Source organism: Gambusia affinis, linkage group LG04 (genome assembly GCF_019740435.1).
Source record: "Gambusia affinis linkage group LG04, SWU_Gaff_1.0, whole genome shotgun sequence".
NCBI lineage: Eukaryota > Metazoa > Chordata > Actinopteri > Cyprinodontiformes > Poeciliidae > Gambusia > Gambusia affinis.
The window spans coordinates 27,311,321-27,455,119 of NC_057871.1; the positions used below are offsets into that span (position 1 = coordinate 27,311,321).

A 143,799-nucleotide genomic window follows, 5' to 3' on the forward strand; every position below is an offset into this window, starting at 1 on the left:
CGTTTCAACCAGTAGAAATGCTGACTGCATATTTGTACCTCAGTAAATTAGGAAATCCTTGAAAAAAACACGTTAACAAAATTGTTGACATTCTTCTGGTGATGAACAAAAATATTACATATGGGCAATGAAATAACTTAAAACTGACAAAAGTAATAACAAATAGAAAAATCCCTCAAAATTATGTAGGAACTATTTTGCACATTTCTCTTTTGTTATGTTTTTTGTCCTTAATATTTTTAGAAACATTTGAACAGCTAAATAAACAAACATCCAGCTGTTTTCTGGAAATGAGTTCACGTTTTGTTGGTATTTAGAAAGTAAACCATTTCTGTTATGGATGATAACCGATGTAATACACAATATAATAATATAATTACAATTATTTTACTATCCTTGAAAAGAACGAACTTTCACCATTGCTTCTCTGCAACAAGGTGGAAATAAATATTGGTTGTCAATATTGGCCCAATTTTATTCAGTAAACTAACACCGATATGTTAAAAGATCATTAATATCGTCCAATACTGATATTAGTGCCGATTATATCGTCCCTAGAGATAATGTGTTCACTAACAAAACATTTCCTGGAGTGGGAATCCTAGTGTGTGTCGCTAAACACAAGGTCTTATTTCTAGAAATGAAAGAAAAATATAAACTTTAAAAAGTGTATAACTGTCATAATCATTACAAGACGGATTGACTGGTTGCCGTGAGCGCTTTTTATGTTTTTTGTGATTATTTGAACCACTAGCCGTGTTTGTATTTTGAAACCATTGACAGTTGCATGATCCTTTGCCATCATCAAGTTGTGAATTAAGAGACGGGGAAATACTGCAAATAATTAAAATGGAAATGTTTTCCTTCTTAGTTACAGCGAGAAGTTAGCTTTGGTCATTGTTAGCAGCAGTGCAGTTTGATGTAAGGACTCTAAATGTTCACGCCCAGGAACCGAAGACAAATACCTTGAGACAACCACTGTCTACAACATGTTAATTATGCAAACCAAGAAACAATGATAAAGATGAACTATTTGTGAATGGTTTTTGTTGCTTTTAAGAATTGACGTAGCTCCATTTAAATGGCCGACAGCCCAGCCGTTAAATAACAATGTAACAGTTTGTTTTCCAGTTAGCAAAAAGTTTAGAGGATGCTGGTTCCTCCTGATCACCATGTCCCTCTCTTTCTCTCTCTGTATTTGTGTGGCATCTTGATTCTTCTTGGATTCTTGGAATAAGAACAAACTTTGCATATTAATTAGATGATAAGCAGGGAGAAAATACTGCCAGCTTAGCAATTAGCGTGCGGGTCAGAGTCTTGTGTAATCCCTGCTCCGTGGCAGTGGGCAGATCTGTGTAAGGGATTCTGTGCATGCAGCCTTTGTGAAGAAGTGCCAGCTGTGTGAAAAATTGATTGCGCCGCCATGTCAATAGCTGCACCAATAAATTATTATGCAGCATTTTCGTGGTGTGTCTGTTAGGACTTGAAGGCCCTGTTATGAATGACAAGCAGTGTGTGCACTCTGTTTTAGACAAGGATTGCATATTGTTACTCTAAACTAAGTACAAGAGCAATAATTAATCTGCACAGTTTCAAATACAGTGGAATAAAATCACTTTACTTTCGGAGAAGTAGGAACATTTATTATTATTATTTTTTTTTTGAGTAAAATGAAGATTGTTCTTTTATCCTATGAACTTCTGTCTCTGAGATTCCAAGCAAAAATTTAGTATTTATTTGCAGAAAATGAGAAATATGGTTAAAATAGCAAAAAAGATGCATTGGTTTCAGAGCTTAGATAACACAAAGAAAACAAGTTGATATTCATTTAGAAACAACAACACTGACGTTTAAACTCAGGAAGAGTTCAGAAATTAATATTTGGTGGAATAACCAGGAGGTTCAGTGTTGTGGTCTGTGTATGTTTTTCTTCTCTTCAATGCGTTTTTTTTTTTTTGGCTGCTGCAGCTTATACTCCAGACCGACTTACAGTCCAGGAAATAAGGTAACAATAGAGGAAAAAGCAAAATTAGGAGAATGACTTAGTGCTATAAAAACATTATTATCAATATAATTTGTCATTGTATTAATAATCATTCTTAGAGCAGAATTTATTTTGAGTGAAAATTGACTCATTTGATTGGAATATGTAAAAATAACAGCAGATTAATTGCAAGCTGAGCACTTCAGTAGGTTTAGATTTCAATGAATAAATAAAAAAATAAATAAAATGCCATTTTTTTCATATGATAGAGAATTTCTTTTTAAAATATATTATTTATGGGGCACATGGGCGAGAAAGCAGCTTTTTCTCCCGGAGACGGATTTTGAAATGGCAGCCTCTGCATTTGCCTATTTTCACAGTGGAGGCAATTTTCCGAGCGCAGTCTTAGGGAAGCCTGGTCACTGTGGATGAATGGCCACATTAAATTTCTCAGTGTCTGACTTTATGGCTGCTGACACAGCACTGTAACCACACAGGTGTGTACAGAAAAAAGAGAGACAGAGCTGAGCCAATAATACGTCTGTTTTTCACTGCGCATTGTTTGGCCTGTGGTGGAAGAAGTAATCAGCTTGTAATTGGACCCCACACACCGTCTTTCACAATCTGCAGCACGTTTACAGCCGATATTAAAATCCTAACGGAGCAATAACTGAAAGATACAGTAAAAACAGGCTTTTCCAAATAAAATTGGGATTATATCAGGCAGTAGAAATGGAGGGCTGTCTGACTTGTAATGGGAAATCATCTCCCGCTAATAAAACAAATTATTAGCTGTTGTAATTTTGCAAAATTTTTATTTAGAAGTGACGCACCGATTTGTGACGCCCAAACAGAAAATCCAGACACGGCAAAAACAAAAGACTACGGTCATTACAGATTCTTGACTGGAAAGTGTTTTGGCCATTATGGAGAAGACGGCCAACAGCGTTGAGAGAAACTGCAGACCTGAAGGTGTTAAAGTTTTCTTCATGTTGAAATACGGTGTTAGTCTCTTTTTTTAGGATGTTAGACACACAAAGAAGCAAACCGACTGAAGTTTACCGGCTGTTATGACGTGTCGGCGCGCTCTCTGAACGGAGCTCTTTATTTCTCTCTGTAAAGTTTGGGAATGTCCTTGCTGAGGGAATATTATACTGCGCTGTAATAAATTTAGTCACATATTGAAATGTCACATCTTCCTCAGTGGCATATGGTATTTTACCAAGAGCCTGGATAAAAACTGAGGGAAGGATTATTTTTTTTGGTCAGGTTTTCTCTTATTGAGTTTATAACATCTCTCTCAAAAATATGCTAACATGTTGTGTAGCTCTTGCACTATTCAGTTTGTTGTACTGTTGATACTTGAATCCAAAGATAAATGGGTAAACTTGGAAGTTGCCATTAATATTTTCTCACAGTGGCTAACAGCTGTTTAGAGCCACCACGTTTGTCAAATTTCTGTACAAAATCATTTGCAAAACATTGCCAAATAAATATGATACTTTAGGTTAGAATTGAAAATGAGCATACCTTTTCATTACATTTAGAATTTAATGGACCAGGAAAACTTCTTCTGGAAACAGACATTTGTGTTATCACAAAGAAAATAAGAAAATTTGTGTCAAACTTTTATGTGAAACAAGTAAAATGTGTCAAATTTCCATGGCGACGTATTTCCTGAGCACAGCAAAGTAAAAGATAGAGTTCACCATTCTGCCTCTGTTGGTACAAATAGAAGATTGAGGTCTAGAGTAACCCTTCATGTCGACATGTGGGAAATAATACCAACGTTTCAGGTTGAATCTGGGAACTAAAGATTAGGGTGATGGTAAGGATGGCTTCCAAACACAAAACGTTGGAGCTCAAACAACAAAAACAAATGAACAAAATACCTGAAATCATTGAACAAACTGGTCTGCAGCCATAGAAATAGTTTGATAGCTCTACTACCAATAAGGAATTACTCATTGATTATTGAGGTGGTCCTAAATATTTGCTGGGGTTTTTTTAATATATATATATTTTAAATAAAATGTAAATAGAAACTTTTCAGTTCTTAATCTTATTTTGTTTCTCTTCGAGGAATGCTTGTCTGCAACAGAGTGTTAGAGCCATACTAAGAAAATAAAAGAAGAAATTACTAGATTAAAGTCGTGATATTGTGAATAGTCATATTATAAAGTCAAAATAATATGTGAATCAAGTCAGAATATTACAACTTTATTCTAGTACAGCTACATTCTCGTTATACCATGAACTTTAGTCTCAAAATACTATGACTTTGTTCTCATATTAATTCAGCTTTAACCTCATGCGACTTTATTTTTGTAATGTTAGGATTCTATTCTCATGTATCTTTATTATAGCAATATTCTGACTTTTTTCCTCAAAATTTTCTGACTTTGTTCTCTTTTTTTTTAGCATGGCCCTAATACTCAGTTGTGCTTGTTTTTATCTAGCAAAAAGATAAAACTCAGTTTCTGTAAGGACTTGTTTTTTTCCTTATTAGGTTGATGTCACATCGTGTTATGGCATTAACTGCTTTTAAATAATTTTCTGATTTGAATTTATCGAACCAATAACTCAAATATTCCGATGGGCAACATTTGCTTTACTTACATTGCCATAAACACACAAATCTCAACTGGGGATGGCAATATGGGCAATTTGTCCCGTTTTATCCCAATCCAGACTCGAGGGATGAACAAAGATCCCTCTGCTTATGGCTTGTGATTACCATGGAGCTTGAACCATACTGAGGATGTATGGAGCAGATGGACAAATAAAAACAAGCTAAGAGCTCATTTGGTAGCTCTGTAAAGTTGACATTTCTGTGTAGGAATGGCAAAAAGCAACTTGAAATCAATTTCTGATACAATCAAACAACTAATTTACCTAATTTGTTGTGAAATATAGAATAAAAGGGAAAAAAAATTGCAATGTACTCGGACAAAATAATGATTTCTTACCTGAAGCAAACAAACTTAATGTTCTCGACTCACCGTTTACGTCACATCATGATGGCGGACATGTGTACTGCTGCCCCAATTGTCATATTTAATGAGGCAGAATACAACTTTTGTTTATGCCAAGTTAATTTTTTTCCCTCTACTATATGTTACATTTTCAGGTTATTTAGTTCCAATATTTCAAATAGCACTAATTCACAGCACATGTAGTGAAAAACTACCTGGTGTTCGCTAAAATCCAACACCGCTCCATTTGTGACGACATTTTGTGAAGACGCGCTCAGTGTCTTCATGGAAACGTTCTTCAGACGTTTCCATGTCATTTCCTTCTGTAGTTCTTGGTGCAGCACCACCACAGGCGAGGAGAGGAACTGGTTTTTCAAAGGTGTTTGTTAGTGTAGTGTGAAAGAGAACAGCACCAGCTGAAAGTTTAACAAATGTTGCAATATTTGTCCCCAATTGAACCGAGTCTACCGGACTATCAGGTGTGGAAACTCGTTTTGTGAATTCTTTCATAAATTATTTTTAAGTACCGTATTTTTCGCACTATAAGGTGCACCACATTATAAGGCGCACCTTCAATGAATGGCTTATTTTAAAACTTTTTTCATATATAAGGCGCATAGAATAGACGCTACAGAAGAGTCTGGGGTTACGTCATGCATCCATTAGATGGAGCTGCACTAAAGGGAATGTCAACAAAACAGTCAGATAGGTCAGTCAAACGTTATTAGCGTAATAAATAATAAACCATCGTTCTGACAACTCGCTGCTGCTTTATTCCTGTGTTCTACTGCGTGGCTGATCGCCTTGAGTTTAACTCTGCGTCGTAAGCGTGTCTCTTAAAAGGAGCCGTTTTGGGGTCTTTGCAAAAACACACAAATGGAAATAAAACAGCACGCTTCGCGCAGTCATACATCCCAGCATGCACCGCGCGCTTCTTCTTCTACGGTGGAAAATGAAGTCGGCGGCTGCTTACTGTAGTTGCGAGACCTGTTGTGGCTCAATATTTGGTCCATATGTAAGGATTATAAGGCGCGCTGTTGGCTTTTGAGAAAACTGAAGGTTTTTAGGTGCGCCTTATAGTGCGGAACATACGGTAATCGTCTTCATTTTTTAAACAACCCCTCTCAAACAGGAAATGGACAGTAATATTGAACTCTCACTTTCATTAAAGCCATGCGGATGGAGAATAATAGACAGAGAGGCGGCGAGATAGAATCAGAGAGAAGAGACGGAATGAAAGGCGAAAGGCGAAACGTTTTGAAGACGAACACGGCAAAGTAAGGAAGACAGGAAAAGGGATGAAACTGTTAAACAAACGTTGCTACCGCAGCTGCTGCAATTCAAACCGGTTGTCAAGTTGCCGGCCCTCACAGTGACACAGTGAACGGTGGGAGAGAGGGAGCCCAAAGAGGGGATAGAGGAGGATATTGAGAAAACCTAAAGGTCAAAACACAATACATTCCCATCAAGGAGGAGGGCGATTGTCAAGTGCTCACATCCACCAGCCAATCTAGCATGCTGAACGGAGCGGGGCCACAAGCATCGTTTTCAAGGGCAGGAGCCGTCTGCGAAAGCAAAACAGAGCTCTTTAAAGTGCAAGGCAGATTGTAGACGTCTGAGAGCCGCTGTGGAGCAAAAGTGGAGGAAGCAACAATAAAAGATCCAACCGCAGCTAAGTCAGCTGGTCAAAAAGGTCTGATCGTAAAAATGTATGTATTTACTGTCACAGAAGAAAGTGACTGTGTTTCACTTTCTTAATCAAACACTTCTTAACCCGACACACATTATTGCACACAACAGTAAATATATGTCCGATGAAAATACAGAGAGTCATGCAAATATAACACTTTATTTCATTTATCATAAGAGGACACTCTTTGTTTTCCACTTTTATACTCTGAATACTCTTAATAAATACAGGTAGCCATTGCACAGTCCCAGACCGTTTACAGAAAAATGTCACTTCCACCCCCGACCCACCCCGACCCGCCCCAGTCTGCAGCTCAACCCCTCCCTCCACCCCCCGTCACCAAGGAAACATGTAGAGATAACAGGTTCAGTAGAAAAAAAACAACAATCCTACAGTTTGTACAAAATTCACAGATTTATCTTGTTTTCCTTCTGTGTGTAGTTTATACACTCCGTCATATGGATGCAACCAGACAGCTGTAAAAAAAAAAAAAAAAAAAAAAAAAAAACACACACCAGAAACAAAAAATCAGGTTTAGAGATGAAAACAAAAATTTGATAGTTTTAACACCGAATCTGAACATTTCGTATTTTAGGTGAGCCTGTTAATCATGCTACTGTACACAGGAAATATGCAGCGACATTTCCGTTGTCTGCATAAACGCCACCATGCAGGGCCAAAGTCGGCCTCTGATCTGTCACTCCTCAGCTCATAATAGTACAAGACGTCACGACAAAATGTTGAAAGGTTTGGCATTAACTACACTTTGAAATAACAATTTACTGGGAATTTTATTTCAAATCCAATGGAAAAGGATTAGAACCACAGGGGCGGGGGGATAAAAAAACTAATTCTGACCTTAATACTAGAACTCAGACATTTTTATCACAGAATTATGACTTTAACCTGAGAAAAGAAAAAGTCAGAGTTCTGAGTTTAAAGCCAGATTTTTTGCCCTAATTGTCTTCCATACTTGTGAGAATTTCTCTCCGATGTTTTTAAAGTTTCAATATTTACTTAGTTTTTGGGCAGGGAATACAAAAAAAGGAAGAAAGGAGGACAGTTTTTAGCTGCGCACACTTCCCTGAAGACCAGCTTATGCTCGGCTTTAATCACAGTTTGAGTTTGGTAAGAGAGCTGCGGCAGATGGAGCAGGACCGACAACAAACTCACAATTAAAAAGCCAAACGTTGCACACTGCAACTTTTAGAAAAGTTTTCAGAGGTGATAATACGTCAGAGGTTTATGTGGAGGTTTTATTTTCACAGTAAACTTTCATCTTGAAACCAGAAAATGACAAAGCAGATCCTATTCTATACTAGCATTTTTTTTTTTATCCTCAGTAGATTGAATCATCCATTAATAAAATACTCTGGGTTGAATTACTAATCACTAAAAGCTTCTCTCTAACAGAAACCCTATTTAAAACATTGAACACTTCTTTTTTTTTTTCCATCCTGCAGGCGGGATTGTTGGGTGTAAAAATAAACAGGATCTGGCCGCTGGGACCTCAGTCAGTAATGAAACTGCAGCTCTGGTGAGTTCACTGGTCTTGCAGTGTGGGTGGGTGTTGTACAACCACAGATTTGTAAAAAAAAAAAAAAGAAGGTCAAATCAATGAAAGGCAAGTGTTAACCAGCTAATTTTACGATGATTCATCTACAACACAGCCCTGTGTTGGAGAAACGAATATATGAATTATGTCATTTTTAAAGGAGCGATAAATAACGGTCCAGATTTGATCATGTAATAATAGGAATTAACCTGTCTAAATTTATTTGTTGCACTTTTAAGCTATTGTAAAGACACAATAAAGACTATATACTAAAATTGTATAGCATTTTTCTTATCTATAAGGCAATAAAATTCCAAATAATTTTTTTGGCCTGTTTAAATAATGACTGAAACATACTGATACTGACCACCTGAACTAAAGTGATTTAAACTTATTATACCAGTAAATAGGACTGTATGCATGTTTAGCATTGCTATTATAGATATACGAAGATATGTAGATTCCTCAAGTGTTAAATAGTATAGCAATTGTAAATCTAGAATTTTTTGGCAGAAGATAAATGGCAGTGCAACGCCTTTCTGTTATCTTCTGAAAGACTTGCTCTCTCTCACTTTGTCAGTGTGAACAACACATTATCCCGCACACGTATTCTGAATGGCGTCTTACATCTCTGTGCTTTCTCTACTTACTGATACAGAAAGTAGCTAACTTTTACGCAGTAGTAGCATCCACACTGAAGAGTGTTGCTACCATGACATGGTATTTCTTTTAACTGAACGTTCGCTGAAGAGAAAAAAAAAAGGTCAAATCCGTCCCAAAGCTAGCCTGGTAAAAACCAGACCCTTGTTCTATGCTTCTCTTCACACAGAGGGTTTGGACTTTTCTCTATTGAGTGAGAATTGCTTGCTGAAAGCGTGGGCTTTAGGATTTTAAATATTACCCAATTGCTAACTTTTAACCGTGACGTATGTAATGTTCTAGTTCGATGAAGCTTTCCAGAAATTACATGTGCTGTAAACATCTTTGCCAGCAATAAAGAGTCTTGAGCGTTCCTCTTTCTCCGATATTAAGTGCTCAGTATTTGGAAGCGTGGCCAACACGGACTAAACAGTTTCATTCACTTCCTTCACTGCCATTGCCAAACTACAACCTTAAGGAGACTGCGGTTCTAAAATGGTGCAGAAAATTGACGCCAATCGTATACAACTCCTCTTTGCCATTAGAAATTCAACCGTAGAAATATACCTAAATGGAAGAAATCCCAGCCAGATCACTAAACGGAGATGAGAATCATTCAGGCGAGTAATTTCTTTACAAAAGACATGATGATCATCTTGTATCCTAGCAAAGTAGTCAAAAAAAAAGTGTTTCAGGGCTAAAAGCTGTATAAAGTACAGAACTTCACCTTGTTACCAATAACCTCACTGCTTTTAATCAAACAATCCCTGTTACTCATATAAGTTGCAGGTATATTTAACTTTTAGTTTAAGACTATTAGGGGAATTCTGGTAGCTAGGTGTAGCTTTTTGTTGGAAACTGCAGGCCTCTGCTGTGATTCTTCCTGTCCCACAGTGAGAGCAGACGCAGTCAAAAGGCAAAAGAGAACAAAATAGGGTTGGAAAGGAGTGAAGACTGCCGGAGCGTGGCAGCTTCAGAGAACAGCGTGTGAGAGTGTGCGTCAGAGCTGGCCGGCTAAAAAGGCTGAAATACCTCGGAATAAGTAGAAGGCAAGAGACTTTTTAACTAAGATGAAGGGTGGCAAGTGTGTTAATTGGTTCATTCAGCAAACGATAATTGCAGATACACTATTGTTGGCCACTAATTGAGATAGGTTTGATAGCTCAGCACCGTGAGAAGTGCGGTGGATTCTGACGTCCACCAATCTGCCACCTGGGGCTATCACCATGGCAACAGCTGGAGATCTGAGCTAAAGAAACTGATTAGGCCCATATGGTTAAAGACAGACAGCAGTCTATGAAGCAGGAATCTGTGACTGTATTATTTATACATATATATATATATATATATATATATATATATATATATATATATATAACTATATATATATATATATATGTGTACATAAGTATTTTTCTGCAGAGATAAGAACATTTTGAAACATTATAAAATCAGTGATTATCGAGAGAGCAAGCGATCAGAGTCAGTTAATAGCTGTTTAGTTTTTTCTACATATCAGCAAATAACGCAAATATGGCACTTTCTTCTTCTATGGTCCCTTCATTCTGCGTCATACGGCCTTTGAAAGACGCAGCCTCTTTCCCAGCATAACCTTTTGAAGGTTTAGTTTTAAAAAAGCTCTCTGGTCATATTATGAGGCTGTATAAAATGTTTTTATTGATACTGAAAAGTGACTGAATGAGTAAAGAAAGAAATGAACCAGGTAGAAAAAATTATGACCATAAAAATACTTATTTTGGTACCTCTTTATGTTGTGTTTCCATGGTAACTTCTTGAAGCTTTTGTACATCTCCTAATGTGGTTTGTGGTTAAAAAAAAGAAAAAAAAAGTTTCCCTTATTGCTTAATGAGTTAATCTGCTGTAGATTGAATTTATCAACTAATGATTGATTGACAAGTGTGCATTTTCTTAAAAATTTGAGATTTGTCTTTCATGAGGGCCAAACATCTATTCCATAACAAAGGGTTAAATTTTATTATTATTCTTAATAAAAAAAAAAACACATAGCTAACGTTGAACAGTTTTTATTCCCTCCACTCTTCTGTCTTCACAACCCCATCTTTGTAGAATTAGCATGCGAAACTTAAGGAGCTTGTCGCGTGTTTATAATTCAAAACAGCATCATCGTTACCATGTCAACAATAAAAGTCACTAATCACCAAAAGCAAGACAAAACAAACAACAACAAAAAATCAATAACACCATAGAACACCTGCTGGTTTTAGAAAACGTTTAAGCATTCATTAAAAACAGCTTCACTATCATAAAAACGTATTGTTTATGTAGCGCCGTGCATCATGTTTACAGCCGCTGGGTTTAAGTTGTGAATTTCGGGGCCTGGCTCATGTCTGGCGGACATAAGGGCGTGTATTTCACTTCCAGACTTCCTTCCTTTCTCTCTCTTTGCTCTGACAACCTCTGATGAAGGATCAGCCTGCAGTCCACCCAACATCTCCCTGCTGTTTTATCTGCTCTGCATCACTGGAGTCCTTCTGCCTCTGTTCATTCAGTCCAATGTGGGGAGGAAGGTCTGAAAACTAGAGCCGTGTCAGGCTCGGGGAAAGTCATTGATTGGCTGAATCTCTTTTCCACATTACTAAGAAAAAGGGGCTACACACACACACACACACACGCATACACGCACACACAAATGGTTACATTCCATGGTTTCCATTGACCATATAATTGCACAAATTGGAATTGTGAAAGTAAATTAGCTTAATGGGAAGCACGGCAATTTAGACAAAAAAAAACAAATTTTTGCGCCACGATGAGGTGTTTTTTTTACTGTATTGAAATTATTTTATTTGTTTTTTTTTTCCCCTTCAGGGGGTCTTTTTGTGGGCTCTTGTGTCCCTTATATGACAGTAGGCTGACAGGAAAGGAGAGGGGGGAAGACATGCGGCAAATTACAGTCGGACTGGGGAATCGAACCTGCGACGGCCGCGCCAAGGACTCAAGGCCTCCAAATGTGGGTTGCACTATCCCCTACACCACCACAGCACGCCCCTGTAATTAGTATTTTGCAAAATTGCAATGGAAACACTTTTTTTTCGCATCACACGAGTCCCGTGATCAACAACCGGATGCTACTACAGGTGGAAAAGACAAAGGAAGACGACGGCAGGAAGTGGTAGGAGGACAATGCCGTGGCATGAACAGAGTCAATAATGTGATTTTAATTGCGTTTCTTATTTAACGGAAGCGCCGTAATTGAAATAAATAACATGCTAATTTTACGCAGTAAACAATAATAATCAAAAAGACTTCTATTTGTACACATGCATAAAGAAGCACATGATGGTTGCTTTGGCTGCAAAGCGCAACATCTGTACATGGCGAGTCCTCATGTTTGCGTTGTTACAAGTATGAAGCGTTGTGTTGTGGCAGAGCTTACGGCGAGGCTGGGAATCAGGCTTGTGGAGGTGTGGGCAGTCAAGGGTAAAGAAATGCAGGGATGGAGGCAGATTGATCGAGTGAAAGAGATAAGCAGAGGGAGATAAGACAGGCTTTTAAAAAAGAGGCGGAGGTCAGCGCTCGCCCATGCGGCGCTCAGAATCATTTCGGGGAAAGTCTCATTCCATCTGTGTCCAAGTAACTCTCCGGTTTCCTCCATCTGCCTTCACACCACCAACCTCCCTGCATGCAAATGCTGCTGTTCTGCCTGGAGCTCAGCAAGCAGCTGCCGTCATGTGTCATAATGCAAAACCGGCTTGTTGGAATTATCAAGGGTTCGCTCACGTGTCCTGCCGTCTCTTTCACTCCCCCTTTTTTGCTGACTCGTCCCCTTTCTGGGTTTGCCGAATGGATTTCTTTAAGAAATCGCTGGCAGGTTTTAAATTCGGCCATCACGTCCGTCAAAAGGAATTTGGGTATATTTGATATATATATTTGCTCACAAGACATTTAAAAAAATTCACCCAATTAAACTAAGCAAAAATATGCAGGATGAGATTTGAAACTAGGGCTCAGAGGGTTAAACAGCATTGGAAAATTCAGACAATGCTACAAAATACGTAAAGAAACAAACTTTCAGATTGGTTTTTTCTTACTTTTGTTCACTATTGCATAATTATTACTTTCTTTTATCATAAATGTTGTCTCATACATTCCAGTTTTTGTTTCCCACTAGAGTTCAATGCAGCAGTATCAGATGAACTGCTGGATGGTTCCTTTTGTGGGTTTTATTGTCAGAAATGTGTCCATTTCTCTCTAGCTACGCTAGTGATGGTAGCTTGAGTAGCAAATCAGCCTGATAAATTTGCCTGGCAGCCAATCAGAAAAATGAGTGTGGCAAATAACATTTCAATAAATAATTTTAACTTGTACTTTGTAACAATGATTGAAAAACAGATTACATTTCATGATAAAAAAACCCCCAAAACAAAACAATAAAAATTCATGATTTAAAAAATGTCAACATTTTTATTTTTTTGCTTGTTTTTTTCTCATCTTCTATCTCCCTCTAGCGATGCCAGATTGTGTAGACTCTAAATTTAATCTTACACCAGTACATTCCCTCATGCGCAGCAGGAAGTCTTCGGGGTTAACTTCCTCCCTCTACGCCAAGCCTCAAAAGTTTTGTTGAGTCTTTAAACCGTTATTCGTGGACAACGTGTAACTCAACGATGATGCATTTTCAAGATCTGAAAATTAAATAAGTTCAAGATTATTATATTATACCATATTATACCATACAGCTATAATTCATGATGAAGGATGGCATTAAAAGTTTTTGATGGTTGTTACAGACAAAATTGCTTGTACGATGCTTTCACTTAATCCTGCTTAAATATATGATATTGGATTGTTCAATCGAGCTTTCCCACACGCATCCTGATGTTTACTTAATGACGTAACTTCTTCTTTGAAGCGAGTGTCACAGAGTGTCTCATCAAACTGAACAATTGAACCAAACTTGCTTGTCAAAGATGGCGAGCGTGTTACGACCGAGGCTGATGGGGACGGCATCACAGGCTGGAAAAAACGACTTTTAATAAGCTGTCCACGTTACCCCTCAACCGCTACGATAATGATGTTTACACTTTCAGCAGGTTTCAAGAGGAAGCTTTTTAAGGCGTCGCCTCTCCTTTCAAACTCAGTAGTTTTCTTGGCCTTGCTTAGATTAACTGGCAGGCGGAAAACATTTTTAATGAAGTGTTTTTCCTGGTGTGTCTTTGTCTGTACCTACATCAGTTTCAGGCCCACAGAGCATTTGATTTTTGCTCTCCCTAGTTTTTTTCCCATTATTATTTATTATGATGAAAATTGTCATTCATTTATTTTAATTCAATTGTTAGTTTTTTTGGACTACACATCGTCATTCAGCCAATCAGAGGAGAAATCGGGGTCTTATTCAGGTGCTGGAGCGCCAAGCCCCGCCTACTTGGGAGGAGCTACATACGTGACGTTTTTAGATGGAGAGTTCACAGCATTGTGTGATGAGAAAAAAGAATTCCCATTGCAGTTTTGTGGAATAAATCTATTTTTGGTAGCTCAGAAACTTTTTACTGATTTTTTTTTTAATTACCACGTTTCCATTAAGCTAATTTATTTTTGGAATTTCAAATTGCGCAATTTTATGGCTAATGGCAAAACACCAAGTTGCTTTTTCTTAATCAAATGATAAATAAATGAAAATGAATACATCTTTTTATTATTTCAAGTTCTCTTGCTTTTACAATGTTTTCTGTGCTGAAATTGTCTTGCTTTTTCAGATGATGGGCCTGTAGCTTAATGCACGTTTTGGGCGTTTGAAAGTGTGCATGCGTGGCTGCATAACTTCAGCAATTACATCCTGAAACTTCTCTACAACTGAGGCAGGAGGCAATTAATGAGAGCCTGTGTTCCTATCAGCAACCTTGACTGTTCCGCCCGTCGCCCACAGCAACCAGTCTAGCAGTCAGTAATCGATTCCCGGGCTTGACATCTCAGAGAGGCACAGGCCTACAGAATGGTAAGGTATGGGGAAGGATTATAATTAAAAGTATGCTTTGAATTAAAGGAGGAAGGGAAGGGCTTGACCTCCTCTAATTAGGGGTAGGACACTCCTGAAACAACTTACACCAACAGGTTAGGGAGGAATAAAATATTCAATAAATTGACCACAAGGATCACAGTGTAGTTCATAAACCACTGAACCCGCCGCAGCACGTCTGTAATGGTACATATATTCACACTGAATATGCCAGTCAAAAGTGATTATCATTCAGCGGAGGGCAGCCGATGTGGCACACCCAATATGTTAGCATGCTTATGGCACCGTGGAGCACTGTTTAGTTTAAATTTGATTATTTTCTTTGACGTGTTTATTAACCAGATCCTCCTGTATGTTAAGGGTTGAAGACACGACAGCTCTGTTTAGTCCAGGCCCGTCGAACTCTCGTTTGCCCTGAAGGTCCAGTTCTTCTGGGATGTGTGAGTGCTCGGCTGAACTCTGATGAGTTTTCTGGTCCCCCGAAAAACCCAGGTCTCGGTCAGGTTGAAGTGAGCTCTGGTGCGGTTCGAATGCAAATGTGAGAGCCAAGATTGCATTCTGGGTAAACGCAGTCAAATCACAAACACGTGTGTCCGGTGCCACCGGGAGAAATGGGTGGTAGTTTTTTAACCAAAGACAAAAGAGAAATCCTACAACCGCTAAAATCTGACAACACTTCATTTTTGTTTACATTTTGTGAAGAAGGTAGTTGTGCTCCACGTCTTCACGTTTTTTTCATGTTGCTTCTTTCGGTAGTTGTTGGTGCAGCGCCACCACAGGTGAGGAGACAGAACTGATCTTTCAAAAGGTTTGGTTTGTCGATAGCCCTTTGGTTTTCTGACGGGTTTGGACCCTAAGCTTTTAAGAAACGATTGCTTCCTGTAGACGTTGACTCCAATGTTTGCCTGTGACGTATGTAATGTAACTCTGTAAAGAACCATCCTCCACTGTGAAGAGGGAAATGTTGAACCGAACAAGGCGGCTGTCAATGTTAGTCCAATATTCGGAGGAGTGGCCAACACAGGCTGAACGGCTTTGTTCTCTTCCTCCGCTGCCATTGTCAAAACTACAGGCAGACTACATTGTAAAACAGAGCAGAAAATCGACAAGTACTTCTGTTCACTGATTGGCTTGGTTGAAATTCTACTGGACAAATCCAAGTCAACGGGAAAAAGCCCAGATGGAGTTATGAAGCCAAATCAGTATCCAACAGAATTGCGTATGAATGCAATATACATTACCATATACAGGTAATACATGCAAGAGGAAGCCCAATTAAGTATTGAGTGCATAGAAATGAACATACTTTCCAAAAGTTTGACATTTCTTCTTAAAATGTAATATTTTTTTTAATGGATTTTATGTAATATTCTTATTTCCTGAGACGCTGAATTTTGGGTTTTCATTAGGTGGAATCGATCATCAAAATTACACGGCTTGATATAGTTCCCTCAAAGTGCAACAGATCTCAGTTTCGCTTTCTGAAATGGATGACAGAAAATATTTAACTTTTTTCATAATAGTCAAAGTTTTTATGAAATTCTTTGGAAACTATGACAATGAATCAACTCTCAGGTGACAGTAAAATGGAATCCAACAGAATGAAAACACCTCTTGAAACACATTTTCCCGGTGAAATCCTAAAAAGCTCTATCTGCATCCAGCACACACACACACACGCACACGCACACACACACACACACAATACCTGGAACGATACAGAATCCATGTTTTACAAACCACACACTTTCGCTCTTGTTGATTGTCTGTTATTAGACGTGTAGTTACAATGTAGTTCATTGATGTTACCTATTGGAAAAACATATTTTCTCTAACTCTCTAAAAACTACAGCCTTCCACATTGCAGCTCTCTCTTCCCCAGCTCCATATTTAGATGAAGTGTATTAAATTTACAGGCTTCGTTTGCCCCGGGGAGCGCTGGAAGACTTGGAAGCCTTTCCCTCAGATCATGTTCTGGAGTTAGTAATTGCCCAGGCAATTGTTACTTAAGTGAGAAGATGGACGACGGCTGCATGCAGCTGCTGGTTTCTAGTAATATTTTAATGTGGTTTATGCTTCACTCTACAGGGACTGAATTATTTCGGATAGCTGGCTAATTATTTCACTTATAGACGGTTTAGGTGATTCTCTTAGAATTACATCTCGTATATTTGAGCACGTGTCAAAATAACTGTTTTTATCTCGCTCTTATGTATTTATTTCTCTTTAAATGGGCGATAGGGCAATATTCGGTAATGTGGCGGCGACACTTGGGAGAAAAAACTGCCATATGTGCCATAAGTCGCATTTTACTGCTCATTTACATGTTTTTTTTTTCTTTTTTTCAAAGGGGATTTGGAAGCACCAACGTGTGGCGTACAGTGCAGGCAATACACAAAAATCTGGCTGTGTCACATCTGGCTAACGACACTAAAGATGCCATCTAACACCCAGCTTTTCATTTGGAGCAGTGCAAAACATTTTCTTTTCGCTGCCTTTTAAGACGAGCAGATGGCACTCATTCATCTCTAGTGAAGCCTCAATGTAACCTATGTGGTGTAGAAATTCATTAAAAATCTGTTTGAGCGTTTTAGTACTTCTTTTGGCCAAACGAAGGAGTTTACCAAAGGCACGGCCCAGGCAGTAGAAACCACTGATGAATCAAACAACACAGAAAGACGGAGAGCGCCAACATGTAACGCAGAATGCTTCACTAAACTCTCTCTATTTTTGGCTCACCTTCTATTTTAGTCATTTTTAAATTTGACATACAAATGTTATATTGGCATGTTTTTGGAACACCTTCTATAATTAGGAATAATATTTATAATCAATCAATAAATGAATCTTTGCACACGGAGGGTGTATGGTGCCAGATTAGGTGGGATGATCATCATATACATCAACATACAACTTAAAATGAATTCTTGCCTTTTTTTTTTTTCTGCTGTGGTTAAATACAAGCCTGGTTCATCTCTTGAATTATGCACCTCTGTTAATAATTGAAACGTTACAGATATGTGGCTAACAGAAATAGTTTAGATTTAAAAGTAAGACCTGAATAAAAAATGGATGGGAATGTAAGTGATGATTAAACGAAAAGCTGAGAACGCCTGAAGAATTATTTCTGGACACAACCTAGAGACGGCCTGTGTCATTTGAACAGATCGAAGGGATTTGACATGTTTGTCTGTTTGTTTGCTCCAATCAGCTGTAAAACTGGTATCGCTGCAAGAATCGAAAGAAATTTAAACTATCCCTTACAGTCAATATATCTCTATGCAAAAATTTATATTTTCTTTGTTCTCTGCTCAGATACGCTAGCCAGGTTAAACCCAGCCACCTGTTCCACGTTTCGCCTCCTACAGAAGGTCTGGACTCTCGACTATCGAGAAACGACTCATTCGTGGTGGCGTGCAATCTGAGGTTTTAAATTTTACCCAACCACTAACGTTTGTCTGTGATGTATGTAATGCTCATGTTCAATGCTATGGAGCTTAATAGCATTCTGGGAAAATACAGCCAAAACAAACGCATGTCTGCCGTCAGTGAGAGAAATGGTTGGTTGTCTTCTCACAAAAAAAAATAAGAGAAATCCTACTGTTGTTAAAATCGGATGCCACACCATTGTTGTTTACATTTTGTGAAGAAGGAAGTTAGTGCTCAGTGTCTTCACATGCTTTTGTGACGCTTCCTTGAGAGATTCTGGGTGCGGCGCCACCAAGGGCGAAGGAGGCGGGGGACAGATTTTTCAAACGGATTTGGTTCAATGATAGCCTGGTAAAAATCAACGCCTTGTTGAGAGACAATTGCTTCCTGCGGGTGTAGATTTTCCAATTTTACCCAATTGTTAACATTTGCCTGTGCTAATGACGCTCACTGAAAATCGCCTGCACTGTAAACAACCTCTGTAAAGAGAGAAATGTTGAGCCGAACCAGATGACTGTTAATGTTAATTCAGTATTTAGAAGCGTGGCCAACACGGACTGAGAGGCTTTTTTCACTTCCTCCACTGCTGTTGCTAAAACTATCAACAGACTGCAGTTCTGAGACAGCACAGAAAATTGACGTTAGCATTTTTGAACTTCTTCTGTTTCCCGATTGGCCCGCTTGAGATTGTGCCTGGAGAAATCCAGGTCAATGGGAGAAATTGACATGGAAAGTGCTCCATCGTGTCCTGATAGATCACTGAAGAGAGAGTTGAGTCAAGTGTAGGAAGGCCATGGCCAGGCTATTGGAGAATCAGTGGTTTAGCTTGGAGAGTGCTAGCAAGCCTTATTGTCGTGATGCTAATCTGTGGTAGCATTCTGGTCTGGAAGGTAAGGAGTGAAGGAAAGCAGCTGTCTCAACCAGCAAATCAAAGAAGCAACAGTGACATTTTGTGGATAATGATGTCAGAATCAGAATTGTCACGTATTTATTCCAATGAACACATTTCAGTGTTTTTATGTGAGCCATTAGTTTTTGGGCAATTGTTCGCATTCACACTGCAAACTTGCGAATGATGCGTATGACAAACCTGTATCCGTGTTTCAGAGCAAGCAAGTGTCACTGTGTGTGAGTGACAGGAAGCAAATGAATGAGTGCAGCCTCACTGGAGAGCCCTGGAGACAGAAAGGCAGATTAATTAAAAATGCTTCAGATACCCTCTCTCTGCTGCCGACGGAACAGAGCTTCATGACAAAATCCCTCAGTAATATTCACTCAGACACACACACACACACACACGCATGCTCGCGCCATCATGTTCTTACCCACTAAAATGCTCAGAGTGTATTTATGCATTATAAGCATGTAGACGGCACACACACACACACACACACACGCACAAACACGCCCGCCCGTAACCCAGAACAACCCAGAACGTATGGAAAAAATTAAGGCAGAGTCCAGACTTTTAAACATCTTGATTCAGCTGCTTTGCAAATGAAAGCAGCTGAATCAAACATATCGCTCCTCATTTTTTAAAGCTTGTTTGGCGCCCCCACCCAATAAATGCTGTGAATTTTGATGTTATTTTTGGGGGGGTTGATATTTTTTTGATGTGAGCGTAACACATGTCTTGTTCTGGATTCGTGTGTGTCGGTTTGAATCGTTTCAGAGAAGCTGTGGCAAAAAATTACTAGTCCACGCTAATGCTAAATGTTATGTAGCACATGCTTCAAATAATGGAGTAATATTTGACAAATGTTTTTTTTTCCTTTATCTCTTTTTTTTTTAATACCACCGAGTCTGATTTAAAAAAAAACAAAAATCTGAAATAGGTTATGCAGAGAGATTTAATCAGAAAATATTCTAATTTTACCCATTCCTACTTATTTGACAGGACTGATAATAATGAACAGGAACATTCCTGTGACTGAATTCAGGATTTAGGAAAATGGCTGTTTTAATTTTACAATATAAATCTCTACTGTGTGTTTATATAGTTTACAGCTGACATAGGACATTACATATTGCAAGATCATGTCCAGCCCATTATTAGATTTAATCTGTCTCTCTGCTCCTGATGTTTCATGGCCTGTTGCACACGGGAGAAGAGGCTGTTTCTGTAGAGCGTAGATTTGTTTTCTGCAGAGTGGAGTAACTTCGAAGTCGATTCGATCTTCTAACCTGTCTGAACTTTTTGGATATGGAGACATTTCAGCCAGAAATCAGGAATGGTCACATTTAAGCACCAGCTGTAGTGGAGCACATGTGTTTTAAAATGATGTTGTCATTTAAAATCTCAGAACATTTCTGTAATTTTTGGGTTTTTTTACTGTATTTTGATGAGCAATGTTACATATTTTGTGCCCCAAGCCCCCCAAAAAAAGAATAAAAAGTTTTTTATGGCGAATGCTGTTTCCAACACCCAATAATTAGCATGCTGGAACTAGCCACAGATCACAGGTAAAACTTGACCAGATTTTCACCAGGTTCTGCTAAATGAGGCCCTCACAGTTCAAACCCCACCTAGTCAATGACTTTAAGACATGGAGCCAGTCTCGATTTACTACAAGACACTTGTAACATTCTTGGGGTGGGGAAAAAAAAAAACTTCAAGTGTGTGAGGAGAAAAAAAAATCAATCTAAGAAAAAAGATAGCCGAGAAACACACAAAAACTAGCTTTGTTTTTCTTTTTGACAGTTTTGAAGGTGTGTCTTCACTTTAAGTAAAAAGGGGCTTAAACCCTTTGTGGCAGTACAGTCTTCAGCACTCTTTCCTGAAGCAGCACTGAGAGGGAAAAACACTTTGAGAGGCTTTGGTAGAAGCAGCTTCAGTGTGACAGACAGACAGTTCAGATATTCTGCTCAGCTCTCCAGGTGTGGAGCTGAGCTTTATCTTTAAAACGTACGCCAAACACATCTGTTGCGTCTCAAAAGTACGAGCTGCCCAAAAGCTAAATTTAATCAGTGAAGTCGCTGTGAATTGTGTTTTCAATTAGTCCGTGGATCTAATTTGGGTGAGGTAACTTTGATTTATATTTGAACACGAGTCTGAAGCGACAGAGCAGAGCGACGGGAACAACTGCAGGGGTGACATTTTCAATCCGTTTCTTCCATTGTAACAGCGCATGACAAAATGACCAGGCTTTGGCTGGGAAAAAATAATAATCAACAGACTCAGGAGAATTAGTTAATAACATTAAAACAAAAAATGTGACAGTTAGCTTGTTTAAAAAAAAAAAAAAGTAAAAAGTAATTGTTTCCACAGCTGTTTGGTTGCATTGCACCTTCACATTAACCTTGCCGTTTTTTTGGCACTTTTAAGACTATTTGTGTCTGTAAACGTTGATTTAAATATTCAGTTCATGTCATGTATAGGCATTTGCTTGTTCATGTCTGTGTACAAAAAAGGAGGTGTGTGTGTGTGTGTGTTGTTTGAAAATGTACATGTTGTGTGCGTTAATACATTTCATGTCCATAAAGTGTGTATCTAAGCTATTCAAACACGTACAGTATATTCATTGATTCTCTACATTAGTATGTGTGTGTGTTTGTGTTGGTCACAGTTGCCCACCGGTAGAAACTCCTCTGCATTGTGTTTGTGTGTTGCCTTCACTCTCGGTTGTTCTCATTAGGCGAGTCACAAAGGTCAGGCCAAACAACAAGTTCATCAACAAACCTATGGCCCGGCCTCAACAGCAGACAGATCACTGTACACTGTGTGCGTTAAAATCACAGTCCTGCTTCCTCCTCAGAGCGGATGAAAGGACCCAGGGTGTCCAGTCAGACAGAGTTAATGGTCAAAACTGGGTAGCTCTCAGTTAGACCTAAATGGTATCTCTTTAAATGAATGCTTCATTTTCACAGTGATTACGTCAAAGCAAGCATCATTGTGGAGCTTGCCTTTCTCTAGGATTGTGCATTACGTAACACATGCCGCCTGATGGCGATGAGTATATGATACAAAATAGTGAAGAATTTTAAAATCCTTCAAATATCAAAATTTTACAAAAAATGCTGCTCTTTACACACTACGTCATCCTAACTTTTTAGTCTGTTGGGATTTTTTGAACTACATTTCTGGAACAAACATGTTATTCATTTATTTATATAAGTCACAGTTTCAAACTGAATATTTAGCTAGTAGCTTAACAGTTAAACATTTAGTTAGCCAGGTAAACACTTAGAAAAAATATTTAGCTTCAAAATAACTATTTATCTTGCTAACTAAATATTTAGCTCAAAACTAAGTATTTAGCTTGCTAACTATTTAGTTTGCTAAAAATTTTTTTAGCTTGAAGCCAAATAATTAGCCTGCTAACTAAATATTTAGCTTGAAGCTGAATAGTTAGCTTACTAACTAAATATTTAGTTTAGAGCTAAAACTTCGCTTACAGCTAAGCTGCCAGCTAAGTATTTAGCTTTACAGCTAAATATTTAGTTGGTCTGCGATGTCAGTTCCTAGATGGCCTTATGATTACATAAAAACAAAGAATATTATGCAAGGCTTAAAGTATAGATACAAAAGGTAAAAATAAATAATTTTACCATTAGAAATACATTTAGTTAGAAAAAAAACATGAATTACACTTTGTTCTTTGTACCGATTTTGATCCTTGATGTAAGAATATTCAGAGGGGGGGCATGTTAAGAGGTTTAGCTCTTTAGCTGGAAGCAGGACTGTTCAACCATTTTCAACTTTATCACATGATCTTCAAACTGCATCAAGCTGCGCTCTCTGAGATGTCTTGATTGTAAAAAAAATAATAATAAAATAAAATTATAGTTATATTCTTATTATTGTACATGTTCACAACATAAATATAATATTTTGTCCAGTAAAATGCACAGAAGATAAACATTGTTATGGTATGGTCAAATGTGGAAAAACCCTTAGCAAAAAATATTTTTTTAACAGCAAAACTTCTGCCAAACTTTATCTACTAATATTTACCACCAGTAAAAAGTAGCATCTTCTCTGCAGCAAAGGTTCTTGTGGTCCATAACTTTATTAATGTTAAACACAGAAGTGGCCTAGGGCAGTGGGGAGAGGAGCCTCTTGGTATTAACGGGTAAATGTGAGAGTTTTTTTTAAATGTTTACAACATTGGAGTCCATGATTTCCACTGCAAAAATGTAAAGCATGGACTCAGAGATTTAATCAGAAAAGGCAGAAGAGATCTTGCAGCCATCACAGGTAAGGCTTTGCAAGTTTTCAGGTTCTTTGATAGAGGTCCACAGTAAGGGCAAGGACAACTCTGATTTGGAGTACTGTTCCCACAGTCTTCTGATTATTGATTTGTTATGTTTGAAGTAACCCATGCCTACAAAAGATTACAAAACTCAAGAAGAGCAAAACCCCAAACCGTGCAGTGACGAATCCCCAAGGCAGCCAGTAAAACAGTTTAAGTAGCAACTGAGAGGATTTGTGTGAGATTGGTAGAAGCTATATATTTGATTACCAAAACACCAGAACTGTTTCTATTAAGATGCCTTTTGATCACAGTGACAGTAATGTTAATATTGATTGAAAATTTCATTCAAGACAATTGTTTAAATGGTTCTCCGAAATCAAACACCCAATCTGATCATTTGTCAGCGCACCTTTCGGTTTCACAGCGGTGAGTGGAGAGGATTTGACTAACTCCCCAAGAGACCACCACAAGTCCAACAGTTTTAGCTGCTTCCTCTCCATGTTTACCTCTGGAGCCCCGACACTGACAGTAAATCCTTTAGATTGATTCATCACTGTGGTCAACTGAAGAGAGAAATTACACATTGGTAATCTGACTGGTACAACAGCTAACAAACTTGTTGGTTTGGACTTCTGGGTTCTGGTCCTTTGGGGTTGAAGGCAAATGCCCTTAGAGAGTAGCATAAAAAGAAAAGTTTGATATCCTGAAATATATTGAAGGGAACACAGGAGCATGGCTTGATCACCACAGGTAGACCGTCAAATTAAGTTGCTTACTATTCCTTAATAGGGCAAATATGAACAAACCTTTAGAATAATCTAAAAACAACTAAGTGCTTAAAAAAAGGCCGAAGTTTATACGACCTTCAATGGATAGAGGACCTGTTCTTTGTCACTGATTGAATACACTGAACTGTTAAGTAACTCGGCTAATGTTATGTTACGTCTAACAAAAGCTCTTTAAGTGAATATGCAGGTAAATCCAGCTCAATTCTCCCCAGTCTTTCAAATGGAGTCATTATTTTAAAAAGGTTCCTACACTGGATAATCTAAGACTAACCGATTGGTCATCCCTTGGTCCTAATATAGAGAAAGCTCCCAGCAGAAAGTGAAGATAAGGCAAAATGAGTACATTTTGCTCTTTCACAAGAAAAAAATGGAGACTGAGACTTTGAGCTCAAGGGAAACTGCTATCTGCATTTAATGTTGTTCTTCTTACTCTCAGATTAAGTAGTATTGATCTGATGCTACAGTGATGGTGAGGCTGTGATATTCTCTCTGTGAATGCTACCAGCTCTGTTGAGTCGGAACACAACAGAGCTTTACAAAGCAAAGAAACACTTGAAAAACAAGCAATACAAGACCACAACTTCCTGATTTCTTAGAGTTAGAAATGACGAGTCTTGCAGTTTTTGGAAGAACTATTCTGCTTGAAAAGAGAAGAAAAATAAAGCGCATTGAACAATTGCTTTACACATCATTATTTTTCTTTTATGCAACAAATATAATTCTATATCTGCCTGCCTTTTGAATAACAGCAAACAAACAAACAAAAAAAACAGTGTTTTTCAATAGATTTAACTTGGCCAAAAAGTGAATCTCATAATCTACCTAAAAATTTTTTTTCCTGGTCAAACTCTTGACATTGACCAGACAAATAATTTCAATAACTTTCATAAAAAGCTATTTGGGTTAATTTGGTACAAATGTAATCAGTGGACATTTTTTACTGTCATGATACTCAACAATTCTGAGAAGAACCCCCACAAAGATAAAAACAAATATCCAGGAGGTTAAAAAATAGACACTAATAGTCTCCTTGGTAGTTGGCAAGCCTTGCTCCGTTTTCCCTCAACCAGCTATAATAGCATCACAGCACATTAAATAATTTAAAAAATAACATAAAAAAACACACACACACGCACACACACACACAAGAAGATAGGCAAGTGTAATTAAAATCCTTTAAATCTCACCTCATAAGGGCACTTTGGTCCATAGCAAGCTACCAGTTTTTGTTTTACCAGAACAGGGCACTGTCAAGCACAGAGAGATGTAGCCTTTATTGAGTTTGAGGCAAAATAAATAAATACCACATTGATCTTCAGTCCTTTATCCAGCATCCACTGTGCATTGGAGAGAGCATTATGATGGAATACAGCCGCAGCTAGAAAACCGCTGAACCTTGCCTCTCCTCTTTAGCACTGGGCTGTTCACAGGAAACCTCTAACCTGCTCTACGTCTGCTTCTGTTCCGAAATGTGATTACTTGATTCTTTACTACATGAGCTGGCACCTGCACTTCCAGCCCACCCTCAAGTAATTTCGGCATGACTCAGCCTATTGAGATGTAAATGCTCCAACTCCAAAGTAGTGCCTGTAAATAGGCCAAAAGTGCCTGGAAGTTTTCCCAAGATTTGCTTCACGACATCTAGATATGCCAAATGAGCAAAACTCTTACTCTTTCACAAGTACACTCACAGACCTTCCCAGCTACTGTAGGTTGTTATCTAATCTGTCTATCATGAAACCTTTTGCTCTTATACAGAAGCCTGAGATAAAGAATGACTCAGCCCCTACCTCCCTCTTCAACTAAAATGGGATTTCTCACATTAAAACCCACAACTTGTATGTACACACACCACTGAATATGCGTAGTTGGGTGTTTTACATCAATAAGCATGCTCAACAAACACTGTCCCTGACCTTCTGTTAGACTGGCTAATTGCCAGGGAAAACAATAAGCCAGATTAGTATCGCTTAATGTCTTCCCCAAAGACAGGTATTCTAATACAAAAAATTATAAATCTTCAATTTAGTTTCTCATTACTGCTCTAAATGATGTTTTTATAGAAACCCAGGTGGAAGCAATGCCGTGGAATTAATGTCCTTTGAATGGTTGTTTGATAGAAATAGAAAAAAAAGACAGACAGAGCTTAAGTTATAAATGCTGCTGTTTCTACTGAGATAGTTGAGCTACAGTGATGAGGTGTACCAGTGATGAGGTAGAAGACGCTTGTCACCAAGTTAACTTTGCTTATCAGAATGTACTTAGCATTTCTGCGAAGCCTGCAAGGACCAAAGTGCCCAGTATGAGGCTGTCAGGTGAACTGACCACTCAGGGTTGTGGTGACAAATTTCATCCTCTGGAACCATTTAAAATGTCAATGAACTGTCACCAAATACATGTTCCAAACTCATCTTGAGATTAGTCAACTCTGGATCTGCCTGATGAATGACCCACGTCATTCTGCAGAAAGATTCTCATCCTACCTCTGTATTAGTCCAATATTGTTGGTGTTCAGTTTAAAATCTCCCACGTAGCATTTGATTCTTCCACCACAGCCCTCCAACTCACAGCTTTTGCTGGGCAGAAACGCCCTTCCAATAATCCAAAATATCATGAAGATCCTCATCCTTGGCAAACTGCACCTTCTTACGCAATGCGTGGCCCGCGGCTATGTAGGAGGCTTCCTCGCGTGGGTTTTTCTTGTACGGTCGAAATCTCTCCCAGATGCGCAGCGTGCTCTCTGATGAGTACTCCGGACTGGAGGAGTACCCGGAGTTGTAGTTATGGTGACGAGAAGGAGAGAGCTGGGAGTAGGTGGCTGTGGCCTCCCTTTTGGTGCGTCCCAGTGGCTTGAGGAATGAAGCTTTTTGGGCTGGTAAGGGAGAGTCATTGCCATCCTCGTAGTAGAGTGCAGGAAAGGAGTGTCGGTGCTCTGAGCTGTGGTAGTCTGGCTGAACCTCTAAGTGATGCTGCTGCTGTCCAGGCCCAACAACCCCACATCCACTTCCATTCCCATTATTACATCCCATTCCGCCTCCATTTAAACTCACCCCACCACCATTTAGGTTTCCCTTGCCATTTCCACCACAGCCTCCTACACCACCATGTCCCCCGCTTCCACCCATCCCACCACAAACGGCAGGACTCCCCTTCTCTGTTGGATACTTGGGTGGATCACTCCTCTGCTCTGGTATATCCACACTGTAGAGCCTTGTGTTCTTGACAGATACTGCAGCAGGAGTACCACAACGATTCTTGACTACAGCAGTGTCAGCACTCTGCTGCCTCTGAAGGGGCCGTACCGCATTAGCTGGGGGTGGGTCACGGTAAGGTGGGGAAAGGAACCCACCTCCACTGATGCCAGGTCGCTCCGACAGGGGCATGACCAGGGGTACGGGGGCCATAGAAGGGGGATGAGGCTGCTGATGTAGCTGTGGGTGAGACTGAGGATGGGACTGAGGTTGCGGCTGAGGATGAGGCTGAGGGTGTGGCTGAGACTTTGGATGCACCTTCGGAGAAGAAGCCATGATCTGATCTCCAGAGGAAGCAGTGGAGAGTGGCAGGAGATTGCGGGAAAGCGGTGCCATGCAAGGTGGCTGGGAGGAGGACAGAGAGTTACCGTCGTCAGCTGTCGACACAATATTGGCTGAGGCGTCCAGCTTGAGGGCGTCGATGCAATTGTTAATGATCTGGTTCACTTTGTCCACCTCCTTAGCAATGGTGGAAATCTCCGATGCAGAGCCACGACCGTCATCATCCGAGTCTTCCCCAGCCTCCGTCCCATTTTCAGCCACACCGCGCATATCAACAACTAATTCACCTCCTACTCCTCCAGCAACCAGTACTCCGTCTCTGCTCTCTCCGACCATTCCCGTTGTCCTCACATCCATGTAATTGCTCTTGCTGCCCATTGCCTCAGAGAAGGCAGAGGCCATTTTTTCTACCTGGGGCAAGGTGGAGAGGCGGGAAGAGCTTGTGTTTGCTGATCCATGGAGCATCCCCGTGCTAGAAGAGGCAGATGGTGGAAGCTTGCCTCCTGCTCCTCCTGAATGGTGGTGATGAGTCTGCTCCTGAAGACGTTGAATGGCACCTGGGTCATTGGCCACTGCTGCAGCTGCCTCTGGACCATATCTAAGGAAGCAAATATTGACATTAAGAAAAGGCATTATTTGTGATAAAATGGAATGACAGAAACTTTGTCTCACTTTTGATTCAAGCAGGGAGAAATCACATGCAGTAGTATGATATAAAATCTTGAAGATAATGGAGTAAAACTTCTTCTAAAGACACCCATTACTTAAATCACAAATTAAACTGCTACAATATCTAAGAATACAAAAAAGCAATGCACCCTCCAGAGATTAAAATTAACCATGTATTTAAACAATCCTCCCACCTCATCTCCAGAATTGTTTTCTTTACACTTATAGCCTTCTCCTTCTCTTCTTGGATGCGTCGCCGCCTGAGGCAGTAGTAGACAAATCCGAGCACAATCACCATACCAAACAGACATCCCAAGATTGTCATAATGTAGTGGGTAGTTGTGGATGGATTAGAACGAAGGTCCTCCGGGCCCATAGCCCGTGTTGTGAAAGACAGGCAAGTATGGTTGTATCGTTGAGTTTTACTTCCGGAAGCCACACAATAGGTGTAATTGGTGTGTGGCTTCAGCTTATCTATGGGAATCTTCTCCTTCTTCTTTGTAAGGGACATAATTTCTGTTGCAAAAGTATCATTATACTGGGAGAGGATGTACATTTTAGTGTACGGTTTTGGAATCTGCACAAGAAGAGATGCTGTGTTGAGCGAGACCGACTCAAGCTTAATGGAAATCTGAGGAACATAGTTGGGATCCGCAGTAGCTGTTGTTGGCTGAGGGTACAGACCTGGGTCAGAATTGTCTAGACCCATCCCTGAGCCGTCTGGATCTGGCATCTGGGAGGTCATCCCTGGAATAATCACACCGTCCCGACAGGCAGACAGAAGAATGTTCCGAGCATTCCTTCCCTGGCCAGGCGCTTGGCCCAGGAGTGGATACCCTGTCAGTTCTGGTGGCGTTTCACATTGGAGCCGGTCGTAAGTGTGGGTGACATTGTTGAACTCCTCTAGCCAAGTCAAAAAACTGTAGAGCTCACACCCACAATGGAATGGGTTCGCTGCTAGTTCACAAACCATTAGCCTGTTGAGGGAAGTGAAGGTAGAGGGGTCAAGACGGGCCAATTTATTTGAAGATAAATCCAGGCTGTTAAGGTTAGGGCACTCCCAGAAGGCATTGGTGGCAATGACCTCAATGAGGTTGTGTTGTAAAAAGAGGCACTGCATTCGCCCTAGGCCTCTCAACATTCCTTCAGTCAGATTGGTCAGTTTGTTGTAGCCTAGTTGTAGAACCTGACAAGGAAAGACAGAGTAGGTATTTCAAATGTTTTATAAACGTGCAACCACAATAATTTCCATAGTATTTATTTAATCTTGTTAACAGTGTCTACTCATATTAAATTTCTTTAAAAATATGTGAAATAGTGCAATATACTATATATCACATAGTGCATGTGTGATGTAGTGTATCACATTTAACATGCGAGTCAACTTGGGGCAAGGCACTTAACCCCAAGTATGAATGTGAGAATGTGTAAAGCTTTTTGGCTGACTGGAAAAGCACTGTATAAGTTCAGTGCATATACTTCAAGTATACCTACTACTGTAATGCAACACTTTAGAAAATTATCACTGTATGAGCTCCAAATCAAGCGGGAGACATTGTATCACCACAAACAGCTGAAGAGAAAATGTTGCAAAAACGATATATGCACTGTAATATTTCTTTATTATTTAAAAAGGTTTTTTTAATAGTAATTTAAAGACTGTGTATTGTTTAAGACATGGAAATTCCAACAGATTACCCTAACTCTACCTTCTTTGTCCAAGCATGTGAATGAAGATTGGGTGATCACAAAAGAAGGCCAATTTATAAATTTATAAACCAAGAGTAGTATTGCATCTCTTGTTCAGTGTTTGCGGCAGAACAACCATATAAGTGTAAAATTGATGAGCAAAACCTTTGCTTCTTGCCTGTAGGTTTCTAGTTTCAACTGTTTGACAAGCGCCGTATCTTGACGTAAACAATCACAACAAAAAAACTGAGAACTCTATGATTACCAACCTGAAGGTTTGCCTGTCCAGCAAACGCTCCATCCTCAATGTAGTTTATCTCATTCTTAGTTAGATTGAGATCAGTTATGTTTGTGAAGCGGTACATGGAGGTAAAGAGCACAGCCTTGAGTTTGTTCTCATTCAGCCTCAGGTCATGAACCTGAAGAGGACAAAAACAAAAGAAGTTATTAAGATGTGTATTGCGGGGACAGATAAACATCCTCTACAAATAGTAAAGCAAAGGTTTCTTTTTGCAGGTAAGCAGGCATTTTATTTCAACATAAACAACTCAAATATAGGTATTGCTGTTTGCAAGCACTTATTTCCCTCTTAGATATTTAGTTGAGTTATTTTTAGAATGAAAGTGAAAAATAGTTGCATGTAGTTTCAATGAGGCGACTTACTGAAGCTGCCTTATACCAGGTTTTGCATTTTTGTTACCTGAAAAATGCTATCAGTTTTTGCCAGATGACGTATTCTGCTTATTTAATCGCTGAGTACATGAATAGAAAAAAATCGATGCATATGCCATAACTTTATTCTGCTGAATAGAAACAGAACTGAACAGAATTATTTTTGGACCAAAACAGAAACGATTGAAAGTCAGCAAATGCCTTCAGCTATTACAGCTAGAGACGACTGACCAAGCAGGCGCAAAGCCTGGGAGTAGCAACGGACTCAGACCTGGACATTCGGAGTCACATGGAGACAATTACAAAGTCGGCCTTCTATCACCTGAAGAACATTTCCAGAATTAAAGGACTATTGTCCCAGTGAGATCTAGAGAAACTCATCTGTCTTTAGTTGAACTGATAACTACAACTACTTCAAAATCAGACAACTCCAGAATGCTGCTGCTGGTGTTCTCACTAAAACCAGGGAATTTTACTGTTGTTAGTTACTGTTATTAGTTGAAATAGCACTGAATGGCTAAGCACAGAAACACATTAAAGATCTGTTGTGTCAACCTTCCAAACCTCTCGGGCCTTCTGATTCTAGTCTGCTCCGCATCCCCAGAACCAGAACCAAACATGGAGAAGAAGCATTTACTTTGTGTACTCCTCTAATCTTGAACAAACCTCTAGAAAACTGCTGAAACACTGAGTTCCTCTGAATCACAGCTAAAACCCCTGATTTGTTTAGAGTGGCTTTTGATGAATACCAGCGGGAACATCACAACTTGTAATCTGTTTCTCATTGTCTCATCACTTTCCTCTATTTTGCCACTTCAATGTGATGTTTTTCTCCTTTGTTTTTCATTTTCTTTTTAATCATGTGAAGCACTTTGAATCGCCCTGTTGCTGAATTGTGCTATGCCATTGCAAATGCTTATTGCCTCACCTTGCCTGGCTTTGTACAGAAAGTCATTCAAAAGCTTTTTGGTTTTTTTACAGTAAAAAAAACTAGTAATTTCGCAAATTTTCATAACTTGATAGCTTATTATTCAACAGAAAAGAGGAATGTGAAGCCATTGCACAATGAATAAAACGTTCTAGTCCTAATGTAACTAATCTTCAAAAAGAATAACCGACTTTATAAAAGTGTCTATTTCTAACTGGAACATTTTGAGATGTTTCATCAGAATTTCAGAGGGAAATGTCAGAATAATCTGTGTCTGTGGTGGGGAAAGGTGCTCTACAATTTATGGATCTTTATTTAGGTCAAAATAATTTGGAATATAATGGAATATTCACAAGAAAAACAAAAACAGCCCCTCCTGAATAATTCTCTACATTTACTGACACAGTCATGAATTTCTTTATATGAAGCCTCAAAACAGAGGGATCTTCAACACAGTGGAAATGCAAAGACTGAATTGTTCAAAAGAAACATTTAAGACGTTGTAATGGACAAGTCAAAGTCTAGACCAGGGGCTTCTCAACCGAAGGTCAAAATCGAATTTCTAGATAAGGTCACATTATTATTACATTGGACTCCAGCTAACGGGCAAAAGAAATTACCCTTTACATGTGCTCACAGGTTCTTGTATATCTCTATATATCAAAAATATAGTGCATGTTCCAACTTCATTTTCCTGCCCTTCATCTAAAACACATCTTACTTTTCCATTCCTTTACAAAGGGCTCATTTACTGCACATCTATACATCTTTATACACTGAGAATTTTTCATCCCACCAAATCTCAATTTATTCAGCTTTTCAGTCTATTTTGTTACAAGTCAGTATTTTTAAGTTGACAAGCCTTGTTAAATGGCACACTGGCTGTCGTTTTGTCTGTCCAAACATGCATTTAAACATCAAGTTATCAGATGGAATCAGCAGAACGTTTAAATAACAACGTGAGGAAAAAGCAGCATTGGCAGCAGCTCTCTGTGTTCCAGGGAGGAACGTTGTTCATTCTGGGTGGACGAAGTTCACCGATAACCTGGAACTGACCGTGCTGTTGATGTGCTGGGGGATGGTCTCGTACGGAGGCTGGTTCTGACTGCAGATAGCCAGCCAAACGTAACCTTTGTCCCCCTCTATCAGCCAGCAGTCCCCTTTCACCGCAGCAGGCAGGCGCAGGAGCAGCAGTGCAGGAAGGAGGACGGGAAGGAGCAGGGAGGGAGACGGGAAGGACAAACGCTGTCTGGCGGCCATGGTTTGAATTCAGAGTGTTTGATGTCGCCTCCGTTGAAAGGAGAAGGGTGAAGAGAAAAGAAAAGGAGTTGACGGAGGAGGGCGAGGGACAGAGGGCTGGAGGGGAGGAAAGGTAGTGAGCAGCAGTTCAGATTCTAAACTGGGAGCAGTTCAGGTCGGGGCAGGAATATGGGAATGGAACAGGACGAGGTCTCGATGACGATTAAAGCAGGAGTTGGAGTATGGCGGTCAGTCCCGTTTCCGTTTTAGGTGTTCCATGTCGGCGGGTTTGGCAGGACGTCAGCCCAGCAGCAGCTCATGGCTCTTGATGACGGCGGTTTTAATTGAATGGATCAGGCGGGAGTCCGTCTCCTAGAAAGGTTCTGGGTCTACAAAAACAGAGACAGAGAAAAAGAAACAGTAACGTTTAGAAAATCATTAGCAGTTTGTGTTGATCTCGGCCAAACCACTTTGCATCTGTACAGCCGTAATGAATTCAGATGCATTTTCAATATTAATAAAGCTCAGAAGTGTTCTGACTTTTGCACTGTAATTAGACGTTAATTGCTCTGTAATTACTCGTTTGTTAATCTGATTTGTGAAGAAGTTTCAAATCTTCATTTACATTTATTGGTATATGAAACAGCAACAAACATGTTGATTTTATAATTCTTTCGTCGTTTACAAGATTTGCCTTTTTGAATTTCTCTTACAACTGGCTACATGAACAATATGAAACAATACGAGCAGAATCAGTGCAGTTCGAAAACAGAAACAGAGAGATGGGTTAAGTTGAAGACAGAAGGCTGCTGTAATTTGCATGTTTAACAGGATACCAGCTGACATTTAGCTATTTACCTTTCCTCAGGGATTAACCGTGGATTAGCGTCTAATCCGGCGTAAAATATTATGTATCTCATCACGGCAGCATCCAGTCTTTTAATTTGTTACCAAAGTTTGGATTCCCTCCCAGGAATTTTTTTTTTTTTATAAAATCAAGAAGACATGAATGAAAGAGACTTCATAGTAAATGTAAGAAAGAAAATGACTCTTCTTCAATTTTGGGAATTTTAAACTGTTTTTCACCATTAGATTTCTTTTCTCTCTCTCACAGAATAAGAAAAAAAAATGAGATGGAAACCCAAAAGTACACTATGTGTGATTTGGAAGCACATGATGATTATAAATCATATTTGGGCGGATCAAAAGAATCCAACATCTGACTTCTTTGGTGTCACAGCGAGCCAGTAGCTGTCATTATAATTAAAATTTCATCAGATGTTGAAGCTACGCTGTAAAAAAAAAAAAAAAACCAAACTGGCATCTCTGAAAAACAGAGACGTTGAAATTTCTCTGTTTTGTGTCTCTGGTACAGTCAGCGGATGGAAAAGTTAGCTACGTCAGAACTTATTTAACTTTGATAAGTTAAATCTTTTTCGGAAAAGCCAAAATACACCTCAACTGAACGTGAAAACTTTTGGTCTTTTCACAAAATTGAAGTTTTTGCCGTTTCTATTAACTGTTTCTAAGGTGATACAGAAAAATGTGCAAAAGAAAACCCCTACAAAAATACTCTCATAGAAACATTGCTAATGTAGGTGATCCTGTTAGCATTTGATTTCTTTTTTTCCCCCTTGCTACTTAAACAGAAATAGACTTTTATCCTTCACCAGAGACTTTATTCTGAAACATGATTTTAGAACTTAACAACTTCTTGTTGAATGGTTTCATCCCAATTTCAGGCACAAGACTTGTGTAAATTTTATATGATGCTTTGCACAATACGACTTTTAGATACATGAGATCAAAATTGCTTTTGTTTTCCTCCTGGAAACTTTTACACCTCAGTGTAGCGCCGGAGCATCCTGACCTGGACTGGGTCAACATCTTACAAACACACTCTGCACAGTTTATATTTCCACATTTACTTAGTGAGTTAAGCTGTTCATGACTTTTAGAGGAGTTAACTTACATCTGTTGAAAACAAGGATTTTAATCGAATTAAAGATTTTTTGGTAGCAAATTTGACCTGAGCAGTGCCAATGATGGAGCGGTTCTGGTTATGTAAGCTCACTGATAAATTAGCCTCCTATGTTCTTTCCTATGGCTGTGCTCAACCCACTCTCACTCCCAACTCGTCAATATATGACGAGTCGGGTGTGAGAATGTGTTGCTGTGCTATACAGTTGCTAACATGTCGCCTCTAATAAAACCACCCCTCTGTCCTGCGCCTTCAGCTCTGAGGCACACTCATTTTGCTATTTAGAAGCAGCACATGGAGAACAGTGTTGATAGTAATTGTCAACTTGAAAGTTTAACATTTATTCTCTCTTTTGGTCTGATTTATACTGACTCTGGGGTTGAACTCAAGCGAACGCCGCACACCTCAGATATGCTGCACCATCTCCCCCACTTACTTCCCAATTATGCACTACTTTGCGCTGGTCTATTTAATAAAATCCTAATAAAACAAAATGAAGCGTGCGGTTGCAATGAGATAAAATGTGAAATGTTTAAGGCAGAGGAAATTTTTTTATTTATTTTTTTTATTTGTGGTTTTTATTAAACCTTCCAAATCGGATAAGATTTTAAAGAGCGTAAAAACACGCCTGTTTCTACGTTCTCCTTTTGGGAGTTCAAATTCACAGCTCATCCAATGTAAACCGACTGCTGGCCTGACATGGTGTTTACTGCGCTCTACAGACATGAAAGACAAGTCAGTCATGATTCACTTGAAAGCCAGCTGTTTACTGCGCAGTCCAGTCACAAATGCTTAGATCAGCATGGTTTTTTTGTTGTTGTTTTTTTTCCTTATGATCCTGTAATAATCCTGACCGCGCCGCTCCCGTCTTATCCCATCATCTGGGTCAGCCCGCCGTCACTCACTGCAGTCGTCTGCTGCTGTATTTCATTTTATCTGACAGCCTGCCTCCTTATTCCTTCCCTTCTCCGTCCGTCTCTTCCTCCGATCTGTATTGTTCTCAGCCCGCTTATCTCGCTCGCCTTTCAATTCGAAGCACAAACGAATATGCTTCATCACCAGAAACACACCGCTGATTGCTTATTGTGTTGTCCGGCGGCGCCACCGCGCCGCTCTCATGTAATTCATGCCGCCAGTTCTATTTTTCTAAGGAATCCAAAAAAGAGAGACCATCCTATTTTTTTTTCTAATTCTTTTACCCTCTCATAGCTTAAAATTTAAGGAGATTTTCACACCTGACAAAAAAAAAAAAGCACATTGATCATGTCAGGTCACCTAGCAAATGGAATCCACTGAACGATGGCTATTGGCTGTTATCATTTGTGACAGATTAATGTGGGATTTCCCAGAAGGGGTCAGCTGACGGCGTGACGGTTGTCTGGGTCCGCTCCAGGTGTTCCAGCCTCTTTCTGCTCTCTAAAAGCTCACATTTTAGACTGATTATTGCTTCCAGAGAGGCTCTCTGTGTAAATGAGGACATGAGTGGGAGCCTTTGTGTGGTCTACAGTGGGAATCTAACTGGGTGAGGTTTTAAAATACAAAATACAAAGGAAACAAATGAAAACACACACACACTGTCTTTTTTTTTATTCACTCTTAATAATTGCATTTTCTGGGCATTACATTCATTGAAGGAGTGTGCTATCGTCCCTTTTCATAGAAATGATTCCTGTTTTACAGTTTTCCACAACACTTTCCCTGACATGTCTCAGGTTGTTCGCTCACTGATCCTGTCTGAAGGAGCCGAGTGGGGAAGAGGTCCAAGGAGGAGCTGCACTTTGAAGGCGGGGCTAGGTCCACCCAGGCGTTTTGCATAGCTGAATGGTTGCCATGGAGATTTAAAAAAAGTCTCAAACATGCATGAAAGAATTCAGGCAACACAGATCGATGCTTTAGTTTCACATTCGGTCTTGACATTTCCACTCAACTCTATCTCAAATAAGATTTTGTTTTGATTTACTCTCCAAATATTCTATTGTACAGAGATTTATTGTTTCTGTGTATCACGTTAATACGTTATTAAAGTATTTTGTAGACACCTGAAGGTGAAAATTTAGGTGTTTTGTGGTGCTTACCTAGAGGGAAGCAGTTTGACTTTATATCAAAACACAAAAAATATTGGCGATACTCTGCTTTAGAGGTGTGCAATATTTCAGTAGTGTTTACATTATATCAGTTTATGTTAAATGTATTGAAGTTCATGGTTATAATGCAAGAAAATATGAGAGAAAATTAAGTCAATGGGTATCAATGCATTTGCAAGGCAATGTAAAACTATTAGCTGAGAACTGTCCACTACTTTATTTCTGATTTACAGAAAACAGAAGAAACTTAAATGAGTCTCGAGGAAAAATTTAACATGAAAAATAAAACTCTAAAGCCCCACTGGAATAGCTGTGCTACGAATATTGGTTGTATTTTCTGAACTGCACATGAGAGTCAGGGGAGAAAAGGGTCAAATTCTTGGCACTCGGAGGTTGAATGTCTATTTCACAGACAATCATTTTGGTTGATTAGTTTACAAAAATAAGTAAAGATTAAACTGTATATGGGACCAGAGAGGCCAAGTCAACATGGCATTTCAGAAAAACTTTTTTTTTTTTAAGTATTACAAGAGATTCAATATACACAAGATTAGATTAACATGTTAGCAGGCAGATCAGGAAACAAACAGTCAAGAGTGACGCACTGCTATTTTTCTTTTCTCTTTTTTTCACATCTTGCTCAGTGAAGCCGTCCAGTGCTCAACCCAGTGATTCAGAAATCAAACGCTCATCCAATCTTCAAGTCAGACAGGCACAACAGCCGCTATATTTTTGTCAGCCGGCCAAATCAAAGCGTTCTGCCGATCCGACGGCGATTGAGTCAAACACCAAACCTCACATCAAGACAACATGTCCAACCAACACTCAGCCGGATATCTAGTCACTTATCCCTGCCAGGTGAAGTGCAGGGAGAAATGCAGTGGAAGAAGCAAAACTCCTGCCTGCCCACATTCTCTTATTTGCCTCTTTCTTTCAGTTTTCATAAAGCTGGTGGACATTTAGTTCAAAACTGACATAATAATTTCTGCCTTTTTTGTTGTTGCTCCGTTTAGTTTTCAACGTCTCGGTGGGTTTCTTACATTTTCCAGTAACAGATATCCAGGCCTTATTCTTTTAACTGCAGGGACCTCCCTCACTTAGTCTGCTGTTGTTGTTCTGACCTCTGTTCACTTTAGTTTAGAGTGTGTGTGGGTGTGTGTGTGTGTGTAACATTTGTTGCTGTGTAACACACTCACTCCCACAGGCACAGCTGACCAGAAAGGAAGCCCTCAGGTTCTGTGTGTGTTCAGCAGCTGGTACACGCTGTGAAGAAAGTGCTACATCAGAGGGTTATTATTTGAATTTTATGTAATATTCCACTTGAGGTTTCTTAAACCAGTCACTATAGTGGATATATTTTCACAGAGCTGGTAGACTATTTGATTTTTATAGAAAAGTGTATATATATATATATATATATATATATATATATATATATTTTTTTTTTTTACATATTTCTTAAAACTGTCACTACATCACAACAGTACACTATGGAAAAAAAAATACCTTCTTTCAGTACTAGAGAAATACTCTACTCAGTCAGAAACAACCAATCAGAGCCAGGGGGAGGGTCTTGGTGTTCAGTCTGTACAGGCTGCTCACACCCTCCCCCTACACTATTGCTTCTTCCTGATAATATGAATGCTCAGGCTACTTAGCATAGCCACCAATGACAGCTTTCCAGAAACGTAAAGTTGTTTCTCTGCCATTAGCACATTAAGCAGCCTGCACACGGGTATAATTGACAGCACTAAGACTGGTCTGGTCCAAACAAAGCTAAAGCTTTATGGAAAAGAACTGTCTTCACATTTCACTGATTTGAGAAGGTTTGAGAGTCGGTGCAACCTGTTCCAAAGACTCTCATCAGCCAGACTGCCACCATCTTATATAAATGTATTTATCGTTTCGGTTCTGATTCTAAGATTTAGTCAGAAATCTTTCAAACAATATTGAGTACAAATCTGTAAGCCATAGCTTTCCTCTTAAATAGTGTATTTTTTCATTTATTCTTTAATTTAATATTCAAGGTTAATTAAATCGCAGCGCAAACGGCAGCCAGGAATCAGCCTTCATCAGGACTGGATTTCATTCAAAGAATCTCCCTCCCTCTTTGAACCGAAACCCTTTGATGGAATATTAAACATCGCCAGTTCATGAATAAAGTTTCATTTGGCTCGCCAACTTCTCAAACTTCACCTCCCGGCTTTTGAGCAGCCCCGCAGTGTTCTACGTCTCCCCAAGAGAAACTTTTCTGTCGCAAGTAAGAAGAGACCAATAAAAGATTTCATGCAACCAGATGTGGGTCAGTGGATCGGAGCTGGGATCACAGGATCCTCTTTGTCACATCTGAGGCAGCCTGCACTGATGTAAACCCATTTCCTCAGTCTTAGTTACAGACATTGATGTTATGGACTCTGATTAACAACAAGCCAACAGTCTGTTTGATTGTGATGGATCTCTGACCAAAGCTCTTCCATGTTTAATTGGCTTTTCGCAAACTGTATCTACAGGCACATAATATGCCAATCTCCTTAAAAAATCTATAGTTATAACAATATGGGTATGCTATTATTATCCTTTTATTGTCTTAGTTTTGGACCTAAAGGGTGCAAGTAGCTCTAGGATAGTAATGTTCTAGAATTGGGACATTATTGTCGTAATTCACAGGACTCATGTACTGTGAATTTATTTGGCATCAGTAAGTCTTGACACGGTGACAACTGATAGGTGACAACAAAAAATTAAAGATGTGTCTTCTGTATTTATTTATTTTTATCAGATACTTATCTGACATCATACAGCTGTTCCAAGATTTCAGGATTGCTTTTGTGATTTTTTCTTTTTCTTGCAGTCAGAATCAGTGATCTTGAAACATATCCACGATGTTTTTTTCTCCAAAAAAAAAAAAAAGTAAAAAAAGAAGAGGAAAAAGATATCAAGCAGAACTTGAAAAGGTCTCTACATATTTAATTGCTTTGATCACTAACTTCAAAGTGTAGTAGTCCAGTAGCAGTAAAAAAAATAAAAATAAAAATACCGCCACCTGCGGGTGGGAGTTAGCAGTCACTTAAAAAACAATACTTCTGATCCTGCAGGAATAAACTCACAGCTACGTATTAGCATGAAAAAAATGCAGAGATTTGTTGATTTTTGCGCAAATTTCTCCGATCACCAAATCGCAAAAACAAAAAAGAAAGAAAAACCAGAGGGACTGATATTTAATTTTGTTCCTCTGAGCAATAAAATCCCTGTTTTGTGAAAGGATTGCTTTGTCAATGAGAAGTTTAACAAGCCTTTAAAAATATATATAGTTGTAGCGTTACGTTGTTTATAGATTTAGCGGCAATAAAACACATTATAATCCATCTCTGTTTGGAACCAGAGTTTTGATCGTCTCCTTGGTAACGTGACCTTTGGCGACCTTTGAGACGTTTTGACAACTTCTATGTAAAGTTTTATTAATAAATCCGCAGCACTGACTGTTCAACACGTATAAGAATAATAATTTACAGCCCACAATTAGCTAATACATAATGCTAATATGTGGGCTGTAATTGGAAACATAAAACTAAAACCTTCTTATTATGAAATGACTGTTGTGTTCAGGTAACGTTTACTGATTGTAGCCCCCTAATTTAATGTAGAATATAAAATGTAATTTAAATGAAGCGTCTAACAACACAGGGAAACATATTCAACTGTAAACATGTATTCTCTGAAACATCAGCCTGCTTTCTACTACGGGTCCCAGAGTTTCCTGGGGACGAGTTTCTGTCCGCTTCTCTGCCTGAAGGGCTTTCAGGTAGAGAACTTGCTCTGCCTGAAAGGTTTCCGTTTGCGTTCGGACATGGAGGGTTATTCATTTTCTTCAGGAAACACATTAGAACTGAACATACAGAGCCACGCTGCAAATATTACAGCTATTATTCCGCTGAGGTTTCCGTGGTGTGTGTGGACGATACGAGTTCCAGCTATACCTCTGTGTCTCAATTATTTCATAACTCATGAAAGAACCCCGTCCCCCACGCGCTGTGCTCCGGAGGCAGGCCGGAGGAAAAACCCACAGAACGGAAATGAGAAAAAAGGAAGAAGGAAAGAGAGAAAGAAAGAAAGAAAGACGGGGCTGGTAACAGATGGGAGAGAGAGGGGAGGTGTTGCAACGAAAATTAATCCCACTTCTCTCTCTCTTTTTCCATCCTCCCATCAGGTTAACCCAACTGGGATTCAAATCTCTTTTCAAGTTTGACCTTTACATGAAATTGAGAGACGAGGATTAGGTTTGGTCGGAATATTAGATGAGAATATGAGCAAATGCTTTGTGTGAAAAAAAAAAAACAACATTTTTTTTTTACTAAATTATAAAGAAACCAGAGCTAGAAAAGGGGCTGGAAGATGAAACCCCGCCGCTTGGTGATGTTTGTTGTAATCGTAAAGAAAAATCCTCATGAAATGCAACGCCAGCGTCGGCTTCAGCAGTGGAAGCAGCAGGAGAAATTGCTGCACATATGCAGGCATTAACACATGGAGGCTGTCCAGCTCTCAGCCGCTCCCCGCTCTGCTGGCAGGCCAACTGTGTGGCTCAACGCCTGCCTGAGGAGTCGTTTCCTTCTCACTGTACTGTAGTTTCTCACAAGCCGCCATCGAAATATGCAAAGTGGAAAACTTATATCATGGAAATGAATGTAAGTTCATAACCCTCCCTAAAAATCGCACCAGAAGGCAAAGATGGAGAGCAAAGGAAAAGGATTTCCTGGTGTTACTGTAACGGACTGCTATTTTGTGCATTTGAAGTAGCTAAATAAAATGTGTTTTTGTGTCAAAATGATCACTACACATGGGGAATCAGATCAGGAGGACAGATTGAAGCGTATCATCAAGAGACGAAGAGGCTTTTATTTTGAAGTCTCATTGCCGGGTGAGGCTACAAAATAAAAGCTCCCGTTTTGATTGTAATAGATTTTTTTTTTCTCGCTTTCTACTCTGACAAAATAAAAAAATACCAAATGACAGAAAATGTTCTCCAGAAGAGGCTTTTGTTTCAAGCATCCATTCTTTGAGTTTTGTGACGCTTGGCTGTGAGAAATTTCTGTTTTAATTGCGTGAATAAAATCACCATGTCGTCTGAATAAAGAAGCGATTTTACCAGAAGAACATCTTTAAAAAATATGAGAAAAAAGTTTTAAATGAGAGCAAAACTTTGATCAGGAGCTTTAGGTGTTTTTTTTTTTTTTTTTGTCCAGACAGACAGTCATTTCAGCTACTGATAATAATTTGATGCTGATGTGTCAAAAGATGAATTTATTTCTCTATCTGTAAAACCCGGTTCCACAGCACAACTTCACAAGAAGATGTTTTGTTTTTCTTTGAGGCGTTTTCATAAAATTACTACTCAATTCTGCTAACATTACAGCGTTATTCTTGAATTATTCCAACTTTATTCTTGTGTTAGAACAACTTTTTATTGGCAATTTTCTGAACTTATTCTGGTAATTTTTAAAAAATTAATAAAAAATTGTCCTGATATTTTGTAGTAGAGTTTGTCTGAATTCAAATTTCCAGACAAACAAAAGCTTGTAAAACAACATGGTTTCTCTTGAACCAGGGGGAAAAACCCCCCCCAAAAAACCCAGATATTCCAAAAATGTAATCTTCGAAAAGCAGATTTAAATTGGTAAAATTGGTTCATCTTCTACCTCGCAGACGGTTGCACTCAGCATAACTACATCTGCTGCTTTTGGCTCAACAATGGAGATTACTGCTGATGTCTGGGAAAAGGCCTCACTGAGAAACCAGCAAAATGTTCTGCAGCTAAACTAAAACCAGATCATTCCGCCTCCCACAAGAAAAAAGATAAAATAGTTTGGTGCTTTGTTGTGCAGTGAATTGTGTGTTTGCCCACCACCCTCCAACACTTTTCAGCTGGAGGAAAGACGGGACGAAATATTAAAGACTTTATTGTAGTTTCCTCCATCGTCATCTGACTTCCTGCTGGGTGAGAAAATAAAACATTTTTAAAAAATCCGTCAAACACATGTCAGAGAGAAACGGCGCAGCATAGACGCAAACGCTCCTAAATCTCTGGAAACGCAATAATCAAAGAGGTTTCTTTGAAATGTCATGGGACCTCAGATAAGAGTGGAAATCATTGGATGAACAGAGCGCGCATGCAATCGGATCAGTATCCACATGCTGGAGATGACGCACCGTTCAGCTGTCAGCGCACACAGAGGAGAGACGGCATGCATACGGAGAGACGTCGGTCGCTGGGATTGAATTTGAAGAGTGTTTTGTTCTACTGAATGTCCCAGTGCAAACAAGATACAGAATACAGATCCTGTCTGATCGAGAGCCAGAGAGTAGAAAAATAACCGATAGAAAAAATAAATGTGCAACGATTTCCCTTTTTTTCACGTTGTGTTTACTGTTGTGCTCAACACAAACAGAGTTAAATAAAACTATTCCTCTATTTTGATCGAATGACTGGTTTATATCGCTTTATCGCTCCAGATAGAAACATTTCTGTACTGATTTCCTTTGTGTTTGTCAGATCTTTAAATCTCTGGAAAGTAATTTAGTTGAAGAGTGTTTTCATTTCCACATGGGTTTCTACCATATCGACAACACACAAGCAGCAAATACACGTTGATGCACATTTGTTCACATGTGTATTCATGTAACTTTCAAGCAATATTCTTTTTTTTATGTGAATATGTGATAAATTTACTGCAGCTATTTACTATGTAGGATTTTAAAAGGGACCTGTTGTGCAAAGTTTGCGTTTTGCACTTTTTTGGGGGGATTTTTTTTGTAATCCATAAGAGGGGCCCCGCAAATCTTTGGGAACCACTGTGCTAATAGAAACAATACAAACACTTTCAAACAAACACCCACCTATTTTCTGGTGACAAGTTCTTGTTTTTTGGTGTCTGGAAAACGAGCCGTTACAAAATCGTCCCAATTATCATGTCACAATCAGACGCTCACCAAGAGGAGGGGAGCTAGTAAAAGAACTGTTTCTGGTAGAATTAACTATTCAGAAACCGCTCGCTGCATCCCTGATGGTTTTGCAGGAGGCTCCACTTCTGCTTGTCTTCTGTCAAAGATGCATGGCTGTAAAATTGCACGTCGGTTTGGAGCCAGTTTGATGTAAGTGCAACTTTCTACTCTCCAAAATGGCATCCATGCCAAACAGATGCACAGTTTTAAACTCTAAACTCTGAGTCAGGGGGCGTGGCCAGAAACAGCTTGTTTGCATAAAAGTGACCTAAACATTTCATTCTGAAACCAGCGCAACATAATCAGAAGTTAGGAGGTGAAATCTCATCATCTACAAATGATTATTTTTTGTTTGTTTCTTATTCAAAAGGAAGCATAATAGACTCTCTTTAGGAAACAGAAACAGCTCTCACGTTTGTCACTTTGCTGTGTTTGCTGTGGGAACAACAACATCTTTTCCTTTGCTTTAGGAAGGGATTGATCCAACATCTTTTCTCAAGCTAATTAAGTTTTTTTTTTGTTTTTTTTTCTCCTGAATAATGTCGGTGTTCCTGGCAAAATTCTAATCCAGACACCTACTATCGGCCTAAGCCCAACACAAAGACAGGCTGTGCGCTTCAACAAACTGCTCAGCATGTAAACTTGTAGAAAACTGCAGGTTTATTTAACTAGTCGGATTAATGTCTTTAGGGTCTTGATAAGGGGACTTCTAACTTCTAGATAAATGTTTAAATTCCCTTTTATTTTGTCTTTTTATTCTTTGACCTAACCCTAGTTTTTTGTTGTTGTTTTACATCACTGTTTTGTATGACAGGACCTGAAATAGCAAATATTAAATATGTAAATACATAAATAAGACTAAATGACGGAAGAAAACATCGGCACAGGCGGCTGAAGCAGAGGTTGTGGTTTTTATCAGATTGAAACTCGCGCTGGAATCTCATTTATGTCAGCAGGCATGTCTGGCTTGTGAAAAACAGATAAGCAGAAACAGAGTAAACAAGTCAAAGTATGTTTAATATCAGCTGTGAACTTTGTAGGGACTTTGAGGTACATTTGTAGTAAAAAAAAAAGGAGAGATAAATGGAAAGAGGCGGAATAAGAACGTAAGTGCATCTGGCGGACGACGGCAGCTCTGATGTTTAGTTGGTGTGTTTATAATATCTAGTGTAATAATAGATGAAGATGTAGTTTTAGATTGACTTTCATAGTTGAGTTCTTATAAAACTTGGAAAAATGTTTGCGTATACAATACAGCATCAAAGTCAAACAGGCATAGCGGCATCTATAAGAAAAAATGTACGGCACATATTCAAATGTTTATTTTTTTTTTATTTAAAAAGAGACTTTTGCAAAAAGTAAATATAGTTTGTGCAAGGCAAGGGATTTTTTTTGTTTGCTTTTCCTCTCACAGAAACTCTTTTCTTGTTCTCTCCAGGCGAAAAACACACCGATTGAGAGGGCAGAGCTCTCAAATAACTTCTGTGTGTTTTATAACTGTGCCAAACTGATCAGAGCTCCTCCATATCTGAAGAGGAAGCCAACAGAAGAAGGAAGTGCGTGAGAGATTTTTTAACTCACCCTTTCTAAACCGCTTCCTGACATCTTTCTCGCAGAAAAAGGGAAAAAGAAAACCATGGCAACATTCGGATTTGACAGAAAGGCAGAAGCATCCGCTTTTTCCCCCCCTCTTCTCTAACTCGGTCGCACCAAGCGGGGCGACTACTGGCTTCATCTTTCACCAACTTTGCAACTTTGATGCTAAATTTAGTGACTATTCAGACCTCTCTAGCAGCTGTCTGTCAAAAAAAGCTACTAGAGAGCATTGACACCATTTTCTGGTGTTAATGAAGACCCAGACACGGAGGTGCGTCCAGTATTCCTCCAAACCAAGCAGCAAGTCCTAAAGAACAAGGAATGAGCAGCGCATCATCAAAACCACCGCTTGAATGTGAATGTAGATTTTCTAGCATCATTTTTAAAAACCTTCAGGTTAGAAATACATACATCATTCTTGAAGGAAAGCATGCAGAAAAGGCATGTATTTTATTTTTATTTTTACATTTATTACTCATTACGACTCAATGACATAACCTCCAACAAAGGTAAAAATCAATAGAACAGTTTTGTTTTTTTTTTTCTCCAGATCGCTAACATCTATACACACCAAAACTATTATGGGAAAATCTTAAACAGTTTAATTTAGTGCCAATAAAGTAACTTTGAAGTGGAGAATTTACATTGGCAAAGAAGGTACGGCAAGAGACGTTTCAGCTGAGACGCTGCATAATGATGGAAGCCAACACAAACAGGCTTAAAGACCACTGTGAAAGCCAAATAAAGAAAAGCTGCAGGCAAAAGATTACTTTTATTTGAGCAGTGGTAATTAAAGAGTTAAAACAGCAGATGGCCTATACAAGATAAAGAAAGAAGGAAGCCTGAAGCAACAAACAGATGTCATATATATATATATATTTAAGCATGTTTACTTATTGTTCGTGAGTTTGCTGTTTAATTTAGTCTTGGGTTAGGGGAAGAACACGTTCCAAGAAGCAGTGCTACATTTAATCTCAAAAACCTCCAATAGTTAGAATTTCTTTGAGTGGGAATATGAGTAGAGACCCTTTAGCGCGTGTGTGAGTCGTGGTTCAGATACCAACAGAAGCGGTTATCAACTAAAACTGCAAGCGGTTCTAAACGGGTTCCAAGTCCGCCATTTGCCCCGCCCCTCTCCACACACACATTGCTCCCCACATCCAGCCAGCCGGGCTTCACTGGGACTCTGAGCATGTGCCACTCTGTACGATGTTTTCAAGACATATAAATGTCTTGGCTTCTTGGCTAATGCTAGCCCTAATCTACCATCACATGCAGAGAGTGTACCTTATTAAAATAAACGCCCAAACTTCAGAGCAATTCCTATAGTCGCTATCCTTTGATAACTTCAATCTGTAGCCAAAGTTTTAAGAAATCAAAAATTTAACAAAAAACACCAACACCACACAGAACATAACATGCTACCATGCACCAGAACCAGAACCTGTTGTGTCCATAACATGCTACCATGCACCAGAACCAGAACCTGTTGAGTCCATTCTAAGTGCCTCTGTTCTTTGCTTAAAGCTCCTGAAAAAGTTTCAATCTAATACATAAAGTCGGTAACTTTTACAGTCCTCTTTAAGGTCTCTACAAGTCTACTTCCCCCTCCAGTCCTCAAATCCCCATCTCTGGATTTGTTTAGCCTACTTTTTTTTTCCTTCACGTTGCCTTCATAACTCCAGTGCGCCCATGAAAATCTGTGCTCTTCCTTTCTTGGCACCCTGATTCCTGACACCGCCTTGTACTGCTGTCCCTTTGAACACTTTCCCTTTTTTTATGTGTTTTTTTAAAGAACTTTCTCACCTCTCCCTTGCTGTCAGTATGCAGATTTTTTTCTACTCCCATTCCACTGAAAATATCTGACCTGCTATGCTCTGTCCCACAGCTGCTCATATTTTACTTACTTGTCTTTTTTTGTCCTCTCTTCAATCACTTTTGAAGTTCATTATCAAAAAAAGCCCCAAAACCTTTGTGCATCCAAAATGCCTTTGCTGATGCATGGACACAATGCTGGGATGGAAAGGCGAACCCTGTGTGAAGTGTGTTGTTGTTCTTGGTGATTGTTAGGTTTTCCCAAAATAATCAGTTTTATGCTTTTGCAAGAAACTCAAAAGCTACTTTTATAAAATACTCTCCATGCGTTTCGTGAGAGGACGAACACGCCTGGCTGACTTCAAATCGAGTCAACATGTGATGTAGTGATGACGTACAGTTTGTGTAACCACCTACTCACAAGATTTTATTATATACAATAAAGGAAAAGAAAAGAAGTGAGACATATAATTAAAATTGTACACATTTAAAAATGACATGAGCTGACGTTGATGCGGCACCACGCCTCACCACGTTGCAGGTGACATTTCCTGCATAACTACGTGTGTGGGAAATGTCTCCTACTGGCATTTCTAGTTGTGATTGCCCAGAGTCAAATCATCTTTTGGGCTTTGGCGACGTAAATGTTTTGTCAAAGAGGAGTTTACAAAGTTTTTGAATGAAAGCAGCAGCAATGTCAAAAAAGATTTATGAATTACAACAACTGGCTTTTTTGAAGGATGACAATTTGGGAAGATTTGGTACAATGATGGTAACATGCTTGACTAATAACAGCTTTATTTTCAAATCTTGGTTATTTCTACATGATTACAGTCTTAAGTTTTTCAAATTTTACTGTTTCAGTTTGGTGATGGGGTATGTGTGGGTCATTACAGATGTCTGCTGATTTCAATCAGATGTGAAAAAGACAGACTATGGGACAGTCAGACCTTTGGCTGAGTGTCTACCTAAACCTGTGAGATCTTACAATGTTCCCATTAAGATCCTCAAAAATGAAGCAAAGTTTGGGTTGAATGCTGTGTAATTAGACTCAGCTTGATCAAAGGTGGTTTAAAGTGGAACATGCTTATTATAAACTGCTCACTAACTTGGTTGGAGTGTCTTTGAAGAACAGATGAGTTGCTGGTTCTTAACCCCTCCCTTACTGCCTGAGTGGCTCATTGCCTGTAAATGGATTAAGAGCTGGAAGCCTCTCAGAAAAAGCATTGTAAAGTAAATTTAACCAATTCAACCTTTAGGCATTGCTTATGAAAATTCAACACAACACTAAGCAGTGATTCAGTCTTAGACTTCTAAACCTTGATGTACCCTAACCTAACACTAACTCCTTCCAGTAGCTTCTGGCAGCTGATATCTTTCTATCTACGCAGGCAACAACATTTATCACTTGATACATACATTTCCATCACTTTTTTCTCCCTCACCTGTCTTTATGATGCGTTGTCACTCTCTCTGACCTCCAGCATTTTAAGCAGTATCATCTATGAGCACCTCTTCTGCTGTAATGGGGAAACGGCTTGATCTTGTACAGCATTTAATTAGTCTGGAGAACCCCAAAGCGCTTTACACTACAGTCATTCACCCATTCTCACGCTGGAGGATGGTAAGCTACTACATTGCAGCCACAGCCTCCCTGCAGGCAGGCGGACAGAGGACTACATCATAGTAAGACTCTGTCAAACCGGCTGGATGTGCAGCTGATGTGAAAAACACGAATTTCTGACACAGGGGATAGAAGGCAATCAGTGTTGTAATCCAAACCATTTTTTTTTTTCTGATTTTGTGATGTTGTTGATGTAACAGATTGTGTAGCTCTGTTCTGAACACGCAACGTCTCCGACTTCGAAGCCAGTGCAGGTGTCATGAAGCTGAGGTTACAATTTGGAACAAAAACAGATTTGAAAAACTTCCCCTGTTATGATGGGTTTCAATTTCTGCTGCAGTATTCAGAAGGCAGGGTCAGACTCCGGTGCAAACAACGAGAAAGTGAAGCTCAATCCTGCCTCGTATCAGCGACACAGGCTGCTGGGTTTTTTCTCAGCACATTCTGGACCTTTGCTTAGAGGTGAAATATTGTGTAAAATCAACTCTTTTGAGCTTCACATTATATTGTAATGACATTCCATCATCATAAACATACTTAGAGTGTTGCCTTGATTCTTTCTTGCATGTTTGAAAAAAAAAAATCCTTTAATCTCCGTGGCAACCATTCAGCTGTGCAAAACGCCTGGGTGGACCTAGCACCGCCTTTGAGGACGAAGCTCCTCCTCCAAGCTGCAGTTTCCAAAGTTATGAGCTTCCGCCTCACAAAACACTCCCTCACGACTCCCACACTCTGCTCCTTCAGACTAGCCAACAGCAATTAGCAAACACCTGGCGGAACGCTGCATCTGCTGAGCTCATTACGCTAGACAGAGACCCAAATTCCAATTCCAGGTATTAAATTAGGAAGTCAGACTTCTTTTAACTCATTTTTGATATTAATATATGTATATATATATATATATATATATATATATATATATATATATATATATATATATATATATATATATATATATATATATATATATATATATATATATATATATATATATATATATATATATATATATATATATATATATATATATATATATATATATATATATAGCATTTTTTTATATAACAACTGAAGTTATTGTAGTTACTTCATTGTGCTATAAAATGCCACTGTGTGCCTGGAAAATGCATAATACTGCCCCTTTAAACAGCACAGCCCTGTGCCAGAGCTGTTGTTGGTGACCATATCAGTTCCTTTAAGGCCGCGGTGTATTCGTCATTGGATGGCCTCTTCCACCAGTTAATGCACCAAGTGACAAATCTCAAATGATCTCAAACTAGCTTCTTACTCATGACAATGAGCTGACTGCACTCCAAAAGCCTCCACTGTCACCATGTCTGACTCCAATAGAGCACCTTTCATATGTGATGGAAAAGGTCAATAGCGACCATAAATTCAAATTATTAAGGACGTTGTGAAACAAAAAGGGTTCATAGAAAATTTCCAATGGTGTAGCAAGGTATACCTAATAAAGTGACTGTTTATTTTATATATGCAAATTTGTAACTGTTTTTAAGTTCATTTTTTGCCTTTTGTTATTTCTCTGCAGGGATTGAAACAGAAAATAACTTTTATTGGAACTTTTAAGAAAGATGCCCAGATTTATTCGAGTCACCTCTGAAATACAATATGTCACAATATGATGGTAATGGCATAATAATGCAAAGATGCATTGTAAAAGATCAATAAACTTTAAATTGTAATCAACATTTAACACTGGTGCTAGAGAAAATCTTCCCCAAAATCTATCCCAAAATAAAAAAAAAACTAAACAAGGGAAAGAATTAATAAAAAAAATTATTATGTAAGTTTCTGTAAACAAAACTGTGCTTCAAAAATAATTGACTAGTTGAGAAAAAAAATACCAGACTGAAGACTTTTATCATCCAGTTTTTGGTTGAAAGAGAGAAAAGAGAAAAATAAAATCAAATGGAAATCATTGAGCTCGTTTTAATTTATCAAGCAACTAATTGATTTATTCAGGCCTGCTCTGAAACGCTCAGAAGCAGAAACCATTTTTTCTCCTCTGGTCTCACACACACACACACACACACACACACGCACGCACACGCACACACACACACACATATGTACTGTGGCCTGAGCAGTGTCAAGTCTAGCATTAACAAGACGCTGAGAAAAGAAGTAGGACACAGACATACCAGCAGAGACAGGACACTGACTGAGTGAGAAAAGCCTGAGACAAGAACTGAGTGACAGAAGGAATTGACAGCTAACAAGTAGAACTGGAAAGCTGTGAAATGATCTGGAAGACGACTTCCTGACAGGTTTTTCTCTCCCCAACATGATTTGAATTTATTTATTTCTACATCCATCCTTGAGTTTCAAGAGTAATTTATTCCCTGTGACAAAAAAAAAAGAAAGAAAAAAAAGTAGGTTACAATGTATTCAATATTCTATCTGGCGTATGAGTTGAAATAATGAGTGATATGTATAATAAATAAAGCCACCATTTAGGAAGTTTGTTTAAGACTTCGTGAAGTCCAAAATCATCTTTCTGCCTCGGATGGAGGAGCATTGAAGCACTCGTTAAATTCAAACCATGCAGACTGAAATGAAAGGAAATGTTTCTCTGTTTGGGTGCCATGTTGCTTTCTGGGTTTTAATAAATAACCCCAATCAAAGAGGAGTGCATAGTTCAAGCAGCTATCCAGATCATCATGTTGATTATCTATTTAATCTGGAGACCAAAATATTAGAAAGCTTCTGGATATCTCACCTCAATACAGTTGCTACTTTTTTTTAAAAAAAATTTAATTACAGCCTTTAAACTCTGTAAACGGAACGTCCAGCAGATGTTACTTCATGAATAGATTTGGCGTTTTAAATGCTTGCATATAGTTTCTGGAGGTGGTTCAGTGTTTGGATGATACTGATTTACCATGAACTTCGCCTAAGCTCACTTGTCCGAGCCTTTTTCCCGAATGAGAAGAGACACGCGCTGAGAGGGGGACGTGTGCCAGTGATGGGAAGTTCGGCTCTTTTCAGAGCCGGATCTTGATGCACGGCTCCCAAAAAGAGAGCCGGCTCTTTCAGCTCCCAAAACGGCTCTCGATTTATTATCATCTAGAGCTGTATTTTAGCTTACCTGGGCAAATAGGAATGTTTTTTATGTCAATAAATTCTTTTGCATTAAGTGTTTTTGTGAGAAGCCTTGTACTTCTCCAGTTTTATGTATTTGTTATGGTAAGAAAGCAGGCCTAGATACTTTTGTGGGATATTTTAATCAAACTTTAAATTTTTATTTGACACAAAAGCAAATGTACAAAACACTGCAAAAACAAGTCTATTTACCATGGCAACTGAGAGTGAGAGCTGAACAACTAAAGGGAAAAAAGGAGCAGATGCCTTTGAGCATGACCCATCAGTGATATACGACGGCGAATTAGGGTCATTGTAGATGGGGAAATAAAGAGAGTACATTTCTAGTAAAAAAAAACCCAAAAAAAACCTCTGGAATTTTCCATTAAAAAGTGGACATTTCTGAGCTTGAAAAGTCAAACAAATGCTAAACGAAACTCCGAAATATTGAGATTAATCTTATAAATTTTCTACAAAAAACTTGGAAATTTTGAGTTTCAAAAGTCAAACATTTTTCAACTTTGGAAACTCAGAAATGTCCAAGTTTTTCTATAAATTTCTGAGAATAATCTAGCAATCTGTTTTTGGGTGGACATTTGCTCTTTCTGTCTCTTCTGTCTACAATCCCCCTAATAAACCATTGTACTAATGGGAAAGCAGATGTGACACAATATATTCGACATACACAATAATTTTCATTTATCTGCTAGATTTGCATGGCTTTCTGCTCACAGTGCCAGTATCATCCTCTCACTCTTGGCTGCTAGCTAGTTCGCTCCGCTACTTTCTGTTTGTTCCTTATTGGCAGGTTTGCGGTTTAAAACATATGTGAACGAACGGTGTATGAAACCTATTCCCGGTTTATTTTTCACTGTATATTTTAAGACTAAAACAATACCTCTGCTATGAAATCAGAAGAAGTAGCTTAATCTGAATTTAGAAGACCTGCTATGCTTTTTTTGTATTTATATCAACGGGATCCGATGTACGAATGAATGAGTTTGCAGTTTGTGTGAGTATGTATTTTGGTACTCATCAGCTGAATGGCTGACGCCTGAATAGCCTGCGGTGATCTTTCTCTGCAGCAAGCAGCCATTCAAATGTCAGAGCGCTGGAGGACGTTTTCCATCACACATCTAACGGCTGAAATATCACTGCTGAGGAGTGAGCAGGCCGCACACTGTGACAAAGAAGCCAAAAGCACTTTGTTCGCTCTAATTACATGAACCTGTTACTTATGGTGACATGTCATCTTGTTCTTCGAATCCACTCGCAGCTTAAATATCTAGTTTTGCTTTTTGTTCTTTTATTTTAACAAAGAAAAACGCCAGTCACGCGCTTTTAAATTCCTTAGTGTTGGTCCCCGGTTAAATAGACAGAAATAATTGATTTAAAAAAAAAATGAATTAAATATTTGTTGCAAAATTAATGACTAAGTCCCTGCTACTTTGAATGTCTTAGCCAGTACTATACCAAAACTTCATTTCATGAAGGATAAAATGAGTTGAAAAGAAGTCTCAATGATTTGTTTATATATTAATCTTTTTATGAATCTCGTAGAAAAATCAAGGAACAAAACTTATCTCTTGTTCTTTTGTTAAATATTTAGCCTCAATCTATTTCCTCTTTAACTCTCTGACAAACAAAAAACATACAGGAACTTTAGAGAACAAGATATGAACATAAATACAATATCTAAGGACATCATAAAGCATGTAAATTATACCAAAATTGGTGCTTGAGGGTTGTATAGTCTTTCAAGAGAAGATACAATTTTAATTGAAGTAATGTCATTAGCATTAGCCCTGGCTAAATACTGTTTTTACAGCGACTTAGAGTTATCAGAGCTAATGTTCATGATTAATGCTTTGACGTTAACACAACTAACTGTTTAGATAGCAGTGTCCACCGCTGAGTCTCAGTATAAATCAAGCTCTTCTATGAACGTTTCACCGAACAGCTGGCTAACATTGTCCTAGCTAGTAATGTTAGTTAAGGATTTTTGAGCTAAAAGCAGCAAAAAACCAGGAGATAAATCAAGGAATGTGAAGCAGGTCTTGAGCTGCTTCACAGACAGGTGAGACGCTAAGGATTTCCTGTTTCTTCTCACTGTTTTACTCTTCTAAAAGAGCTAACTTATAACATTTTGATGTGTGTTTATGAAAGCGGAGCTGTTGTCATGCCAACTAGCTAAAATGAATCCCAGGCATTAGTCCTTTTACTTTTCTGCCGTTTTGGATTGTAGTTTTGTGTGCAGCGTTTCCAGTCACTGTAGCCAAACGTGTGTCAGCTGGTTTGCAAGTAATGATTTCGATACTTTTCCATATAGTCCATGTTTCCTGTTAGAAATTATGGTTCAGTGACTCCAATATATTCTGTACAGTTGAGTCCAAATTATTCAGGCCTCAGGCAAATTTGGGTTTAATGTAATCTTTTAATTGTATCAACATTTTTGTTCTGACTGAAGGTAATTGTTTTAGAACGGCCCAGGCAGAGTCATGATCTGTAGATGGAGCTAAAGATTAGGATAATCTCTGTCCAACCGCAAATACTTGGTAGAAATGCTAAAACTAACAGCTGAAACATGTAAAAAGGTGGTCAGCAGCCTAAAGACAGGTTTCATTTATGTAATGCTAATTAGAAACAATGTCACAATTTGTGCTTTTTTAACAAACCAAGCCATCAAACTAAGCGACATCGTGGCGACAGCAGCGATTAACAGCTTGTCATCAGCCCTTTAATAATACCTGCTGAATATCATGTTCAGAGCAACAGCAACACATCCATGCTAATGTGCAGATGCATCACAATGATGGTTACGAGCGCTGGCATGACTTACCAAAAGTGCGGATGTATGACAAACACACGCATACACCCCCACCCACACACACGCCCACGCACACACACACGCACACACGCACACATACACTCTTGCCCTGAAGATCTAAAAGTGAATCACGGATGGAGCCGTCACAAATTGAAAATCTAATCCAGGCAGCATGAAATCTTCAAAGCCCGCCGCCAACAGAAAGTACGAGCCATTCTCTCGTGTGAGGAAAAGGTGCCCCGAAGCAACGGCTGGACAATTCTGCAAATCCATTCATATTGGCAGTGAATGAGAATCATTTTGACACCTTTAACATTTCTTTACTCTGTATGAGGTCATTTCAGTCAGCTGATTCCAGCTTTTCTCATACGAACTAGATACAGAAAATTAACCCCAGGAGTTTATTCTACTTCATACTGGGTATCACTAATGTGCTATTTAACCATTTTTGAGAGCATATTTTTATAATGGTGACCATGAGGTGTTCATATTTTGACTTCCAAAAGAGCAAACACTTAGCCCAGTTTTGAAAGTCTTTAATGAGTCTAACTAAAGACTTTTGTTCTTAGCGTATTAAAGGGTTCCCTCTAATAAATTAATATATTTCAGGTAGAGTCTCAAAAGTCAACAGGTACAAAAAATGACCTTAAAGTCTATGGAAATTAAAAAGAATAGAAATAATTACAAGGGCTGCACAATACATCGGTATCAACATCGGTATTGGCCGATGTTAGTTATTTTTTAAGATATCGGTATTTGTCCGATAAGTAAAACAGCAAGCTATGTTAATTTCCAAAACATGCTTTTTTATTTTATTTTTTTTTTAAATAATGTCTTTTGTAAATAGACAACTCCACATAAAATTTTTTATTACAGACCAAACAACCATTTGACTGAACAAGCTGATTATTATCACCTTCCGCAAATTAGAATGGAGTTATTTCCCAAAAACAATGCGACTGTCATTCAAGCGGAACATAATTGTTAGGTTTGCAGTCAGTTCCTTCCTCTTCTTTGTTGTTTTGTTCTTTTTATTTTAAGCGTGGCGTTCAGCAGATGATTGACAGAGGTGTAAACAGTGTGGCTCAGTTTGATTTCATTCTTCATTGATCACCTTTCTGAACAATATGAGACTGTTCAAATTATTTTGACCCATCTCCATTGAGAGGTTGGTATGTGTGTTGTAAAGCACGTTAGAGCTGTTTTAAAATATGAAATTTTGCACACAAAAAAAAGCAAAAATGTAACAACCATATTTTCTATGATCAATAGACATATTCTAATATGGTCAAGGAAGCATAACAGGTCACCATTAAAACACTAAACATGGTGGACAAAATAAAGAATTCATTCACACTTGTTTTGAAATAGACTGTTTTTGTGTTGAGTTCTGTTTATTCTGTTGTGTAATTAAGTTGTAGTTTCTGATTTCTTATAGGTAGTTTCCTGGCAGTTTGTATTTCCGATGGACTGATCCTTTCTGTTCTGTGTTTCGTTCTCTTCCTGTTTTTCCTGTTTCTCCCGTCTCCTGCTGGTTTTTCAGCGTTCCCCATGTCAGTTTGCGTTCTGGTTTCCAGCTCCTGGTCTCTGTGTTTAGTTCCAGTTCTGGCATTCTTCCTAATTGAATCTTTCTTGTTTGCTCTTTGTTCTCTGGGTTCACCCTCAGCTTCTCCCACGCTGCTAATTAGTCTCATCTGTTTTTTGTTCCACTGATCACTTGTCCTCAGTATGCAGTTCCAATTTCTTCTTCAGTCACTGCAGCTCCGGCTGCTCAGTCACGCTTTGCCTCATGGCTTGATCCGTCGTCTTCTGTTTATGTTTCTGTTACTTTAGTATCTCACTTCTTTGCTTCACGGTTTTGGATTTTTAGTCCTTGAACTGTTTTTCTTTTTCTTTTTTGTGAACATATTTTCAATGATCACAAAAAAGTATTCAATGAATCAAAGTTTCCATTTGATTCATTAAATATCCTGCTTTTTTGACACAGTTCGGCGTCATGTTTATTTTTTTAATTTTTTGGGGGGAGGTGGGGGATTCTGTCTAAAACCGACAAAGACTTTTCTTGAGAAGAAAGAGAATGCCTATATCCTGAGCTTTGGGGTTTCTGGTCAACAAGTTAAATCATTTAAATAAACTGAATTTATATCTGCAAAGGACACTTAACATGGAGCCTGTCCTTGTGAGGAAGTCTCTACACACCTGCATCCATCTTCGTTCATTCATCCTGTTTTGTTGGAGGCGTCTAACATGTCAGGCTGTAAGTCGTTATGCCAAGGAACATTCGAAATTTACAGCAACGGTACTGTGAGCAAATGTTCTTGGACTTGAAACAAAAACAACTTTAGATCATATTTCTATTTACAGCACAATCAGATTGGTAAAATGTTATTTGGGTGACAGACGAACCATCCTCCCAGTCATTTAATTTTTTCTTTGTATGCTCCTAACACTCCGTCATATCAAAGCATTATTATTATTATTATAAAATAAGTCTATATTTTCCATATTTTCAAGACTAACCCTTTGAAGTAAAACTAACTAAACTCTGTGTTCAGGATTCTGCTCCCTGTGAGTTCTCAGCCTGTGTGTGTCAGAGTGTTTTCAGACCAAGTTGAATGTGTTTACAGATATTTATTATGGAGTGATGTGAATGTTAACCGTTCCTTGTTGTTTCTCTTAATGAACACAGCATGTCTACAATCAATTTCTATGCAAGAGAAATGTGTCACAGAAGAAGCAGCACAGAAGAATAAGAAGCTTAATACAAAAGACTGTCAAAGAACAGCCTCCAACTGGGTAAACCTTAATGTATGGATGTTGGCCTTTTTGTCTTCGCCGGCATGGGGTGTGTGTGTGTGTGTGTGTGTGTGTTTTTTTTTTCTTTTGTAACACTCCCATCTACATTCATAACACTATCTGAATGTGTGTTTAAAATCCTTTTGTGGGCTGTTGAATGTGACGTCCTCAGTTGGGTTTGGTGTTAAATTTTACAGACGAAGGTTCACAGTTTGATACTCTGGAGCCGCATCAAGCTTTCCTTTTGTATTCACTAATTTGTTTTAAATTATTACGTTATTATTATTTCCACAGTACAAAGGATCGTTCAAGGTTAACATGGACGTCTGAGTTTTATGTAAAGTCGGATAAGCCACTGTCGGAAAATCAAACTTTTTCCCTAAATTCCCAACAATTTGACACAATCAGCAGGTTAGCAGAGTGTCAGTAAAAAACGCCTCGTCTTTCTAAACCTAAAACTCAACACCCTGAAATATTTATTCTTTTTGGTTTTTTTATATTAAGTAATTTGTAAATGGAATCATTTTTTCCCTCATTTATTACCTTTAAACTTCCAATTCCTCTTCCTGTGGTTGAGGGCGTTTTAACTCCATTTCTTACATTTTCAGCTGGTGCGGTTCGCTTTCACACTTCATTGTTCCAAACAATCTAAACCCTCTGAGCAACCTGTTCTTCCCCTCGCTTGTGGTGGCACCACATCAAGAACCACTTAAGGAAGCAGCACCAAAACCTCTGAAGAAGACGCTGAGCACAATTTCCTTCTTCTCAAAATGTGAACAGAAACGGGGTGGCTTCAGATTTTAGAAACTGTAGGATTTCTCTTTTGTCTTTTCCAACTCTGCCAAACAAACCCTCGTCAACAATGGGCTCAGCATTGAACCATTTCTTCCGCTAACACTAGAGAAGCGTGTTTGTTTTGGTTATATTTACCCAGAATGCCCTGCACTTTAGTCCGCTTCCTGCTTTCAGAGCCGTCTCGGGTCCGTTTCACATTCACATACGCAATCGAACCGCGCTAAGACCTCGGTTTGTGGGCGGACCAGAGTCTGCTGTTTTGGTCCCCATCAGAGTCCGACTGGTGCATTCACACCTCCCCAAACGAACTAGATTCTCCACACGAGATTCTGCTTAAAGCAAACAGGACTGGTGTGAATCCCCCCTTAAATCCAGTTTTCAGCAGCGTATCCTAACCCCCAAAAAACCTCAAATTAGGGCCTTCGAACTTTGAGAATAATACTTTCATTGACTTTCCAACTGCTCTCAAGAGGTTTTGTGAACAAGTGTTATTCTGATGAAACAAGGTCTTCACCCCTCATGTGAAAATGGATCTGAGTTCAGCCATGTTGCTTGATGTCATGTTGACCATTCACTCTCTGCTTGGTTTGAAATATTTCATTTCTCAATCCATTTTCTCTCTCTCTCTCTCACCTAAGACAAAGTGACAGCTGTGTGAAAAGCTTTTGTGAGACACACTTGTCTTTAAATTTGACTGTGTGCCATCTGGAGGATACACACCATGGATGACAAGGCAGCCAAACACTTTAGCAGCATGCACTAAATGAGTCTTACTGTGTTTGTTAGCTGCCCTTGAGACTGAGTGGAAGAGAAAGCAATGGGAGACATAAGGCAGTGACACACGATGATAGGCCATTGGACAAGGCTCAATGTTTGATTTGAAACGCTCTCCAAAGTTTATATTCGTGCAAAATCAAGTGATATAACTGGGGCACATTCTGACTATTGAAACAGAATCTGCATATTAAGAACATTTAGAATTTTTTTATCTGTTTAACTTAACGCTTAAATGCCGAATTCATAATTTTTTCAGCTTTCGTGGGCAAAAACTCTCAGTCAAATCTAAGGGTTTAACTGCACTAAAGTAATATGTCTGTCTGCGGTTTTGTTTACCTCGCTACATGTTGTTTTCCCACTAAAAAGTCTATTTAACTCAACTCAGTACATGTTGGATGGTTGGAAGGTAAGAAACATATGAATATTACAATCAGTTGGCAGGTATAGCGAGAAGTTCTCTCATTCATTTTGCTCAGGCACTGAGGAAAAATGTCTGTCCAGACAGACAGACAGAGTGGATGCAGAGGAATGTTTCCTCCTCACCTCTGATTACCATAATGAAGCTCATTTGTGTTTCCTGTTTAGAAAGCTCACCAAACCTTTTCGATTTAAACATTTGAATTTTTCAAGAACGAATCTATTTTCTGATTACTGCAACGTATTGGTTTATTGATGGCTTACTTTGGAAAACTACATAGTTGTCCGTTTCTACAAGTTTGCACAGATTATCCATTCCCAAATCAAAACATTTTTTATTTATTCACACTGGAGCACAAATTATGTTTTGAAGTGTACTAGTCTGACAGTAGATGTGCACACGAGGCATTCTTTGCGAGAAAGAAAAACACTTGTGTTTTGTTTTAGCACCCTTCACTGCCTGATGTGACAGCAGGATTTTTCTACTTCTCCTCCAAGGCCACAGGCTGTTCTGTCTCTTATTGTCCAGTCAAAGCCGCCGCTGTCCCAAAGCTCACAGTGTACGTCTCTCTTTACGAGAACGGTGGATATCTGGCGAGCGAGACCAACGTACGCAAAAGCGTTTAGTCGACTGGCTGCTCTCTGGGTGTCTGAGAACCAGGTTTTACTGCTAACACTTTTCCAGCTCGTCTCCAGCTTGCCCTTTTCTTCTCTCGTCTTAGAAAAACAGGTGAATGGGATAATGGCTTTTGGCGCTTAATATGTTTGTGAAAGTGGTCCTTTTTTTGGACTCCTTCTTTTCTGGCATTACTTTGTCTCCAGCTGACCTTTTCTCTTTTCCCACTTTGTTATTTTTTTTCCTCCTGTTCTCCAATTCACGCGGTTTGGTCTTTTTGTTCCGTCCACCATTAAGTTTCTCAACAGTCTTTTCCCTTTAATTGTCTGTCTGTTTAACAGTCCTTTTATTTCTGTGCTCAACTCCTTCACTCTAACCCCCCCTCTACCTTTCCTTTCTCTTGGTCTTTTACACAATGGCAACTGACATTTCAGGCTGATGTGTTTCTCTCCCTTGAGGCCTCTTTTTGCCACCTCCTATGTTTTCACTCTTTTTTATCCTTTTTTTCCTCCATATTTCACATTTTTCTTTTGTAGCTCCTTTGAAAGGTCCAGCTCAGATTCCACTCTCGTTCTATTTACCGTCTCTCTTGATGGACTTATCCTCCTGGCGGGAAGGACAAAGCCTTTGACTTTTATTTTTAAAAGGTATTTGTCTTCTTTTTCATTCTGAGGGTCTTTAGGTTTTCCTTACAGTTATGCATAATCCCTAAAAAAAAAACACAACAAACATATACAGCCAAGTTTTTTTTCCGCTTCAACATTTTTAATCTGCTATTAGTAAAATATTATGAGACTAAAGTCATATTCCTAAAGTAGGACTTTAATCTGATATTGACTTTACTCCTGTATTATTTCAACTTTATTCCCACACAGCTTTATTCTTGTAAAACTGTGACTATTGTCATAGTATTTAAATGTTGTCCTTGTTTTACCATGACTTCTTCCTCGTAATTTTATGATGTAATTTTCTGATGTAATTTTATTACTTTATTCCCATATTTATTTTTCTTAGTATGGCCCTAATACTCTGCTGTAATCTACAACCTCAATGGCCAACTATTGTAGCAAATAAAAGTGACTTTCTGGGCTTCATTAAATTGGAGTGACCCACTGAAGTAGGTTGGTGCTCATTTCGGTATTTTCTTATTTATTTTTTGGGCGGGAAGATTCAATTTACTAATAAAACAAATGAGATGAATGGCTACCATTGGACGCTTTGGAGACAAAATTAGAGAGGTGAAGTTAAGATGGTTTGGACATGTTGGACAGGAGATAGACGGTGCTGTAGAAGGTGACACTGGAGACGGAGCATTTTATGGCACAATTAAGTAAATATGTTACCTTGAGTTGCAAAAATGCTGTGTATATCAAAGATGACTTAAAGGTAATTTGACTTTTCAACTTAATGCCTTGAAATTGGGTCTTTGTCACTATAAGACAATGCTGCTCTTTCCAACACTTCGCCTTCACAAAGTTATTACATTGTTGTTCCTGCATTGAGCCTTTCTGTCTCCACACAAATGACCAAACTAAGTTTTTATGTGTGCTAATCTCTGCTAAAAATGTGCTTCTTCACTTTCCCTTACCTTCACAGTCTTAGTGGTTTCATGCAAGACTTTCTATTCGGTGCCTTTTTGGTTGAAGTGTTTTGTGCTCTCCTCTTTCTACCACTTTTATTCACTTTGACTTTTCAGAACACAATCCCGTAATGCCCTTTGAGAGAGGCACAGGTTTGCATCAGGAGACTTTACAACATTGGGCACAATTGCTAAGAGGAAAATACAGCAAAAATAACAATGTTTAAGAGATGGTTTTTTGGGTGAAAGTTCTTGGACTGAATGATAGGTTTTAGCAAATGCACATCACCACTGATGCACATCACCACTGAAACAGAGCATCTAATGTCAAGTCAGCCCTCGTCTTTCTAGGTGCATTTCAGAGGCTTATAAATCACTCTAAAGGGAAATGTGTGGCTATATGAAAAAGAAGACCATGGTTCTAGCTCTTTCTTATAGCGTACCACTTATCAACAAACGTAATCATTCAACAGCAGTGGTGTGCATTTGATTAGAAAAAGCAACGTCTGAGTTGATGACCTTTGACAATATCTTGACTTTCTCTCTCAAACTTCTGTGCTCCAAGAGATTTTCATCAAAATAAAAAGAACAATGCGAAGCCCAAAAACATAAACCTGATCTACCATGATGCTGATTAACTGATTGCTGAACAGATGCTGATGTTCAAATTCCCAAGCATGAAAACACGGAACAACTAAAGGCATGTTTACACAGTAAACAACCCCAAATCCTTCCAGCGGTCCTGGTGATGTGGATTAAATCTCCTGCCTGATTCTGTCAGAATGCAGCACTGCAAGGCAACTGCCCAGCATTTCTTTCTTCCCTCTGCACCGTGTCATTCAGAGTGACTGATTCGGGAACAAGGAGAAGACTTGTACAGAACTAGGGCATTGTTTATCTGCAGGCAGTGCTGAAAAAAATAAGGCCGCAGAGGCACGGACAGAGGGAAGGAGTAAAAATTAGAAATGTATTCAGATAAGCTAGATTGTACTGGTGATAATTAAGGTTTAATGTGAGTTCAAAGAACCAGCTATGACTAAATGTGTGTTAAAAATTCACAAGTTACTCAAGAGTTTTACAGGGTGTCTGCGGGTTTCAGCAAGTCAGATTTAAGACTTTTAATGCCACCTTGAAGGAAATTTAAGACAGAAAGTTAAGGTATGCAACAAAGATGTACAACAAGCTTTTACCTGACAGAAAATTACATGTTCAATAAAATATAATATTATTCCTGCCACGTCAAAATATAAGACTTGTAATTAACTTAAGGCAAACTAACATTTCTTTTCATAAATGTGCAAAGCCCTTAATTATTAAATTTAAGGCCTTACTTTTAGATGCATGAATTTTAGATTTTTTAAGGATGCGGTAACACTCTGTTTTAATAGTTGAATTCAAGATTTCAAGGATTAATCCCTGATTTTAGTAACTACTGCAGTAATTATTCAACTTGTTGAGCAGAAATCTTCATCAACGTTTACAGTGAGGTTCCACTTCACTCACATCTTATGCAGCTTCAATATCCGCATCAGTTATATTTAAGAGAGCAGAGCTTACATCTCTAAAGTGTTGCAGGTGAAGTTCCTTTGCATTTTAGAAATGCAGCTGAATTTATCCAAAGGGTTCAGAGATGGGATTATCGCCTTGCCAAATCAACAAAGCCTGGAAGCTATTGGCGCCTGCTACCAGATTTCTGAGGAGGCAGGTGGTCAAAAACCCTCGATTCGCTGGTGGCAGCAGACACTGATGTGTCCATTTCCACAGTAAAGCACAACCTAAGCACCAAAGGGCTCCTGAAGAGCTCATGAATGGCTGGAAGATGCTAGAGTGGCCATCATAGTCTCTGGTGGCGATTCCAGCATGCATCTGTCAAGAATATTAATGGACTGGAGGCCTTAGCCCATTAGGAGTGGGCTAAGATTTCTCAGGAATGTTGCCAGAAGCTGAGGCTATCAATTGAGTTTCCAGCAGAACGGTTTTCTACTAAGTACTACAGAAACTTGTCATGAAGGAGTTGAATATTTTGAGACTGCAGCAGACATTTTGTGTTGAAGATGGTAAAAAAAAACCCGCACTTGGAATATTAGTCGCTCTGAGCAGTTTATATTGTCCAAACAGCCGCCATTTTGCATGTTCCTCCAACAAATAAAGATTTTACTCAGGCTTAAAAATCTTCTGGCATACCTGTAGATGGTATTAAAATTCATATACAATGCCTTCAGTATATTTCATTGGATAAGAAATACACTGAAATACCAGGAAAGCCTAATATATATATAGTTTTCAAAGTCTGGAGCTTTTGTGTTTATTCACAAAAAGTCAATTAAAACCACAGTTAGCTGATATGACATTAAAATAACTGAAGCTCAGTATCATTGGATAGTTTCTTTGAGTGCAGATTTCAAATTAAATTTAGGTCTGGGTTTTAACACCTAAATCTTGTTAAAAGATTTTAACAAGATTAAAATCTAAATCTTGTTAAAAGATTTAGGTGCTCAGATTAACTGCTTTAATCTGAGCAGTTAGCAGAGTCTCTGGATGTGTGTTTAGCATCCTTCTCATGCGCAAAGATGAACTGTTTAGCCTTTAGCATCCTATAACTTTACTTTGGAGAAATATTAACACCGCTATGTTTCCCCAAAATGAAGGTTTGTACATGGTAATGTTCAGTATTAGCATTTTGCCACAGATAGCATCCTACATATGCTAATTGTTTAATTTAGTTGTTATCTGATCAAAGCTCTTTCTTTAGTATTTTTGGAATACCCTACATGGGTTGTGGCAAACTGAACACAGGACTTTCTTTCAAATAGCTTCTTTTTCATTCTTATAAGAAGGTCAAATTTGCATGACTAATGGATTTTACAAGCAGACCTGCAGATCTCTATAGTTCCTCCAAAGGTTCAAAGGTTATCTTCTCTGATTAATGCTGGCCTTGTTCTGGGTATCAGTTTAGGTAAACAACCCTAATCCTGGTTTAACTTGTCCATAAATCTCTTCCTGACCCGTCTGGATTTTCCCTTGAATATATCTTATAGCACAGTGGTGCAGTTGGTAGAGCTGTTGCCTTGCAGCAAGAAGGTCCTGGGTTCGATTCCCGGCCCGGGGTCTTTCTGCATGGAGTTTGCATGTTCTCCCTGTGCATGGTGGGTTCTCTCCGGGTTCTCCGGCTTCCTCCCACAGTCCAAAAACATGACTGTCAGGTTAATTGGTCTCTAAATTCTCCCTAGGTGTGAGTGTGTGTGTGAATGGTTGTGTGTCTTGTATGTCTCTGTGTTGTCCTGCGACAGACTGGCGACCTGTCCAGGGTGAACCCGCCTCTCACCTGGAACGTAGCTGGAGATAAACACCAGCAACCCTCGTGACCCCATTAGGGACAAGGGTGTAAGAAAATGGATGGATGGATAACTATAATATAAATAACATGCTAACAAGTTTACCAAACCACCCGTGTCATTCCAAATCACTAAATCCAATGAAATCTTCATCCTTGGTGTCGTTTTTAAACAACTCCGCTAACTCCGGAGGTAGAAGATGCGGCGCTTCCTCTTCTACGTCGCTTACGTCAGACTCATCGTCAGTTGCAGTTCCAATTATTCCAGCCTTTCTGAATCCTGACAGAATGGTTTCGGTTGCAGAGCTTTGCGTGCTCCAAAGAAGCCACCCGGACACTAATAATGGGTTAATAATCCCACACAATAATTTCCAGAGTATAAGTCACAAACTATGAAAAAAACTGGGACTTATAGTTCAGAAAATACGGTAGTATAAATGTGTTGTTTTGACAATTATTTCCTTCAAAAATTGTTTTACAAGCTCAGTGTTCAGGATTTGCATCCCCTTTTTAAAATCATGACCTGTAAGTAGCACCATATACACTTTTTTTTTCGTAGCCTGCAGAGAGGAAATCCAGTCCAAAAGTGTGACAAATTACTTTAGCTTCTGATTTCATTTCCTACCCCGTTGCTTATCGGTGCAGAGAGGAAAGCGAGGATTAACAGTTCTTGGAGACTTGGTGCAGTGGAAGGAGATGGTATCAGACCTAATTATCTTGTCAAATCTAAACTTATTTGGAATGCTTTGTGTTGATGCCAAACACGTCAAGTGGAAGAATGATGACAGATACGATCTTTAGCAGCAGACAGAGTGCTGTTTGCTTTCTGCTAAAGTGCTGGGTGTTAAGATGAAACTATAAGCTGTTTGACAACTACTGAGGTTTAGAACATGCAATATGGTATCGGACAAGAGAAATGCTCAGTTATTAGCATGTGGCTAACAGGTGCCTATAAACTTATTCCTTAAACAAATTGCTGAACGAATAAAGTTTCCATGAAAGAATCACAATGACCCTGAAAGGTCAGACAGGACAGAACCTGAAAGGAAGTTCTATAAAGTTAGTTTTACTCACTCTAAAATACTAATCATAAACCTTAGTTAGGCTAATGCTAATGTTAAAGTGCTACAGCAACACTGAATTTATTTGAATTATGCTAAAGCGCTAACTTCAACAAGTTTGAAGTTAGCATACGCCACAACTTAGTATATCGGCCTCAAAAATATTAAATTTGTCGTCATACATCTAAATGTACCTTAGATATTGTATCTATATTTAGATTTTGTTTTATGCTATGTGTGTTTTTTAGTTCCTTCCTGCTTCTTGTTTGAAAACATACAAAAAGAGAACATGGGGACAGGAAACAGAACTACTGTGTAAGCAGTTTTCGTCCACTTCAAAATAAGAGCATGAATATAAATGTCTAGCTACTCTTTAGTCAATAAGAAAGACTTCAACGCAGATGTCGATTAGTGGTCCAGAATTTGAATTGAATTAATTAATTTAGTAGATGCTAAGTGCGCCAAACAAAACCACATTAATCATGGTCAGCCACTTATCAGTTTCCTTCAGTATTTTCTATCTAACAAACCTTTTAAATTGGCCTTAATTACAAAGGTGACCTCTACACAGAAAGTACAGAGAAGAAAATGGAAACATTTTCGCAAAATTTGGAGGCAGTTCATTGGTTTAGTGTTGTACATGGAAAGACTAGATGGCCACAGTTAGTTCAGTGTATGGAAAGGAATAAAAGAGAAAAAATAAAAATAAAACAAAACATCTTGAACATTAAATCTATTACAGAAAAATGTATATTGCATAAACTGAAAATAATTCCTATGTTTTTTTATGTTAACAAATACAAGCAGCAGCAGAGGGAAGCTTAATAATGTTTGTGAAAACAAGAACAGCTCGAACAACAGAACAGCTGCATTTCTCCCTCTGTGCTCTCCAGAACAAAGTGTGTGCCACTGCGTACACCATTAAATCAACGTTTTCTCCCCAAAAAAAGAAAAGAAAAAAGAATCCAGATTTAAAAAATGAGAATATTACTCGGCACCAATAGTAAGTGGCCTGAATGCCCACGCCGGGCTAAGTTTAGCTCGAACTTCCGCAGTTTGGAGAGTGATCGACTGCCGATCCGTCTCGTTAGCGAGGCCCACCGGAGGCCTGTGCTACTTCAAACACCTCTATGCAGCCGAGGCTACTGCTGAGCCGGCTGCTGCCTATAAATAGAAACCAATCTGCAACACCACCTAATGAGCAGAATCCACTTCAGACCAAACTGTCAACAACCAGCCACAGTGCGTGTGTGTGTGAAGATACAGCTGACTACGCTGTTTTGATCATCGGTGTATTGCAAATCACTGCTTTGCTGAGGGAAGAGTGTGTATGTGTGTATATAAAGCTCCTGTTATCTTTTGTGGCTAAATATATATGGCAATTTTCCAAATTTCTTCAAAAGGATGATAAGGCTGTGCCAAGTAAATTGCCTTTTCCTTCACCTTCTCTTCTTAGCTCCTATCTTTTTTTCCCCAATCCAACTCTTCTAAATGTTTCTCTTCTCCTGTTTTACTCCTTTAAATTGTCTGTTTTGCACTGACAGCTCATCTGTGAACATAAATGTCAGTGCATTACATACCTGTTTTCAACAGATGCAGGATGTTCAAATGAATCTTCGAAAATTTGATTCATATAAATCATTTCTAAAGCTGGGAATTTATCGTATCATATCGTACCGTTTATCGCGATAAATTTCTCATGATAAGATTTTCATTTATCGTTACCATCAATTCCAGTTAATAATGGTTAAAAAAACGGTCTGTTATCTGGATTATTTTGAAGATTTTTCGCCACTATTTGTTCAATAAACGGGTTTCAGTAAATCTAAAAAAAAAAAAATTGATATATTTTATATATAATTCAGCTGCCAGGTGCAGTTTAGCGATACAAATCACATTACAAATGGGAAAAGTATTTGTGTTTGTGGGACCATAACTGCATTTCCATACAGTTACTGAAGAAAAATTAATAAATGGTTTGCATCATCACTTTTATCATTATCACAATAGTACCACAAAATATTGCGATAAAGATTTAAATCTATATTGCCCACTGATAATTATTTCATCAGAAAGTGTTGAAAAACTTTAACATGTAGTTGTATTATATAAAACTATCGTTTACATTTTGCCTGTGATCGAAGTTTTAGGAGTTTCTAAGTATCAAAACAACACACCCAGCACGTTAAAGAAATGAAAAAGAAAAAAGAAGGGCTTTCTACTTGATGTTTCTGATCGAGTGAAAAGGAAAGCCGTCTTTACAGCGCCACTGCCAGCTCGGCAACTAAAACACATAATGCATATTGTAAATTGGCTGTAATAGCTGACAGCCTTCTGTGTTATTTTCCCCCAACCAAACTATTTCAGCGAGGCCGGTGTCGCAAACCAACACTAATTACAACAACCACGGCTCAGTAGCGGTGGATGAATGGTACTCAGCCACCTACTGGGAGCGACACACCGGGGGCCGATCCACACATCTGTCACATCAGGGAACGTGGAGCAACAGACGGGCTGTCAGCCCAGGTGACGGATGCTGCCACCGCCTCCAGGGAAGGGAGCACTTTCACTTTAAAGCATTTTTAAAACAGGCTTAAATTGTCAGAGTTTGTGTTCATTACATTTCATTTGCACTAACGCATCTGACGATTAAGTGGCGTGATGGATGCGATTCTCGTTTCTTTACTCTTGTGAGTGCGGCGCATTGTTCCCCTAAGATCAGTTCTCAGTCTGGCGCTAACTTCAGTAGAGAGTTGGACTGTTTTTGTTTCTCTTTCACAATTTACTCAAGAATTTTCTTTGCAGTTTTTTGCGTAATAATATGTAAAGTTGGTACGTCGATATTTTTCCAGATTAGACAATAATTCTATTCCATTGTTTTTTCTTGTGACAATTTATTTTCTCATTTTAGTAGATTTTTATCACCGCTTTACAACCTTAGTTTCATCGTATAAAAATGATGGCTTCCTTAAAAGTGGATTTGAAAATATTTTGTTTTTAACCAGTTTTGGCTTAAAATCTAAAATATTCAAGCAAAGAAACATTTGAACGGAAATATTTTTCTTCTGATTGCAGATTCACTGAAGCGCAATTTGTCAATTTTAGTGCTTCATTTGCTGTTTAGAGCACCTCTGATCTTTCTCATGCATAGAAACTGTGAAAATATCAGCTTAATGCTAAATTAGTGATTTCAAGACTAATCAACTTTTTCAGAAACTGAATAAGAAGTTTAACAAATCACAAACTATTCAAAGCAGATTTACTCAATCTACATTTTAATCTACGTGGTGCTTTAGATTTTGAGGTGAAAAAAAAAAAATCCAAATTCTTTAAAGAATTAAAACAACCCTTTACTCGATCCAGTAGTAAATTTAGTGTTATCATGTTTACAGAATGTAATTATTCTTGTTGCTAACACAAACAGAATCATAACTTAGTCATTTCTAAAACTAACATAAACATTAAACATCCACAATAACATTGAAAGGCTGAAAATTAAATCCCATCAAAGGCGTGTGAAGATTTAACGTTGTTTATTTTATGCTGTATCATATTGATATGTAGTCACATTAACTCAGGTTCGTTTGTGAGACTAAATTCACTATTTTGAAACAGCGACCTTTCGCAGGTATTATACACATCACTTTACATGAGGTAATATTTTTAGCTTAATGTTTTCATTTACTGTTAACCGGAAATGATCATAATCAAAAGAAATCAATACCTGACTACAGACAGACAGAAAGATTAGCCTTATCAAGAACAAATTTTCTTGAGCGATAAATTGTCCTAGTAATTATTGCGATAAACGATAATATTGTTTTCAGCTCACATAATGGCAATGGGATAAAGTTTGCTCTCTCAAAAAACAATAAACTTTCATTTTGTAAAGAACACTTAACACTGGAACTGAAAGATATTTTAAATATCCAAAATAAAACACAACAACTAGAAATTGTAAATAAAACCAAAAATAAACACAACCAAAACCATAATTAAAATGGGTCATTATGTCTCTCTATGCAAAATTCCCCTTAAAAGTATTAATCAGTAGAATGGAAATCATACCGCATCCCGAAACCTGTCATGAACGAACAATGATTCTGAAATGTACCCTTGTGTGCTGCAGGTGTGTGCCGTCTTTCGACTATACAATCGGAACCATTACCTCCAGTTTGATGCTGTCAAATCATCACCCACTTCACAGAGATGAAAGCCTGCAATAAACAAAACCAAAATGACATGCAAAAAAATTGCAGATTCCATCCACGACCCGGAATGAACAACGCCGGCGAGCGTTCCTCAAAATTGCAGGTGGAGATGCTGACATCAAAGCGAAAAGACAAAAAAAAGTAGGAGGGGAAAAAAAAAACATTGAGGAGGATTTATATACCGTAATATAGAACAATATAAAAACTGTCTGTGATTTTGATCAGGAAATATTTAGATTCATGTGTAAATATGAATCTACAGACAGAGGATCAGTGTGTAAATGGAGAAACTCATGATCTAAACACTTAATCAGAAGTTGGATATAATCACGGCGTCTCTTGATCACGTATCTCAACATAGTTTCGCTTCTATTGATGGTGCATTGATTACTCTTGATTAATATCAGTCTGGATCCGTGTCTAAAGCATTAAACATTTCCAGTGTTTTGTTTACTCTCAATCCTGTAAAGCAGGGCTGCCCAAAGTGGGTCCTTGAGGGCCGACATCCTGCATGTGTCAGTTCTCTCCCTGGTGGCAGTAACAACCGTTCCAAGTCAGTGCTCTTCTTAGGCCTCTAACGAGAACTAAAACATGCAGGGTACCGGCCCTCCAGGACCCACTTGCACTACTGTAAAGTCTTAGTGCAAGCATTACAACAGGCGCTCTGTTTGGAAATGCTCCGTAAAATCTCTTGAATGTTGCTAACGTTGACTGCGGCCACCTCCAAAAGACGTTGGGTTTGGTGAACATGTTTACGGCCTGCAGCCCTCCTGCTCTTCTAAACGTACATTCTGAAGATTAGACTTGTTTTGCAGTCGGGTGTTGGCTAAACGTCTGGGTTATTGTCACAAAACCCTTTACAAATCTCCCTGAAACGGAACACCCAGTTGATGAGGAGCGTCGGGAATGCTTTAGTCTATACCCAAACCACCAAAACGCCATCAATCAGCCGCGTGTCGGGTGATTCGTCACGGCAACGAAGTGAAAGTCAAAGCTGACTTAATTCATCTCTACTGAACTTTGAGATGTCGACAACATGAAGGAACATGGGACGAATGGTGAGGAAACAAATGTTTTTTTGTATATTTTTTCAGAAACACAAACACGAGGAGACTTCATTTCTCCAGACCCTAATGGCTCTCCTGCTTGCCGTAGAGCGACTTGTATTGGCAGGCAATCTTTTACCATTACAAGTGTTGCTCGCTGACCTTGATGAGGCTAGTTGTGTGTGTTCACACAGCAGCAACACACACAAAGAGTCTGGTTAGGTTACAGACTTGAGATGACATGAATGTCCACTGTTCTTGACGCACCGCTGGTTCCTCCAGATTGTCCAAAAAAGGGACTTTTACGGCATTTAAATGTCAAGTTAACGTCATCTAAAGCATAGATGACATTAGCTATACGTTAATGTCATAGTTAACGACATAGTTAACGACATAGTTTTGTATTCAGTAGAATACAAAAACTACGCCAAGTGGGGGAAAAAGGGAAAAAGATCTATATTATAACTCATCAGAAGAGAACGGATCCTCCTGTCTGCTGGTATTAAGCCAAACAAGACAAGCAAAGCAATTATTTCATTCTACAGAAATGCTTTTTAGGAAACAAAAAAAACATACACAACATCCATATGTAATCCACAGACTTCTCATTTTTTTCTGTGCAGTCACTGAATGTGAGTTGCTGTTTTTTTTTAAACCTTATCTTCACCACTGCTCTTATGGCTGAAACCAATGGAAGTTATTTTGTTGAAAACTGACTGAAGTGTGAAGGAGCTCATCTTAGGTGATAGATTAGATCAGAGGTTTCTGTTCACTGTTTATGGTTTAACCCTTTTCTACACAAAAGTGTCACAAGGGTGTTTCAGTGGCTGAATATTTCCCAGTAGCGGGTCGCTAAAGATGAAGGAACGAACAAAATGCTTCCACTGACCCACATTCAGTTTAGTTGACACCTTTTTTTGATGAAAAAAAGAAATCTGATGAAAGAAATTGTATAAGTTATTTATATTTAATAGAGTGAAAAGAAAAGGAACTCTCAAATGTAGACGACATCAAGTTACTAACCATATTAAAAGTCAGTTCCCCAAGAAATCCTCAAACTGAACAGACGACGGCTTTGCATAAATGTAGGACGTCCGAAACCTTTTTTCTACAAACTCATTTACTTACATTGTGCAATTATTCATGGCCTTGCCAAGTACAGCTGCTAAATTTCGAGAACACAACAAATATATTAATTACCTCGTGGTTCAGTCAGTAACAATTGGAGAAAAGCTTTATGTGTTCTTCATAAACTCTGGCTGTTTTTCACTTATTTACTGACTCAGGACCACGACTTCACCTCAACTCTGCCGATGTTTATGAAAACACCTTGGTGTTCTTCTTATCTCTTTATGACAGCTATGCATTTCCTTGTGTTGAAAAGGGGGAAAAAAATGTAATAAAATAAAACTGCGAAGGCAACATTCTGCCTCTCACTCATTTTCTATTTGTTACTAATGCCAGGGGATAAACCATCACATCAACACTCTATCTCTGTGTTCAGCACTTTGCTAAACTCTCTGAAGTTTCTGTTCTGCCTCTCAAAGGAATCTTCCATGGCTGGTTTAAAAATAGGCAGCCACTGAAGTGTATTTATACTCTGTCCTGAGGACATTTATGGAAGGTAGATAATTAGCTCTTATGGTCAGTGTCTGCTGCTGATACCGATACCGATACCAATATCTGAGGTTTAGTATCGGCCGATACCAATGCAATGCAGGAAAACATTGCTGAATACATATAGAGTGTTTCTTTCTTTAAGCACAGACAAAAATCTACCGAATTACAAATTTATTTGATAACCTGCACTTCTACAGTAACCATAAATACACCAATAACGCCACAAGCTTGATACAACATGTATAAACAACTTTGATTTGTTCAGTCGGTGCTATTAGGAGTTTAACAAACAGCCAAAGAATAATGAAACTGAATTAGACAAAAACAATTAGGTTCTCTTGGTCAAAAATGTAAAAGATAAACTGAAAGAAACCTTCTGTTGAGTGGCTCAGAGAGTAAAATCAGTAATTCTAAATATAATGGAAAAATAAATAATAAAGCGTAACGCTCAGAGCACAAAGCATAGAATTAGATTAAATAGATCTGGGCACATTGGACCGATACCAGATCTAGATCGTTTTTGGGTTTTTTTTCAATATTGAGACTGATGCAGATCTTATCGGATTGGTTCATCTCTAGTTTAAGCTGAAGCTGCTGTTGATCTATTGTCTGTATTGCCAGTTGTGCAAAAGTCCTGAAAGTTTTCTTCCAAGTAGAAATGAGAGGATGTTTCTGTAGTGAGTGAAGACGGGCTTTCAGTGCCCTACAGGCTCACACAAGTGGTCAGATGATATTAGCTGAATTAATCAGGTAGTAAGTAAGTAACAGTTCAGCCTCCCGCATGAGTGAAGCGTCTTTGAGCTCGATTAGGTAATTTCATTATTGGGTCATGGTGTGATGTGATCCCAGCCACAAACCTTGCAGAAGTACTTTCTACCTCTTCAGCCTTTCAACATCTTGTCACGTTACAGCCATAAACCTTCATGTCATTTATTGTAGTGGTATGACAATATTATACCACGAAGGATTGGAAAAGTGTCTGTAATTAAAACGGAGCGATCGTCCGTGAGGTCCATGGCACCAGCTCAGACGCGTCAGATTTCGGTTTCCGTCTTTTTCCTGCATGCGGCTCTATAAATTAGACATGTAGGAGAGAAGGACATATTGTTTTTAATTAATGAACTGGCTAATGGCTGTAGTAAATTCTTAGCACAGTTAGTGTCACTGTTGCCACCTTGCTATTAAAAACTCAAGAGTTTCAATTGAATGCATTATCTGAAGCACGCAGGTGTGAGGAGCAGGCAGTGAAACTAAAGTGTGAATATTTTAACCAGCGTAAAGTGTTTAACAGCCCTGCTTTAGATGTTATGAACGCATGGCGGGCTTTTAACAGACGCCGTGACGAAGCAGTTACTAGCTGCCTGTCAGCTGACGCTAACGCAAAGCAGGCAAACATTTAATTGGATTCCCTATTTAACTTGTTTGTTAATGTTTGTTTTTTTTAACTGTCCTGATGTCTTGAGAGTTTTATATGAGACAGATAATCTATTAAAAAACAAACAAAAAAACAAGCAGCTCCTCTGCCTTCTCCCTGTGGTCCTACTGCCACCTGCAGAGATGCAGCGCACTCAGTCAGATACAGCCAATCAGAGCCAAAAGGAGGGTCTTAGCGCCGTCAATCACACTTGTGCATGTGTTAATGGCGGAGAAACAACTCATTGTAACAGGAGAACTGTTTACATATGTTTAATGGAAATGGCTGTAGACCAGCAGAGAACAAAGGGAAGGAAGTGAGCAGCACACACATGAGCATGGCTGACAGCACTAAGACCCTCCTCCTGGCTCTGATTGGTTGTTTCTGACCGTTATCGATACGTCTTTGCCGTAGGACCAAAGCAGAAGATCTGGATTTTCTTTTCTTTCTTTTTTTTTCTCCACAACTTGTCTCGTATTATACTGTCAAGCCATAATGACAGTTTGAAACAAATATTTTTAAAACTGTATTGTTTATAAAAAGTATATATTGAAGCTTTAATGAACTACATGCCTGCTTATATTACAGTAACAGCAAACCAGGCAGTTGACAGTAAACGATGAATTAGATCATTCTCTGTCTTTGTTTCTTTGTTCTTTAGAATGAATAAAAAAGTTTACTCAAACATGGAATGATTTGATATTCAAGACAGTTGGATAAAACGGAGTTTGACTTTCACCCAGCCTAATGAAAAGTCTTCAATGTATAATTAACTTTTAGGTCAACTTGTGAATATTAAAAAAAGTTAAAAGCTCTCTTTCTTTGGGTCCAGTTCACCCAACACAAAGTCATTTTTCAACTTAGTAACCTTTTTATGTGCAATAATTTGGCAAATTGCTCTTCTTTTTTTCCATTGTAATACATGGGGGAATGTTCAATTTGAATTATTTATACTGAACTTATTGTCTGTTTTCCTGCAGCTTTCAGCAGCTCTCTTATGATAGCGTGCAGTTTGTTTTCTTCACATCAGAGTACGTCTCTGAACTGGTTCAGCCTCAAAGCTAAACAACAACAACAACAACAACAACAACAAAAAACAACCCAATAGCTAAATTGTACATTTGTTGACTTCACTGTTAACATTTGGAGTCAGCTATAGCACGCCTCCTGCAGAGCTACGCATCAGATAGGCGGCAGATAATTCCTGCTATGTCAAACTCATAAAGTGCTGAACCCCCACAGAGCCGAGAAGCTCACATCAGCATCCACAAACTGCACTTTGTTTCCAGTGCGCAAAAAGTTTCTCTAACATTTGGGAACTTTCATCCCAACTAACCCTAAAAAATCAAACTGGGATAAATGTTCAAATTTAAAGGTTTTTAACTAACTTGGGCACTTATCGTATCATTTGTAATTTATTATGATAAATTTGTTATAGCAAGAATTTTGTCACAAATTTGTCACAATAAATTCCAGTTAACGTGTAAAACCCCACAAAACTGTCCACACGGCCAGGATTGATTATTTTCTCCACTGTTTGTTCAATAAAAGCATCAATAAATATCAATACCTTTCAAAATAAAGTTATTGTGTGCTGTTTAGTGAAAGAAAATAAAACTTTTTTTACTTGACTGGTGTCCTAAACAAGCACCCTGCAAATGGGAAAAATTTTCAAGAGCATTAATTGTGTTTGTGGGGCTATAATTACTGTGACACGCAGTCACACACTTACCTAAAAAAGATGCAATAATAGTTCTTCTTATCACTTTTATCGTTATCACAATAGCACCGCATTATATTGTGATAAAACTTTATGTCCATATCACCCGCCTCTATTTTCACGTCTAAATGTGTGTTATTTAATCAACTTAGTTATTATATGTAGTGATTTTACAGACAAAAAATATGAAGCACAATCTAATCTCTTTTAGACCAACAAAGTTCAACAAAGAGTTACTATCGGTAACAGTTTTCCGAGCGTCACCAAACGACTTTCCATTGCAGCATTGCTCGGCATCAGCTTCCCGCAAAAAGAAACTAAACTATTCATTCACAGACTCACACGCCACGACACGCAGGGACGAGTTGGCCGCATCGGTGGTGATAATGGCAGCGAGTGGCTACTCTCTTCACAACCTCCCTCCTCCACTTCTCAGTATAAAATAAATCAGAGTGCTGGACTGGAACACGGCGGAGACTTGGAGCGCCCCGAAGAGATAGGAGAGAGACAGGAAAGCTGAGAGAGGCACAGAAACAGCTAATGGCTGTAATTCAACTTCACCTCCTGGGTAAGTGAGTGAGAGCGAAAGTTTAGAGCTTGAATCAATGAGGACAGGTAAGAGGGCGGACACCCCTGGAAAGAGGGGACACCGATCCAATTCGCTGAGATAAAAATAAAAAAAGAGAGTGGCTCGGATAGAGACGGATGACAAAGAGTAACGGAGAGAAACCGAAGCCAGGGATTTCACGGAACGACGGGGCCGAGTGATGGATATGGATAAAGAAAGAGGGGAGGGGAAAAAATGATTTCTCTTTCCTTTTTTGATATATATATATTTTCTTTCAAGGCGGTTTAAATGTCTGGTTCACATGTGTCCAAATAACCGTCACGCCTCTGAGAATACAAAACCCGCGCTCTCGTCCTCTGCTGAGGCGCTCACCGGCGCACACGCCCTCGCTCCACACACAGACATTAATCACCACTGTAGTCTGGAGGAGAACACAGCGGGGCATTTCCCTCAGGGCAGCGCCTCCACTGTTTTGCTTCACCAATCTCACTCGGTAAATGCACTGTCTCACGCCGGGATGGAACATTCTAGCTTTCGTCGGGATGTGTTTGGATGGCCGCTGGTCTGTGTGTCGGCGCGCCGCATTAACCGACTGACTGCTGCTGTTGTCACTTCAGCAAGGAAGAACACACCGGGGGCAACACACGGATGCAAAGTTCTATCTATTGCGGTACCGTTGTGAAGACGATAACAGTGACAAGAAGAACTATTGCGTCGTGTTTAGGCCGCTGTATGTCTGTGACTGTGTGTGACAGCAATTATACTCCCACAAACACAATGAATGCCCTGAAGAAATGTTCCCATTTCTAACAGGTTTCTTTAGGACACCAGTCACGTGAAGATGTGTGGTCAGTTTCACCAAGCTGCACACTAGAGATGCATCAATCTGATATTAATATCTCTATCGGCTCCGATATTTAAAAACATTCTAGATTGTCTTCAGTCTAATTCTATGATTTGTGTTCTGAACAAAGTCATCATTTGCTATTCATTTTACGTCGAATTATAAATTTCTAATTGCATTTTCTGAAACATTTGAAAGCAAATTGGTCACAGTTTATTTTTGCATGTTTGACCAAAATAGTCAACCTATTGACATGTTTGACTAAGTTGTTAACATATTTAAGTGTGTTGTACTGGTGTAGAGCTATCAAATAAATTTGTAACTCAGTACATTTATTTCTGTGTTTTAAAAAAAGAAACATCCTAAATATATTTAGCACTGTCTTTCCGTATCGGATCCGTATCGGCCGATGCTAAACCTCAGACACTGGTTTTGGTAATGGAAGTGAATCAGTGCATTCCTACTGCACATGGTAACTTTATTTTCAAATGTATTGGTGCTTTTTGATGCTTTTATTGAACAAATACTATAAGCCGCACCAACAATAAAAAAAAAAAAAAAACTGTAAACGTACATAAGCCGCACCGGGCTATAAGCCGCTGGTATCTCCGCCGCTTTCGGTTTTCTGCAGCAGAGGGCAGCGTTTTAATAAATCTGCCAGATTTATTAAGATGCAGCCCTCCGTCTGCATTGCTGAACCATGGTTTTGTTCACGCTGAGCTTACATGCAGCGGCTCTGTTTCCTTCTTGTACTGCCGGATCGACAGCCCTCAACTTAAAAGCTGCATCATATGAGTTTGAAGAAATTTCTCCGTCGTGCTTAGCACTAGCATGTGCTTGTTCTAAATGAAAATTAGCACTTTCTTCTTTGAATTCAAATTTTGACTTTCAATGATTCACTTCCTGCTAAAGAGCTCCCCCTGGTGGTTGAAGAAAACTCCACAGAAAAGCTGCACCGGGCTACAGGCCGCATGGATCAAAACGTGGGCAAAAAGGAAAATATTAGAATGATCTGCTTTATAATTTTTGCTCAGGCTGATAAGTTACCAATGTGATAACCCTTAATGGACCCTTTGCAGTGTGACGTCACACACAAGGTGTGTGTGACGACAACAACTTTAGCTGTTAAGTTGTCAATATAACACACAAAATCTTAAATGTGTCTGATTAATAAAAGAAAAGGCATGTAACAGAATCGTCTTTTTGCCCTCCAGCGTTGTGAGCATGTGCAAAAACTTCAGACGTAAACAAAAATATGCGAGGGCTCAACAGAAATTCATGTTTGTTATGTTACAACTCGTTTTGATAATCAGGCCAAAAAACAAGTGTCCCTTACATTTAAGAAGGAAAAAAAAGATTTCCAACAACATTACTTTGTTTTAATCAGACTTTTACTGATTTTTTTCTCCCAACTAAAGCTTTTAAGTTTCAGTTTGTCAAAGTGCATATGTGGGTGGGTCAGTAAAGAACCTCTCATCTTGCTTCTTTCTTGCCTTTCCCTTTCATTTTCTTATAAAATAAACCACCTACATAAATGATATGGAGATATTACATCATCTTAGAAGACAAGGAAAAGTTTAGCAATTTAAAATGTGAAAAGAATTACTGTGTAGATATTATGTTTAATCAGAGATTTCAGTATTGTTTGAAGATATATATAGGGGCCAGTAAAGGTTTTTAAGTTACAATCACTGCACATTAATAATGGGACAGTGCTGATAAATGATTATTTTTTCGGGAAAAAAAATTGTGTTATACAATTGATCATATCGCTTTGATCACTTCCACTAAGAAACAATTAAATGTGTTCATTTATTAGGATTTCCATTAGTTTCCACCAAAGTAGCAACAAATCTTCCTGTGGTCTAATACACAAATATTCATACAAAATATTGGACAACATTAACATTAACTTAAAATGCAAAACATTTGTCAGGCATCATATTTTACAAACTAGATTTTTTTTAAATGAGATTTCAGTGCTCTTTTAAAATGACATGTACAATTTAATCTTATGCAATGATGTCAAAATGCAAAAATAATAATAATAATAATAGTAATAAAAAATGTTCAATAGTCTTTTCACTCTGGTATTTTATGCCACGTAACCTATAATTAAAAGAAACCTGTGAAGCATTTGTTTAATTAAGATAGCAAAGCTAGTACTAAGTTACAGCTACTGAACCAGGAGTTGTTTGAACATTTTCTTGTCTGCAGAGATTCCAGCCTGATCTGCCTTGAAATGGTGCCCCACTACTCCCTCTTTCTTAATTGGCTGAAAAACAATCCAGTCTTCCAGGGGAAATGGAGGCTGCTGGTTGTTTCAGGTCAGTAGCTTCACATCAAAGCAAGAGGAAAACAAGGAAAAAGTCCTCACTTCTTCTTGGAGTCTTCAATGGAGAGAAAACCAGAAATATATGTAGAATATAACGGGATGTATATTTTTGCTTTTTGTGTTTTCCTAAAGACCTTTCAATGCTTTATTCGGTATTTACTTGTAAGCATCTTACAACCGCTGCGTTCAAGTTTTCCAAAGCGATGCCTTTAAAGTAATCAATTTTTGTTAATCCCGTATAAGTGGACACATCTCCGAAGATCCAGTGAGCCGTGCACGTAATTTTCGAGCATCGACCTCAATCACCGACACCAATCTGTTGGGCTGATTCTGCACAGTGGAGGAAGCGAAACATGTGATCCGCATGTAAATGACCTGCAGCCGATCGCTCGGAGTAAACAGCGCCTCACAACTTTGGTAATTACTGGTCTCTGAGGAAGAAGGCCACGATGCCAATGCATTTGGAAAGCAATAAACGAGAAAGGATGTAAATCAGAAATTCAGCTTCACAATATCATGGGGCGTGGATTGAAAGTACGACTCAATATATTTAATTTAGGTGCGGGAAAATAAATAGCACAACCTCTGTAGCCGAGTGGAGTGGCATCAGGTTAACTGTTTACCATGGAGGAAAGTGAGATGTTTTATGGTTTATGGCTTTTTAAAATAAGATTAAGTGGAAAAAAATACAATGAAGTGATGCAAGTTAATTTTGCGTTATTTGGTTGAGTTTCTGTCTTAAATATTGTGAAGGCCTTTGGCAAGAGCACCAAAACCACCAGCTGAGAATGCTGGACTCTACTCAAATTTATTTTATCTTAATAAGTTTGAAGTAGATGTGATATGTTTTACTTGTGGGTTTTCATATGGCAATAAAAATGCGCCATCAACAAGTTTCTACTGTAAAGACGAATATACTAATAAAGACCTGCGTGTTGTACTTGTTTGTATGAAAATCATTTGTAGAAATTGTGTTGGAATTGTAACGCTCCAAAAAGATAAAATAGTTCCAATTTTTCAAAACCTCACTATTGCAAACTGGTTGGTTTTCTGAAACAACTTTTAAAATGAAAAACGTTGTTGTCAGCTTCAGCTAATGGCACATAAATGGTGTGGGTTTTTTTTGTGTGTATTTGTTGGGTTTTTTTTCCACACAAAAATGTTGAGAGCGGAACTTTTGTGTTTGCGTGTTTCTGGTACGCCTGTAAATCGGACGCACAATCGACCTCAGCAAACAGCGGATATGGACGGCAAAGCCGCTTCTGTTGGCTTCATGTTTGCTTGACAAAATCTGCCGGGATGCAGGATGATTGTTGTGTGCAGGTTTTGCAAACGGGAGTTAGATTATTACCAAGCCTAAAATAGCATCTCAATGCAACAACAAAAATAAGAAAAAACAGCAACACAGATTTTTTTTCTCAAGACGTTTTTCTTTGCTTTTCAAAATAAGCTACATTAATAATGTGTTTCCTGAACTATTTGAAAACTCAATGGTAAAATTGCACTTTGCACCAATCTATTGATTGGATAGCTTAAATAATATCTTTTGTTGTTGAGCTCACATGTTTATTGTTTCAGTAATTTAGCAGCATAAAGAGGTTTCGGATTAAGAATGTGGTTTATTTAGTCAAAATAAAGTTTTAATCGGGTCGATTAACTACAGACCCGGCAACTGACTCAATTAAAAATGTGTCTGGTGCCACTGGTGTTCCTGGAGCCTAATCTGGAAAATTTAGAATTTTAGGTTAATTTAAACAAGAACTTATACAAACAAATAAATAAATAAAATCCACACATCTCTATGGAAGCATATTCAGAAGATCTTTTTTTGTTGTTGTCGTTGCTACATGCTAAAAATAAAACGCAGGCGTTCCCTTTCTCAAGTGCATCAATCATTCCATCACAGGATGTTCGCCAGGTGACCGAGACCAAAGTCCCTTCTGATGAAATATTTTGCTTACACATCACATTGTCTGCAAAGTGCTTCTTCTGAGGACAGAATTTACTACGGGAGTAATCCCATCATCCTTCCCTGAACACCATCCTTGATAAAGGTTTTGGCCTGAAAGCATGATAATATTGCCTGGCTGGTTGCCATGTTTGGTCAAGGCTGCACGTCTGCAACTTTGGCTGCGCTATAATTTTATTGATTCTTTGTAGGTCTGAGTTTGTGTCAGGATCTGACTGTGTTTCTCAAGTTAAGTTCAAAGGAGATAAAAAAAATAAAAAAAAACTTCTCCAGCACAGGATGCTTGTGTTTTTCTTATTTTTTCAAAAGCTTACTGTTTTAATTATTTTATTATTTTTTTTTTTTACTGTTTTTGAACATTTTCCGTAGCCGTTTGTTGAATTAGGTCAAAACAATGCAAGAGAAAACTGCAACTTGCTAGTTATCTCCAATTGTAAGTCAAATTTAAACGAGACAACAAAAACCACTCAAAACATGGAAGATTGGAGTTTAAAGAGAGCAAAAATAAATTCAATTTAATTCAAAAATACTTTATTAATCCCAAAGGGAAATTAAATGTCGTTGTGAGTCATTAATTGAAGATTCTTCAAAGAGTTACTGTAGATAGTGATGGCTGCGTGCAATACATTAATTTTATGAATTTACAAAGTTAATGATTGTGTGAAACCAAACTTTGATAGAATATGAATGTGTAACTAATAAAATATCTGTTATTTGTCATCTTCATGCAGTCAGCACCTGCTAGTGATCTTTTATGGGTTTTCAACAGAGGAGCCAAAATAAACCTGATTTGAAGTATCAGAACGTAAGAAACAACGTTCTGAAAAACTTTTGTCCCTTTTTCACATTGTGTTGTTTCCGTCATAACAAAACATGATTGAGAAGCCTAAAAGAAAAGGTGCACATGAATACCATGGGTTTTTTACTATTTAACTTAATTCAGTGAAGTCAGCTGTAAATATTCATCCTTCTTTTAATTTCAACGTGAACCCTTCTGTTCTTTGAAGACCTCAAATGCACAAAAGAGGGAAAACGTGGGAGAAAAACCTGCAAAAACATTCCAACATGACTACAGCTCCACAGCCAGACCTAAAGCGCAGTGGTTCAAATTAAAGCACATTCATGTTTTGAATGACAGCTAAATTTGACTTGAAAAGCGCCTGAGCTACTTTGTAAAGAAGAATGAACGCTGTTTGTCTCTGCAGGTCCAAAGCGGGAAAAGACAAACCCCTTATTTTGCTGCTGTAATTGCAGTTAAATGTGTTTTAGCACAATACGAGGCCGGAGGCGCTCAATACGAATCCAAACTAAACCTTTTATACTTATATTTTTAACACATTTTTGAAACGCAAGCATCATTTTGCATTTTATATGATGTTTCATATCACAGAAAACCCAAACAAAGAAAGCAATAAGATATTCTAAGGTTTATGGTTGTTATTAAGGCTGTTGCAATAAGTAAATAATCAATAAACTGCATGATGAATTAAAAGGAGTTTGATCATTTCCATTCTAATTATTAAAATTTTGATGTGACGTCATAATCCATTTCATTTATGATCTTGGTTGTTTACTTATTGTGTTTAGTTGTCGTGTTTTATTCTGGATATTTAAAATGAATGAAGTGTTACAAAATTAAACTCTATCTGTCGTTGAGAGGATGATTTTTATGCCATTATCAATTTATTACTCGAAAATAGTCTCAAAACAGCAATGTTATCGTTTATCACAATAATTACTGGGACAGTTTATCGTCTCGCTAAATTTATTTTTCTATCGTGACAATCAGGCAACAAAAACAAAACAAAACACGTCCAGAGGGTTTTAATATTTTTCCAAGGCGTTCCGTGTCTAAAAATGTAAATGTGAAGGTAAAAGGAGAGTCGATGTATAATCTAAGCAGGAGACGATCATGGAAAAGTAAAGATCACAGAAGAAAAAGAGAATTAATAACCAAGTGACTGACATGTCCCCACAGATAAGAACCATGGGAGGAGCGCTGAGAGGAATGAACATCAGAAGTCTGGAAGACAAAAGCAGTCATACAAAATGATCAGAGCGAGGATGTGAAAAGTTTTTTGTTTTGTTTTTTACAGGAGAGGAGGAATGAAGAAAGAAATTGAGAATGAAGAGAACCAACAGAGGAAGCAATGAATAGCTAAACATAGGCAGAAGAAAAGAAATGAAAAGATGGCAAAGACAGAAAGTAAGGCTAATAAAGGCTTGATTACTAGGATAGGACAAAAGACAAGACAATAAACCTATGAGAAGAACTACATTAAAGATAAGAGGACAAGGAACAAAATGCATTATGGGAAAGATAAATGAAAATAATGATAATGGTAGGGAGGAAGTACAGTATAACAGAGAACATGTAACATATTCAAGAAATGGGGAGTGGGGATGCACCAATCCACTTTTTTCCCCTTCCGATACCGATATCCGATAACTGCTGAACCTAAAACATGTCATTTTTTTTAAAAAAACATAAAAGTACTGATTTCCAAATGTATTTGATAACTCATGATGATAATTACATACATCAGTAGGTTCACAAGCTTGGTGAAACATGTGAAAACAACACAACTTTAATTTGTTCAGTCAGTGCAAGTAGGAGTAGAACAGTCAAATAAACAATAAAGAAACTGACATCAGACAAAAACAACAGGCCGACTGGACAAAGATGTAAAACATTAACTGTGGCAAACCTTTCAAATGGTTCAGAAAATGCAATTAGGAATTTTAAATGTAATGTAAAATAAATAATAACGCATCACATCACTCAAAGCACAGAATTTCTTTCAATATTGAGACCGATAAAGATATTGGTATCGGATCGGTGCATCGCTAGTGTGGACTAAAAAAGAAAGATTCTTATAGAAACAGGAATCATTACACAAAAGTGATGTGTTTGACAGAATGTGGTTGCTAGCTCTAGTAATCAAATTACCAGTGACAGAGGTAAAACCGAATTAGTCCTACAGAGTCTGCAGCATAGAAAGAGCCGGTAACATTACAGGGGAGACAAGTAAATTACGGAGCCACCAGAGTTAAATGGGGAGACAGAAAAGACGGACTCTGCTGACAGAGGGGGTTTGAGAACCAGCAGCTCTCAACTACTCATCTAATGAAAGATGCGGGCAGATTGTGCCAGAAATTACATTATGTGTGGAGCAAAGACGTGATCGGCTGAAAATGAGGAGTCAAACACGATGACAGAAAGAGCAAACGAGGAGTAGAGAAAGTGAGAGGAGTCAGGGGAGGACGGAAATGAGAGAGTTAAAAAAGAAGGGCCCAAAGAAAAACACACGAGGTAGAGCAAAGTCTGAAAAATGTTGCTTTCTCGCCGTCACACTAATGAGACTTGGGTTTTCTTTATGGATGCATTTTGTGTGTCTTCACCTCCCTCCCCAACAACTCCACCCCTGTAACTTCTCCGTTCCCCTTACTCTGGATTAATGGGCGCGCGCATTCATAAACACACACCAGGTAGACGCAAATTGCTGGGAGGGAAATTGCGAGCTTTCCATCGTGCATAATGCATAGGACTCCACCTGTAATAAAGCTGTGTAATCAGTACGGGATGATTTGAACGTGCGCCGCTCTGCTGCCATGTTTTATGGGAACTGACTGAGCTAGTTGAAACAAAGCGCCGCATTGAAGCCAGAGGTACCACACTGGTTACCAGCAACAAAAACAAAACAAAACCACTCACAAAAACAGTACGGGGCCCCTAGATGAAAAACATTCCTGTTTTTTTTTTGTCTGCTTGTTATTTTGGCCATGAAAAGCTCAGTTTGATCCATGAGGTCACACCCGAGCGAGGTGTGTTTTTGTAAACGATTAAGAAAAGATTAAGAGAGACCACACGGCCGGACGCAGCACCGCAGAAAATACTGCAACGGGTATGCCGGGCCAATAGGTGGCGCTGTAGCACTGCCGCAGAAGGACACAAAAGACTCAGAACGACGCCATTGTTGTTATTTACGATAACAAAGCACACGCAGGACAGAAAGATAGAGCAACAATGTTTAAAAAAACACTCAAACATGAATCTGGCGTTTTGAAACGTTTCCACTCTGGAAGTCGGTTTAAAAGATGATCGTTTCTAGTCTCTCAAGATGATGATGGACAGTCTACACAAACTTTCACAAATACACCTGCCATCTTGGTGCCATCTGTCCACTGAGATGGCAGTGTGGACAGGAACTGAGTCTCTTGTCTTGGGCCAAAAAGACGTCCAGTAGCCCAGAACCCCAAAGACTTTTTGAAATACATGTTTTGTGTTATATAAACCTCATAGAACCATATCAAGTGAATTTGCTTACTATTTAGGGATTTTTTTAAAAAGAAAAGTAGAAACAACAATCAAGTATTTGACCCTCACCAGGCTAACAAAGCTTGTTTATTTATGTTAGGTTTATTATACACCAGTTACAGTGACAGTGAAGACGGGCTTATAGTTGATGCATTGAACAGGGCGCCAGGCCAGGAGCACACTTTTAATTCATCTCTGAAACCATTAAATCAGATTTATTAGAATTTTCGCTCATTAAAGTTCTAGATTCAGGATCTGTGTTAAAATTCAGTTCCTCAGGCTGGCTCTGAATGTATCCAGCATTACTTTAGTCTCTATAGTTGTGTGTTTAAAATATTGTCAACAAAGTCTTCCAATTATATTACATTTCCTATAACATTTACTAACACAAAAACTGGTGGACCACAGTTTGACCCGTCTCACTGGGCTTAGCAGGTTGGAAGCTGTAGTACAATGTTTCAGGAACAACATGGCCGTATAAAAGCTACAATACGTCACTTCATACCCTGTTATGTAAAGGACTACTTATTAATGCGTAATAATTTGCATTAGTAATAGAACTGGCTCTAGCCCAGGGGCCCACAGTCTTGTAAATGTGGCCCTGGTCATGGCAACAGTCCAATAAAACCGAGTGTTAAAAATCCATATCTTGTGATTGTGGTCACAGTTCACTTGTTGAGAAATACGTAAGATGCCTAAAATACATTAACGGAACAATACAACAGTCTGTTTTGAGTGCATCCCACGTCACACCACTTCATATCTACCATGTGCTGCGATGGCGTATGAAGATCAGTGACCTGTCCAGGGTGAACCCGCCTGTCACCCAGAGACACACACCAGCCCTGTGATGTTCTAGCTAAGATTTGTTGGCCATGTTCAATGTTGCAGCTCAGACATACAAGACACGAGTAGCCATTAATATTACTTGATCTTAACATGAGGCTCTATCTGCATTGATGAAGATTCATTCACCTCGGCGATCGAATTGACTGAAGTCACTCCAAGGACAGGGCAGACTGACCCAATCACTGTTCAATTGAGCTCATATTTATTTGATCACTGGGATGCATTGGAAGTCTCTGTATTCTCTCTCAGATGGTCTGGTAATCTTAAGGAAGAAAAAAAACGAGATGGCAATATCGCTGCTAAAGTAATTACTCAGTCGCACCCTGAATATTCTGCACCCTCAAGGCCCATTTAGGCGCTGCGTTAAATATGCAGACAAATAGAGACAGAGCTTCCTGTTCATTTTTCGGGTTTATTTCATGCGTTTTTTATTCAGCGATGAGGGATCCAGTGGAGTCGTATCCAAACGGACCAAACAAAAATAGCTAACGGGGGACAACACGGCGATGGGAACAAAGAAGACGACAGAAATGCTGGAACTTTTCCGTCCGCATGATGTAGAATAATAAATGTGTGTTTCCAACCAAGACAAGACTCAAAACTGAAACAGCCACAACAAAAGCAGACGGTACTGAGATCTGGTTCTGTGAAAACCCAGGTGAAAACAGGATATCGGTAAAAAAAAAAAACAACAAAAAAAAAAAACAGCCGGAACACAAAAGGGAAAGAGGAGACAAGCTAAGTGCTAAAATCCCTGAAATGATGTGACACAGCAACAGACGACTGCATCAGAAAGAGAGTGACCTTTTGTCTGGCTTTTAAAGACATCAACTTTATAGAATCTTATTATTACTAACACCTTTTGAAAATGATTTGTTATCCACTTCATGTTTTCACCGTTCCAGGAGCCCTTAGCACAAGGGACTGACTGCTTAATCATGAATGGCGTCTTGAAGATTTTGCTTTGCTTTTCAACTGAGCAGTCTCTCTGTGTGCCCAGGACAATTATTGTTGGTTAATTATATTAGAAGAAAAGAAGCAAAGCAGGTTAGCATTGTTGAAAAAGCAAGAGATTCTCATTGACAGAATAAATGTCAAAAATCCTGGGGGACTTTTTCTTTCCACCCTAAACTTAAAGTCTGTACAATAAACACCATAAGAATCAGGAAATAAGACGACAGAGTGAAAGTAATGCATATTCGCCAAGTCAGCAGCGTGGTTTTCACTTCCCTTAGTTTGAATGCTAACGTCTTATTGCCGGATCGAGACGTCCGTTTGTATCAGCATCATTTTAACTGCAATGGCAGAAACGTTTGAATAATGAACAAATAAAGAACAAAGCATATGTGCAGAAAAACCTTGTTTTTGTTTATCCGACAGATATTTAGATCTGTCAAAAACAAACCCAACAAACCTAAAAATGACAAGAATATGGCAACGTTTATAGATAGAAGTGAAAATAGTGAACAAATCTTTAGCTAGTTTCCTGTAGAAACATTGAAACATTTGCTGATGAGTAAAACAAATGGCCATTTCTTGATAAGTAAAAATAGTTTTATCAAAATGTTGCATTTGCATTTTAAGAGTATCAAATACTCGGCATCAGAATGCAGTGCTCCATCCTAACAGTGTGACTCTGTGATCACTCCGTTTTTGACACGTCTTGTTGCATTTCCTGTTAATTGGATGTAAACGAGAACAACAGCATATTAACTCCACAGAACTCCACAAATACTGTTAGCAATCATATGCTGCCAGCATGTAATATTTAGAAAATACCTTTATAAATGGAACACTTTCAAACAAACGAAATGGTTTGTGATTTTGAGTTTGGTCAAGAATCTCAGTTATTGCATGTAAGCAGCGTTACGTAGCACCTAGCAACATTTACTCAATTACATTTACTTGAGTTACGTTTTAGAGAAAAGACTTTTAGGAGCGTTTTTTTTTTCTACGCTCTACTTTTTACATTTACTTGAGTAATTTTATTACGAATTACTTCTATTCTTCCTGGAGTAAAATTTCTGGCTTATCTACCCACTGAAAGAAAAACAAACATGTTTTGACCAAAGATGCACCAGACTCAGACACAGACCTGCATTAAAAAAGTTTTTTATTCAAAGACACTGGAAACATTTTCTTTTGCCTAATTTTTTGTTACGTACATGAAATATTGTCATTTTCATCTATAAGATACCAAAACTTCCACTTAATTGTCTGTCTGTCGGATTACGTAATTTTTAAATATTAAATGATTGATAATTTCAGCAGTTACTCAGTACTGGAGTAGATTTTTTGCCATGCAATTTTTTACTCTTTTGTAATTTCTTGGACGGCTTCTCTTGACCTTTACTTGAGTAAAAATATGTTGAAGTGGTGCTACTCTAACTTGAGTACAATTTTTGGCTTCTCTACCCACCTCTGTATTTATGTAATGGTTGTTGCTCAATAAGTTGCATAATTTCAAAATGATCCCCAGGAAAAGGTCTTATAGAAGAGTAAGAAAATACCCCCAGCACACCATCTTATGCTAGCATCTCAGCAACAGATTAAAACAATATATCTGGTAGAGCAAATAAGCAGAGAGTATTTGAAAACCGAGTGAGTCTCAAACACAAATGTTCTTGATTTTTCTGTGTTGTGTGTCTATGTGTGTGTGTGTGTGTGTGTGTGTGTGTGCAAGAACCGGCAGAGGAGGTAGCGGAAAGTAAAACTAAAAGCTCTGGATGGATGAGAAGGGGTCACAGGATTTTGCTGTTTTGGCTGAAGCCACATAAGCAACAGAAGGAAGCGGCATTGTTTTCTATAGGAGCGATTTGATTGATGGGATTCACCATTTCAGAAATATGATGACTTAAGCACACCAGCATTATGAAAGGAAAGCCACAGCTTGGCTGAATGAAATGGACGGTGTGGGATGCACTGAACACGATGGGGAGTACGCTTTAAAACCCAACTTCTTTTTGTTTTATGGATAATCCCTCTTTTCACGTGCTACTTGTTTATAGGGAATAATGAGGCCATAGAGCTGTGGAAAATTCTTCACACCTTTTGGATCATTTTAATTGGGTCAGGATAAACCACAAAAATAATTACATTCTGAATAGTGTGAGATGAATACCTTGTAGAACTGCCTGTGTGTCTCTACCAGGTCTGTACATCTATAAATTGACCATATTTTCACCATTCTACCCTAAGTCAAACCCATCCTTCAAATTGGAAAGAGAGTGTTTGTAAACGTCTGCTATAAAGCCTTAAAGTTTTAATTAGAATTAAGTCAAGACTTGTAATCAAAAGCCTTACATTCTGGCTCCGCTGTATGTTTGGGATCACTGAATCTTCCTTTTGTTTTTTCCTTCCAGTCTCTGCCTTCCTCTAAATTGGTTTCTTCCACCATTCACCTGACTCACCTGAAGATGACTCAGGTGATCAACTATAGTTGTTGAAAAAAACTATCCTCACAACATGATGTGGAACAGCTTTGAGTCATGGGAATGGTGTGATGGTGTGTCATATGTTGTATTAGCTTTAGCATTTTACATGTGGGCCAAAACGTTTTATTTTCTTGCTCTCTAGCAGATAACAACAAAATTAAGAGAAGGCTTTAGTGACCTTCTCCCACTGAAACTGACTTTGCAAAAGGGATGTCCTGATCGAATATTAATATCGGAAATTGCTTTGATGTCAGCCAAAAAAGGGCATCTGATATTATGAGCCTGTTTCTAAACTTTCCAAAATAAGCCCTCTGATCCAGCATTTAGTCCACCCCAGCATTTCTATAGACCCAGTGGTTAATAATAAAGTTCATCTCATACTTATTGTTGCTGACTATTGTTCTTAATATCACTTGATTGAGCTGTTTCCTAAAATTCCAGACAACAAAATAAGTAATAAAAGTATGCATGATTCATGGTGATATCATACCCGGTCAGCATCGTATCGGTCGATACTCAAAGCTGCAACTTTGTTTTCCCAAAAAAATGTCTTCCCAAATTTTTGGGGGGGAATTTATTTTTTTTTTTGTTGTCATTTTAGTGACGAAGTGCTGCAATTCATGCAATATGTGTGAACCGGATCATGTTAGTGGGTCAGCTTTCCTAATTACTCGGTGTAGGTGGAGAGAAAACAGAATGAATAAGAAGACTAAAGAAACGGGGAGCCACTGATTTGGATGTTGAGAGATAGTGGTGATAATAATAATAAAATAATAATGACTCAAGAGCCGATCTCCAGGTCATATTTAGCAGCTTAACGACACAAAAAATGTCATGCATCAATGAATTATTAAAACACTGGAGGGGGGGAGGGAGAGAGAGAAAAAGGCCCTCAAGCCCCCCCAGGACTGTCATTTCTCTTTCTTTCTTTTCTTTTTTTTTTTCTCTTTCCACTGTGAGAATCATTTTCATCCCTGATGCTGATATAGGGAGAGAGCTGGGAACATACTGAAGGGTACAGTGAGAAATGACAAGATCTCAGAAGTGTGTGGGAGAAAGAAAGTGGATGAAAAGAACGTGGTGGTGTCTGGCAACTTCAATATTTTATGTTTCGGGGTCATTAAAAGTGGGCAAGCCATCCCGGCTCCATGTGGGAGCCCATTACGCCAGACCGTCTTACGGTGGGATAAGTATCTGTTTTTGTTCAGGCTGTCTGATTCTCTCTTTCTCACACCGGCTTACTCCGTCTCTCTCTTTCTCTCTTCTACTTTGGTGAATTCCAGCAACTTAAAAGGGAATTATGTGTAATTAGCAGGGGCATGGTGCGGACAGGGACTTAAATTACAGTATGTTTTTGGTGGATAAGAAAAAAAAAGAAAGTTCCCAGTGTCTAGAGACAGAAAGTCACAGCAATGGGCTGAAGGAAAAGAGAAACAAAGTCTCGGGCTGCATCTCTCCCACAAGATCCACATGCATGTTAGCACATGAAAGGAAGCTTCAGGACGCATGTGCATCAGCACATAATACACGCAGTAATCCACGCAGAAATGAAAGACTTTGTAGCTTCGACTCTCTGTTGCACTGGAACAGCAGGAGAGGCCAAACGATTTGGACTGTAGGCCAAAAATCAACCAATTTTAAAGTACTCTGGTCTTTTCTATTATTAGAAATTCAAAGTCATTTTTATTGTCAGTTATTTTCCTTTTAATTTTTTCTGCCCAGCAAAAAAGAATTACAACATCTGACATGTTGATGAAACACAAAAGCAGAGAAGGACAAGTCACTGTTAGAGGGTCTCAGCTGTGTACGGTTTGCTGACTTTTATCCTTTTTTCCTGACTAAGTGGAAAAATCTGCCGAATGTGGCAATATTTTTTATGTGATTAATCGTCAAAATAGATTAATCGAGGCCACACAAAACCCTTCAAAGGGCCAACAATTGGCCCTCGAGCTGCACTTTGGACATCCCTGTCCTACAAGGTCTGAAACGATGTAGAACAACAGCAGGTTTCAGGTTTTTTACTACTGTAAAAAAAAAAGTACGCTTACAAATCTCTGGTAGGATTCCAGGTGTGTTGTGACATCACTGGCAGTCTTTCACAAAACATCATATTGTGGCATCATGCCCAGTTGTGCACCAACGGAAATCTGATGTTGCCACTAGGAAACATCCCATTTCCATTCCACACTACAGTCAGACGGCAGGTTGGAAATTGAAATTCCTCTCCTCCCATCTAACGGTCTGTAGGGTAATAAAGGCGGGGGACCACTGCGTCACAGTTTACGGAAAACAAGAGAGGGATAAACTTGTATTTAGGGTGCAGAAGGGCCCTCCAGAGTGGTTTCACCGAGCATAATGACACTATCTTACTGACCGACGTATGAAAACCTCAGAGTTTAAAAAGCAGGGGGAAAAAAGACCGAACAAAGCAAATGGAAAATATATTGACACCCAAATAAATAAATATTTATTCTGATTTAAAATGAGGAACAAATGTTACAGGGGTTTTTTATACAAAGTGTGTTGGACAAAAACAGAGCTGAATGATTTCTGACTTCTTGTCCAGTTGATTTAACAGTCAGGAAACACTAAATACAGTTACAAAATATTCCCCATCGAGAGGAAAATCCCTTTAATTGTGTTTTCAAATCAGTGATAAAATAAGCATAGTTATGCAGAAAAACAGTAAGATTCACACGACACGGTCCATCTTTCAGAGCTAAGCTCGCTCCGACAGACAAGCCTTGTTCTAACAGATTGATGCGCCAGACAGAGCTTTGAATCCGTTTCGTGTTTGAACATAAGACACACGGGCAGGGAAACATATTCCATCAACAGCTGAAAGATTATATGAAGAGAGACACAGTTAGAGACCAACATCGTTATTTTCCTCTTCATCAAACCCTGCAGCAGAAAACATTTCAGAGGAAATATTTGTGTTTACACAGGAAGACAAAAAAATAATAGTAATAATAATAATAATAAACAGTCGTCGCCATGGGATTGGGAGCGTTCTCAATATTAAGCATATTCATCTTTTCATTTCTCGAGCACGTCCCCATATAACTTCATGCGCAGAGTGTGTGAGCGCGAGGCCTACTACAGCTCGGTATGTAGCTTCTCAATTACCTTCCAGCAGAGTTTGCCGTTCTGCACCAGCTGCGCAGGCTAATCCAGTTAGGCATGTCGTAGCCCAGACGTATTTGTGGGCAAGCGGCGTGTTTGAACGACCACACAAAGCCTTCCTATGACAGGGATTAACAACTAGTAACCGTTTATGGGATTATGGGTGGTACTCGACTCTAAACCTTTAACTCAGAGGGCATCGTCACAACTCTATTGTGTATGTTTGTGAAAAAAAACTCCTGTAGTACTTGAACTTTTATCGTGATAACTCTTGAAGTCCATATCACACACCCCTGATATGGTGGGAATTTATTGTATCATTTATTTACTGTGATAAATTTCTTTTAAAATTGGTGTCACAATAACTTCCAATTAATTATGTTTTAAGAAATCACACCTGTTGGGATTGTTCTTTGTACTATTGCCTCTAATATGTCTTCAATGACAGTATCACCAAATACTCTCATTGATTTTGAAATGTGATTAAATCCAGTGACTGTGGGCTGTTTAGTGATACATGTGACATTTCTTTTACAAACAGGTGTGTTTTTCAAGAACAGTAATTTTTTTGTGGAGCTACGATTTATGTATCATACAGTCACAGCCATAAAATTACCTAAAAAAGAAGCAATGGAAGGAATAATAATAATAATCACAATAGTACCAAAAAGAATATTGTGATAAAACATTAAGTCCATATTGCCAACCCCCTCCTACAGAAGCAAATGGATGTCTTTTTCTGAACAATATTAAAGCAAATAGAGTTCCAAAGAGTTATGGGTAATGTCCACTGGGCAAATGTGGACAACATAGTGTCTTCGAAAAGTAAGAAGTGTTGGATTTGTATAGCATGTCCAATAACCCAGATACCCCTGCAGAAAACCTGAGGTAATCAATTGCCTACAAAAGTTGCCGAAATAGTAAATGCAAACTGACACTTGGTAATTTAATCTTAGCATCCATACAGATGTGATGTGAAGGTTTGTTGGAGAACATCACTGCAAAAACCAGCAACAAGGAGACGGAGAGAAAGACAGCAGACAGGTCAATATCTCATGCTTTGAACAACTTCTAGAGTATTGTTTAATCAATCATCTGAAAATGTGAAAATGCTAGTCGCAATTTTATTTTCCGTCTTCACACTTCTGTCCAAACATGACGGGCAGAGTGCTTGGTTCTGTTTACCTCTGATTAGTTTGTGTCAAAGTTATATCTATATTGTTGGGGTTTTGTGCTTAAACCTTGATTTTGAGCAATTCGAGATAAATTATCTGGTACTGAGTTCATGATCTCCCATCCATCTGTCCGTCCATCCATCCATCTGTCCATCCATCCATCCATCCATCCATCCATCCATCCATCCGTCCGTCTGTCCATCCATCTGTCCATCCATCCATCCATCTGTCCATCCATCCATCCATCCGTCCGTCTGTCCATCCATCCGTCCGTCTGTCCATCCATCCGTCCGTCTGTCCATCCATCCGTCCGTCTGTCCATCCATCCGTCCGTCTGTCCATCCATCCGTCCGTCTGTCCATCCATCCGTCCGTCTGTCCATCCATGTTTATTCAGTAAAATTGTAAATATTAGCAAAATAGAAAGTTAAATATGATTTTCTTAAATACCTTTGTTGACGCTAGGTGATGGTCTTTGTTCTTCTACTTTTAGTTACTTCATACAGCTCAATGCTCAGTGAACCATCAGAAAATGATGCAGTACAGATACTGTACAGATCTATTAATAGATCAGAGGCTAGCAACGACAGACTTCTTTCTTGTTGCCAACGTGTTTCTAAAATAGACTTTTGAATCCTCTCTCAAAAATATTTCAATATTTCATCCAGTTTTTGACCTTCTGCACAATGAATGCTGTCTGATTTTAAGCCTTTTACAACCTCATCCTTCGATATCTCTTCTCCTTTACTTCGTACCATGTCCATATTCAAAAAAGTTTGTTTTTTGTTATAAGAGAATGATTTGTTGCCAGGCAACTAGTCCAGTGTAAACATGACCATGTGCTATAAGTGTGTGTCTTTGACAAGGTTCTCAAATACTGCTTTTTAGTTCAAATGCATGAAAGAAGACTTTTCAGGTGCAACGTTTCAACTGATGTGTGTGTGTGTGGGTGTGCGTGCGTGTGTGTGTGTGTGTGTGTGTGTGTGTTAATCTGGATGTTGTTGCTATCTCTGATGATTCACTATAGAAAGAGGGGAGGTGAAAACTTAAATTTGGCATAAGTGTGAACTGCTGCAGTTTTAATACAGCTTCTTTATCTGTTTTATGGGACAGACAAGGGGAAGCAAACTCTTTAACTCGCCTGCGGTCTTAGCAAGACACTCAAGGCGAATGTCAAAAGGAGACACCGGAGGAGCGAAGTGTTGTCCCGTTAGACCATCAGTTCCCAGAACCAGAAAACAAAAATTATGAAAAACTGTTAAGACTACACTATGGGTAAATCCAAAGAGCCATTTATGCCCTCAAAAAACATAACATATATATAGAACTGCTAAACTTACAGTACAGACCAAAAGTTTGGACACACTTTCGAACTGAATTCAGTGAGAAGGTGTGTCCAAACCTTTGGTCTGAACTGTATGTGACCCTTTGAAGACATGTTTTGAATACCTAATATTTAAATCTGCTTGTTTTATTGGAAAACCAAACAAGACAATCATTTACCTCAAAATTATTTATCTAGGTGAATCAACACATAAAAGAAATGTCTCAAAAATAAATCAGAATATATTATTGGTGAAAATAAATGAGTATTAGACTATTAGGAGACATTATGCAAATTGGAGCAGACCTCCATTTTATTCGGTTATAGCTTCCGATATTTTTTCACTAAAAATGTAAAAATATATAAGGACAAAATAAAAACTAAATGTGACAGAAGTAAATAGCTGTGTTGAATACTACACAGTAACTCCATTGAACTAACAAAAAAACTAGAATAAACCTCTTGGTATTGTATAAAAACTGTGAATACTTAGTTGTAATTTCTTGTTTTTTTAAGATTTTGTTTAAAACCTGTGCAATTAATTTAAATTTATTGTAAACATCAACCTAAAATCCCATCAAGGTATATATATATATATATATATATATATATATATATATATATATATATATATATATATATATATATATATGCTATACTGACAACATTTGGTTTATGCTAAATAGCTGAAAATTGACTTCTAGTTGAAACGTGGCACATATTATGCAAAAAAAAGAGACGCTTGTTAAAAAGGCCTTGCCAGTTTATCAATACATTATCAAAACCCAAAGGAAAAATCGTCAGGCCTGCGAGCGGACCTACAGAAAGTGGCAGTAGTCTCAGAGCGATCTGTTGGGAAGGTTTTCCTGTGCTGAAACTGTCATTAGTAAATTAGCAGTGTGGCAGCTTGATATTGTAATAGGAGGATCAATAACGCTGCACTCGGTCACTGATGTACACGTTGCTGCAACTGCCAACTTTCAGTTTCTCTCCCTCCATCCTACTTTTAATGAAGCTGTGTGTTATTTTGCTGACTGCATTGCCTCCCCCACAATGCTGTCATCCTAAAGTCTTCATATCCGCAGGGTCTGAACCTGAGAATATTTCCCTTTATTAAAGCAATAAAACATAAAAGATCCTTTAAGAAAACGTGCCTATGGAACTGCTGGAAAGTCTCGCTATGAATTCCGAACAAAACCTGATTAAAACGCTTTCAAAAACAGAAAGAGTTTAAGGAGGGACTGAATTAAAAAAAACGTCAAAAACATGTCCACACAGCAGGCGATGGAAAAATATGAAATAATTGTGGGAAATCGATTGCATTTGACTGAGTGTTTCACAGCTAAATAATTTATAGGGAAGAAGTAGTAGGATGACGGGGGTATTTTTTTGTTTGTTAGTTTTGTTTTGTTTTTCAGACAGCTGGCTCCACCAGAGCTCTCACAGCATCGCACAGCTTATAAAACGTTGTGCGTCGTTCCAACGTGTTGAATCCAAAGCTCTCCTGTAAAAAGATCATTTTACGCAGCTGCTCCCAATTGGGCGGGGCTTGTTTTTCCAATACCTGAAAGACGCCGACGTCTCCTCTGATTGGCTGATAGATGATGAGCGGTAGGGCCCTGGCTAATTTATGAATAAATAATTTTGATTTCAGCTTAAATTCCTTAATGGAAACGCCGTAATTAAGAAATGATGTTTTCTCGACGTTAGTGGGTGTAAAGATTTGAGAACACCACAGCTCAGGTTGTCTCCAGGCAGATTTGCTGCTGTTCTCGTTCTGCCCTCTTCGTCAGGCAGCAGTCCAGCCTTCGGAAACCCGTTGGTAAAAACCCGAACATCAGCCGCATCGCAGCGATCAAAACGTGTGCAACAAAGTGGAGCCTTGCAGCCTGGACATTACAGTGATGTGTTTTTATCTCTTCCATTTTCTATGCTTATTTTTTGCTTTAAAACACATTTTTTGTTCTTTTTACTTGTGATTGCTGCTCTATGTGAATAAAGTTTGCTTATTATACTTTGACTTTTTTTTCTATTTCTCATCCTATCATGTTTTCCTCTTCCAGCTTCATGCATTAATTCAGGTTCTTTGGGAGCGGTGCGCCGTCTTTCTCTGTTTTGATCTCTACTCATCCTCCCTCTAATACACTTCAGTGACTTGTGTTTATCCCTTGTATAGAGGTGGATGGAGCAGGCAGCCTGCCACAGTGAAACCTCACTACTTCCAACATGGCAATGACTATAAATCATGGTTACAACATTCGTTTGTTGTGATAATTTTATGCTCCTGCTGTGCTCATCTGGAAGATCCTCAGTAGGAATGGAAACTGTCCTCTGCAGTTGCCAATTGAAACATGGAAGTGATGCTTCTCTTTGCCTGAATTACTCCTCCTCTGTAGATTCATCCTGATAACTATTGCATCCTAAAGTAAATTTAATGCAAATTAGAACAAATTAATTTAAGTAACTTGTTCCTATAACTTGCTACAACACACTTTTCTAAGTGGAGTCTCATATTTTCACTCTTTTTTTCTTTACTTTGGTGTTGAATGTGAATAAAAGTTTGTCGATTATTTAGCTAGCTGATATTTTAATCGAGGCTGACCTGCAGGTCAGTAGGAGTTAACTGTTGCATAGCAAAATCAGTAAATGAAATGGAAGGAAGGCACTTAATGTGTAACTGCTAAAATTCACTAAAGCCATTATGCGGTGAAAGTCAATTTGTACAAATGAGTTCCTTATTACAAAACTTACAGTTAATTATACCAATTTGCAGCTGCGTTATTGTGAATCTGTTCCCAGCTCACTTTGTTTTCCTCTCTTTGTGTCTTCACTCGACATTCTCTGTGAAGGATTTTCTTTTGTCTGATTGCTGTGATGCTGCTGTGATAAATTTTAACGCAACACGCTCTTCACCGTAACATGACGGGTTTTATACTTTCACTTTGATTGTAAAACGTTATTTTAATGGGGGATTTATTTGCTCAGATTTGTCCGAACATTATTTTAAGATGATCTTGATAAGTAGATATCCAGGTTTTCCAAGAGTTTTTTTAAAGGGGTGGTATTGTGTAATATGTGCTTTTTCTTTTAGATTTACATCATGTTGTAATGTTATTCCACAATCATAAACATACCTGGAGTGTTGTTTTGATTCTTTCATGCATGTTTGATAAATCCTTTAATCTCCATGGCAACAATTGAGCTGTGCAAAACACCTGGGTGGATCAAGCTCCACCTTTGAGGGCGAAGCTTCTCCTCGGAGCTGCAGTGTTCAAGCTTCCACATCCTCCGCTGTCAGCTCCTTCAGACTAGCCAGCAGCAAATAGCAAACATCTGGTGGAACTGCACGTCTGCTGAGCTCATTAATCGAGCCACTTCTCAGAGCAACGCTGGTAAAAACGTTGTTAAAGGGTTAATGAAGGAGCCATGTTGTGTTGACTTCCGAAAGGTGGAGTTTCAGGAAGAGCAGGAGTTTTTAAAGACACAGAGTCCCAATTTCCAGGTGTTAAATGCTGAAGTCAGATTTCTTTTAAGTCATATTTGATAATTATTACATTTTCATAACAACTTTAAAATGTGCTTATTGTGCTATAAAATGTGGCTGTGGAAACATGAACTGCCTTTTTGAAACTTTTCTTCAGCGGTGGCGCCCCCTGGAACGCCGCTCGTATCAAAACATCACAGCAAACTCTTATGCTTGATGATTTTGGATTTATCTCATGGAGTTAGTTCACATCTTCTGTAGTAAGATACAACATTGTTCAGAAAACATCGCCAGTCCTCACGTTTAGACCAAAAGAGTTGATTAGTCAGATGTTATGCCTGATTAATAAATTAGGTTCAAAGAGGGTTTATAGAGATGAAATCACTTAATCAGCCATTTTTAGACCAACATCCATCATCTTTTATTAAGCTTTTATCTCCCTGGTATCCATGACAACCCAAACCAATGAACAACACTGTAAAGTTAGCAAGCTGCTTTTAATGAATCCCAGCTACCTTTAATCAGCTATAGATTGTAATCCAAAAGAAATTACTATAAATTATGTCAAACTTTTAAAGTCCATTTCGTGACTTTAGAACCATTTTTTGTCACAATTAGAATAAAGGTGTCACTAGTCCGAAACACACTTTTAAAAGAATAAAAATCCTCTTTAATTTAAAATATTTATTCAAATTTTGACAATTAGATGTATTTTATATTGCTGGTTATCATTCAGATAACTATGTAATCATCATGTATTCAGCCACAAAAAGCCAAATTTTACAATTGACTCTTATTGGGGTGAAGCGCCACAATGCTGCCAACTGATTGGTTAAATATTTGAAGTTAAAGAAAGTGTTATACATTTCAGTTTACTAATAAAGCCTGTATTTTATTAGATAACTGAACGTTTTCCTACTCTGCACCGACTGATTTCCAGTGTAGCTTGCAGAATTTCATTGAATATTTTCGAATGCTAAACTCCTCTCAGCACAGACCAAACTCATGACTTTGACTTGGCAACGTTTCCAGATATGGAAAAAGAGCCTGTGGACTCAGCGTGGATCAATAAGTTTTGTATGTGCATTATAAAACAGCCTATGTCAATTAGGTCCATTGTACAGCGCCAAGAAATAATGCTAAAGAAAAAAGAAGAAGAAGAAGTTGCTGTTGTTGCAACACCGACTGCCAAAAGAAGTCAAAGTTGTCATGATGCTTCATGAATAACTTTGTCCTCCTTGGCCAGACTTTAATTAGCAGAAGCTCCCACAGTTAGAGGTCTGAATATAGAATCAGGTGGGGCTAAGATTATGGAGAAGCAGGAGGCTGAATGCAAAATGAGCAGAACAGGGAAGTTTGAGTATCCCAGCTTTATGGAGGAGCAAACAGACTGAAAAGCAGAGTATAATGAAGTACGATGAAAACGTACCTGTGTGGAGTCATGCGGTTGAGTCTGACACCAGGGTTGGACACCTGCAGAGAGAGTGACACCTGGTAAGATGGGAGTTAAAACACAGACGACTCTAGATCCTAAATTCAACCCTGTTCTTAATATGAATTATTGTCATTTTGGTTCGTAAAATACCACAATTTCCATTTAACTTTATATTTTGGTCCGTCTAACTATGTAATGTTTAAATATTACATGATTGATCATTTGATCAGTCACTCAGTAGCTCAGCAGACTTCTTACCAAATGCTTTTTACTCTTGAATAATATCTTGGACGGCTTCTTTCTACTTTTACTTGAGTAAAAATATGTTGAAGTAATGAAGTAATGAGCAGCCAGCTGAACATTGGATCAAACTACTTCTGTTTTTGCTTTTTATTTTTTTGTTTGTTCAATATATATATATATATATATATATATATATATATATATATATATATATATATATATATATATATATATATATATATATATATAGACCAAAATAAAGTGAGCAAACACAGCATCATGTTTTCATAAAGTGATTTCATTTTTAAGGAAAAGCAGGTTGCTCCAGATTGTTCCTCTTTCGGTTCAAAGATAAAAACTTCACAGACGTCTGTGTGTGACTCAAACTTTGGCCTGACAGAAAAGTCCCACAAGAAAAAAAATAAATACATATGAGACAAAATTTAAGACAAATGATCAAAACATTTAAGGTCAACTCACATTTGACTTAATATTGAGTAGTTTCTATGGCGTGCAATGATTGAAGGGGTAAGACCTGTAAAAACAACACGTATCACATATCTGACAAGTGTTTTCTGAGGAGATAACTGAAATAGTCCAAAACTCTGACACTGCAGAAAATAAATTATTGACTTTAAACTAGGGATGCACGATCCACTTTTTTCTCTTCTGATACTGATATCTGAGGTTCTCCTAAAACAGAACCGACTGTTTTACTAGTCGCTTCTGTAAAACAGTCGGTTTCACAGCACTGACTTAGAAACATTTCTTCTTCTTTTTTTTAACACAGGCATAAATGTACTTAATCACAAATTTATTTGATAATTCTGCAGCAGTACAGCTCAGTTAAATACACCAGGAGCTTCTCAAGCTCAAACATGTAAAAACAACAAAACTTTAATTTGTTCAGGAGGAGCAGAACATGAAACAAATAATGACGAAACTGAAACTAACAGGAGCAACAGGTGAACTACCTCGGTGAAACATGTGAAAATGAACGAGAACAAACCTTCTTTCAAACTGTTCAGAAAGTATAATTAGAAATAAATAATAAACCATCTTGTCACCGAGAGGACAAAGCAAAGAATTAGACTGAATAGATCTGCCCTTATGGCTCGTCACCGATACCCGACCTAGACATTTTTTCAGCATTGAAACCGACCCAAATATGAAAATTGATAATATCTCTACTTAAAGCAAGCTCCTATGTCTTGCTGAAAAGTTTCTTGTAAGTTCATTTTGTCTTATTCCAAGTCTACTAAGAAATCTGCATTAGAAACTAGACCAAAGATACTCGGTGAGATTTTTGTGCTTTTGCAGCTTTCAGCCACTAAGGCAGCAACGACGTATTGGGGAGTAAAATCTGGTGAATGAAAAAGCATTGCAACATTAGAGGCAGTGATGAAAAATCCTTCTTAGAGTTTTCCAGACAACAGTGGACCACACAAATTACTCACGTTTTTTTTTTTTTTTTGGACTGTTTTTTCTACAATCTCCTCTTCAGTTCAGCCTTATAAGTGGAGACACATTGTTGATGTTACCATTATAAAATAGCTTACAAAAAAGTATTGGCAAAGATCAATGTGATTTTCACAGGAGGCAGAGCGTTGTTGTTAGCAGCTGCTGAAAGTAACTAAAAAGTTACTTTTAGTGCAACTTAGTTACTTTCCAAATCAAGTAGTCAGTAATATAACTAAGTTACTTTTTCAAGGAGTAATCAGTAGTCCGATTAAAGTTACTTTTTCAAAGTAACTATGCCAACACTGATAAGAGGTTACAATTTCAAGCTCATACTGCAGTTCTAACTGTTATTTTCCAAACCATCATGGTGTTGGTAGAAACTCAAATGAATGAATCACTTGGTGTGTTTTTAGACGAGGGGCAGTCAGTTCCAGTCCTTAGAGTTCTGCATATCTTAAATGTTCCCTCAGCAGAAAACAGCTCATTTAAATTAATGGATCATTAGCAGGCTGCAGCAACCAGGTGACCGACTGAGGAGATAATTAAACTATTTGAATAAAGTGATGTTGGGGCGGGGGCAGACGTGAAACACACGGCACACTGGTCCCTGAAGACCAGAACGGCCCACCTCTGCAGCAGACTTGTTGCGGTAGTTGGCATACTTTGAGGTTGCTTCATGGAATCTGGACTTTTCGTCAATACTTCAAAACCCCAAGAAATTAGACCGATTAAATCTAAACCTGATTATTCTGATGGTTTTGGCATTGGGACAATCTTGTTTAGATAATAGAAAAGTATGATATTTAGAGAAGTCAGTCCTAGAGAGAGAGAGAGAGATTCATTCATTGACTGGACAGCAAGTATCATAAAAACAACACATCAGTAATTAATATGCAGCACTAATATAACCTGCTTCAACCAGTAGGAATTTAAAAACACAAATCTTGTCGATCAAAAACCTAGCTCTGACTGAAATGACAATAAATAAACTAATAAGAACTAACTAATACATAAAACTTAAATTCAAATCCTCCGTTAAAGAAAACGAGAGCTTTCAGTTGTTAAAAATACATCATTTTTATGTAAAAATGTATTCAACTGCTTCATCGGTTCATTATCCAGTGTCATGCTAATGACAAATTTAGCAATCCAATCAGATTACAGAAGGATTCAGCAGACGTCTGACTCCACCCCCAAACCGTTTTGATTGGATAATCCTTCCCTCCAAATGTCTGTGGTTTTTTTCCTCCTGCAGTGAAGTTAGTTTTATGTTGGATATGGACAGATTCTCTGTGATTCCCTAGAGTCAGGGATGTGGTTTCGCTGCCAGACCGTGAACCCGCTGCAGAATGAACTGGTTCCACCAGGGACCGTCGACAAATTCCAGTCGATGGAAACACGGAAACCACGTTCAGTAGAGACCCAAACACCGAGAACCAACGCTGAACGAGACACACCTGAACATTTTCATTGATCTCCTACTTTATATTTTTACAAATAATTGTACGTTTTTCTTCAAAACCACGGATGTTTTCAACCAATCCTGCTTCCTTTTAGTCACCGTAGAAATCATTTGTAACAGTTTTAAATAACCGATGGGTTAAAATGATTATTTTTATTGTTCCTATATTTTGCTCTTGAAAGGAAATTATACGATTTAAACATATTAGTTTTCATGAAGAGAATGACATTCACAGTATCAATAATACGACCATATTTAATGAGAGTGGATTGGCAAACAAAGGATTAGTTCCCAAAATAAGCAGCAATAGAGTACAGGCTTTTGAAAAAATAAATAAATAAAAATAAATAAATGTTCCATTAATTTTAAGTGACATTTGAGTAGTTCTACTATTATTATTTATAGTGCTGAGAAAAGTAAATCTCATAAATGTCTGTGATCCCCTTGGTGCCAAAACAGTAATTAGTGTATGTGACAACTGGCAATGAGTCTTTTACATCGCTGTGAAGAAATTTTGGCTCACTGAGGAGTCAGTCAGTCAGTCAGTCAGTCAGTCAGTCAGTCAGTCAGTCAGTCAGTCAGTCAGTCAGTCAGTCAGTCAGTCAGTCAGTCAGTCAGTCAGTCAGTCAAAGTTTCCACATTTGTGAGAGCTTTAATTCGCTGAGATGCTGAAAGGCTCCCAGCGACGTTGTGATGGAGGGACGTCCTCCTGCAGGACTTTCTCACAGAAAGAGGAATTCATGGTTCCGTCACCGACGGCAACCCGTCCGGGTCGTTGAGCAGCAGAGGAGAAACAGCCAGACGGCCACCAGCCTGTGTTGGTTTAACAACACAGGCCTTTCAAAATGGAAGGTGTGGCAATATGTCTGCTCAAAATGAGCATCTGAATTGGCAGATTGACCTGGAGTTTCCTCTGAGATTTCATGTGAAGGCTTACTGCAGAGAAATGGAATTTACTCGAGTGGTTTCCAGTCAATGTCAAGGAAATGTGTTGGTTACTTCCCTATCACATTTTTATTAGTATATAAAAAAATATGTGATAGAAAAGTGTGTGCAACACATTTCATTAATGGATTGAAGTCTTCTGACGAGGTTAAAATCATTCCTGTTTGCTGCTGCCTACTCTTAAAATGTTGTCATTTCTATTGATTTATTTACTTGTTCTTATTTTTAAAACTTTTTGATTTTAATCTGTTTGATGTGTTTTGTTTTTGTCTAGTTTTAAACTCTTTGCAGAAGCACTTTGAATTGTCTCTGGCTGGAAGGGGCCATGTGAATAAAGCTGCCTTGCCTTCTGATCACATTGCCTGGAAGCAATTGATGAAGAATGCATAATTTTACAATAAAGATATTATAAAAGTAGGAGACCAATGAAAATGTTCTGGAATCAGGCGTCTCTCGTTCAGAGTTGCTTCTAAGTATTTGGGCCTGTATTGAATGTGGGGCGGTCTTTTCGTTTCTGTGTTTCCATCGACTGGAATTTGTGGACGGTCCCTGGTGGAACCAGTTCATTCTGTAGTGGGTTCACGGTGTCTCTGTGACAGCAACTGGCAGCAGAACCACAACCCTGCCTCTCTGTCACAAATCCAACCTAAAACTAACTTCACTGCAGGAGGGAAAACCGCGAAGGAAGAAAAAAGAACTGAGTTCAGAATGAAGAAGAAAGATTATTAGATCAAAACGGTGTGAGGGTGGAGCTGGAGGTCTGACGATGCGACTGCCAAATCTATCTGTAACCTGATTGGGTCTTTAAATTTGGGACCGACGTGATGTTGACCAATCAGCTCACAAGCAGAGAGCTCTGGTAAAAATTTGTACTTGCATCCTGAAACTGCAGAAGCAATTAAAGTTGGCCGCAAAGTTTTACAATTTCTTTGATTAGTATTTAAAAAAATATATATATATATATATATATATATATCGTCAGGAGGCAGAGGACTAGTGAGTGTGAGAACCACTATCCAAGACGAGACATCCAAGATCCATAGATACATCAGGGACAAAGCCTCAACAGACAATGTGCTCAGTGAATGTCTCAAACAATGGGGAACAGAACCTGAGGTGCCGGAGGAACCATCATGGGAGGACAAGCCCCTGCATGGGATGTACCACCGGCAAATAACCGAAGTGGCTGACATCAGAAAATCCTACCAATGGCTGGAAAAAGCTGGACTGAAGGACAGCACAGAGGCCCTCATCATGGCCGCCCAGGAACAGGCCCTAAACACCAGAGCAATTGAGGCCCAGATCTACCACACCAGACAAGACCCAAGGTGTAGGTTGTGCAAGGAGGCCCCTGAGACAGTCCAACACATAACAGCAGGGTGCAAGATACTGGCAGGGAAAGAATACATGGAACGACACAACCAAGTGGCAGGCATAGTGTACAGAAACATCTGTGCAGAATATGGACTGGAACCCCCAAGATCAAAGTGGGAAACACCCCCGAAGGTAGTGGAGAATGACCGAGCTAAGATCCTGTGGGACTTCCAGATCCAGACAGACAAAATGGTGAGGGCGAACCAACCAGACATAGTCGTGGTGGATAAACAACAGAGGAAAGCCGTTGTGGTGGATGTGGCAATACCAAGTGACTGCAACATCAGGAAAAAGGAGCATGAGAAACTAGAGAAATACCAGGGCCTAAGGGAGGAACTGGAGAGGGCCTGGAAGGTGAAGACCACAGTGGTGCCTGTGGTCATCAGGACCCTCGGGGCAGTCACCCCCAAACTGGAACAGTGGCTACAACAGATCCCAGGAACAACATCAGACATCTCAGTCCAGAAATGTGCAGTCCTAGGCACAGCCAAGATACTGCGCAGAACCCTCAAGCTCCCAGGCCTCTGGTAGAGGACCCGAGCTAAGAGGAAGAAGAATCACCACCCGCGGTGGGTGAGAAGGGAATTTTTTTATTTTTTATATATATTTATTTATTTTATTTTTTTTTTTACCCAAAATTTCTATTTTTTGCTAAATGTAATTTTTTTTTTACAATTAATATTTAGCGAAACAATGTAACTTGGGTAATTACTTTTTACAAGCAAATCTTTTTTTTTTTTTTACACCCGTACGTACAACTGCATATTAGGAACATTGTAGATAGAAAATAAATAGATACATTTCTGCCCAAAAAAATAATTGAAAAGTTTTGAGTTTAAAAAGTCAAAAATCTTCAGCTTTTTCAAATTTTCTGAGTTGCAAAAGTGAAAAAAAAAGTGTATTTTAATCTCAATATCTACCTAGAATGACCCAAATTCGGCGTTTTGTACAAACATATAATTTTCAGCCATTTTATTTTACCAGATACAAAACTCAACTTGCAGCTACACATGATGGTTGACAAGCACAGAACATTTATGACTGGATTTCTTTAAGTTGTCTTGCCTCATTGTGTAAGCTAAAAGTAAAATTACATTCCTCCATTTACCCAAGTACAATCTGAATTATTAACTGCATACAAATATGGCCGTTTTCTCGACATATCAGTGACTGTTCTGTCTCTGTTGAGCACAATATCATAAATCTCAGTTATTCCAAAGACCAAAATAACAAGAACGAGAAAATACAAGTTTCTTAATGGAGCGTCGTTATTACTGGCATTTGAATCATTGCCCAGATGTCAACAGGTTTAATTCTTGCTGGCAAACATAAAGGAACTGTTTGGAAAGAAGTAACAATCTGTCTTCCTTTCCCCCAAATCTAGTGAACTGCTCATTAGCTAATGACAGAAAGCTATTCTGGCTCTTGGCAGCTCCTGACTGAATGTGTCTCACACAAATCTTTGTTCTATAGGCATTTTTCCTTCTTTGTCTTTTTATAGAAACACATTCATTCTCAGGTATGCAGAAACTTGACCATAAGGATTATTAATAATTTAGCTTTAATCAACTCCTCTTTGGTGAAGACGTGGGCCGCTGAGGAGACGTTATTGACCAAATTTGCATTCGCTGCCTTGGTTTTCCCAATGCAGAAGCTTAAGAGAGCTGCTGGGATTAATAAATTAGTGTTTGCTTTTCTACAATTGGAACTCATTGATTGTCTTCTGTTTCACCCGTTTGTTTGTAGATTCCCAGCTGGGCTTTAGATCACGGCCCACTTTGGTGAAACCTCAGCTGTTGATCATAGAACATCACATCTGACTATTACACAGTTTGCTACGCAAGTATTTTTACTCTTGACTTTGAAGATTTTCAACTATCTTTTTTTTAATGTGATATGGGTTCAGTTTGTCCAAATATTTCTAACCCTGGAATTAGCATATGTACTTATGCTGTGGTTGTATTATTTTGTTCTAATTATATATCATTAGTTCTTTTTCAATTTTAGGCTTGATGGATTTTTAAATGGACGTGTTTGGTCAGTTTTTTTGTTGTTGATTTTTTTTAAGTGGCAGTGTTGCCGCAGTCTTGTCTCATTCAGTTACAGTTTATGTTTACTTTTGTTGAGGAATTTTATTTCATTTTATTTCATTTAATGACCTTTTGTTGCATTTCATCTGCATGTTTTGGTACATTTTTAACAGAGAATGCAGTTTCCTGGAATGTTGCATTATTTTCGTTTTGACGTTTTTTTCTATTGCACGGTGCAAAGGGAATGATGCTAAGTCTAATGTGAATTATGTGAGGTAAATTACATGTGGTGAAACACAGGGGGGCGCCGCAGGGAGAACTGCTACCTTGAAAACATGACAAAAACAGGAGGTGAATTATATCCATGACACGTTTTACCTCATAAACACGTTAAACGTAAAAGCATTTGTTACGGTTTGCAAACACAACATTTGAAGCAGATCATGCAGTGTTATCTTGTCACAGTGGTTACAATTTAACAGTTAAGTAAAGTCATTCAAAACTAGATGAAAACGTAACTAAAGTGGATCTTTATGTAATTATGCTGATTTGGCATAATTAGACAGGAGAAGAGTCAGTTGTAACTGGGATTTTTTTGTATTAAAACCATAACTGTCAAATTTATTATCTATGCCAAGTCATTTAATAAGACCAAAATGTAGTTTAAACAAATTTAGCAGATTCGTGTTCCCTCATCAGAGACCTCCATGCAGAAATACAACCCAGCAAAGATCCACTTCATATTTTTTACAAAGTAGTGACACTGAAAGGGTTTTAAAATCCCTCAAGAGTAAAACTGCAACATTAACAGATGCTTATTAAATAAAACCAATGGCATGACGTATGTCTCATAGACTCACTTAACAGCAGCAGCATGCCTTGTGTCTAACCTTAACTCACATGTAACATATATAAGTATAAATACACAAGTTTTTATATCAAAATGATCTTGAATGCTATATTTAGCCAACATGCAAACTTTGCCATGAGGTGCTATAACTAGCATGTTGACCTACACTAACATAATCCATTTATTGTGGGAAAAAAACATGTAAAAGTTAAAACTAGCTAAAATGCTAATATTAGCTAAAATGTTATCAATTGAATGTGAGCTATCATTAGCATGTTGACGAGCATTTTCTCAGTCCAATTAATGTGTTAGCGTTAGCTTTTATATCAAAATTAGGTGACATGCAAATTTTTCCCGAGATGCTAATGTTAACGAAAGGGTATTACGATCATGTTCACTGACAGTAGGATACACAATTCAGTGTGAAAAAACATAATAAATTAGCCAAAATAAGCTAAAAAACTAATGTTAGCTGTAAAAATCTTTGAATTGCAAGTAGCCCATTACCAGAATATTGACTAACATGAACTCACATCATTCACTTTAGTTTAAACATATAGTTTAGTTTAGTATCTAAAAAAATAAAATACAGTAACGTAAGCGAAAATATTTTCTGTAGCATCTTGGCTAGCACTAGCATGTTGACTAGTATGTCAAGGAGGGATATTGGATTCTTTTTTTATTATAAAATGTGTCAAAACATAACAAGAATAACTTGGATTCACAAGACACAGTATTCACTTAAGAATAATCGTCCTCTGTCTACACAGGTACAATCAGATTCCAACGATTTAAATTCGATTACAGTCAAACTTTAAAAAAAAAAAAAAGAGCTGAGAAAAATTCGAAGATTTCTCTCTTCCTAAAACTCCTTTCCAGTGGTTCAGAATACATCAAAATGGACAACCAAGGTGTCTGGGCTGTTTCAAAGTAAATTTCAACTCTTGTAACCAAATTGTACTTAAACTGATAAAGTTAAAACCGAGGAGGAAAAGAAAGGCTGCAAAAATCTACCCTGTTCTGTGAAGACGTTCCTGTTGAAACAAGCTTTTTGTAACAGTATTATATTTTTAAACTGCTTTTCATATATATTTTTAATAGTCTGAACACTTCCAATTTTCTATCTGCATTTATATGTAAAAGCAACCTAAATAGTATGAATTCAGGTCAAAGGTTACACATTTATTAGTGGGATACACTGACCTACTTTATGTATTTATTCGTGTACCTAACGTTGTTGTCTTTTTTCATAAAGTTGTCTTATCCAGTGGAGTGTTGAAAAAGCAATATTTGACTTTGTGGATTTTTTCTTTTTTTTTTATTGGTGGATCAAAAATAGATTTTCAGTAAATTACCCAGAGTTCAACTTTATGTAGACGTGAAACAACAACATCAGTAGCCCTTTGTCATTTCTCACTTGCGCATTTCATTTTTGGAATTTTTTAATTTTTTTTGTTGTTTGTCTTTTGATTAACTCAGAAAACCTCTAAAAGTTTGCTTCTCTGAGCGACTCCGTAGTTTAACGTCCTCGTTTCATCAGATAGCATTGCTATTAGAGGTTTTAATTAATTGAATGTGACCTAAATCATTAAATCCGATCTTATCTGAAGATAGCATGAATTAAAAAAGAAAAAAAAACAACAAAAGAAAACTGGAAGGTCAGCCATGAAAGGAGGAAAGGGGGGAAAAAAGTCAACTTTCATCTGAGAGCGACGCAGTTTAGACGGAGGCTAGAAGACGAGGAGATGTGGAGCGAAGCAAACAGACCCACAATCATACGAAACAAAAAGAAAGCCAATAATATGGATCAAAAATGCGCATCGTAAAAATGACTTCACACAAAGAGGTATCTGATGTAGCGTTTTTCAGCAAAAATTTGTCTTCTTCTTGCGTCCTTTCATACGTCTCACACAGCCTCTTTTGATCATATCTGACACAAGAGCTTTCTCCCCTATGGCTCCACCATCATCTCCTCTCATGTGGGTTATAATGTCTCCCAGTCATTCCTCTCTTATTAATCTTTGCCAGGCGGGCTTATTACTTTTTTTCCTCCCCTCCTCTTCCCGTATTTCATCGGAGCCACTTTCTCTCCTAACTGTCTTCCTTTCTTCACTTCCTGGATTCCTTTCCCCCCCACTCACCTTTTCATTTTTCGTCACTGATCCAGTGTGCCGTGGTGTTCTCAGTGTGCTTTAGCACAATCATTGGAAGCAATAAACGTTATCCTTGCTGGACTTCATTTAGGCGGTAGAATGAGAGGCGACTCAGGGACACATGTTTCGGATTTTTCTCTTCTGTTTTTCCACAGCGTCGTGTACAAATTCAGAAGTTCTCCCGGTCAGAAGAATGTGTACTGTAGGCGCGTTTTTGCCACACCGGGTTGAGGTTTTTACAGTTGGCAAGCTAGTGAAATTAGCTTGTTATACTTTAGAAGATTTCTTTTAAGAACAACTCTTTTTTTTCTTTTTTTTTTTTTTACTTAGTTGTTGATATCAGTTGTTCATTAATTATAGGAGAAATGTTTCAAACAACAAACCAGGTAAATTTACACAAAACAGAAAATCTCCCAAATGTAGTCCTCGGCTGCTGAGCAGTTGGTCATGAAATTCTCAAAAAAAAAAAAAAAAAAAAAACTTGCCCTGTTAAATTAATCACCAGCAGTCAGTGCTGTCCGGACATTCCTGCTCCATAAATTTACCTACATTAATTAGCTTCAGCACTCGGTGGTGTTTTCACAGTGTGTGAGGCAAATCAACGAGGGAAAACTAATTAAAAGTGGTTGAGCTGCAGAACAGATCCGCTCTCCATCCGAATATACGTCCCAACTTTTAGTCGGCCCCCCATCACCTCTGTGTACGTTTTAACAGAGCGCATCATGTTTCATGTTTCCCAAGGCTGAAAATATTTTTGAGTTATTTTTCCACTAAACAACTAAACACAACCTCACGCTGGTCTAACACAGGCATCTATCTGCACCTTGCACCACATGGCTTTTTAGCCCCCGTCCCCCCACTGTGGCTTTTAATATTATTGTCCAATAATAGTATAGATATAGGAAGTGTTTTGATATATTATTTGTTCATGTTACAAAAGTTTGATGTTTTTTCTTCTTTGTTTTACCTAAAAGTTGCTATTAAACTGTTTCTAAATTCTCCAAGAAAACAAAAAACAGACTTTAAATGTTGGATATGTATGTATTTATTTATTTTATTAATTAAAATGGCTCTTTGGATTAGAAAACGTGTTTACCTCAGGTCTACGTTGAGAATAAATAATTCTGTGTTTTCCTTCCATCTCTGTTAGCTGGTTGCTAAGCTAAAGCTAGAGGAACGGACATGTTAGGAAATGCAAATGAGAGCTATGGGTGGAGGAAAGGATGCACTAGGGAACAGTCTTTTTGGGGTCTAACTTAGACAGAGGCTAACAAAGAAGATCACGACCCCTTCTGGGGGCCATTTTGTCTGTTAGCTATTAAAGGTAGCAGGTCAGAATGGACCAGCTGCATTTTGGTATTAATAAATTAATCCATGAATTCAACTCACTGACTCTTCTGTGACCTCATATATCAAGAACTCAGAACGGAGAAGGGATAATTCTCCACATCTATCACTCAAAATCTTAATAAAACACGTTGTTTGTGATTGCAACGAATTAGTCGTCACCTCTGCTCTTTCCTCAGTGAAATATCAGAGGTAGCAACCGTCGTATTTAAACACACACACGCAAACTCAACCGTCAAACCGTCGTCTCATGTATTCAATCTAACAAGCAATATTTGGTAGCCTTGTCTCAATGACGTGCGTAAAGAGAAGCACATCTGGCGCATAGACATGCTCAAAGTGGACCGGTTGCCTAGTAACAAATTTTGCTCTCTCTTAAAAAAACCTTTTTTTTTTTTTTTTTTTTGGTGGATATGGACATGGTTTGAAGAAGAGAAGCAGAGACAGCAAAGCATAAGGATGTAAAAGATTGCTTAAAATATGACAGCAGTTATTGTGCAAAAGGCCAAAGAATGGATGAAATGTGAAAATATTTTTTGTGAGGATTCAAACATCTATTTTAAAAAATCTAGATCCTGATCTATAACTACATGTGCCTCAGTACACAAAAGATGTAGTGCTACCAAATAAAAATTCATATTTACTTTTTGCTTTACACCAGTGTATTTCCATATTTATTGAATTTTCATTAGAAAATATTATCCAGCTTCCTATGGATGGAAGGAAAAACCACTCGTCTCGAACTCTCACGTAAATTCTGCCTCATTTTACCCCCGGGGGCAGTAGATCTTTACCTTCTACCTTCACTGATTGGCCACTGGGCACATCAGGTGACTCCATTCATTTAGACAGGTGGTAATTGGAGATCTCAGAGGTGCAAACAGCTCAACCAACGAGGCACAGAGTATCAGAAGGGAAAAGACAGTGGGTGAGAATGTATAGGATGGACCGATGCTAAAGGCTAAAAGGTAGCCGTTGGATTTATCTGAGCAGATAAAGTCAAATAAAAACTGCAATGAAGAGCAAAATGTGGGATGAAATGTGTTACCGACACTGAGAAAGATCAAATTCTGCACCTGCCATGTTTTTGACAAGCGACATGAAAACGTTAACATACGTTTAAACTGGATACTAGACGCTAATTTGTATTCCACTCACTCGGTAGTCATTAGGAAGAAACTTTTCAGGTGGGAAATGGAGCATCCTGAAAGCGGGTACGTGCCTTTTAGGCCATAGATGGTTTCCATAGTGATGTTTGTCTTGATGCAGAAAAGGAGGGGGGAGAAGGGGGAAGCAGCCAAGGTGCTTTAGGATGAGTGAGGTGGGGAAAAACACTGAGATGTGGAACGACAAAACATTTTGAAATTGTTTGGAAAGAAAAGTGATTTAGAAATTGGGAGCTGAATTATTTTCAGTTCGCAACACAGCAGAGACAATCCTGTGTTCTTACTAAAGTTGAATATTATCATTGGATACACATGGGAAGAAAAAAAAAACACGCTGAATTTTCATACATTCTGACCTCAAAGTGCCTTCAGAATCAAACAGGAAGTGATGTTGCTGCAAGACCAACACTGAACAAATAAAATAGGCGGCAACACTTTATTTGAAGGGGTGTGTATAAGAGAGACATCACAATAAACGTAACACTTATGAACACGAAGGAGTCTTCAAAATGTTTATTTCTGTCATTCATTAAATATCGACACTTTTAATGGAAATTTGCACTAAAACTTTGCATTAAAAGTGTCAATATTTATCAGTCATAGACATTCATAAAGAGTCCTTCATGTTCATGATAGGTATTATATCATGTTTATGACAGTATTATGTCAGTCTTATGCGCAACCCTTCAAATAAAATGTTACAAAATAAGCGAAAGCACTAACCAAATGTTTATTGATGCAACAGATTTTATTTTAAACCTCAAGTAAGCCATTCAGTTGCAAGAAAAAAAAAGCAAAACAAGCCTCTGCTTTGATTCCCACAGAGGCATTATTGAATAAAATTATATTTCAAATTAAACTGCTAAAGAACAACAGAAAACTATCTCTATTGAAGAACACACACGCACACGCACACACACACACACACAACCATTACACAGGCTGTGCAGCAGCAAAGGACTTCAGGCTTCAAGGGATCTGATAGTTGGTAAAGCAGCTTTACATCCGTATCTGAAGGTATAAATCACAGGTTTTATACCTGGGTTGAAATTACTTAGAGACTTTTTCCATACGGAACATCCAGTTCTTTTCATAAAGTCACTTCATTTACTCTGCAGAACTTAATAGAGGTGTTTGTGTTGTAATATCCTCAGTATTGGTGAGTATTATGTAAAGGTATTTTGATCATGGAATAGATTATTTTAATTAATCATTAATCCAGGAGCATAAACTGCACAATATTTAAGCCTGGCAAAGTACAGTCCCAATATTTAAAGACTAGAGAAAAGCATTTAGATATGTTGCTGTTCTAAAGGGGCAGTGTTATATATTTTCCAGGTACATAGTCATTTTATAGCACAATCAAGTAATTGTAAACTTCACTTGTAAAAATTATATATATCTCAAAAATGATTCATAAGAAATTTGACTTCATAATTTAACACCTTGAACTTTGGCCTCTGTCTCTTTAAGAAACTTCTTCTCTTTCTGAAACTTCGCCTTCAGGAAGTCATCACAGCAAGTCAATTTTACATATTACTGTTCAAACCAAACACTTTGCTCCACACTATTTGCTTCATCCTGAAGATCTGGACTCTAGACAATAGAGCTTTGGAACCAACGTCACTGCTGTGACGTTTACGTCTCGCGCAGTCGCTCGGCGCCATCTTTAAAGGCCACAGACCAAAACAAACTTTATTTCGCCGTTTTCTTTGTGTTACCAACCGCAACCCAAATGGATACTAGCAAGTTTGATGAGCTAGTTGGGCAGCTAACACCCAACTCCAGGTTCCTCCCGGTTAGCCATCGCTCACTTGCTAGTGCGGCGCAAAGTGACCGTCTAGCTGCTGCTAGTCTTAGCCAACGGCTGCGCCGACTCTCAGCCGTGGCTAACCAAACAGTCCGACGCGGTCGTAAACGTTCAGCTTTGGGCGGGCGTGTCCAGCAGACATCCAGCTGTGAGTCCACTTCAAGTGCACACAGTCGTCCGCGGAGGGAAGTACGAAGTGAGGTTGCATGCATGCGACAAAGTAACTCTGGCTCCTCCTCTGGCTGTGTTTCATTGAACTTTAAACTGTTTAAAGCTTTTTAATCGCTGCTCTGAATGCATCTACGGTAGATTTAATCACAACTAAATTGCTTATTTTAGCTAAATGCAGAAGTTTCAAACAAGTGATTCCCAAAATATATTTTTCATTAAAGTATCCGCCTCCCTTTACTTCCCACACACCTGTCCCCTATGCATAACTGAAGGTTTCCACTTCATCTCCTCTGTACATAGTTTTGTAATTTGTGTGCATGCATTTCTTTAAAGATAATGACAACGTCACATCTTTTTGTCTGCACAGGCCTTGATAAGTCCTTCACCACAAGCCTGCATTGAAATAAGCATTGCAACAGTATTCTACGCTTCTCTTTGAGGGGATGAATTGTAGCCAATAAATGCAGTTCCGATTTTTCTCCACTTAGCAAAAGAATGTTTGAAAGGAAGAAAGACAGAGGGAAAAAGTAAATAAAGGGGGATTGGATTAGTGAAAAGGACAGATAAAAAACTGGATAAATAACTTGATAATATTTTTGTGGAAATGAAGGGTAACCAGAAGAAGAAACGGTTTCTGTCATCTCCACCGACGAAGAAGGTTTTAAAGCAAGGGAGGAGCAACTCATGGGGAATAATAAATGACTCAGACATATTCCAAACTTGCATACATGCAGATATTATGCTCATGCGTGTCAAAACCAAAAAGGACACAGTCATTCTAAATAGTGCAGAGCAGCAGCAACTCTATTTGTCTCATTCAAATTTGAAAAGATAAGGAAGTGATCTTGCTCAGCACATCATAAAAATGAAAATCTTATTCGTGATCTTTCGGGAACTGCTCTTTATGCAATCTGCCACAATTGGATACCGGAGGTCTGAAATTTGTTTGTTCTTCAATCTGATGGCTTGATGTAGGATTGTGAAATGATCTGGGGGACGGGTAACAGCATCTGATTTTCACCTTATTGCCGCTGTTGTTTTTTCCTTTACTGTTGGGATATTTGGTTTCATCTGTATTTGTTACTTTGAGCTTTTCAGGGTGTGCGCTCTGGTGATGTGGACAGCTATTGTAGCCAGTTTGGGATATTCAGGAAAACCCAAATCTAATGGGAACCTAGAAAAGACTTTTGCTGTGTGAAAATTGTGCTAAAAGGTGTTAGCCTATCAACGAAGCCAGTCGAAACTAAAATAGCACCTGGGTGCTAAACGTGACAAGTTCAGACATGACAATTAAAATGTTATTAATGTATTTTTCTAAATATTTTTGAAAGTGTTTTTTCAAAGTTTCATAAATAGTCAGCTGTTTCTGAAATACTTGAAAACTAAATGGAAACTTTGCACAAATCTGATGGGATTATCTAAATAAAAGACTAAAAATAATAAATATCTTTGTTGATAAGTTGCAACTAAGGGCAACAAGTAGCAGCAAACTTGTTCAGTGAACAACTGACATAAGATTTCCTCGTGTGTAACATACATTAACAGTTATTAATGGCTGAAATAGTCACAATATTCATATTTGCCTTAAAGTAAAACCTCTTGACATTTCTGTTTAACATTTTATAGGCAAAACTTGAAGAGTACATGCACACATAAAAAAAAAATCAGGATTAAGGCTTTAAAATATGTATAATGGCTGTTTTTTTTGACAAAAACCATTAAAGGAGAACTGAATGTGTACATAAAAGTGCATGTTTAAGTAAAGACATTCAAATTAGATTACTCTGACGGTAAAAGTCAGGGTCAGAACTGTCAGGATTACAAATTATTTCCCAACCTTGTCTGTGCATATTTAAAGGAGGTCGGCTACATTCAGTGCAAACGTTAAATAACAAAGTTGTTCTTTCGGTGCACATGACAGAGAAGGTCTTACTGTCAGCTTTTCTACTGATGCATTTGCATTAGACCAAATGAAAAAGCTGTTAGTGACTCTTTTTTATTAGAATTAAAAACGACTGACGGGTGTCACATTAAGCGACATGATAGAAATAATATTTAATCAAGTTTAAATTTATTATGATCCAACGCAGCTTTTTTAGAAAAACAGCTGCCAATATCACTTGTGTTGTGACGAGTTAGGCCAATTTTTCTAAATGTCTAGTACAATCATACAATTCTTGAGTTTGTAGTAGAATAGTAGAATATTCCAGCGGTTCAAACATTGACTTCAGGAAACTGTTTCTGTTCAAAACTCAAATGCTGACTTGTTTAAGGACGTTTTTGTTTTTTGGTGGATATAGTACCTTCTAGCCGAGTTCTTCAGACGACAAGGAGTGTATTGTTTTTCTTGAGAAAACTAATCCTTGCAGGGAGGAGAGTAAAACAAAAAAAAGGGAGAGAGAGACTTTAAATTTAATGCATCAGACCAAGTCTCAGTCGGGACCTGAAGTCTTTGAACACACCAAAACACCGGTGGGACAATTAGTGGCTGAAAACAGTGGAGCGACTACATGTCTCATTAAATTTCACATCGTAATTGCCTCCAAACCTGACTCAAAATCCTGAATACCAACTTTCTTTAATGGCGCCCGATACGCTCTTTACAAGTTTTCCTCCATTAAGTGGATTCTTCAAATAAAGGATTAGCCTATGTAGATTTATTACTGTGTTTATAAGCTCGCCTATTAAGCGAGCAACGCTCGTTTGTTTTATGTGATTACATTTGGTTTTATGATCAAAAGTTGAAACAAAGGACAGCGACAAGTCTTTCAAGTTGGACTATTTTCTCAGTCCAAAGCATGAGCTTCATAAGAAAGAAGTTGTTTGTCTGCTTATCTGGTTATTTGCAAGTACAATGCTTTAGAAAGCACCAAGGCATATACTTTACATCAATTTATCATCAAAGTGTACAAGGGTCTGCCTGGCAAATTTGTCCTGTGGTTAACTATTGGTCTCAAATTAAACTAAGACTAAAAGTCTGCAAGTGATCCCAAGAATTTGAGTCTAGTACATACTGGGAACAAAATGCAATTCAAAGACATATTAAGAATGTAAAGTGGCATCATTTAAGCTGTGGGAGCTAAAGGGAGCTATATTGGGCTAATAAGTCATGGTATGGTGATTTAGAAGAAGACTCACGCTCCTCTCAGCTAATTATCCAGGTCTCAGTGTGGCCAAACCTTTCATTTTGCTTTCTGACAGCCGTTCAGAGTCCTTCATTATGTTTCATGCTTCTAGACTATGAAGTCACTTCTGTTTTCTGTGGGTTATTTCTGGATACTAGAGTCCCACGTTTTTAAGATGCCTTTGTTATAATGTTGGCTGACAAACTGTACGCTAGTGATGCAGTAAGTGGTGCTTTGCCAGTTGCATGTATATTAGTCATGCTCTCTCAAACGTTTTGGCTAGGTATTTGTTATGACTAGCTTATCAGTGTTACCCTGAATTAGACAGAATAAAGCTTTCCTTTCTCACCATGCACGCTGTATGTTTTTGAAAAATGCATATTTTGAATAAAGTCCTGTCATGTTGTTGATGTATTTTTGTCGAAGGTGATGGTGTCCACAGTGTCACACCCAGGTATATCACATTTCTGTGAAATCAAAGTCTCATTTTGTTTTCTGTATTTTATTTTTATTTCATAACAACAATTTAACTCACCATCTAAGAGTAAAATCTAAAGTGGCCCCAAGTCATTCAGTTTCAAATGTGTGGCAAGAGGTTAAGTGGTATTATTGTTGAGTCATTGTAGTTTGTTAGTTAGTTTTTGTTGTAGTTGTGTATATCCAGTAACTCAATAACAATACATTTGGTGACAGACGGGTGAACAATATCAATAGAAAATACGTCAGGCAGAATGTTCACCAATTTCACTGAATTCTGATTTAGAACCGCGCGGCATTGTGGGTGATGTAGGCAGAGCAAATACTTCAGAGCCAGCTAAGAAAGGCTAGTAGCATCAACCAACTCACTTTTTGGTTACCTAGCAACAACTTGTGTAATTTGCGTGGCAGCACCTTCAGGTGTCGCCACAGTGCATCGTAACTGCTCAAAAATAAAAACAATTACAACATTAGTACAAGAGTACGAGAGGAAACCACTAGACAATTTAAAACGTCAGAATTTAAAATGCGATTAATGTATTACATCGTTTTACGTGGAAATGCCGTGCCCTGGTCTTATCGGCTCTACTTATCTGTTTTAGTCTCTAGTCGACTGAGTCTAAAAGGGATTAGGGTTGTAAATTAGCTTCTTCTCCACATGGATGTTTTTATATGTTCCTATGGTGTTTATCACTGGCTCCAAGGCAAGAAGGTCAAATCTTGGCTGAACTGCCCTTTATTTCTCTAGTCATCTATTAACCGTAACAGTGATTTATTATTATTGTTATTTTATTTTAGATATGAAACCATATGAAAACAAAAGACATGTAAACGTGCCTCCAGTCCAGTGGATGAACTTCCCATTTAGCAGTACTGATTTCTGTTCAGTTACAAAATGAAGACGGACATTTAGGCGGTGCAAATGCCTAAGTCACAAAGTAATCTTCACATTGCAGACTTGGACAAACCTGTAACTAAACTCCAACCTGCTGCTTTCCAGTCTACAATGATTTACTCTCTTGTGCCTAATTCAAGTCTTTCACCAGTCCTTTCTTCTCCTCCCCTCTGTTCAGCTTTTGGCTTTTTCCATCTGAATTCGTTCATCCATTATCCGGCCACTCTCCCTCTGTCTCTGTCATTGTCTCCCTCTGTCTTCCATTAAGTCTTGTTCTCAGAATCCCCATAGCTGCTCCTTTCCTCTCCGCTTTCCTTCACCGGTCCCTGCGGTCCCCATTACAGAGAGAAGCAGAGATTTTTATTTTTTTTTTCCTCCCTCTTCCTGCAGGGCAGCAATCATCGGTTATTAAACTTGGATCCTAAAAAAAATGTTTTCCAGTGGTAAAGGTTTGGAAACACATTTCTTTACCCCAGTGAGGTAACACTCACAAATTTCACATCTAGACACAATGCTTTTCACACGTTTTGAGGAACATAAATGTTCCCGGCTTTACGAACTATCAGGAACGCAAAGAGAATCGATTCTTATCTAATGAAATTATATTATTAGAGAATTTGGATTTTTTAATACATCTTTGAAAAGTACCACTTCTTCTTACCAGGGCAGCAACCAGCAATTATTTTAGTAATTGATTAATCCAGTGGTTCCCAAAGTGTGGAGCGCTCCCCCTAGAGGGGGCGCAGTGCCATTGCAGGGGCGGCGAGGGAAGCGGTGGATAAATGAAAAAACAAAAAACTGTTACACAAACGTGTTTCACTGTGAAGATGGTTTGTAGTTTGTTTTGTTGCGACCTGAAGTGTGAACTTGAGGAGCTTTGGCAAAAACATTTACAGACAAAGATGCTTTTATCTTAAAAGCTATATTTATATATAGGCCTGTCCTGATAAACAATAAATCAATTAATCACACAATAAATTAAAACTATTAACCTCATTTTAATTATCGGCTTTATTGTTTCTTTCGGCCTTTCTCTCTTTCTGTTGATGATACTGAATGAAAAAAGGCTCAACTCCGGTGTTCTCCACTGACCCTCCCTGAGAGACCAAACATTAGCCGACAGAAATCGAAGGTATGACGGTTCGATCGGGTTCCATGGTGCTGTGGTGTCCAACAATGGGCACCAAATAATGGCTACAAGTCCAGTTAACTAATTTTAAAACCAGGCATTAATCAATGCTTTACTACAATCTACCTGCAACGCATGTGGCTCTAGTGTCAGCGTAACGTCCTGACTGAATGAAAATCATTACAACCTATTTATGTCACGTTAACGAAGAACAGCTGAAAAGTTACCGGGTTCATCAACGTAGCGATTTCGCTCCAACTCCTCCCCTCGTCATTTCTATATTCTTTGCACCAAATGTTTTATAACCATTAATGTTGTTTCCACATAACATCTCCAATGTCCCCTGGATTGCACCGTTCATCCATGGAAAAACACACAACAGTAGAGAACAACATATTAACGCTCTGTTAATTTGGTGTCTTCCCAAAGCAAGAGTTTGCAGTGGAGTTTCGATGCAGATTCATCAGACTGAAAGTGGCTGAACATGTTCTTATGCACACCACAGTTTTCACATTTTTCTTCAGTTATGTGCTTTGTGATGTTCTATGATGTAAATAAGTAAATATGTTGATAAATCTAAATTTGTGGGTGATGAAATGTAAAAAAGAAAAAGAAAAGTCTTCTGCTAAACAACTTCGCAAAAACTTTTTAGCGCTCTGTGCGTCTTGTTCCGCCGATCTCCTAACCTCCCACCTGGCTTTAATAATGGATTATTTCTCCATATATCCTCCTACAATCTGCCTGGAAATGCAGCTCAGTCATTTGGACGACTGATAAGGTTCCCACTCTTAATCAGCGGCTGCAGTGTGACAAATGTAATTCCCCTTGAGACCTTCAATAGACTTAATGGACAAAGCCCTTTTTTAACTTGACCTGGGACCTAGACAGTCCATCACTGGGCCGACGCAGAGCCCCGCCGCCATGTGTGCTCTCACATCCAAAAGCAATTTAGAGCCAATCGATCTTGATATGTTTTTAAGCCGAGATGAAATCTGATTACCCTCAGACATCCTATACGTTTACGGAGAAGGCATGAAAACCCGACTCTCGACGCCACCAGTACAGTCCGATCGTCAGTAGATCTCAGCATTTGCTGTGCTGAACACCAGAAATAATGTGTTGTCCCCACACAATCAGTCGATGGAAACAGTGGACACGTTCTAATATTTTTTTTGCTGAGAAGAAGTAGAAAATTAAGCTTCTTGAAGTGGAAGAAAACTTTGCCTTGGCCCTCTCAGAAAGCTGTCTGTCACGCAGGCTCAGGTCCATCAGGAAGTCGTTTCCTGAGGCATCCGGTCTGAACCTGTTGAAGCTTTTTTCACAGGTAGCGGAAATAGACTTCAACCTCTTGAGATTTCTAAAGCAGATGTATATATAAAAAAAAATAAAATCATGGACAGAAAATCTATTTCCTGATTAAGACTCTGTTCAGACTCTGCTAAGGAAACAGTCAGAATTTGGTTTCTTACTCTGTTGTCCTTATTAAGATAGGTTGATCAAACATACCAGTGATTTTTGTTATGTTTTTCTAACACTACTGAGTAATAAATTTCAAACCTGGATCATATTTTTCCGATTTATACAATGTGGTGCAGTCTAAAGTGTATAATCTTTACGCCTAAGGTACAACTTTTGTAGTGCCTGGCATAAACAGTTAATTGGATTAATTCTGATTAATTCTGATTAATTCTGAATAATTGTGATTATTCAATTATTGAAATAAATGTCAACTAATTTAATAATTGATTACTGGTAAATGTTAACTGGAGTAGGCAAACTAAAAAAGGGCAATTAGCAGAAAAACCCCCCAGCATATTGAGAGCAATAATCAAACCAAAACTATACAATATATATATGTATTCTTGTTAAAAAAGGAAGTGAATTATTTGTTTTTCCATCTTCTAATGTGTTTCTAATATTCCATAGAAATTGCTTAAGTAGTTCAATAAAAGTCTGCCAAATATCCAAATCTTTTTAATCGATTAATCGTCACAATAATCGATTTATCAATTACTAAAATAATCATTAGTGTGGAATAACATAGCAACAACAATGAAAGAAGACACTTTGAAAGGCAATAGAGTTGTTCTTTTTTTTCTTTTTTTTTAGTTTAGTTAGCAGCGTGCTCTATAGTAATTAGTGTCCCCTGCTGCACAGAGTCCTGAAATCTGTTAATGCTCCACGTCTCGCTGCACATCAACCCCCAAAATCTTACAATTTTTGAGTGGGTTTGGAAGAAACAGGAAAAAAGAGGAGAAGACGGGAGACGGAGATAAAAGGACAAAGACTTTGGCCCCCATGAGGGCAGAAAACAGACAAGAGTAGACGATAAACACAGAGGATGATAAAGCAAGGCTCAGCCTTTGGGGAGTAGTGTAATCTGAAAGCAAGAGACCAGAACCGGCAAGGGCCATCTGATGAAACCTAACAGAAAGGAGCAAGAAAGGGGGAAGAAAATGGAGGGCGATATTGGACATCCATTAAAAGTCGGTGATGTATAATTTAAGGAAGCCTGTTTTTCCCGTGTTTGCTGTTGTATCTGAATTATATTTGCACCTGTTCTCTTCTGGTTTGTATTAATCCTGTGGATTTGCGATAACTCTCTCTCTCTCGATGCCTTCTTATATCCATATCCATTTTTTGGAAGGTGAAGGTGTGTTTTCAGTTTCTGTGCTGAGAATCGGGATTTCACGCCATTTGTTTTTTTCTCATATGAATCAGGATGAATCCGACATAAACCCAGCTTAAAAATAAACTCAGTAATTTATCCAAGTGCAGTCAATACTGAAATTATTCAACCTCTGTTACAAATTAGGGTTATTGGCAAAATATACAAAGTACCAATCTGCTTTAATTATCCTTGATTGTTCAAAGCTGTTTTATTTCCTCTGACCTATTGGGTATGTTTATTGATTTATTTATATTTCTAACATGCAATGAAACATTTTTGTCAACGATCCAGTTTTATGAGCTGTTCTGTCCCAATCAGGCATAATGCAAGTTATTGATTGAGTAAATCAATGATTAGTCACTGGGAGAAGGTGTATAGTGTTGAATTTGAATGAGATGAGATTAGTTTGATTTTACAATTTACTCCTAAGAACTGTTAATAGATGGTAGAGCAAGACGCATTTTCAAAACTTCAGTGTAAATAAACAGATATTGGAAAGGCGACGTAAAGGCTGGGAGAACATTGTTCCTCTGAACTGCTAGGATAACTTTTGAATTGTTCCTTTCTCCACTTGACTCTCTGGAAACGTCACCATTTCCTCACTGAAGAAATTTCAAACACAACTACAAGAGTTGGGTTGTAAACAGTTACATTTACTCAATTACATTTACTAGAGTAACTTTTTTGGGGGAAAAAAATTACATTTGGGAGTATTTTTACTTTTCTGTACTGTTTACTTTTAGTTGTGTAATTTTATTATGAAGTACTTCTAGTCTTACTTGAGTAAAATTTCTGGATTCTCTATCCCACAGAATGAACAACAAACATGTTTTAACCAAAATGTCACCAGACTCAGAAACACACCTGCAGTTTTTGCTAAAGTTTTATCAGTTTTTTATTGGATGAAACTGATGTGGAAACATTTTCTTTTGCCCGACTTTGTTAGTTTTTGTTACGTAAATGAATTATTGTCATTTTAGTCCGTAAAATATCAAAATTTCCAATTAACGTTACATTTTGGTCCATCTGATTATGTGATTTGTAAATATTAAATCATTAACAATTTGATCAGTTACTGAGTATTTGAGTAGATTTTTTTATTTTTTACCAAATACTGTTTTAGGCTGCCTTTAGTATTTTCTTGGACGGCTACCTTTTACTCTGATGGTGCGTTCAGAGTAAAAGGTTTTGAAGCATCAGGCTTTGAACTTGAAGCATCAGACGTGTTTTTCAGGCGTGTAAGACGCTTTGTGTGAACTCACCATTACTTGAGCAGAAATATGTTGAAGTAGTGCTATTCTTACTTGAGTGTATTTTGGGATTCTTTGCCCCTGTCTGCTAACTACCTATGAACCCCACTTAAGTTATTTTGTCATCCTAGTTTCTTTTAAGCCCTCTATTGGCACAAGTACACACAATAACCACACGCATAACTGAAAATGTTAAATATTTCCTGCACGTCTTCTCCCCCTTCATTCTGCCGATTTTATATCCGATCTGCAAATAAGCTCCACTAACGCCAGAAAAACCTGAAAATGAATAAACTAAGAGCTCACAGTGCTGCCTGCTGCGTCATTTAAAATCTGATTTTTTTTTTCTCTCTTTAGCATGGCAGGATGGAAGGAAGAAAACATCCACGCTCACATCAGATGTAAATTCAGATTGCATGAAAAATATAATCTTTTCATTGATTGTTTGGGTTAAAAAAAACACACAGAAGGAGACGGAAAATGTATAAAGATCCCAAATGAATTACTTTTTGCTGCTGTTTCTGTGTGTTGTGTGGGTCTGACCGCTTGTCCACACACGGCCACAACCACACACACACACATCCACACACACAGACACATCCACCCACACACATGCACACACACCACAGTAATGCAGGATCCAGATGAGATAGGCTGTGCCGGGTGAGCCTCCAGACTCAAACGCCATATTAGATCTGGTTGGCTGATCTTCCTTACCAATTTACTGGACACCTCTCCGTCCCTCATCCCGTTTTCCCTGCCTCTGTCTGAGCAACTTCAGAAATGTTTACCCTTTCATCCTTTTTTTTGTCCCACAAGTTTGTTTTTTTGTTTTTCCCCTACAGAAGTTGGCTTCAGCCATGCGGATATTTAGTTTCTTGGGGAAATCAGCAACAGGGAGGCTGTACGTAAACTTAATCCCCAAAATGAACCAGTAAAATTTTCTTCAAAATGCTGCTCACTCCATAAACGAACAGCTCAAATTACATCAAAGAAAAGTGATATTGTAATAGTAAATATGAAATTGTAGGTAATTTGATGTCGTTTTGAGTTTAGTGCATCTCAAAATGAATAGCATGATTATTAGCAGTAAGGTTAAATGCCTAGTAATCCATTTGAGTGATAAGCTGATAGCTTATATTACTTATATCAGGAGTGTCAAATTCAGGTTTATTTTGGGCCACATCAAAAGTCTGAATGTTCTTAAAGGGCCGGTTGTGCCAGAATGTATTGATAAAACTAATTGAACTGTTAAAATAGAAAAAAGTAGCTGTCCCTCCAGGATTACGATTGTTTTTTTTTTTTGTTCTTTTTTTTTTTTTTTTTGCAATCCAAGTCACAGATTTTAGGTGCTAATTTAGAAATATTTGCAAGGAACGTTTACGATATTTGCGCTAATGTATGACGTTAAATCCAATTTTAAACCCAATGTTTTTGACCAATTTTGAGAAAAATTTTCAGTAAAATCAGAGAAAATGTGAGAACCTGTTTATTTTGTGTGAATTTTGGAGATTTGTGAACAACTGGAGGGACTCATTGATGTAATTTGGAGTCTAGAGGGCCACATAAAAAGCTACGGTGGGCCAGATTTGGCCCTTGACTTTGACCCGTCACTTATATGAACAACGTGAGAAAATGATTGATCAAAATGTCTTTTTGCCACCTCTTAAATGATGTAAACAAGTATCGGCCAACATTCATTTTGACCTTTGTAATTCTATACCTGAAATGGTTTTGGTACCGTCCTGTCTGTCTGTCTCGCATGCCAAACCGTCTGGTTTATTTAAATAACTTTGCTGTCGAGATGTAAGTGATCTGACGTGTTGCAGATGCAACATTTTAGCCTGAAGTGCTGCTAAAGCGCATAAACAAGTTCAAAAGCGCAGCGCAGCTCCATAAGCAGCCTTCAGACGTTTCCCCCGGGAGAATTCAGCAGAGCATAAACGCTTTTATTGTTGGTGAAAAACCAACAAACCTGTGACATGAGAGCTTAGAGCCAGAAAACAAGTAACTGAAAAGAGAACTATTCATCATAAAGGAAATCCAGAATAACTTACAAATAACAATAATGATCAAGATTTTTTCTTTTTCTTTTCTGTTTTGTAATTCCAGTTAAAAGGAACTAAAAACGCTTTTACAAATCACTGAAAAGTAAAAATATTGTCTCGTTTCTTTCTTTTCGGAGCGATTTACTTGGTCGCAGCTTAAAAAATAAATTGAGCAATGTCTGCAGGTTTGAACAAAGAGTGGCATCATGGTCAGTGAAAATTAGTGTGTGATTTTGTAATTTATGTTAAAAAAATGGGTATGAGTTGTTGAACAAAAGTAATTCCCTACGCTGAACTAGAATTTTAGTAAATGTCCAACCAGCGACGGATATTTACCAAGGTTTTGAAGAACATAAGACAGTTTCAGGCTGGGATTTGGCTGTGCTGTTTGCATTAGTGCCAATCATAAGTTGGGTTTCTGCTTTCCTTCTTTTAAACCCCGACTGCACTGACTGTGTTACGCTGGGCAAAAGCAAAACAAACAGCCAACATGGTGCTTTCAACAGAAAACCTGCTTCCCAAAGCTAACAACATAATTACACACATCGATTACGGATTATCATTTTAACTGATTTTAAGTTAAAATGTCCTGCCATAAGTAACTTTTACGAAGCTAATTCTTGCATTAAAGAATGCAACACAATGCTGCGCATTAACTCTGATTGATTTTCCAATTTGCAGCAAGAACGTGAGTGAAGCTGAGCATAAGACATTCTCCTGGCTTTTTGTCCAAAGTTGAACAGAACAGAAAAGAAAAGTGAGTATAGAGCACAAGAATATGTTCAATGATGCCAACCAGATGTGAGAGAAGAAGTTATTTGACCAATCAGGCTGGAATAAAGGAAAAGAATAAGAGGAAGTCAGAGCACCTTTCGAATTATTAGGCTGATATGGGGCTGAATGAGTGAATGAATCACCAACCAGCCGGAGTCAAAAAGGTAAATTATAGAAAATAGGTATATCAGGTCAGAAGAGAAAAAAGAGAAAATTTCAATGCTTTTTAAAAGGAAAGACTAACCACAGAATCAGTGGTTTAAGTAAAAATTGTCAAATAGAAAGAGCAAAAAAATGGATGCAAAGTGAGAAGATCAAGCTTGTAGTAAAATAAATAATGAAAAAACTAAAATAAATATAACATAAAAATGTAAAGGAGAAAGTAAATTCTAAAGTTTTATCATTGCGTCTGTTTTTAATTATCCGCATGACATTTTTTGTTCAACATTTAATTTAAATCATGGTTAATGTTTCAGTTTTGTCTGAAGCCCTTTTTGATTTTTACAAAGGTAAAAGTGGCACATGACTAAAATTTACATACATATAAGTATAATTTACTTATTGTTGTCACTGGATTTGGATGAATGGGCCGGTGGACAATCACATGTACAGAGAAATTTAACAAAAATTGTATAAAATAAAATAAAATAGTCAAGTCAAGCAGAAAGGGCTCCAAAAAATTACAAAGCAAAAGGGAAGTAATCCCAACATTAAAACTAAGCAAAAAATAACTGCAGATCAGACATTTAAATAAATTGGAACGGCTTTTAAAGAGGAGATGAAGTCAAGATGCAGGTGAAGAAAAGGGGAATCCTGGACACAGGAAAAAATATTTATGTCAAATAAGTTCAATTAAAAGAAAAAATGCTGTGGAAGAAACAAACTCTGTGAGTAAATATTCACTTTGTGACACGAGGAGGCATTGAAGAGATTAGACTGAGGCTTGTTTAGTGCTGCGGCTCCAGCCCACTGGGACTATTTTACTGACTGTGGTGTCATGATTCTGGCATGAAAGCAATTTTGAGTGTTGCCTCTGACAACATCGATAAGCCAAATAAACGTCCAGCTGGACATGCTCTGAGAGAGGAAGGGGCAAGAAGAAGTGACAATGGAGGGATGTGGGGATATACTGCGGTCAAAAAGATACTAAGATAGAGATGGGGACTTTTTTAACAAAAGAAAAGAAAAAAAAATATTCTGAAATCAATCAAATACGTCACGGTTTGAAGGCAAAACTGAGATTTTAAAATTTGCAAACCACAAAATGGCCGTCGATGTTCATGTGCTTATGAATACGTTGCAGTTATAGACAACCAACATCTGTTAATACACACTTAACAGATGTGGGTAAAGTGTGTATTGCACAGTGTGTGTGTACTGGGACAAAATGGGTCAGATTGTACCGTCTCAGGACGGAGTCGTCACATTTCCCATCCACATCAAAGAGCCAATGCTCATCAAACTCGAGACATTTAAAAACAATGTGGACATTTTTCACATAGTAACCAGCTTCAGCTTCTATAGCCTGGCATGTGCTGTAAGGTGAGAACGCATCCATTCTGTAGGTAATTATTTCTTCTTTAACATCAGTGATGAACAACAGATGAATAATGGGAAGCGTAGTTTAAGAGGCGTACTTCCTTGTCATTAAATCGACGTAGAATTTAAAGAGATCCACAAACACTGAAAACACCAAGCAAACTAACACCGAATCCCCTAAACAAGTGAATAAATCACACGCTACGAGCAACGATTATAATGAGATCATCTAAAACCTTGTGGGTTATAAACGACTACATCTGCGTCAGATACGATGAAACTGCTCCTCTGAAGGAAGCAGACGAAACAGAAGCCTGTTGAATGTGGACAGAGTGAAGACATCACTGGACAGTAAAATGAAAGCTGGTGCAAGGGTAGAAAAAAAACCTCCAGGAAGAACAGAGATGTGGATGAAATGTCGATGAGGAGAGAAGGTTAACGTTTAGTTTGTGGGGCCAAAGCTCTGTACAAAGGAGCCATGTGTTGCTGATTTGCTAAAAAGACAAACTCTTGTATGTGTGCTCTCGTGGGATGCCAGAGAAAGGTTACGGTGATTCTGACCTGTTGTTTATTTTTCTGATCACTTAGAGTCGGATGAAGCTACATAGTCGCTGCATCCGTCTGATACTGAAGCTGTTTTTATGAGCACATTTTGCGCCTTTGTTACAATCTTAAAGCAGATTTATAAATTCTGTCCTCTTAACCTTCTTTTTTGACAAAATAATTGGAGTTTGTGGGCAATGGTAAATCCTTTAATCTCCCGTGGCAAACTCCCGGGTAGACCTAGCTCCGCCTCCGAGGATGAAGCTCCTCCTCTGAGATCCAGTTTCCAAGCTACGCAGCTTCCTCTTCACAGAGCAATCCTCCCCTGCAACTCTCCCACTCAGCTCCTTCAGACTAGCCAGCAGCCATTAGCAAACACCTGGTGGAACAGCACATCTGCTGTTATTAAAGGGTTAATAGAGGAGCCATGTTGTGTTTCAGAAAGAGCAGGAGCTTTTTAAAGAGACAGAGGCTCAATCTTGTAGTCAAGTTTCTTTTAAGTCATGTTTGATATATGTAGCATTTTTATAACAGCTGACACCAACATAGTTACTTGATTGTGCAATAAAATGCCTCTGTATGCCTGGAAAATGCATCATACTGCCACTTACAAATAAAATTTATCATGTTAATCTTGTTAGTAGCATCATTTATGGCATTGTTAGCAGCATTACAACTGACTAATTTGAGAAAATGTATGACATATTGCCAATTTTTAAAGTAAAGTTCATTTGTTAATTAGCCAAGACTTCTCATTTCAAAGTAGATCAACTAGTCTATTCTCTACTAGAGGTTATAATCCATTTGGATTCTTTTAATTCCTGGCATTTCAAAAGTGATCTTCTGCAGCATACGCTAAAACCAACTCTTCCATCTCCCTGACATTTTTCTACCTGTGCATCCACATCCACAGTTACTCCATCTTCCACTCTGATTTATTCTCATCATGTTTTTCCTTCTTTTTTTCTCCCCTCCTTTCGCTCCCCCTCTATAACAGTGTCAACCCTTTAATAATATACAAGCCCCTTGTCTTTCCTGGCAGTGGTGGCAAGATTCTTTGTAGGATTCAATCATGGCCCTCCCTCCCCCGCTAATGAGATTAGCATGGCTAATGCACATGGCTCTTCCTCACTACATTACTGCTCGCGCGCGGCTGGTGTTCCACATTGCGGTAGAGTTCCCCTGACACAATGGTTGATTGCCGGGCGACTGAACTAAGATGGCCTGTGGTTTGATTCGGTCTCATCAAAAGGGATTCAAGGAGGGAAACTCCCAGGTAACGTGAGTCGAGTCTATATGACCTATGACCTAGGACGAGTAATTTCATACATGCGCATGGGAGGTCTGCATGGGGAGGCCTTGGCAACGTCTCACTGCTTTCCACTGTGTTTGAGAAGCTGTAGGAGAACCTGGCACTCCGAACAGGCTGAATGGACAGGGAGGATATGGATAGAGAGATGATGAAACAGATTAGCTTAGCATCCTGGGGTTTCATTGTTCAGCCCTACGCTAATCACAGTCCAAACATGTTTACCAAAAGCTAACCATCGAGGAACAGAACATTGTTTTATTTTAAGTATGACTGAACTGAAGCAGCAGGTAGGATATAAATGATGAATTGCCGTCGTTAGTAATTGTTGATGGATGCAAAAGTCTACCCAATATACACAGCTCACACACACACACACACGCACGCACGCACACACACACACATTCTAAAATAATGATTTAGGAAAACTACAGAAAACCAAAAGGCAATATAATTACTTGTATCATTGGTTAAATGATAGTCTGTTTGTATTTCAGTGGTGACAGTCCTTCACTACTTTCATTCTAATTCAAATTTGATTCCTTTTTAATCTGCTAATGAACTGAAGTTCAGTAAGAGATCCCAGGCAAAGCAACATGGACTTAGAATTTAGTTTTGTAGTATTATTGTCATAACAATATAAAAAACTATTTATTACTTCTTCTGTTTTTTAGGCAACTGAATGGTACAACATTCATAGCGCCACTAACACAAACATGGTTCTTGGAAAACATTCCCGTTGGAAATATTCTTATTTTGGACGCCACTTACCTAAAGAAGCGTGATTTAACCTGAGCTCAGCGACTGTATTTATCCATATTTTCACATTTCTCCTTACTATTAAAAACAGCCAACAGACTCAAACAAAACAACATTCAATCCATCAAAAGTGTTTCAGTGCATCTCACCAAAACCAGAGATTAGAGGACAAGGAGGTTGTCCTGCTGAAACCAAACAGGTACAGCTCAGAAACTGTTCATAAATATATTTATCTTTCCTAGATGACAACCGATTTCATCATCTTCCATTGCAATGTTTTCAAACTTCACCATGACATGAGGCTGAACACACAGATCCACTTCCACAGAGCCGACGTGTTCAGAAAAGTTTCTGCAGAACATTTCCTTCTTTAAGGCGTCACTGGCAACAGTTGCCTCGCTTCATCAGCTACAACAAGTCAGGCCAGGATTGTTCGGACCGAAAAAAGTGTCATTGTGCTTATTGTGCTCTATTTCACGGTGCAGCGCCGCTGAATGCTGCCAGTTGTTCTTACTGGGGAAGCTTTAGTGCAGGATCCTTCACCAGAAACATGACGACCCGTCAAGCTTCGTCAAGAACAAGACTGGGCAACAGACTCCATGTCTCCCCGCTGGTTGAAATGACAGATTCTCATATTAGAACTAAATGTATGAACGGAGGAACTCACCTCTACTTGAGCTGGAGTTAATTCAAAACATGCAGAGGTGGAGGCGTCCTGTCCGCTCGAGAGCACCGCCTCCTGGTTGGAGTCTCCTAACTTCTTCGGTAAAGTGAAACTCTTTCAGACTCTGAATGCTGGGTAATATTTTACCCCTCCCAAAAAGTCTAATTATGTCTAGAGGTTCATGTCCAATTTGATCCGGTTCCTGTGTCCAAGGAGCTTCGGTAGCAACACTTCCCCTGGACAAAAACAAGAGAAAAGAGAGAGAAGAAAATGTAAGAAGGTTTTTTATTGTTTTGTTTTGTTATTAATATTATTTTTTTACATATTAACAGAAAAGAAACTCAAAAGGAAAACCAAGTTTAACAGACAGTATTGATTAATTGTACATATTTGTAGAAATTCTCTCTGGATCAATATTCCTTTAGTACCTATAGCTATGACTGGACATTTATCGTATCGTTTGTCATTTATCATGATAAATTTCTCTGATTTAGCGATAAATTTCAACTAACTATGTTTTAAAAAACCCAAAGCAGTTTGCATTGTGGCGATTGTTAGTTGTATCATTTTCTCCACTATTTGTTCCGTGAAGGTATCAACGAATATCAATACATTTGAACATTTGATTAAATGCAGTGACTGTGTGCAGCTTAGTGACACACATCTCACTTATGTATTTGACTGGTGTCCTTAAAGAAGCGTATTTGTTATGCTTTATTGCTACCGTGACAGTACTATAAAATATCTTAACATCCTAAGACCGTGTCACCTGTTTACGGCTTATTTCCATTCCAGTTCAAATCTGAAATTCGTCTCATTAGGTATGCAGTGAATGTCTCTGTGTGGTGCCAGGAAGACAGGGTGGACCAGCTTCAGCTTTGAGAATAGTTCACAGCAGGAATAGTTCATTATTGTTGACAAGTGAGGTCATTTATTATTTATTCACCCATTTGCTTGGATTTGACATTCAAACTGGAAGAAAAAAAAAAGTTCAGAGATTATAAGGAACGAGGGAAGCATCTGTTTAGAGTAATGGAAGAGTTTCGCACAAACATGGAAAATATTCACAGCTCGTAGCAGCTTGTTTGCTAACAAATGGTGCAAAAAAAGAAAAATGTAGTAATGCTAATGATAAAAAGAGTGTTTTATATGAATTCTGAAAACAAACACCAGAACAGAGCAAATACAAATAATTAGCCTTATTCAATAGAATTTCAATACAGCATAAATGTTAGTATTTACTATTCCTGTTTTAATTAATTTGACAAACTTAACATCACATATCTATATGATCTTTTGTACCTGATTTATACAAATCTTACATCTGTACAAGCCCGGTCGTTGAGGTAACGGGTCTGAGAAAACGAGCTGAAACGTTCCTCCTGCCAGAGACGCTCTCTAGCTCCGTAGTGTCTAAAGTGAATCCATCTGCAGCCCTTAAATTGATTTGCAGCACCTGACTGTAATTAAAAAAAATGTTCCAACTCAATTTGACGTAAATGGAAACTTACATGGAACTAAATGGAAACTTTAAAAACCTGCCTAAAGCAAAATGCTCCACTGACAAATTGAAATCGTTACGCCTTTGGTTGACCATTTTTTTAATTGTACAGAGAGAGCAGAACCACAAACAGGCTGAATTCAGCCGAGTTTAATGGAGGTGAAAAGGTTTTTCAGAAGGTTTGTTTGGACTCAATCATAACGGCACAACCTGACCTGGATATCAAAGCAAATCTGTCATACGAAATATTTTCGTATCACCATTTTAGACTCTTTTACAGTTAATATAACACAACGTGTTTACTACATTTTTGTGAAAACATAACTTTCTTAAAAGATGGGCTCTTGGAACAAACATCAGAAGGCTTTCTCGACGCAACAGCTTTAAAGATTAAAGAAAATAGATTTCCCAACCCGGCCTGGGATTGTACAGTAATCAACAGAAGTGAGCCAGTCTCTGGCATCTGCCAATATTTATCCTCTAGCCGATACTTGCATTTCATTGTCATGAACAGTTGTGAACTGCACTCAAGTGCATTATGATTATATTAGCCTGACACTTCTGTAACTCTGAACGCAGCAAAGAAAACAATCTTAATTAATTTTGTACATTGTGTCGTGTATCAAAAGAATAAATGGCAGAAAATCTTCACTAAATGGTTCTTAAATCAAAAATATCAAACGCGTGTGGTTAAGTTTAAAAGGACCAACAGTCAACATAATACATGAACATGTGAGGGGGCATGGGAAACTAGAGTGAAATGCGCTCCGGCAACTTAAATGTCACAGCACATTAATGCAGGTCACCATCAGCTTTCATAACCTGTGAGTTACAGGATGGAGATGGTGCAAGTGCTGAAGAGACATTAAGTAGAAGGAACCAAGATGAGTATTTTTATCTCCATCGGCCTGCGAGGCCTTTGGCGTTAAGCAAAGGTTAGAAGATAGCGAGACAGAAAATAAAGAAGAAAAGCAAGTTAGATTGAATGTTAAGGACGACGGCTGACTGTAACTCAATAGGATAGCGGACCAGAGAACATGTGGCGAATGCGTAAACATGGGGGAATTTTTCTGTCAAACTTTGAAAGCACACATTTTCACTCTGAAAGCAGGACTTCATGTCTTTTATCCTTAAAACTTTTAATACTTGTGCTTATATTTTCGTTTTGAAAGCAGGACTTCATGCCTTTCTTCTCAAAACTTGTAATGTTTGTACTCAAACCTTTCTCCTTGCGCTCAGAACTTGTCTCCACTTGCAAAACACTCTGCTTGCTTATGAAACATTTTCTGCTTGCTTTTGGAACAAAAATGCACCATTGCTTGGTAACATCTCAGCCAATAGAATGAGAGTGTTGTACTGGGTGTGTTTGTTTCCTGTAAGCAAAGGTATTACAGATTTTGAGAACCAAAAACATGAAATCCTGCTTTCAGACTGAAAATGTGTGCTCTTGAATTATGGCAGAAAAATTCCTCCATACGTAGAGGGATAAATATAAATGCCAGGAGAAGAGCAGAAGGAAGAGGATGGCAGTTTGGACATTTATTGGAAACCAACAAAGGAAACTGGAAAAAAATAGTATGTGTTTTAGGAGCTCACAACGACACCTGGTCATTATCCACACTAAATACAGCTGTGGAAATAAACATCAGACAGGTCAATGTTTGTCCTCAGTAAATATGTTTGTAATTGAGCTATTGACATGAAACTCACACCAAATGTTAACAACACAAGTAATCCACACAAAGAATAAACAAACCGCCTGTGAACTACCGTAGGTTATGTGTAATAAAGTGGAAGTACACAAGAGAAGAGTAGAGAAGCATATGGTGATAGGTAAAAATAAAGAAAAATTTCATGACCTTTGTAAACTTGTTTTTCAAAACCTGCTGATGGCAGTGAACAGCATCAGAACCATAATGCAGAATAAAGAAACAGCAACATTAATTCACCATAAATCAGCAAAGAGCATCTGCTCCTTGCAAAACTTGTGGTAAATGAGTTAAAAATAATAAGATAATCAGAAGAGCTTTCCAAGACCTGAGACCTGGAATTAGCATAAGTACTTCTCCCATTGCAAAATAACTGCCTTTCTACTGACCATATAACTGCACAATTTGACATTTTGAAAACAAATGCGCCTACTGGACACAAGGCACTTTTGAAAATAAAAACTACATTTTCTTTTTTTTTTTTCATAAAAAGCTTTGGTGCTGGGATGAGGCGGCTTTTAAAGGCCGTATCAAAATTTGTGTATTTCACAAAACTGCAACAGAAACACTTTTTTTTCGCATCACACAAGTCATGTGATCAACAACTGGAAGAATACGGCAGGAAGTAGTTGGTCGGACGGTTTTCAGCAACTTACTGTGTAAACAAGTTTCTTCGCCAAAATGCAGCAATTGCAAAATTGTGTGTTTTTGACATTAGCAGAAGACTTTCCATTACATTTGTAATGGAAACGCAGGTGATGAGAAATAAGCTCAATTGGAATGGTGTTCAAATTCAAAACTCCATTGAAGAAGAAAAAGCATTTGGAAATCAGTTAAAGTTTGAGAGAAACACAATATAGTCCACAAAGCCTACTCAAATTATACATTAACTTTTAAAAATCACTACACGTTATGTTTGGAGGAGAAGCGGCACTACACATCGTTCTAAAAACACCATGGCAATGGTGATGTCAGCAGGTCAGTGCAACATTTTGTTGGGTTATCTTTGAGCATAAGGAACATGACTGAAGGATAAAAGAGAAGGAAGAGTTTTATCAGAACATCCATAATGAAACTGTAAAGATGAAACATGTTTGGATTTGTCCAGCCAGACAGTAAAGTGATCAAACACACAGAGAAGGAAGCTTTCAGCTGGTTTCAGAAAATAAAATAGATCTGCTAGAGTTGACCAGTCAATCACATGAGGTGTATCCACATCAGTTCCTGTATGAACTGAGGATCAAAGTTGATAAAGAAAGTCCTCAGAAACTTCAATTCAAAGATGTTTAGTGGACGAATGAGACAAAAATCTGTGAAATGCTTTAATTACATTTCATAGTGTGTTCAATTGTTCAATCATTCAATGCACTGTTGAAATAATAGACCAACTTCTTTTGATTCCTGTAAGTTGAGTTGTTACTAACACTTGTTGTAAATCTCGTCGTGAAATTAATGTCAGCGTTGACGTATTCAACACTTTTTTGGGATTTATTTATTTATGTATTTTTTTGCTGCGTAAAGTGAAATAGCTATAAATGGGATTTAGTAAAGGTGACAGAAGCGTTTTAACACAAGCCCCTTTTATCTCTAAATGAGGAAGGGAGGGAAAAAACCCCAGAAAAGATTCTGGCTTGAATTCAGAGAAGAACAAATGTGTCAAAATGAACTTTTGATCCACAGCAATGCCCAACAGTGAGCTTTAGACTATTTTGTTTTTGAGGAAATGGAAAAAGAGAGGAAGGGAACACGGTGCATTACTGCACAGGACGATAGACGGCTGGATTGGCAGATGCAGAAATAAGAGAAAAGAGAAAAACGCAATAATACATTTCAACCCATTCTCACACCCAACTCGTCATATATTGACGCATGGTGCTTCCGTCCTCGTCACATATTGACGCGAGGGGTACCCCTTTCGCGTCAATATGTGACGCGAAGGGTTTTACCTGATGCCTTACCGTAATTTTTGCCCTAAACCTAACCAATTTTTGGGTTTTGAAGTGTCGGCAGTGTTTGCGAGGACCATTCGCGTAAATAATCCATGTAAAACATGCGACCTTCCAAAATCGTCAAAATCGTCAAAATTTTACGGTGAAGGAACCTGCCCAAGTCGTCACATATTGACGCGAAGGGTATACCCTTCGCGTCAATATGTGACGCATGGTCAGACGGCGTCCCAACTCGTCAATATATGACGAGTCGGGTGTGAGAATGTGTTGTACATTTAAATTAATTCACGGAATATTTTTGCACTTTGTTGTGAGCTGGATCAGAGTACGAGGGCTTATGGGAGCTGTTTCTTTTTTGTTTGTTTTTTTTAACTTATCAATTTTCCTTTATCTTTTATCAATAATACTACTTTATACAATTTTCTAATATAAGATCAGATTTGTTGCATTTTTGTGGAACCCATTTTATAGCACAATCAAGTATCTATGTTACCTTCAGTTGTTATGAAAATGCTATATGTATCATTCAGGTGTTTTGTACAGCTTAATGGTTGCCACGGGAGATTAAAAGATTTCTCAAACATGCATGAAATAATCAAAGCAACACATTATAACATGATGTCGATTTTACATGATATCGCCCCTTCAGGGTTCTTTTCCTCTGTGTGTACTGTGATGCTAACCAGTGCTACTTATGAACTTGTAAAACATATAAATAGAAGTCAAAGACATAGCTGTTTAACGCAGTACTTTAACTATTTGATTGGACTTGAATTCTGTTCAACGAGCCTCCGACCTGTAACATCCCCAACCATGCTGACCACCGTGTCAACTATGAAAACTGACCAGAAATGATTTTATTTACTCTCCATAGAGATCGCCAACAATAAAAATGTCAGCCGGTCTTACAGCCGACTGCCAGCCGCTACAGCAGATAGCAAGCCGAGGCTGTGGGAGAAAAAGACGCCTGCTGCCGTGCAAACATACAGTCTGTGCTCACACGTCAGTAGACGGAGGGTCTGTAAGAAGACGAAAACATTAGAGTGTGGGCTTTGAAGGAGAGAGAACATAAAATAGATTTACATAGAGTGGGGGTTTGAGTAGATGGCTGCTTGTTTCTCATCAGCTGTCAGTGGAATCCATTTGCTTTATTGCTTTCCTTTTTTCGTCCTCACCTTCTCCCCACAGCATGCTGGAGCCCGGATAACGTCCATTTGCTACGGGACGCAGGAATGGAGAAAAACTTCACATTCGTGTTTGTTTTGCTCATTCTGTCCAATTCTTTTTCATTTTTTTTTCTTCCCCCCCAGGGGGTCTTTTTGTGGGCTCTAGTGTCCCTTATATGACAGTAGGCTGACAGGAAAGGGGGGAAGACATGCAGCAAATGTCGGTCGGGTCCGGGAATCGAACCCACGACGGCTGCATCAAGGACTGAAGGCCTCCAAATGTGGGTCATGCTATCCCCTACGCCACCACAGCACGCCCTCTTTTTCATTTCTTATCTGGAATCCAATATTTTCCAAATTATTAGTAGCTGAGTGGAAAAATTGCATAAAAATTAATGCTGCAGCTATAATTTGTTTTGGTGATTCAGCTGTCTGCATTTTTTTTTAAACTATGAGTGGGTGAGCAGATGACATTTGGATGACTGCCACACAGTCAGAACACATTACTTCTGTCAGTATTAATGGGGTAGATTATTTTTTTTTTTTTAACACTCTAGGATTTTTGAAGTATTTTACCGTCTCAGAACCGGACTGGTCGAAACCAGTTCGGCCTGATTGTCAAAGAGATTTTAAAGTACATATAAATCCGAGGTATGACTCTAATTGCAAGATTGTTGCCATTTTCTGTGAAGCAAAAAAAATATATATATATAAAAGTTTATTAGCAAACAAAATAAATACAGGCTGTGAAAAATAAATTACCTCTTTATTTTCTAAATATTACAATGCACTGTGAACAAATATTAAAATGTAAGCCGCACCGTGAATAAAAGTTGAATATTATGACAAGACTCAAGCTACATGTTCCAAATTGGTTGTTTGTTTTCTCAACATCTATAGATAGTTTTAAACTAGTTTTTAACCTTTTAACTGCCACCATTGAAAAGTTTCCATGTTAATTAATGGGTTAGGAGGTTTTTAGTGGTGAAATTCAACTGCAGGGTACAAAAGATTAGAGGAAACAAAAGTTCTCCTCCTGAAAATCTAAAAGCACCAGATTGATATTTGAGATTTCCATTTTCATTCAGATTATCCTTTCATCTGCACAGTGTCATTGTGTAACAGCTAAAGGTTTCTGTGTTTTTAAGGTCACTACAGTGGATCATTGAAAAGTAGAAAAAAAACACACAATTCCACCTTCCCTGAGAAACTGGTAAAACTGTGTAAAAATCCAAATATTCAAATATTTTAGAAGAAAAAAATCTGCAAACAGACAAATTTTTCATAAATTTTCTCAATTTCTAAAGAGAAATCCACAAGTTTCACCACAAATAGTCAGAACTGTTTATCATGTACTAATACAGTACGCATAAAATCACATCTAAATTAAAGCCTTTAAATTGAGTAGGTTCTACTATGACTACATTAAAAAATAATTACTGTTTAACTAAATCAGTGACTCATTTTCTGTAAGATAATTCTGACTAAAGAACTTCCTGTTAGGAGCCACTAATAAATAATCATGACTCAGAGTAACTAACTTCTTGTTTCCCTGGGAACTTTAAGGGGAGGGATTACTAATGTCAGAGAGGGTAGGAGCTTCTTAAAGAGACAGAGTCTAATTTCAATGTATCACATACAGAAATAATTCTTTTAAGTCATTTTTTATATACACAGCACTTTCATAACAACTAAAGGTAATGTAGTTACTTGGAAAATACACAACGCCTGCCCTTTATCATCAAACATTATCTCTCATACCACGCTTCAAGACGGGAGAGAGAACAAATCGTGGGTTTCTGGTAAAGCAGGAATGAAAGATAGGATACTGACAGACTGGAAAACAGGAATCAAAGTGATGCAGGTGGAAAGACGACAAAATGACAATATGAGCAGATTGGGAGGAGGGAAAGAGAAGAAGAAAAAAAATAAGACCTTAAGTCGGCGGAGGACAGCGAAGGTGAACAAAGAGAGATGAGCAGCTATTTGGGTAAACTTGCATAAAACAGATGACTCAATGGTTTAAGAAGAAGGATATAAAGCTGCCGACGCACATCTAATGTTCACCAAACGCTACGCGTAGTGGGAAGATGAGATAAAAGAAACAACAAAACAACATTTTGGATTTTATTCTCAGCTTGTTTGGTAATATGGAAGGAGTTTCTGACATAATATAACAGTTGAGATAGGTTACTTTTTCTTCATAACTTGCACATCTTTCCTGTTTCTTGATGGGGTTTTTTCCCTTCTCCTCAGAAAACGTGGTGTGGGATCTTGTGCCCAGATAGTGAAGGTCGTTAGCCCTTTGTTAGCCCTCAACACAGCTGTCTGGAGTTTAGATTCCCAACCCTGTGACCTTTGCTGCATCTCTTATCCTTTCTCTCTCTCTCGTCCGAAACGCGGTGAGTAAAGATCACTAGTACCAAAGAAATCTCAAAAAGGTGAAGGCACTGCAGCAAAGAAAAGCAAAGTACCGCAAAAATTCCTCTATTCCAATTTCCTGCCCTTTGGTGACTTTACATTTATTAAATGACGGCACTGTCCAAAATTACAAACTGTGATTCACTGTTGATTGCATTCTGAAGTGTGCAGATAAAAACAAGATTTAAAAAGATTGTTTTGACCTGAAAGTAATCTCCTTGGTTTAAAAAGGTCCTCTTAAAATGTATGTACCAATGACACGGTGAGCACATTCTGCTTGGTTTTAGATTCTCTCTGAACTTTAGAGAGAGCTCCTCTTCCTCAAAACAAAAACAAACTAGGTTTGGCTGCTCAACTGGTTTGATACATTGCTGACTTTTCTGTCTGAAAAAACAGAATTGTAATATTACTACATGCATGAGTGATGGATATGTTTTTATCTGTAAAAAAAAAAAAAAAAAAAGCACAAAAAAAACACTGAAAATGGTAACAAATTGACCAGTTTTTCTCAATTACTAACGCAAGTTTTCTAAAGAGAAAACCTGCAAATGATTCACTGGGATGTGCATTTTTAGACTTGTGTAAAAGCACACACACCGTCATTGTGACCCCTTCAGACCGCACATGCAGAGTAAGAAAACTCATGGGGTCTAAATGACCCAGTCTCTTAATACCACCTGAGAGTTAAATACAAGGATAAAGTTGTAATTTCATAAAACTCCACACCAAAATGAGAAATGCTGAACATTTTACAAATTCATAGTTGGTATCAGTTTTACAAATAGGCATACGCTTAAACTTTTAACAAATCAGAGTAAAATTATTATCAGACACAGGACTTCGAAACAACTGACCACTGTCCATTTCAAAGAAAGAACCAACGACTTGCTGAGCTGGTCACGTCAGATTTTTATAAGCTTTTTTTAAATAAAGTGACTTTTTTTTTCTTATAATTTTACAATTTTCTACAGCCGGTAATGTGTCTTTATTTTGCCAATTTTATAACTATTCTGGTAATGACTTTGTTCTCGTAATATTATAACTTTAGTCTTGTTTTTTTTTTTTTTTTTTTTTTTTTAAACTAATTCTCTTTATCTGACCCTGGTACTCCGTCATACACGTTTTATTGACCTCTGATGCCGATATGTTTCAAAACACCCGCGCTTGAATCCTCCATTGTCAGCTCCATTTACGTGTCAGCTGCTTCTTCTGCTGACTTAAACAGGCAGCCTTTTGATTAATTTGAACACTGCTGCCACCTAGTGACCAGAGGCTTGTTTATCAGTCAGAGAAAACTCAAATTCAAGTTTAGCTGCTTTCTCTCAAAATTTTCCGGGTGAACTCAAGTTCTTATGTTTTTACTTTTCTGTTTTCGGTTGTTTATTGGAAAAACACTGAACCGGAATCATGACTGGAAATCCTCATTTGCCGAAACGGGTAATATTCACTGTAGTTTAGAAATGACCATTGGGTGGATTTACATTTGCTTACTTTTGTGGGCATCCAGTTTACTGTTTGTGAATGATTAGCAAAAAAAAACACTTCAGAAACTCGCTTCAGCTGGAGGAAGGCAAATACATGTGGCCTTTTGTTTTCTTTGCCTG

The 143,799-nt window shown here is 38.2% G+C and overlaps 1 protein-coding gene across 1 annotated transcript; it reads right to left on the reverse strand.

The window, feature by feature from the left end:
- Positions 1 to 25,931: 25,931 nt before the first annotated feature.
- On the reverse strand, positions 25,932 to 95,777 carry LOC122830344 (protein phosphatase 1 regulatory subunit 29-like). Its single transcript, XM_044115621.1, has 6 exons — positions 95,462 to 95,777; positions 70,552 to 70,600; positions 32,801 to 33,372; positions 30,414 to 30,563; positions 28,650 to 29,641; positions 25,932 to 28,384 (listed from the first exon to the last, which is right to left on the reverse strand). The coding sequence occupies exons 3-6, from the start codon at positions 33,002 to 33,004 to the stop codon at positions 26,818 to 26,820; spliced, it is 2,913 nt and encodes a 970-aa protein (XP_043971556.1). The 5' UTR covers positions 33,005 to 33,372; positions 70,552 to 70,600; positions 95,462 to 95,777; the 3' UTR covers positions 25,932 to 26,817.
- Positions 95,778 to 143,799: the final 48,022 nt, after the last annotated feature.

What these genes read in the sequence shown, in the direction of transcription:
- LOC122830344 (XM_044115621.1), bottom strand. Translation starts at nt 33,004, where the DNA reads ATGGCCGCCAGACAGCGTTTGTCCTTCCCGTCTCCCTCCCTGCTCCTT. An exon ending in CTGGACAGGCAAACCTTCAG is followed by an intron (nt 29,642 to 30,413) that starts GTTGGTAATCAT and finishes TTTCCTTGTCAG; the next exon opens with GTTCTACAACTAGGCTACAA. An exon ending in AAAACAATTCTGGAGATGAG is followed by an intron (nt 28,385 to 28,649) that starts GTGGGAGGATTG and finishes TTGCTTCCTTAG; the next exon opens with ATATGGTCCAGAGGCAGCTG.